A 112,121-nucleotide genomic window follows, 5' to 3' on the forward strand; every position below is an offset into this window, starting at 1 on the left:
ATGCGAGACAGTGAGACCCTGCGCTTCCGAAGCCCTCGCAGACTCCCGGGTGCCAGAGCAGGAGAGATACCCTCTGTCCAGGCCTCCATCCTCAGCCCCCAGTTTCTTTCCTACTTTTGCTTTTCAGGAGTCGCCCAGCAAGATTTGAAAGGAGGAGAAAGGCCTGCTGGACAGGATGCTAGAGCCTGGCAGTGACCACTTGAGGACCCCTGGGCATTAAATAAACTTCTTGGGGCCCGTTTCGTTATTACACTTGGCTCTAGATTTGTTGTGCGTTTCAGTGAGAAGCACCTGTATGTGGTTCACCTGAGCCTCCTCCTCGCCACTTGTGAAAAATCCTCCCAGCCTGAACCGAGGGAACTAAATTACTTTCCCAGCAAACTGCCGTTTTCCACACTACTCACGTCCACAAACTGTGTGTTACAAGTTCGCAACTTTTTCTCCGTCAGTAATCCCGCGTATTACTCTCCCAACCCTTTCCCACCGAGTCATGTGCTGAGAAATGGTGGGCTTAACCACGCAAACGTTTGCTGAGCACCTACTATTTGCTAGGAGCTGTTAGGCACCATGCCAGCAGTGGAGATAAAGATGAGTAAGACATGGCCTTGCACGTGAGGAGCTCCTGGTCCAAAGAAAACCAGAGGTGTACTACAAGGTAACTCTGTATTTATAAATGTGTGAAAGCACTTCATCAATGTAGCCAACATTTTCTGAGCGGCTGCATGTGATAAAGTGGTGAGGACAGAAGAATCTAGTAGAGGAAGCAGCTTCAATACAGTGCCATAATAGAAACACTGTACATGGGGCATAATAGAAGCACTGTACATGTAAAGGGCAGTTAATTCTGCTGGAGTGTGGGAGAGCAGGGAGAGTGATTTCAGGTGGGTTGAATACAGGGGTGGAGAGCCAGTGAGCTACATAGGGAGTAAAATTTGAATTAGTAGGCACTGTTTAATATCTACTATGTGTTGGGGTGTTTGTAAAAGGAAAGTAAATACTCAAGAAAAGAGTGCCAGCTGGGCGCGGTGGCTCACGCCTGTAATCCCAACACTTTGAGAGGCCCAGGCGGGCGATTCACGAGGTCAGGCGTTCGAGACCAGCCTGACCAACATGGCGAAACTCTGTCTCTACTAAAAATACAAAAATTAGCCAGGCGTGGTGGCCAGCACCTGTAATCCCAGCTATTTGGGAGGCTGAGGCAGGAGAATCGCTTGAACCTGGGAGAAGGAGGTTGCAGTGATCGCACCACTGCACTCCAGCTTGGGCAACAGAGTGAGACGCCATCTCAAAAAAAAAAAAAAAAAAAAAGAGAGAAGTACCAGATCTCTACTGATTTATCATTTCTTCAGCCTTTCTTCACCCTTTGGAGCACAGGATTTAACAGCTGGGTGGATCATATGGCCTTTATAAACAATACCTCCTTTTTTTTCTGTTTTTTTTTTTTTTTTTTCTTTCAAGACTCCTAAAGAACTAGATTCGTTTCTTCAAAGCCAACTAAAGTCTTTGCCCTCCCTTCTTCTCTCTCTCGTACAGGGTTAGAAGCCTTGTTAACAGGAAGTGAATTTGTCCCATCAAATACAATCTTCTGTTGATTGTCTCCTCGAAAAAGGGTCAGTGCAGGGCCTCCCTGGTAACTGAATACTCCCAAGAGCATTGCTGCTATCCCAGGTTCCCATACATGGTATGTTCAGGTCAGATCAGGTTTCTCCTTTTGTGGTTTCGGGGCCTTTGAATTTGGATCTGAAATCCTTCCAGAGTTTTTTTCTCTGCAATTTTAAATGGCACTGCTTGCACACCATATTGATACTTAAAAGCAGGTTGGAAAAATTCCAGTATTTAATGACCACATCTTCATTTCTGAGGTCCGTTAAAGAAGCCCTTTGGGCATGTGCGGTGGCTCACGCCTGTAATCCCAGCACTTTGGGAGGCCGAGGCGGGTGGATCACCTGAGGTCGGGGGTTTGAGACCAGCCTGGCCAACATGGTGAAACACCCCATCTCTACTAAAATAAATAAATAAATAAATAAATTAGCTGGGCGTGGTAGCAAGCGCCTGTAATCCCAGCTGCCTGGGAGGCTGAGGCAGGAGAATGGCTTGAACCCAGGAGGTGGAGGTTGCAGTGAGCCACGACCGCCCATTTCACTCCAGCCTGGGCAGCAAGAGTGAAACTCTCTCTCAAAAAAAAAAGAAAGAAAGAAAAAGAATAGAAAGCCTTCAGTGTGTGTACTGTGGCACCCTAATTATAGATAGATATGTGATACCAGATTTGCTACCAATTAAGACATTTTCATTTTCAATGTGGATTACTTGTGGGGAACAATGAATTTCATTGTGACCTTTGCTGGCCTCCCCTTAGTAACATGGTGAAATCCAAGGTGTTTATAGACTGTTGAATCCTGCCTCCATCACTGTGGGTCCTTGGGCAAGTTATTTTATCGTTCTGAGTATGTTTTGCTGATCTGTGAAACATCAGGTATTGGAGTGAAGATACATGTTTATTGTTTAGCTTAGTGCCTGGCATATATAGTTTGCCTCCAAACATCAGTAGTTACTATTCACTACTCCTTTATTTGGCCTGCCAGGCCGTCAAGATCTGGCACCTGTTCACCCCTTGATCAGTATTTCCTTGTCCCTGGGTTCCAGCTACTCTTTGTTCATGTCTCTCTTCCAAGAATTACCAAGCTTTATTGCTATTTTCCTTTCGCCTGTGTTTCCCCCAATTGATTGGGAGAAACAACCATGTCTTGGTATCCCCCAGTGCCCTGCAAACACGGAGCACATAGCAGGTCCTTGAGCACGGCTAACTTGTCTTCAATATGGACATACACGTGTTCGCCTACAACCCTTCCTCTGAGAAACCACTACTGCTTTCTATAGTGGTCCTGCTCAGTTTCCAGAGACTGACCCTGTCCTAGGGGAGGGTACAAGACCCAAAACAGACCTCTCATAGTCCAGGTCTTAGGCTGGGAAGATGTTCACGGTTGCTTTGATATGGTGAGCTGTGAGGTCAGTTTGGGCTTGGGGCTGCCGTTCTGGAAACAGGGGAGCCCACATGGGAAGAAAGTGCTGAGAGGCAAGCTAAGAGGTCTTGGTAGCATTGCACCACCTCCCAGATCTAGCTAAGCCTTAGTTAACCCTGTTAAGGAACTGAGCTCTGGAGCTAGCTGCCTGCCTGGCTGTCATTGCCGGTCCTGTCATTACTGACTCTTTCAACCTTGAGCAAGCATCTTATCCACTCTTTGCCTTAGTTTCCTCACTTGCAAAATGGGATTAAGAATAATATCCACCTCGATCGAGGCGGCTGAGCTGGTTGGTGGCGGCGGTCGTGCGGCAGACGCAAACATGCAGATCTTTGTGAAGACCCTCACGGGCAAAACCATCACCCTTGAGGTCGAGCCCAGTGACACCATTGAGAATGTCAAAGCCAAAATTCAAGACAAGGAGGGTATCCCACCTGACCAGCAGCGTCTGATATTTGCCGGCAAACAGCTGGAAGATGGCCGCACTCTCTCAGACTACAACATCCAGAAAGAGTCCACCCTGCACCTGGTGTTGCGCCTGCGAGGTGGCATTATTGAGCCTTCCCTCCGCCAGCTTGCCCAGAAATACAACTGTGACAAGATGATCTGCCGCAAGTGCTATGCTCGCCTTCACCCTCATGCTGTCAACTGCCGCAAGAAGAAGTGTGGCCACACCAACAACCTGCGCCTCAAGAAGAAGGTCAAATAAGGCTCTTCTTTCCTTGAAGGGCAACCTCCTGCCCAGGCCCTGTGGCCTGGAGCCTCAATAAAGTGTCCCTTTTGTTGACTGGAGCAGCAAAAAAAAAAAAAAAAAAAAAAAAAAAAAAAAAAAAAAAGAATAATATCCACCTCACAGGATTGGGTAAAGGTTAAAAGTATTAATACATGCAGAGTCCTTAGAGCAGCCCATAGAAAACTCTCAATAAATCTTAACTGTTATTATCCGTTGCTGAGACTTTACAGATGGTTAAATTTTCCCTTTTTTTTTTTTCAAATTAACTTTAATTTCAGTTGTTTTCTGTTACTTGCAACTCTGAGGCTAGACCAGTACCACCCTGTTCTCTCATTGTGCCATGTAGCTGCCCCCTTGGTCCCCAGGTATTCTACGAGCACCTCCAGGAATGAGAATACAGGTAAAGCTCTTAGAAAGCACCTGGCATGTGGAAAGTGCTCAGTAAATGTTAATATCTATCATTTGGGATACTGGTCTTCATTCCAAGAAGAAAGCTAGTTTTAGAAAGGTCTTCCATTTGTTGTATAAAAACACAATAAAAATGTGTGTCTCTTTCTACACAGCTGTGATTATTCCCCTGGTAAAAGCTATAGCATTGGAATCACTAGATCAAAAGATACAAACATTTTAAAGACTTTTTTTTTTTTTTTTTTTTTTTGACAGAGTCTTCGTCTGTTGCCAGGCTGGAGTGCAGTGGCACGATCTCGGCTCACTGCAACCTCTGCCCCTCAGGTTCAAGCAATTCTCCTGCCTCAGCCTCCGGAGTAGCTGAGACTACAGGTGCATGTCACCATGCCCAGCTAATTTTTGTTTTGTTTTTTTTTGTTTGTTTTGTTTTTTTTGAGACAGAGTCTCGCTCTGTCGCCCAGGCTGGAGTGCAGTGGCGCCATCTGTGTTCACTGCAAGCTCTGCCTCCCGGGTTCACGCCATTCTCCCGGCTCAGCCTCCCGAGTACTCCGGACTACAGGCGCCAGCCACCATGCCCGGGTAATTTTTTGTATTTTTAGTAGAGACGGGGTTTCACCGTGTTAGCCAGGATGGTCTCGATCTCCTGACCTGTGATCCATCCACCTTGGCTTCCCAAAGTGCTGGGATTACAGGCCTGAGCCACCGCGCCCCGCCATTTTAAAGACTTTTGATTGATATTTTCAAACAAACTCCAGAAAGGACTTACCATACTACTGTAGTTTAAATTCCCACCAGCAGAGGGCAGGAGAGGCCATCTTCAATGTTTGCACCAGCAGTGGGCTTTATCATTTTGATACATTTTTCCCAAGTAATAGTTGTTGGCCCTAGGGACCTGCCATTTTAATTTGCGTTTCTTTGCTAACAGATTTTTGTATGTTAATCGAGTATGCATATATCTTTTTCCTTTTGGAATTTTCATTTTTGCATATTTTGATAGATCAAGGCTGTCTTTGAACCTCAGATATGTGGCAAGTCTACTTTTTTTCCAATGTGTTTGCCTTTTAAGTTTGATGGTGTTCAACATATGTTCATACCTATGTTTTGTTTCTTACTTCTCATACCCTGTGATGAAGAGAGTTGGAATGGGCTTGCCCTGTAGGATCTAAATGGAAAAGCATATTTCGTGGGAAGTGTTCATGATGTTAGTGTCTTTCACTTAGGGGACATACTGTGTGGTAGAAATCACTTGAACCATCTTCAAGTGAGCCAAGTTTTCCTCACCCATTCATTACTCAAACTAGCTGTACTGGGAGAGGTTCTACCCGCTAAGGTAACCAACTTTAACCAGCCTCTGATGGTGAGTACTATCAACTTGATTGGATTGAAGGATGCAAAGCATTGATCCTGGGTGTGTCTTTGAGGGTGTGGCCAAAGTAAATTAAGATTTCAGTCAGTGGGCTGGGAAAGGCAGACCCACCCTTAATCTGGGTGAGCCCCATCTAATCAGCTGCCAGCTCGGCTAGAATATAAAGCAGGCAGAAAAACGTGAAAAGGCTAGACTGGACTAGTCTCCCATCCAACATCTTTCCCCTGTGCTGGATGCTTCCTGCCCTCAAACATCAGACTCCCAAGTTTTTTAGTTTTGGGACTTGAACTGGCTCCCCTTGCTCCTCAGCCTGCAGACGGCCTATTGTGTGACCTTGTGATCGTGTGAGTTAATACTTAATAAACTCTCTTTTATTTGTATGTGTGTGTGTGTGTACATATACATATATATGTGTGTGTGTATATATATGTGTATATATGTGTGTGTGTGTGTGTATATATATATACTGTTAGTTCTGTCCCTCTAGAGAACTCTGACTAATACACAGTCTAAGCAAAATAATAACAGTAATGACAACAGTAATATTGGGCCATTCACAGTGGCTCACAGTTGTAATACCAACACTTCAGGAGGCTGAGGCGGGGGGATCGCTTGAGCCCCAACAGTTGGACACCAGCCTGAGCAATATGATAAGACCCTGTCTCTATCAATCATAATAATAATGACAGTAATAATCATTATCATCATAAAATGCATGTACAGTTTTTTAGAAAGAGACCTATTAGAATTCCTCTGAACTATTTCATAAGATTGAAAGAAAAATAGGATTTCCATCAAGCCTGAGTGAGTGTGAAGCCCAGGACAGCTCGTGATGCAGCTTTGAGGACACTGCATCTGTCACATATGGTGTGCCTGCCGTCATCCCTGTGGAACTTACCACTTCAGTGCCTGCCTGCCATACTTCTGACTCTCAGCACCTGTGCCACTTTGCCTGGGATTTTCTCCCAGGCATTTCTCCGGATGCATTCTATTTATGCAGCGAGATGGAGGGGATTCTCACAGAAGCGAAGTCAATGTGAGTGCAATAGCTGTCTGCTGCACTGGCAGAAAAGGGCTGCAAGTGAGCCTCTAAGGACAGGCAGCGTGTTGTTTTCTGAAACAGGATGTTGGGGAGAAGAACAGAGAAGAGAGGTGCTGGTCTCAAGCAAAACATCAGGAGCCGGGAAAAGGACAGTTCCTAAAACCAGAAAGAAGAGGGGAGGCATAGGAGGGAACTGGCCTCGATTGAAAGGCCAGGTGGGCAGGACCTTTGACTATGTAAGTGTTCCAAGCACTCCTGAAATTTCTGGCTGTGTGGCAACATTTGGGTTCCAGTTCTGTGGGAGGACAATTTATTTTATTAAATTGCTGCCATTCAGGTTGAGGGCCACTACTAGGCTGGCAAACCTAGAGGAAAATGGAGGTGGGTCCTGGCTGACTGCCCTTCCCAGGTGAACCCTGCAGCCTTGTCAGTCTTGTCACTTGCTGATTGTTCAGTGCCTGGAACTTGGTCTGTTACTGGTTTGCAGATGATCAAATAAAGCAGACTCATTTTTTTTCTCTTTCAAAACAACCCCTGTATATTTGAATGATGGCTGTGCCTGATGTTATCATCCATAAAACTATGATAAAGGCTTTCTGATCACATGGCCCATCATGGAACCCACTTAGAAAACCCTGTTGTTTTTAATTAAAACCCTACCTGCAAGATCTTTATAATAGTGACCTAGTCAGTGCTGAGACAGGGAAAGGGAAACGAGAGGGAGGTCCTCACCAAGGGAAAATGGTGGCTAGGAGAATACAAAGAAATCAAGGAGACACCTGTTGTGCCAAACCCCTATTTATTCCAGTGGGGATGCCACCAGGTTCAAGAGGCCGAAGAAGAGACCCAGAGACACAGCAAATGAGACATGGGGTGTTACATACAAGACAGAGTCCAGTGATGGAGGCCTGGCCTGGATAACTGCAACTGCTTTCGAAAGGCATAGAGCTTATATAGCATCTTTTAACACCCTCCCCCTAACAACCTCCACTCTACGACTAGCAACCTTCATGCAACCCAAAACTGAAGACTTCGATCCTCTCTACAGCTCGTGTTCCATAGGACAGGACAGGGGCTCAGATGACAAGGAAAGAATCTCCAGTTGGCCACTCCCGGATTCCCTAGCCTGGAACACATATTCAGGTGCATCTGCCATAAAGGTCATTCCCAGGGTCTGCTTAAGTTATTGCTGTCAGGTACATTTACGGAGATGGATGGATGGACGGAGGGATGGATGATGGATGGATGGATGGAAAGACGAACAGGTGAATGGATGGATGATGGAAGGATGGATGGATGGATGGATGGATGGATGGATGGATGGATGATGGATGGATGGATGGAAGGACCCACAGGTGGATGGGTAGATGATGGAAGAATGGGTGGATGGATGGATGATGGATGGATGGATGGAAGGATGAATAGGTAAACAGATGATGGAAGGATGAATGGATGGGTGGATGGACAGGCGCATGGATAGATGGGTGAATAGATGGAAGATAAAAGGATGGATGAATGATGGATGAATGAAGAGATGGATGGATGATGGATGGATGGATGACGGGTGGATGGATGGATGGATGGATGGATGATGGATGGATGGATGATGGATGGATGGATGGATGGAAGGATGAACAGGTAAATAGATGATGGAAGGATGAATGGATGGAAGGATGAATGGATGGATGGATGGTCAGAGAGTGAACAGCACAGGGGCCCTCCTCCATCCCTTGCCACTCACCTGGATGTACAGGTCCACCAGCTCGCTCTGCCGCAGGATGTAATAGATCTTCCCTGCTTGCAGCCAGGCATGCGCCTCCTTCTCTTTCTTCTGGAGGTCAATGAAAATCCCCAGACTTCGTTTGGTGTAGTCCAGAGCGGATTTGTAGGCCCTGGAATCAGACACAGGTGTCAGAACAAGGGCTCTCATCCTCCTGGAACCAGTCTGCTTCCTCCTGTGGGTCTGGTGACAGATGAATCTGGAATGTGGGGACTGGGAACAGCCCTCTTGTGTGTGCAGTGTTCTGCCCTTCCCAGGCTGCTGGGAGGGCCAGGGTGAACACGCACAGCATGGAAAAGATGAAGGACATCCTTCTGAGGGAATCGAGCATCATGCTGTCCTGTGGCAGGAGGAGTGTGCTAGTCCATCTCCCCTGCCTCCCAGACATGGCCTGTGTCTTCTCCAGATGCACCAGGAGCCGTTAGTGTTCAGAGGCTATCTAGGCCGATGGTTCTCAAGGTGTGCAGGCATCACAGTCACCCGGAGGCCTGTCCGTCTAGCTTGCTGGCCCTGCCCCCAGAGCTTCCGGCTCCACAGGCCTGGGGCAGGCCCTAGAACTCCCACTTGGCACAAGCTCCTAGGTGACATGGATGCTGCTCTGCTGGTCCAGGCACCACACTGTGAGAAGCATGGCTGTAACATACTGGCCCATTTTCCTTCTGTGAATCTGAGGCCAAGACTGGAGCCAGTCTCCCGGGTCTCCGTGGAATCTGGCTCCTTCCCTGCTCTCTCAGTAAGTCCAACACTCGAGGGGGTGTGACTGCAGCAATGTCACCGGGCCCTATGGGTGGGGTGGCCAGGGCCATGGTTACCCCACCAGGTCAGGATGCTCGGGGGAAGCCGAGTGGGCCACATATGGGACGTAAGACTTTGAAACCCTGCCCCGGGGAAGCAGGTGACACAACTGGCTCTGTCTTCTGTGGGAGAGAAGCCACAGGTGTCTGCTGTGGTCACATTTAAGGGGACAGATGAAGGCCAGGAGTGAAGACTCGGGGCACGCAGAGGTCAGATGACAAAAGCCACCATAGTAGGAAGAACAGCCAAGAATGCATGTACTGCCTCTGCTGGGGTTGAGATGACCTTTGGGGAGGTGTGCAGGCAGGGATGGGAAGACGTGTCACCCAAAAAGAGAGGCTCAAGCTGGGACTCACGGGCCATCAGCAGCCCTGGGACGACCCCAGACCCACCAGCTCAAAGCATCTGATGCCAAGGAACCAAATGATCCCAAGGAGAGGGGCTGCTGGGGCCCTGGGCCAGCTTCCCTGTGCCCCCCTCCCTGCCTTGCTCCCCTGTCCCCTTTGCCCCCCTCCCCGCCCCCACCACTGCAAAGCCAGCCCTCACCGCTCGGTGCCCAGGGACAGGTAGAGCTGACTGATGGTCTCCAGGAGCTGCCCCTCCAGCACCTTTTTGGCCACCTTGCAGGCCAGGGAGAGCTGGAGCTCGTGGTAGATGACACACTGGGCCTCGCTGGGCATGACGGCGCTGTAGAAGTAGCACAGCCGCTGGACGGCCCACAGCTGGCCTGGGCAGAAGACAAAAAAGAAGACGTCAGCCTCCCAGCATCGAAGCGAGGCTGGCTGGGCTCAGAGGCCCCTGCGCTGTGCTTGCCTCTTTCACACCTCTGTGAGCCTGGGCCCCATAGGCGGGGAGCCTGAGCGCAGACAGGCCATGCACCCGTGCAAGGGCAGCCGCCGAGCACACCGTGACATGGGCACAGCTTGGTGCAGATGCTCATGGTAGAGGCTGGCCTTCTTTACAACCCCCAGGGCCGAGGTCCTGGCCAGGCTCGGCCCCTGCACCAGGTCATCTATTTCTGTTTCACAAAGCCCCTCTGGCCAGGACCAGGGCCGCCTTCAGCCTGAGCTGACGAGGCCAGGTGCACAAGTAGCCCCTGTCGCAGATGGAACCCTGAGAGAGCAAAGCCAAGCGTCATGTCTGCCACACACGGCATCATGTTGGGGGAATGGGGTTCAAAGCTGGCCCCTGGCGTTCCCACACATGCTTCTCTCACTTAACCATGCTCCAAACCCACAGGCTCACTGGCCTCTCCCAAAACCAGGGTGCTGGGAACGGTGGAAAACTTCTGATTTTCTAGTGTCAAAAACATTCCAGAGATTAACACCGGAAACCAGGTACGCCAAATGGACATCTGTCACACACATCACCCAACAACAGCTGAATACACAGTCCTCTCGAGCGCCCACGGGACATTCCCCACGACAGACCACGTGCCAGGCCACAAAATGAGCCTCAGTGAATGGAGAAGGACTGAGACCAAAGCAGAGGTGTTCTTCAGCTGTACTGGCACGAAACTGGAAATTAAGAGTGAAGGAAAGTGGGAAATTCAAAAATATGTGGAAATTACACACTCCTAAACAACCAGTGAGTCAAAGAAAAGACCGTCAGGGAAACTGAAAACTAATTTAAGAAGAATGCAAACAAATGCACAGCCCGGGCCAGCGTGGTGGCCCACGCTTGTCATCCCAGCACTGTGGGAGGCCGAGGCGGGAGGATCACTTGAGTCCAGGAGCTTGAGACCAGCCTGGGAAACATGATGAAACCCCATCGCTACAAAAAATACAAAAATTAGCCGGGTGTGGTGATGCACGTCTGTAATCCCAGCTACTTGAGAGGCTGAGGCATGAGAATGGCTTGAACCTGGGTAGAAGTTGCAGGGAGCCAAAATTGCACTCCAACCTGGGCAATAGAGCAAAACTCTGTCTTTAAAAAAAAGAAAAAAGAAAAAAAAGCATAGCATATCAAAAATTCCAAGATGCAGCTAAGGCAGTGCTGAAAGGAAAATTTATAACTGTAAATGTCTACATTCAAAGAAAGAAGAAAAATCTCAAATCAAAAACCTAACCTTCCACCTTGAGAAACTAGAAAAAGAATGAGCTAAACCCAAAGTGAACAAAAGGAAGAGAATAATAAACAGAGTAGAAATGGGAAGTAAAAATACAGAGAATGGAAAAACAAAAGAGATAACAGAACCAAAAGTGGGTTTTTTGAAAATAATAACAAAATTGACACATCTTTCACCAGACTGACCAAGAAAAGAAAGACGAGACACAAATGACTCAAATCAGAGACTGAGCACCATGGCTCACGCCTGTCATCCCAGCACTTTGTGAGGCCGAGGTGGAAGGATCGCTTGAGGCCAGCATTCAAGACCAGCCTGGGGGAACATGATGAGACCCCATCTCTAATAAAAATAAATAAATAAAAAATTAAAAATCTAAAATCAGAGTTTCTAAAATCAGAAATGAAAGAGGAAACATTATTGCCGACCTGACAGAAATAAAAGGATTCCATGAAAACGCTACGAACAATTGTACACCAACAAATCAGACCATCTAGACCCAGCAGCCAAACTCCTAGAAAGACACAAATTACCGAAAGTGACTCAAAAATGACCCCAAGTAAGCATGTGGGGCATCACCCCTGCCCTCGGTCTCCTCGACTGTTCAGCGCGGGGTGGGGAGACAAGGAAGCATGATCTCTATTCCCTGGCCTGCATTTCCAAGTCTGAATCCCCCAGCACCCTGGGGAGGGCCTCATAGGAGGAGGTGCCACAGGCTATTGTGCCAGGAGCCACCGGAGGCTGCAGTGGGGGCTGGGGCACTGGGCTCCTGGAGGGTCTCCTTTCAGTCAGAGAATGCCCCTGGGGAAGAAGCCTGGGTCTGAACCCCCCACCCCTCCTTGGGCAGATGTGTGGGACCGGGGCCCCTTCACACGGTCCTTTCCAAAATCTCATCCCTCCTAGGGCCAGGAGTGGTGCCAGGCCTGTGCTGGGAAATGGGCAGATTTGGCCACAGCCCCTGGGGCTCTGGGCCAGGCCACAGGAGGCACCTCTGAGTGGTCTCACTATGCCATGACATCCATCCTGGGAGGATGAACAAAGCGCTGCAAGGCAGAGGGGACCCACAACAGTATCGCTTGTCTCGGCAATTTCCCTGGACTCAAATTCCTCATCTATCCTCTGTGGCCTAGATTTCGGACAGCCCTGCCCACCTACTGTCCGTTCACTGCTCAGTCTGCAGTGACTGTTCTATAGCACTCCATGGCTCCCCAGTGCTCTTGGGGAAAAGGCCAAGCCACAGCCTGAGGCCCCAGGCCTGCTTAGCTCTCCAGAACAGCTTCTCACCATCCAGCACCCAACCCACCCACTCCCAACTGTGCACTTCCCTGCATAAGCCCTGCTCACTCACCCCTGCTCACACCCCACTCATCCCCGCTCACACTCCCACTCACTCACCCCCATCACACCCCCGCTCACTCACCCCTACTCACTCACCACCACTCACACCCCACTCCTCCTCCCCACTCACTCACCCCTACTCGCTCACCCCTGGGCCTTCACGCAGGCTACATCACCAGCCCCTCCCCCACCACCAGCCCCTCACCCACCACCTATTACTTGACTAAATCCTCTCAACCCTCTGGTCCCAGACTAAAGAGGCTTCCCTAACCCGGGGCCAAGTGCTGCCCCACCATCACGCCACTCACCCTTTTGTGGCTTCTCTGGCCTGAAGTTCACATTCCCATGCTCAGCCCCTGCCACCCAAGGACCCCACAAGCCCCAAATGTGGGTGGGGCCTGGCACACTCTGCACAACGAGCTGCTTTTGCATGAACTGCTCTGCGACTCTGGGCAATCACCCGCCCCTGTGTCCTCTGTGAAGTGGGATGACAGGTGCACAGGGCTGCCAAGATACCAAGCAGATAACACGGGCACGAGAACTGGCGTTCAGGGCCTGGCTCATGCAGGAGCCCCAAGTCCCAGCTCAGCAGAGCCTGCCTTGATCCCAGGGTTATGTCTGGGGATTCCCAGCATGCAGGACTTTCAGTGCTCAAGGCAGGATGGTCCCTGGGCAAACCAGGAAGAGCTGGCTGCCCCAGTAGGGCACAGAAAGCCTGGCCCTGTGTGGGAACCGCCTGTCTCCAGGGCGCTTGCCAACATCTGCTATTGGCCACGACTCAGCACTTTCAATGGTGGAAAAACCACCACTTGTTTCTAAATCACAAACCCCAGGTGTGCCCTGACCTGAGTGGCCCCGGAAGGCGCACAGGAGGAACCAGGGCACTCACTCTCCATGTGGTCCATCTCCACGGCGACCAGAAGGGCCCACTCCTAGTAGCCCTTGACCTGCTGGGCTGGGCCCTGGCGGGTGCAGAGGTGACCCAGCTGCAGGAGCACATGGGTGAAGTCCCAGCCACACTCCCCGCAGAGCAGCCTTGAGAACAGCCGCACGACCTCCAGGAGGTAGTGCTGGGCCAGCCTGCTGGCACCCGCGTGCAGACACAGGGCCCCGAAGTTGGCCAGCACCACTGCCTGGTTCCTCCACTGGCCCAGGTCCCGAGCCGCCCATAGGGCACGGTAGTAGCCCTGTGCTGCCTGCCTCGTCCGGCCTGTCCTCTTCAGAGCTACGGCCACCATGTTGGCATTCACACCCTCCTGGTCCTCGCTGGCCACCACTGCATCCTGGACAGACTGCAGGATGTCCAGGGCCACCGGGCTCTGCCCATGAAGCACGTGCAGCCAGGCCAGGGCCACCAGGCAGTCCACAATGGCACGGACTCCAGCAACAGCACTGGCTTCCACCACCTGCGTCATGAAGGTGATGGCCGGGCCGTGGTAGCCATGGTGGCTGTACAGCTGGGCCAGGCTGGCGTGGAGAAGGCCGCACAGTGCCTGGCCTGTGCCCGGGGTTAGGGAGGCCAGTACTCGCCTGAGGTAGTGGGAAGTCTGGGTGGGGAGGGCGTTCTGGAGCACCAGGTTCATGCTTCTCAGCGAGCCGGCCAGCAAGTCCTATGCCCTCAATGAGGCCACCTTGACACAGCTCAGCACCAGGTGGGGCAGGCACTTGCGGCTATAGGTGTGAGCCAGGAGTAGGTAGCAGTCTGAGAGCCACGCAGCCTCTAGGGCTCCCGAGTCCCTGTGCAAAAGCAGCAGCCGCTCCAGGAAGGGCAGGGCCTCCTCGGGCTGCTTGAGTGCACGTGGTGCCTGGCCAGCAGGAAGCAGACCCGGGCCTCGGCCTGCAGGCTCTGGCCATCCACCGCTCACCGCAGTGCCAGCTGCAGGAGCTCCCCCTCCGCCTCGGTGCTGCAGATGTGGCTGGGCCTCCCCAGGAGCAGGGCCATGGCTTTGGGAACCACCTGTGTATACTTCTCCCGGTTCTTCTGCTTCTGGTAAATGCTGGCCAGGTTGGCGTACACAGCCACCACCAGAAACAGGTCCCCGAAGCTGCCCTCCAGGGCCCCCAGTGCTTCCTCAAAGTACACCCGGGCCTGGTGGCGCAGGCCATGCAGGAGAGGGACGACCCGGACCCTGATCGCATAAGGCTGCTCTCGAGCAAGGCTCTGAGCCCTCTGGATGTTGGCAAGGCCATTTCCAAGGCCTGTGCAGCAGGTGGCGCTGGTGGGCTCTTCTGTATCGCTGGAATAATCTATGCTATTTTGCTTTGCATTTGGTTGATCATATATATGCAGACAACTATTGGAGGGGATTCACGGTGAGGTCTGGGGAGTGTTACTCATTCGGTAATAGTACTGTCCACCCCCACTCCAGATCTTGGAAAATGGGGCAATACCCATGAACTGGAAAGATAGAAGAAAAATCTTACCACATTACCCTCGGAAAATTTGGCCCTGGGCCTGTCCCTACAATATGGGTTAATGGCCAGTGGGGGTATGTGATGGGAATACATAAGGGAAAAAAGGAAATATGGTATTCCCCTAAAGGCAAAAATTCTATGCAAAATTTGTCATGGTTAAGCTCCCAACTTATTTTATATTCTGAGAATTATATAAATAGTGAAAAAATGGCGTGGATAGATGGGAGGTTAATTCTATGAAAAGATTTGAGTTTGTGGGACACAGTAAGATGACAAGGATATTAAATTTGGTGCCCTAAACAAAAATGAAAAGTTAAATACTAAAATTAGAAAAAAGAAAAATTGTTATACATAGTTATATAATCAATGTTAAAGTATAACCTTGCACTTAATAGAGACTGCTGTGCCAGTTCTAAGCCTATAACCAATTGTGCTGCTATAATTGTCTCTATAACCTTTTCCTCAAGACCACACAATGGTCCCGTCTAGCACCTGTAACCGCAAGAGCCACCAAGTCTGATATAAGACTTTGTTATGTTAACCATTAAGCTTGCTTATTCCCCAAAAGGGTAACCAAGGAAAGAAGAACAAACTGACCATCCATGAAGAGAACTGTTCTTGATGAACTTCTGAAAATATCCTGATAATCTATATATAATTATGTAATCGCCTGATGCTCTGCTGATTGACAATTGTTCTATAAGATACTATATAAGCCTGTAGTAAAAATCATTCAGGGCTGTCAGCCTTTTGCTGGTCTGCAGTCTTGTCTGTGTCCTCTTGCATGTTGTGTCTGGTGTCTTTATTGTCTCTCGCCACCTTGCCTCTCCCCTTTGGGGTACCTTGGTCACGCTAGGGCTGGACCCCGGCAGCCTGGGACAGCTTGAACCTCCTGCAGCACAGCCACCCCAGGAGGAAGCAGAGCCTGGCCAGGGCCATGAGGAGGCCAGCTTTCTTGGTCGCCCCTTGGGCCTGTGCCAGGTGCCCAGTCAGCTCCTCCTCGTCGCTAAAGCTGCAGAACATCCTGCTCAGCCATGGCAGCATCACATTGTACAGGCCATGGAAGCTGGCCTTGTACCCGGGGGCATTCAGGAACAGCAGCAGAGAGCTCAGGGCCTCTGGGTCCTCCTAGTTGTCTTCAGCTTCCAAGCAGAAGGAGGGCTCCTCGGGGTCCTGCAAGCTGTGACTGTGCACCCCTCCTGTGATATTGGTCTTAATATCCTAGGGAAGAGAGGATGATACTACACCCAATATTGCAGGGGGTGTACACCCACCCAGTGAAATTGTTCTTAATGTACTCCACCTCCCACCACCAGGGATATCGTTCCTAATATCCAGGGGAAGAGAGGATAACATTATGCCCAATATTGCAGGGGAGTGTACACACCCTCTGTGATGTTGTTCCTAGTATCCAAAGGTAGAGACAATGATACTACTGGCCATATCGCAGGGGGTGTACACCCTTCTGTGATACTGTTTTTGACATTCAGTGGGGGAGAGGATAACATTAATCCCAATATCACAAAAGGTGTACAGACCCCTGTGAGGTAGTTCCTACTGTACAGGGGAAAGAGAAGAATATTGCTCTCAATATTGCAGGGGGTGTAACCACCCTGCCCCCCATATATTGTTCCTAATATGCAGCAGGGTGGAGGCTGATAGTACTCCCACTATCCCAGAAGGTGCACCCATACCTGTGATATAGTTCCTAATATCCGGCGGGAAAGAGGCTGATTTTACTTTCGATATCACAGTGGGTGTACACCGCCCCCAACCCCGGGGTATCGTTCCTAATATCCAGGCAGGAAGAAGATGACATGGCTGACAATATCGAAGGGGGTGGACAACTCTTCAGTGATATGGTTCCTGCTATCCAGGGGGTGAATGGATGATATTACTCCCAATAAAGTAGGAACCGTACAGCCACCCTGGGATTTTGTCCTTAATAACCACAGAGGAGAGGTGATATTACTATCAATATTGCAAGGTGTGTACACCCCTCCTGTGATCTTGTTTCTGATATCCAGGAAAGGAGAAGATGGCATTACCACCAATATTGAAGAGATGTACAGCCCCTACGGGATATTGTTCTAAAGATACAAGTTGAAAGAGGATGAGATACAAGTTGAAAGAGGATTGAGATTCCATCCAATATAACAAGGGTTGTACACCCTGCCTGCGATGTGAATTGTAAAACGTAGAAGAAGAGAGAATGACATTCCTTCCAAAAACACACGGGGTGTACACCCACCCTGTGATATTGTTCCTGTCATCTAAAGGAAGAGATGATGATATTACTCCCACTACTGGAGAATGTACACACCCCCCTGTGATATTGTTCCTCATAACTTGTGGGGGAGAGCATGATATTACTTCCAATATGACAGTAGCTTGACACCTAGTCTGTGTTATTGCTCCTAATTTCCAGTAGGTAAAGTATGAAGTTCCTGCCAAGAGAGTAGTGGGTGTACAGCCGCCCTGCGATATGTCTCTGATTGTTCAGGGAAACACAGGATGGCATTACCCGAAATCTCCCATAAAGTATACACCCATGTGTGATATGGTTCCTAATATCCGGAGGTGCAGAGGATGGTGTTCGTTCTCCTATCACAGACTGTGTACACACAACCTGTGAAATTGTTCCTAATATCCTGAACAAAAGAGACTGCTAATAATGGACACACATTGCAGGGGGGAGTAATTATTACGATCCACATCATAATAATAGCAACCCCTCTCTCCCCCTCGCTGTTAAGATCCACATTGCAGCGGGGTGAGGCACCCCCCGCGATGGCTGAGGTGCCCCCCCCAATGCCATCGCAGGCTTTAATGTATTCACTTAAAGTTTTTTCCTCATTTAGATCTGCCTTTCCCTTAATAGGTCTAATTGCTGCCTGACATTCTGTATTAGCATCTTCATGAGCAAGCAGCTGAACGATCACTGTCTTGTCATGAGAATCTGAAATAGCCTTTAGAGCCGCATCCTGCAAACGGGCGATAGAATCTGGATAAGGCTCCCTTGGACCCTGTTGAACTGTGTGAAAAGAAGGATAAGCAGTAGCAAGGTCGTGAATTTTTTCTCAGGCTCTTAGGCATGTAGTTCTGAGCTGATCAACAGCCTCATCACCCATTACCATCTGTTGATTTAGAGTAACCCATGCCTGTCTGCTTCCAAGCAGTTGATCAGATGTGACATTAAGGGGATGTTGGGCTTGAGCATTTCTGCGTGCCTGATTTGTTGCTGCATCCGTCCACCAGGTTTTAAACTGGAGAAATTCAGAGGAGGACAGGGTGGATCGGGCTATTGCCTCCCAATCTGTAGGTATTCAGCGTCTGTTATAAGCCACACATTGTAACAAGGAATGAACATAAGGAGAATTTGGCCCATCTTGTCCAATTGCTTGCTTTAAGTCTTTTAATATTTTAAAAGGAAATGGCCCCCAGCATGCTTTGAGCAAGTTCTCTGGGCTCCTCAGCTGGCGAAAGAATTACCAGAAACTGCCAAGCATTCAAATCCCCCATTTCTTGTGCCTGGGCGAATGGATGCCTGGATTGTCCCTGTGCCATCATTTGTATTTGGACCAGCTCCCAGCATTCCTCTACCATAATTAACAGGTGGGCAAGCCTGGATCATTCCCTCATCCTAATTGGTTGTTGGACAAGCCTGAAGCTTCCCTTCACCATAGTTACTGGCGGGGCCTGCAACAATGGGAGCGGCAAGGCCTGTCTCAGGCTCCCCTTCCAAAAATTCCTAAGGCTGGCCTGGGGGTGGCCATTCCAGACCTTCCCCTAAAGGCGCGGTAGGTGGCGCTGTTTCTTTTATAAGTTAGCATACATACCTTCCCGTTTCTCGCCCTTTTTAAAACTAGACTGTCATGGTTCACTTAGCTGATAATTAGACTCCTGATTATTCAACTTTCCTATGTCATCCTGAAACTCTCCCTTCTCCCCCTCAGTGGGCAAGGGCTCCAGGGCTGTTTTAATTGCCGACCACACAGACCAAGCAGAGACGGGAATATCGTGTCCCTCTTGTGCTCGTTTTAAGTCTGATCCGACCTTGTCCCAATCTTTTACATTCAAGGTTCCATATTCCGGGAACCAAGGAGAATACTTGTCTACCAGATGGAACAAAGATGTGAGATTTTGGGTCCTCACAATTACCCCTCCGCGGCGCAGTAACTGCCGCACAAGGCTTAAGTAATTAGCGAACTTACTCTCAGCCTGACCCACATTTTCCCGAGGTTTCCCTGGAATTCCCCGAGCGCCCGACTTACCCTAGAGCTTGAAGTGAAAACCTACTCGGGAGTTCTTTGTCGGTCGTCCTCAGCTTTCCACGCTCTGGTGTTCCTTCACTGGATTATTTGTAGAAATTACGGGGAGCCCCGCCTTGGGCACCAGAGACCAGCCTGGGCAACCGAGGGAGACCCCCCTTTCTACCAAAAAAAAAAAAAAAATAGCCAGGTGTGGTGTGGCGCGCCTGTAATCCCAGCTACTCCATGAGAAATCAGACAGAACCTGGCACCAGAGACTGATTTTCTTCTAAAATGCTTTCTCCAAAACATTTTTAAAACAAAAGGGGGAAATTGGAAAGGAAAATATTTTGGGCCCCCCAAAGCACTAAGATAAAGAGAAAAGTCAATCTGGGAACTTCTTAGGGTAAACCTGCCTCCCATTCTATTCAAAGTCATCCCCTGCTCACTGAGAAGAATGCATATCTTATTGCCTCCTTTGGAAAGGCTCATCAGAAACTCAGAAGAATGCAACAGTTCATCTCTCACCTACCTGTGACCTGGAAGTCCCTCCTGGCTTCGAGTTGACCCACTTTTGCTTCAGGTTGTACCGGATCAAACCAGTGTTCATCTTATATATGTTGATTGATGTCTCCTGTCTCCCTAAAATGTATAAAACTGTCAGATACAGTCAGTTTCTCTTCCGAGGTTTAGCATGCTAATGTTCTTGTTTTTTTGTTCTGGAACTCAACTTTCTTGTTCTCCATGCTTCCTTGCCCTTAGTTACTGTAAACAACCTTCCCGTCAGTTCTAATCAATAACTCACGTCTGTTCCCTTGGTTACCTGCTCTGCACCCATTTCTCCCTTCAAAACCACACGTCCCACTGTTGCAACTCACATCCCCCTTCCCCCTTCCTTATTTGGGAAAATATTCACAAATAGCCAAACGGGTCGGTTTAGATCTTGAAGTCCGGCCCCAGCCCATGCCAGAGGTAGGGACTGTGTTAGGAATAAAAACCCCTGCTTTCCTTTGTTCCGTGTGCTCTTGCGATTGTGATTGATGCGAGCAGCACGCTTCCGCAGAAGTAAATGGGGTTGCTGAGAAAACTTTTGCTTGAGTGCTGGTTTCACTTTGTGGCACAGAGCATTTATCTCCAACAAAACCAAGCTGTGCTCTGACCACCCTGGGCAACTGTCATCAGGACATCCTGAGGCTGTGTCATGCACAAGCATCCCCAACCTTGGCAAAATAAACTTTCTAAATACTCTTATCCCCAAATGCTCAGGGAGACTGATTTGAATAATGATAAAACTCCGAGACTGCACTCCAGCCTGGGCGACAGAGCAAGACTCTGTTTCAGAAAAATAAAATAAAATAAAAAACTCCAGTTTCCCGCACAGCCGACTCTGCATGAATTACTCCTTCTCTCTTGCTATTCCCCCGTCTTGAGAAATCGGCTCTGCCTAGGTAGCGGGCAAGGTGAACTCACTGGGCAGTTACAGAATTGTCATTATATTGCTTGCAATTTTATATATATTTTATGCACAAATAGCTATAACCTTGTATACAAGGTTAAATGCGAATGTCCTCCTTGCATGGTCAGATCGCAGCGCAGGAAGGACGCACCCCCTACAAACCGCTAGGCCAAAACGGTCATTCTGGCCTCATCCAGCCTCGCGTGAGATCGCAATCTCCTGTCACTCAGGGCCTGAGGGGGCGGGGCCGGAAGCCCCCTGCAATCAGGGGCGCTGGGGTGGGGAGCGTTAAATCAGGCGCGCCGCCGGAAAGGAGAGGGCGGCTTCCGGGATCTGGCTGGCTGGCGCTTTGTCTGGCCTTGGCCGCAGTAGGCTCTTTCTGGTAGTCTCGCTGCTACTTCTTGGCTCTGGGAGGCCCAGGTGGCTCTGCAGCAGCCTCTGCCACCCTGTGACCTGCGGTTAATGGGACATCCCTAGCTGACGCCGGGACACCCGGGAAGCCGAGGAGTGGTGAGTGGACTGCGCCTGGCTTTCCGAAGTGGGGAAGAGGGCTGGTTGAAACCTGCTGGAACCAGCCATCGGCTGCGGAACCTGCCGACCCAGTCCCCGCGGCGCAGCCGGGCCTCAGTCCCCTTCTGTGCAGGGCCGGGCGGGGCGGGCAGCGGGACCCCTGCGTCCTGTCTGTACCTGTGGGCGCCACTTCCGCCGGCCGGCGCCCTCTCGGGAACCCCGCGCCTCCCCCACCCAGGTAGTGCCGTGACCACGGGAGGGTGATCCGGGAGAGCCCCGACTCGGTGAGCGGGGTTCCAGCGTGGGAGAAGCTGTGGTTCATGGGCTTCCAGTCCCACCTTTCTCCCCCTAAAATTAACCTGAGGCTTTGTTAAAACGTTAAACGGTGTGTTTGAGCAGGGGGCGATTCATAAACCGGGTACCGCAGTCATGGTTTGGGGTCCACAGGAGGGGCGTAAATGACAGGCTTTGATAAGGTTAATGAGGAAGCAAACTATATATACACACACACATATATATATTTTGTTTTGAGACGGAGTCTCGCCCTGTCGCCAGGCTGGAGTGCAATGGTGCAGTCTCAGGTCACTGCAACCTCTGACTCCCGGGTTCAAGCGATTTTCCTGCCTCAGCCTCCCAAGTAGCTGGGCTTACAGGCGGCCACCACCACGTCCAGCTAATTTTTGTATTTTTAGTAGAGACAGGGTTTCGGCATGGTTTCGAACTCCTAACCTTAATTGATCGCCGGCCTCGGCCTCCTAAAGCGCTGGAATTACAGGCGTGAGCCACCTTGGCCAAACTATTTTTCTGTTTCCAAACATTTTACATGAGAGGAAAGTGGAGAATAAATCATCTGACACTCTACTGTAAAAAAAAAAAAAAAATCTTTGTGCCTCTCTTCTTTTCACCTTTCCTAAGTGTACATATTACCAAAATGTCTTTAGGTTGAGGTCCCCCCGTGAAAACTTTACAGGGTGTTGTGTCCTCAGCCACCCTCCTGTCTTTTCCTAGTCCTGGCATTTTAGAACTGTCTGGGGATGACCCAGGATACCCACAGTGGCCATGTCTATTGGAGGGTCTAGTGAGTATCAGCCCCGGCATCATCTCATCCCCAAGGACAGCCTGAGGTAGGGGGTAGAGTCGCTCAGGGAGCAGCTGGATGCTCTTGGCCTTAGAGGAATCTCCTGGTATAATTTCATCTAAAATGGTGACCCCTTAGGGGTATTAAAATTTTAAGACATTAAAATCAATGGACAATACAACATAATGTCTTTAAAGCTAGGTCATTAAAACTGTTCCTCCAGCCGGAGTTTTCATTCCTCGGAGACACATTGATGGTCTGCCAATGGGATGCTGATATTGAGAGGAAAAGGCAGAAATGGATTCTGTTCTCTAGATTGTCTCAGACTTGTGAAGAGAGAAAAACTGTCCCAAGGGACAAGGAAAACCCACCCCAGAGAGGACGTGGAAGAACCCGAATATTAAAATGCACTTAAGGCACACAGGAGGACAAAGAGCAGTGCCAGTGCCTTCTAGGTGGTCACTGAGTGCTTTACTGAACAGGATGGGTGTCCTGAGGGATAGAATGGCCTGCCGTGACACTTAGAAAGGTCTGTGTTGGAGTCAGCACTGCCTCTCCCTGAGTCTGTTACCTTGAAAAGGCTTGTCTGCTTATTTGAGTTTCAGGTTTTCATTGACTGTAAGATACATTTTGTCAGTACAGCTTGAAAGATAAAAATACTATTTCAAAGAGGCAAGGTAAAATGATGTAAAATGATGTATTTTATTTGCTAAAAATTCGTACTTGTTTCTCCCCCAGAGTGAGTGTAGTAAGTTTTAAAAGTTTGTTCTTTTTAAGGGTAATTTCAAATGGAATTGTAGGACTTAGTTTTGTAAATGCTACTGGTGAAATAAAAGTGTGATAGATAAATTGATGATTTACAAAGATTCACCAGAATGTCAGTTCCCCTCTTGCAGCATGGTGAAGAATTTATGACAGTGGACACATCTATATCCTCGTATCTGGATATCTGAGGTTTTCTTTTGTTGTTGTTTTTTGTTGTTTTGGAGACACTGTCTTCCTCTGTAGCCCGGCTGGAGTGCAGTGGCACCATCTCTGCTTACTGCAACCTCCGCCTCCTGGGTTCAAGTGATTCTCCTATGTCAGCTTCCCGAGTAACTGGGATTATAGGCACCCACCACCACACCCAGCTAATTTTTGTATTTTTAGTAAACATGGGGTTTTAGGCCTGGCACGGTGGCACATGCCTGTAATCCCAGCACTTTGGGAGGCCAAGGTGGGCAGATCACGAGGTCAGGAGTTCCAGACCAGCCTGTCCAACATGGTGAAACCCTGTCTCTACTAAAAATACCAAACAATTAGCTGAGCATGGTGGCAGGCACCTGTAATCCCAGCTGCTCGGGAGACTGAGGCAAGAGAATTGCTTGAACCTGGGAGGTGGAGGTTGCAGTGAGCCAAGATCTTGCCACTGCACCGCAGCCCAAGCGACAATGTGAGACTCCATCTCAAAAAACAAACAAACAACAAAAAGACGGGGTGTTGCCATGTTGGCCAGGCTTGTCTCAACCTCCTGACCTCAGTTGATCGCCCGCCTCAGCCTCCCAAGGTGCTGGGATTACAGGCGTGAGCCACCACACCCGGCCCACTCTATTTTCTCTTTATTCCCTAAATTTTAATATGTTTGAGTTTGTCTGTTTCTTTATCACTTTTTTCTTAAAAAAAAAAATTCTGCCTAATCCTTCGTAAAAAAAAATCTTCCTGTGACTTCTGAAAGTGTTCTGGTTTTATCTTTCATATTTGATATATAATAAGTTGATTATTGTTCATGGAATAGAGAAGAATGCAATGCATTTTCCCAAGTAGGTGCCAGCCTGGTTTGCCTCGTATTTTAAAGTGCATGTGATTTCTTTTTCTATTCTGCAGTGCCTGCTCTATCATTCCTCAACTTTCCATATAAATGCTGGGTCATTAAGACTTTTTTTTCCCTTGGTCTGCTTGCTCATCTCTCTGCTAATACTGTCCTGTCCTGAATATTTTCGTTTGAAAATCTTAGAAGTATGTTAGACAAGCTATCACTCTTTTTTTAGATGACTAAAAATCATTAGACATTTGTCATTTTTACTACGTATGAAAAAGTAGTTTTTCTTGCCTAAAACAACCTGATTTGGGAATTTATGTGATTTCATAGGATTAGCATCTGGAAGTGGTGACATTAATGTCATTTAAAAAATATGTGTCATATTTCCTCTTATTCCTTTCTGCCTTGACATTGTGCAATAGAAATTTTAAAAATTTTTGTATTGGTATTGTTAAATATCAATTATTGGTTTTATTTACTTCTCAATTAAATTTAATCAGCCTATTCTGTCTTGGTGTAATCACATGGAATGGGCTCAACTCCCCAGTTAACAAGTGACAGCACATGTAAAATATTGTCTACCAGGGAAACTCATTGAACACTTAGTGTTCAGACTGTGTTTTGGTGTCTGGTTCCCTAAGCACCACTGCAGTGGCACAAAATAATAGACCTTCAGCATAAAAAGTTTTGGCAAATATATTGAATAAGCCATTTAGATGCAGTGAGTCATTCTTATTACTTGGGTTGGTGGAATCCCTTTCAAAATGTAAGTTACTAATACAAAGAAAGATGGAATTTTGTGAGCAGGCGTTTTTAAGAATGAGTAGTCTCAGGACTGATAATATTAACTCACTTTGCACATCAGGTAGGACTTTATTATGGCAGATACTAGAAATGTACAAAGTGAAGTTAAAAGGTAACTCCTAGCAGCACATCTTACTCCCCGGATTCTCTAATGAGATGGGTGTTTCTACTTTGCTGTTGCCTTTTTGAATAGTTCAATTCTAGCATTAGTACTGCTGTGTGGGAGGGAGTATGTGTGAACAGAGTAAGAGTTGTGACAATCAAGTCATAGAACAAATGCTTGGAAATTTTAGAATCATGTAAACAGCTTATGAATTGAGTATAGATTCCCAGTGCTGTCAGTCTCACTCATCCTTCTATCCACATGTGTGGAATGTTCTAGGACTCTGTGGCTTTTGAGGATGTGGCTGTGAACTTTACCCAGGAGGAATGGGCTTTGCTAGATTCTTCTCAGAAGAATCCCTGCATAGAAGTGATGCAGGAAACCTGCAGGAACCTGGCTTCTGTAGGTAAGAATGACAACACATTTCACTTAATTACAGAAGTATTTCCCTATCATCAGTGCTATTTGTGATTTGGAATGTGGCAAGGGAATGATTTGTTGAAGAAATCAGGCATGGGCACTGTGTACAATGAACATTAAATGTAGTAATGTTTCTATAGTTTGTAATAATTCATGATAATTTTGTGGGTCTGCATTTTAGGAAACAAATGGAAAGACCAGAATATTGAAGATCACTTCGAAAAACCTGGGAAAGATATAAGATAATTTGTACTGAGAAGAGGAAATAAAGTCCTCTGAAGGAATCTTAGCATGTCATGAACTTAAAAACAAGCAATCAAAACAAATGAGTCACTCGAAATTTATTTCTTTTTAGAAAAATTTCACCCAAAATGTAACGTACTTCAGTGTAGCAGTCAATGTTTGGAAAACAGTTTACTTGAAAATAGTACTACAAAATTGTGTATATGAATCTTACTATTTTGGTCACAGTCATGCAGGTGGTAGCTGTGTTTTCAGTAGTAACCCATTTACTTTCAAATAATTCAGTCATGGCAAAAAAAAAAAAATGCATTTTCCCTGGTATTGGTTGCAGTGTAAGTCCAAGACCTATTAATAAGTAGAAAGTTATTAAACCAAGCAATAATAATGTGCTTGTCATTTTTTTTTACAGAAATCATATGGTACAGAGACTGTGTGAAAGCAAAGAAGGTAGTCAGTATGATGGACAAGTTGTTAGCCAAATTCCAAATCTTGATCTGAATGAGAACATTTCTACTGGATGAAAACAATGTGAATGTAGTGTTTGTGGAAAAGTCTTTGTACATCATTCCCTCCTTGGAACAGGCACATCCTAGCTCACTCAGGATACAAACCATATGGAAAGAAGCAATATAAATGTGAACAGTGTGGGAAATTCTTCGTTTCTGTTCCAGGTGTTAGAAGACACAGGATAACGCACAGTGGAAATCCAGTTATAAAAGTACGATATGTGGGAAAGCATTTTATTTTCTCAATTCATTTGAAAGACATCAGAGAACTCACACAGGAGAGAAACCCTATAAATGTAAACAATGTGGTAAAGCGTTCACTGTTTCCCGTTCTTGTCTAATACATGAACGAACTCACACTGGAGGGAAACCCTAGGAATGTAAGGAATGTGGGAAAACATTCAGATTTTCTTGTTATTTTAAGACGTGTGAAAGGACTCACACTGGAGAAAGACCCTATAAATGTACCAAATGTGATAAAGCCTTCAGCTGTTCCACTTCCCTTCATGACCATGGAAGCATTCATACTGGAGAGAGACCCTAAGAATGTAAACAATGTGGCAAAGCCTTTAGTCATTTGAGTTCCTTTTGTAACCATAGAAATACTCAAACTGGAGAGAAAGCCTACGAACGTAAACAATGTGACCAAGCCTTCAGTCGCCTCAGTTCCCTTCACCTCCACGAAAGAATTCATACTGGAGAAAAACCCTATGAATGTAAGAGATGCAGTAAAGCCTACACTCGTTCCAGTCACCTTACTCACCATGAAAGAAGTCATGATATAGATACTGGGTGTAGTGACTCAGCCTATAATCCCAGCACTTTGGGAGGCCAAATTGTGTGTATTGCTTGAGCCCAGGAGTTCATAACCAGCCTGGATTAAAACAGTGTGAAACAACCTGGGCAACATGGTGAAACCCTGTCTCTACAAAAAATAAAATAATGCCAGGGGCGGTGGCTCATGCCAGCTACTCGGGAGGCTGAGGCAGGAGAATGGCGTGAACCCAGGAGGCGGAGCTTGCAGTGAGCCGAGATTGCAGCACTGCACTCCAGCCTGGGTGACAGAGCGAGACTCCCTCTCAAAAAAAAAAAAAAAAAGAAAAGAAAAAGGAAAAGCTGGGCATGGTGGCACATTTCAGTTGTCTTAGTTCTTTTTCAAGGACATAAAAAGCCATGGGGGGTTGGGGGGAAGCCCTGTGCATGCAGATCACGAAGTCAGGAGATCGAGACCATCCTGGCCAACATGGTGAAACCTCATCTCTACTAAAAATATAAAAATTAGCTGGGTGTGGTAGCATATGCTTGTAATCCCAGCTACTCAGGAGGCTGAGGCAGGAGAATCACTTGAACCCAGGAGGTGGAGGTTGCAGTGAGCCGAGATTGTGCCACTGCACTCCAGCCTGGTGACAGAGTGAGACTGCGTCTCAAAAAAAATAAAGCCCCTTGAATGTAAGAAATGTGGTAAAACATTTACTCTTTCCCATTCTCTCATAAACATGAAAGAGCTCACACTGCAGGGAAATCTTAAGAATGTAGGAAATGTGGTCAAGCCTTCAGATTTTCCTGTTTTTGAAGATTTGGGAGGACTCAGAGTAGAGAAAAGCCTTTTGAATATAAATTTGTGGTAAGACCTTCAGTTGTGTTCCTTCCATTTGAAGACATCAGCTCATTCCTGAGAAAAACCCTATGAATGTCCAGAATGTGAGAATGTTTCATTTCTCTCATACCCACTCAAGTACATATGAAAATGCACACTGTAGCTGGCTGGACCTTGTAAATACAAGAATGTACACAGGATTAAAACTCTAATAGTTTAGAAACTGCAAGAATATTTTCAGTTTTCACATTTACTTGAAAAGTCATGTGAAAATTCCCACTGGAAAGAAGTTGTATAAGTGAAGCTTTTCTCATTTGGAAAGTCTGATGCAAATTAACTATCGTGCAGTGCTTGAAAAAAGTGTATGAAATGTTTCACAAGTTACAAGTATGTTGTTTTTATCAGTGGCTCATTCTTAAAGAGTCTTGAGTATGCATTTCACCTTGTTTTGCAGGGAAACCTTGAGGTGAGAGTTCTGTCAATGCTCTTTAAGCAGTAGCACTTGAGTTTCATAGACAATGATATTTTCTTAAGTTTGTTGGTAGAATTTTTGTCTTCATTTGATAATGTGCTGGATTCATGGTTGACTTTTGATGTTTTTCTAATATGTAGGTAAGTTTAATTTTTTTATTTCATTATTTATGTTTTTTGAGATGGAATCTCACTCTGTTGCCCAGGCTGGAGTGCAGTGTTGCGATCTCGGCTCACTGCAACCTCCACCTCCTGAGTTTAAGCAGTTCTCCTGCCTCAGCCTCCCGAGTAGCTGGGACTGCAGGCGCCCGCCACTACGTCCAGCTAATCTTTGTATTTTTAGTACAGACAGGGTTTCGCCATGTTGGCTAGGCTGGTCTTGAACTCCTGACTTCATGATTTGCCCGCCTCGGCCTCCGAAAGTGCTGAGATTACAGGCATGAGCCACCACTCCTGGCCAGGTAAGTTTCATTTGTATGTATTGTCCTGTGATTAATGGACCAGTGAATAATGATTGTGAATTGTTGGGATTGTCTTACTAGCCTCATTGGGCAAATTTTGATTATCCCTTGTCCATTATACATATTCCATCTCTTTTTTTTGAAGGAAAAACTACTCTTGATGTAAAGATGTTTATTTTTTGCTAATAATGAGTTGGTATTAATTCCTAAGTACATAAACTTTACCATAGAGTATCATCTCATGAGTTCTTTGCATCTGTTGCCCTTTATTCTTTATTATTTTTGTCTGTTATTTGGATCGTTCACTTTGAATGAAGGAGAGAACTGTGGTAGGACAATATGTTGTAACCAATCTGAGGGAGGAAGCATTCAGTCTCTCAGTCACATATGATAGCGTTGGGCTTTTCATCGATGCCTTTGGTACTGTGGTAGATAGTATTACACCATTATGATATTATAATTTATATATTATATTTTACAGTATTACAGTCTTACCAGTCAGTGTCACATGATTCAGTTCCCTACCAGCCAACAGACAAATCAATCATATACTCCTGTAGGAACAAAGGAGATTCCTTGGCTGGGCGCGGTGGCTCATACCTGTAATCCCAGCACTTAGGGAGGCCGAGGCGGGCGGATCACGAGGTCAGGAGATCGAGACCATCCTGGCTAACAAGGTGAAACCCCATCTCTACTAAAAATACAAAAAATTAGCCGGGTTTGGTGGTGGGCGCCTGTAGTCCCAGCTTCTGGGGAGGCTGAGGCAGGAGAATGGCGTGAACCCAGGAGACGGAGCTTGCAGTGAGCTGAGATCACACCCCTGTACCCCAGCAAGGGTGACAGAGCGAGATTCTGTCTCAAAAAAAAAAGGAACATCCTAACTTTTTTAATGCGGTACCCCTCTCTGCTCCCAAGTTAATCCCTGTTTGGGCCTGTGGGAGCTTACACCATCCTCCTATATGTAATTAATAACTGATGTCTGGCTTATCTGTTTAGTAATAGATGTTATGTGTTTAACAGTGCCAGTAAACGTAGGGTGCTAATTCCTTCCTCACCAGTGGGGTGCATGAGACGCTATTGAAACAATTGGCAACGCAACACAAAAGGAATGGACCAGCCCTCATGCAGGACACCTGCTGAACTTGACCTACCTGCTGTTGGCTGACGGTTCCATAACACATCAGCACCTGGGTCAGAACCGTGAGCTGACAATGGGCCTTCCCTTTGGTCTGCACAGTGTTTTGTGGTCTTCAGGTGTTGTCATCTTCTCCCACACTAAAATGCTCTCACCTCCTAGACATGAATGTTTAACTGCACCCCAGCATGACATTTAGCCTGTGCTTAGCAGGCAGTTTTGAGGCCCTGGCTTATTAATGCACAAAAGCACAGCACATAAGCCAACACTTAAGTCTTAATTAGCAAGAATCAGGCTGTATCTCTGTAGTCCCTGCACCTACTCTGGTCACCATCTCTGTATGCTGAGGGCAGCCATGTGAACATTATTAATTATTGTACACTCCAAGACAATAGTTATTATGTAGGCAGAAGTAGTGGCCTTGTTTGTTTCTTGTGCTGCTGCTCCCCTTGCCGCTGTCCCATACACCCTCCTGATGAGGTGTACATCTATGGTGTCTCACGGTTCAGGCACTGATGAGTAAAGACAATGGGAAGAAAGAGTTTGATATTAGCCCCTACCGAAGCATATGAAGAAACGTCTCAGCTGCTTGCATTGAAAAATTCCTGGCCAGTGTGTGGACTTTTCTTATCACTGCTGCTTATCAGCATGCCAAAAGTCGAATCTTTGGACTGCAAGTCTTGCCGGCCTTAGACATAATGGCCTTACTGCATGTGGAGCTAACCCCAGGAAGCTGGAGTGGCACTCTCTGGAGGATTAGGTGGTCTCCACCAATGTGGCTTGATGGGCTCCTGAACTCTTTCCTTTAACCATGCAGAGTCTACACTGCCAGTGATCATGTGCCGCAACTCTATAGATGTAGAAACTCAAAATATTCAAAACATTCTGAAACAGTTTCCATTGAAAGGGAAGAGAAAAGCAGTCAGGTGCCACGCTCCGGTCAAGAGAACTAGTACATGGCTCACAAGAACACTCTGTCACTACTGTCTGTGCCTCTGTCACAACAAATATCCTGATCCTTCAGTTTTAAGGGTGCAGGGCCATTTTCCTCCCTTTCTTACTGGTAGTTCTCAAGATACCTGTATGATATGCTGGGAATGCAATATCCTGATAATCAGGTGACATTGGTCAGAACAGCCCAGGCTCTGTTAGAGTCCCTGCTCGAAACAGAATGGCCTTTAACGCTTGTGTCCAGCAAACCACATCGTGGGAGAAAACCCAAGGTGGGCTGCTTTCTGGGGTCCCTCAGTTGTAGTGCAAGTGAATCGTTTACAGTCAAAACTCCATCCATCTGCTCTGGGTAGCCTTTCTGATCTTGTGGTAGCGGTTCATATTGAATCCTAGACTTCTGTTGTCTTTTGTTTGCTATTTGTAAGTAATAAATTCACTTCATGGAATTTGTGTTTGAATGTGTTTGGTCTCATTGTACTCAGAAAAGTTGGTAGCCACTGCACAGTGAACCCGCTTCGTAATTGGTGAAAACACCTATGGCCCCCTTGTGCCACAGCAAGGAGGTTAATTCAGTCAAACATAAACTTCATGTTTGTAAAACCCTGTAGCACAATTATTACCATGTGTGAGACCTTTAACAATGGTGATGCTGATTTGAAGAACTCTGAAGGAAGAAATTTACACAAATGGGTTGGGTACATGGGAGTCCCTCCTAACTTAAAGCAACCCTTACTCCCACTATCCCAGAAGGCGCACACACACCTGTGATATAGTTCCTAATATCCAGCGGGAAAGATGCTGGACGATACCCCTGGGGTATCATTCCTAATATCCAGGCGGGAAGAAGATGACATGGCTGACAATATCGAAGGGGGTGGACACCTCTTCAGTGACATGGTTCCTCTTATCCAGGGGGTGAGTGGATGATATTACTCCCAATAAAGTAGGAACCGTACAGCCACCCTGGGATTTTGTCCTTAATAACCACAGGGGAAAGGAGATATTACTACCAATGTTGCAAGGGGTGTACACCCCTCCTGTGATATTGTTTCTTATATCCAAGAAAGGAGAAGATGGTATTACCACCAATATTGAAGAGATGTATAACCCCCATGGAATATTGTTCTAAAGATACAGGTTGAAAGAGGTTGAGATTCCATCCAATATAAGAAGGGGTGTACACCCCGCCTGTGATATGAATCGTAAAACCTAGAAGAAGAGAGAATGACATTGCTTCCAAAAACACACGTGGTGTACACCCACCCTGTGATATTGTTCCTGTCATCTAAAGGAAGAGATAATGATACTACTCCCACTACCGGAGAAGGTACACCCCCCCCCTGTGATATTGTTCCTCGTAACTTGTGCGGGAGAGCATATTACTTCCAGTATGACAGTGGCTTGCCACCCAGTCTGTGATATTGGTTCTGCACACCAACTCTGTGCCCCTCGTTTCCCATGCGTTCTCTCCTCACTGTTGGAACCTTGGGGGAGGCTTTGTCTTTGGTTACAGATGAAGAGACGAAGGGTCTGAGAGGTTAAGCAAGTTTGTTACTGGAAAGGGGTCCCGATCCAGACCCCAAGAGAGGTTTCTTGGATCTCACAGAAGAAGGAATTCGGGGCGAGTCCATAAAGTGAAAGCAAGTTTATTAGGAAAGAAAAGGAATATAAGAATGGCTACTCTGGCCGGGCGCAGTGGCTCACTCCTGTAATCCCGTAACTTTGGGATGCCGAGGCAGGTAGATCACCTGAGGTGAGAAGTTCGAGACCAGCCTGGTCCAACATGGGAAAACCCTGTCTCCACTAAAATACAAAAAATTAGCTGGGTGTGGTGGCAGGTGCCTGTAATCCCAGCTACGCCAAAGGCTGAGGTAGGAGAATCGCTTGAACCCAGGAGGCGGTAGAGTGCCCCAAAGGCTGCTGGTTGCCCATTTTCATGGTTATTTCTTGATCATACGCTAAACAAGGGTTGGACTGTTCATGAGTGTTTCAGGAAAGGGGTGGGCAATTCCCAGAACTGAGAGTTTCTGCCCTCCCTTCTGAGATCATGTAGGGAACCTCCAGATGCTGCCACAGCATCTGTAAACTGTCGTGGCGCTGGTGGGAGTGTCATTTAGCAGCTAACGCATTGTAATTAGCACATCATGAGCCGCGAGGACAACCAGAGGTCACTCTCGTGGCCATCTTGGGTTTGGCGGGCTTTGGCCGGCTTCTTTACTGCAACCTGCTTTAGCGGCAAGGTCTTTATGACCTGTATCTTGTGCCGACCTATCTCATCCTGTGACTAAGAATGCCTAGCACCCTGGGAATGCGGCCCAGCGGGTCTCAGCCTCCCTTTACCCAAGCCCCATTCAAGATGGAGTCACTCTGGCTCACGTGCCTCTGACAAGTTGGCCTGGGTTGAGCCTTCCCTAGTGTGTGGTTGTTGGAGCTGTTCCTAGGAGTAAGAAATATTGTCAGTAGGAAACAGGCTTCTGTTAGCCCTGGGGCTGGCCCTCTGCCCCAGTATGTCGGCCTCATTTTAGTGGTGACCAAACTGGGGCTCAGAGAAATCGACTCCCTCACCCCGAACCCCCAGACTGTGAGTGGTGGGCTGGGGTTTGAATGTGGTGTTTGAAGACCCATCATGTCCTCTGGTCCCCCAGTCTCTGCTGCCCAAGAGGAACAGGATCCCAGGATCCAGTCCCCTCATGGCACCAGCCAGGGTGGGTGGAGATGGGGAGGCACAGTTCCGAAGCCCCCCGGCCTCTGAGGCAGGTCGGGGGCCGAGAGCAACCTGGACCTGCGGACCCCACCCCGAGAAGAATGGCTGCAGGTCCGGCCCAGCGGGCAGGAGGTGTGTGTCCTCAGTAAACGTGACGGCGCTTCCCGCTGCTCCAGCCAGGCCGAGCCGTCTTCTTGTTTCCAATCATGCGGCCTCCTCTCCAATTCCCAAGCCCGACCCACAGACACAGCGATCTGGGGTCAACGTGAGGTTTGTCAGCAACTCTGACCCACTGCTTCCCTGCCGCCAGCCGCGCGGCCGGTTCTGGAAAGCTCTCTGCTGCCCCCTGGTGGGAAGGCTCGGGGCAGGGCTCTGGCTGCAAGCATGGGGCTCCCCTGTGGCGCTCCCAGAACCTCCCGGCTCTGTCACCTCTGCTGGGTGGAAAACCAACCCAGGACTGAAGCAGCAGATGGGTGCCTGATTCCTTATCAGAGCTCCGCCCACTGGCAAGTCTCTCTCCGGGCCTCAGTTTCCCCTTCCATTAAACGAGGGGCTTGGGGGATACCAAGGAGGGGTAACTGCTTAGTGAGGATGGGAGGTTTCTTCCGGGGAGATGAATACATTTTGAAAGTAGATGGTGTGAGTGGTTGCACAGGACTGTGAACGCACAAATGCCACCACATGATTCGCGTTGAAATAGGTGATTGCATGCGATGTGAATGTCACCTCATTTAAAGTGTTTAAAAGAGGGGCCTGGGAGAGTGCAGTGTATGTGAGAATCACGTGGGACACCCACAGTCTCTGAACCTCGGTTTCCTTGCCGTAAACTGGCAAAGAGACCGTGTGAGCCGTGTTCCCTGGGCCAAGAGATTCCAAGAAGGAAAACCTGGGATTCCTGGGACTGGGATGAGGGCCGGGGGCCGGAAGGGGAGGGGTATGTGGGGACGGCTGGTGGGCAGCCCAGATAAGACTTTCAACACTGGGCAGCAGCGTCGACACAGGCGGTCTGTGTACATCCCTGCATCTCACTTCCCGCAGGGCTGACCAGTGGCCAGAGGTGGGACTGGCCAGGCTCGGCCCAGCCAAGTCTGGGAGCAGAGGACACTGAGTGAGGGATCCTCGGGGCCACCCTCACTGGCCTGTGGCTCTCCTGACACCACAAGAGAGGTCCAGGAGCTGACCTTGGATCCTAATGGGGGACACCTTCCTGGCAGCAGGCTGGCAGGGTGGTGTGGTAGTCAGTGTACTGGGCTCTGCGTCTCCACCCCTGCCTGCTGTGTGACGGTGGGCCAGACACCTAACCTCTCTGTGCCTCTATTTCTTCAATGGCGAACAGGGGCACTAGCAGCCCCCACATCCGGGCACAGTGGCCTGAAGATTAAAAGCAAGGGTGGCACGAGACCTACAGCAAAAGCTCTGAGCAGGGAGCTGCCCAGGGAGTTCCACCACCATCTCCCCTCTGGCCGCCAAGGAAACCAAGGCTCATGGTGACCTGGCCCAGGTCTGTTGGACTCAGGGTCCTTCTCATCCCCAAGATCAGAGGGCTGCCACCAGGGAAGGAGCTGGCCCCTAGACACACCCCGGAAGCACACCAGGGAAGGATGCCCTGGGGACTTCGGTATGTTATTGCAAAAAAAAAAACAAAAAACATTTATTGCTATTTGAACCCTGCTTTCATGCCTCCATTTCCCAGAAAATGAGCCATGGGAGACACCAGGAGAGGCAGGAGACCATCCTCCTTGCACAAAACCCACTCCCTCGGATGCTGTCCTCAGCGAGGGTGGCTGGGGGCCAACCAGGGGGCCCACCCACAGGTTGACCCTGCGGACATTGAGGTCTGTGGCGAAGGTCCTGGCCTTCTGGTAGAAGAAGAGCGACTTCTCGTGGTCTAGGAGGAAGCTGTGGTAGATGGTGGCCAGCCGCGTGTAGATCTTCAGCTGTGCTTTCTTGTTGCCCAGGTCCACGGCTGCTGCCAGTGCCAGCTGGTAGTACCCAGCTGCATCAAACGGGTCCCAAAGGGGACAGGCCATGCTCAGCAAAAGGGGGACTCGGAGCCTGTCTTCCCAGAGGCCTTTCCTGTCTCCAGGTCATTCCACATGTCCAGCCAATGCTGGCTCACCCCATGAGCCCTGAAGCCTGTGACACTGCTGTGGTCTCAGCTGCAGGAGATGGGGACGACCCTGACACCCCTGGAAGCCTTCCTGTCCCTATACCCCACTCACCCCAAGCCTCCTGCCCCAGTCCCACCCTCTCTGCAGGCAGTGGCTGCTTTCCCCATGGGCTGAGGTCAGGGCAGATCCTGCCTGCTCTGAGAGTTCCATGCAGGACCCGTGGCTCCAAGCCACAGCAGGGGCACAGCATTGAGTGACTCAGGCTCTCCTCTGGCCCCTGTCCATGCTGACCATTTCCAGGCCCTCCACGGGCCAGGCCAGGTACAAAACCATCTCACGGGTGTCCTCTCTGGCAATGTTCCCTGAAATATTGACAGAGTGTAACTCAAGACATCCACTCCCGTTTTCAATGCATCTTTGGCTCAAACTCACCATCCCTGGGTTAGGGTGCCGCCTCCCAGACCTCCTCCTTGACCCTCCCATCCCCCACCCGGCTTCTCCCCAGGCGCCTCCTCCACATGGGGGTCACCCAAGGGACCTCTCTAAGGCCCATGCCTGGCCTGTCCCCCTTTACCATCTCAAGATGGCTCCCAGGGCCAAGGACAAAGTCCAAGATGCAGCAGTCCATTCCCTCACTGCCCCACCCCACACACGCAGCAGGGGTGTGAGAAGTCCCCGAGTCACTGCCACTGCTCATCCGATGCCCCCCGGCGCAGCCGAACACTGGACTCTGTGCTGGGTGCATGGCTGAGCCTAACGTCCTTGCTCCCAGCTCCCAGTCTGAGGGACCTGGGAGTGAACACTGACCACACAGGGTGGCCTGGGCTGTGGCAGAGGGAAGCCCAGGAGCCTGTGGGGAGCCCAGGAGGCCCCAGACTCAGCCGGGGGTGGGAGGCAAGGGCTTCCTGAAGGGGTAGGGGCATCCCAACGAAACAGGAAGGAGCCAGCCAAAGCATATGTCTCTGCGTGTGCCTGTGTGTGTGTGCCTGTGTGCGCGTGTGTGTCTGTGTGTGGTGCCTGTGTGTGTGTGTCCCTGTGTGTGCCTGTGTGTGCGTGGGTCTGTGTGTGTGCCTGTGGGTGTGTGCCTGTGTGCGCGTGTGTCTGTGTGTGGTGCCTGTGTGTATGTGTCCCTGTGTGTGCCTGCGTGTGCGTGGGTCTGTGTGCGCGCCTGTGTGTGTGCCTGTGGGTGTGTGCCTGTGTGTGTGTGTCCCTGTGTGCGCACCTGTGTGTATGCCTGTGGGTGTGTGCCTGTGTGTGTGCCTGTGTGTGCGTGTCCCTGTGTGTGCCTGTGTGTATGCCTGTGTGTGTGTGCCTGTGTGTGTGTGCCTGTGTGTGCCTGTGTGTGCTTGTCCCTGTGTGTGTGCCTGTGTGCACGTGGGTCTGTATGTGCGCCTGTGTGTGTGCCTGTGCCTGTGTGTGTGCCTGTGTGTGCGTGTCTCTGTGTGTGCCTGTGTGTGCGTGTTCGTGTGTGTGTGCCTGTGTGCGCGCCTGTGTGTGCTTGTGCCTGTGTGTGTGTGCCTGTGTGTGTGTGCCTGTGTGTGCGTGTCCCTGTGTGTGTGCCTGTGTGCGTGTGGGTCTGTGCACTCCTGTGTGTGTGCCTGTGCCTGTGTGCCTGTGCCTGTGTATGTGTGCCTGTGCCTGTGTGTGTGGCTGTGTGTGCGTGTGACTGTGCCTGTGTGGGTGTGCCTGTGTGGGTGTGCCTGTGCCTCTGTGTTTGTGTGCCTGAGTGTGCGTGTGTGCCTGAGTGTGCGTGTGCCTGTGCGCGTGTGCATCTGTGTGTGCCTGTGTGTGCATGCCTGTGTGTGCGTGTACCTGTGTGTGTGTGCCTGAGTGTGTGTGCCTGAGTGTGCGTGTGCCTGTGCACATTTGTGTGTGCCTGTAGTGTGTGCAGCAGCTAGTGAGCAGCTAGTGAGTGGCAGGCTGAGCCAGGACACACCTAATCCACCCTATTCCAGGGCTCACTCTCACATGGAGACTAAAGGGGACCCCATTTTAGAGGCAATCAGCAAGGATGCCCATTTACCCCTGCCTCTCTGCCAGCCTTCCAGGCCCCATCCAGCCCGGCTTTCTCTCCCACTCCTCTGGGCCCTGGGTCCAGAGCCTCCTATACAAGGAGGAGGGTGTGGCCTTGGAAAGACAACCGCCCTTGGGGAATTCCGAGGGGACCTCCCTGTGGGAAGCTGGCCTGCGCTGACAGCATAGTCACCATGAGGCCCAGAGGGTTGTGCAGGGGAAGCCGGTGAAGGAGGCCTCTGCCCCTCGACCCCAACCATGGACTTTGGCCTCTCAGGTACTACTTGGCCCTTTCCTTGCTCCTGGGCAGGCGGAGTGGGCGTCAGGCTTGACCAAGAGAGATAAAGGCCGCTTCTGGGAGGCCCGTCCCCTGGGTCCCAGGCGAGCCCCTGGGTCGTGAGCAGCGTCCCTCTGGGCCTGACACCTGGCACCTCCCTGTCTGGCTGGGACTTGGGAGGCCACAGGGACCGCTTCTGACCACCAGGTGTCGCCAGCACTGGGCGGGGACCTCCCGGGCAGCCCCAGGCCTGAGGTGGGGGATACGGGGTGGGGTCTTAGGGCTGCCCCAGCTCCTCATGTTGTTCTAAGGCCCCCAAGATCTCCGTCCCTGGACTGGAGCGCCCTGGCCCCTCAGCCCATAAGGAGCACTGACGCGGTGCCGGTGCGATGCTAGGAGGGGCAGGCGCCTGCTGGGCAGAGGGGTGGAGACACCCCAGGTCCAGGTCCGAGTCTGCCAGTCCCAGCTGTCCACCCCTGCAGGGCTGGGGGCAGAGGGAGCACAGGTCCCAGCACCTCCCCTCGAGACAGACCCGACCCAGCAAGGCCTCAGCCTGGCTGGCTGGGGCCCGGCCCCACACTGCACCTGCCCTGCACTGGGGTTTCCCTGTCTGTGAAGCAGATGGTAAGACACCGGCCCCACCCCACCCTTCCTGGGTGATGTGAAGATTCCAGGTGTCTCGGGACTCCAGGAAGGAGTTGCTCGGTGTAGGCTGGCACCCTGGGCAGGCTTCCTAGAGGAGGCGCCGGGATTTGGGTTGGATCTTACAATGTGGATTCAATGTGAGGATGATGCCATCCTCCGAAATGTCCTTCTCCCGACCCTGTTTTCTTTGTTAAATGCAACTTGACACTTGACTGTCAAGACTCAGCTTTGGTGTCACCTCCTCCAGGAGGGCCCCCCGACTACAATCCCCCTTCTTTACTCAGAGGCCACCATTGCCCGCTCATGTGTCAGCCTCCCTGGCTGAGACTGAGTTCTTGAGGGTGGGGCCTGGCCAGCTTGGGAGCTGGGTTGTATCTGCTAACCTTGCCGGCCCCTCCAGCTGGGTGCAGAGCTCCAGGGAAGCCACTGGGCCATTCCTAAGGAAGGCTGGAACCCAGACCCCTGGGGTCTGTGGAGATCCCACTCCAAGGGGGCCGGGAACACCCCGAGTCCTGCCACTCCCTACCCACCTTCAGGTCGTAGAAGATGATGTCACCAAGCACCAGGTACACCTTCACGTAGTAGAGGGTCTTCTCGTCGAACTCCAGCGGCGAGTTGCAGAGCGACAGGGCCTTGAGGTAGAAGTGCTCCGCCAGCTTGCCATGGCCCAGCCGGTGGTGCAGGGCGGCCAGCCGGTGGTAGGCCACGCGTTCGTTCAGCCAGTCCCCTGGGGTGCAAGCCAAAGGGGCAGGTGTGAGGACGTGGCTCCCTGGGGCAGTCAGGCACAGGCCCCTCAGGAGCAGGTATGCAGACCCCGGGCAGCACCCGACTTGCCTCCAGGCACCTGTGGTCACCTGGGCAGCTCTGGCCAGTCCCTTCCAGGTTCCCAGACTCACTTTCCCATCTGCAAAGCAGAACTAATAAGTCCTGCCCCTGTCTACTGTGAGGCTTTGGCAAAGTCGGACTTGGATGGCCCAGCTCTGTGCCTACACACAGCCACCTGCCTTTGCTCACTGGTTTTAACCAGGGGAGCCCAAAAACCATGCAGTCCAGGTGCTCCCGGGCACCCTGGCTCCAGGCAACCCACAGACGTGACATCTGACTCCTCCTGGGTGTGTCATGATCACAGCCCCCTACCTTGGGGAGTCACTGCATGCCTGAGCTCCAGGTCCCCCCACAGATGCGCAAACCCACCTAGGCTGTCTCTGATGTCCTCCCCTTTTCAGGGTGAGTGCCGTGGAGCCGGCATTCGATGTATTCCCGCACAGCTGCACACCTACTGCATACTGGACCCCAGGGCACAAGGCGCTGGGGCATGCAGTCTGCCCAGGGCTCCCTATCTCTGGAGGAGGACAGATGATCCTGGCACAGCACCAGGGGATGCCCGGCCTTAAGGGGCAGGCTACTGGAAGGGGAACTGGGATTTCATCAGCCAGAGAGCCGTGTGGTTGATGAGGGTGGGAAGGGCACAAGAGAAAGGGAATGTGCCCCTCAACCTGGCACATACAGGGACCAACGAGATGCCTGGCCTGTCTAGAAGGCAGATGGCACACTGCACGGCCCTTGTGGTCAGCAGCGGGAAGAGGCAGAGGAAGCAGAGCTCAGCCAGGAAGGGAGCTCTGCACTGCGTGAGAGACCTCGGGCTGAGCCCCATGGCCGGACGGGAAAGCCAGCTGGGCAGATCTGCCTGCCTGGACAGGAGACCAGGAAAATCCCGCAGCTGTTTCAGCTCCTGCCCTGCAGACCTGGAGGTTGGGCTCTGGCAAAGTGTGGGTCCTGGCAGGGCGGGGGCTCAGGGGACCTACCCAGAGTGATACTGAGTGCTAGGGCCATGTGGGCAAACTCCAAGCCCTCCTGGGGCTCCTCCAGCGTAGCCAGCAGTGCCACCAGCTTGTTGCACAGCCACAACTCTGCCTTGCGGTTGCCCGTAGTCACTGCCAGGGGCAGGGCCCGGTCCTACCGCACAGGCAGGTGGGGTTAGGCTTCCCGCAGCACCCACCTTGCCCAGTGCCCTCCTCAGAGCTCAAACATGTGCTTGGAGCTTCCCATGCGCCAGCTACCCCTGGACCTTGACACACCTCTGTGCTCTGGGATAACGCACGGTTCAGACACCCAAGTTGGGGACTGAAGAGTCACCTGAGGCCCATCCAGCTACACCCGGCAGCCTCAGACCAGCCTCTCCCACCTGGGCACCGGGGGTCTGACTGGGGGGAGCCAGCACTCCTCTCTGCTCTAAAAACACCACATTTATCTGTGCCCAGGGCTGAGCCACACCATGAGCTCAGAGGAAGGGAGAAGCCGTCCCCGCTTCGGGGTGCAGGCAGACCCGGGCCCTGGCCCTGGGCCTCGCACTGACATGCTGTGTGTCCTTTGACATGTCCCTGTGCCTCTCTGAGCCTCAGTGTCCTCATCTGTAAGATGGGGACAGGACTTCCCGCTCATGGTTGCTTAAGATCATCAGGTACAAGGGTAGGGCCATTGTCATGTCCAGGCCCCAAGCGTTTGTCAAGGCAGGGGCATGGTCAATATCATTCCCGGTGAGACCACTAGGCAAGGGTAGGGCCATTGCCATGTCCAGGCCCCAAGCGTTTGTCCCGGGCAGGGGGCATGGTCAATATCATTCCTGGTGAGACCACTGGGAAACAAAGCATGGGCATGGGTGGCCCTGCCTCCAGGTGGGAGGCCTCTGCCCTGCCACACCTGTGCCTCAGCCCTCCAGGTGCCCCCCGTGAGGCCCACCCACATCAGCACACAGGCCAGCTCACCCGGTAGAAGGACACGACTTTCTTCTGCTCCCAGGCCTCATTGAAGAAGATGTCTCCAGCTGCCTCAAATAGCTCCAGCCCCAGGTTGGGGTCGCCTGTGTACAGGGCCACATTCTGTGCCACCTGAAAGGAGGCAGAAGTTTCCTCAAGACCCACACCTGGCAAGGTGGCCACGCCCACCTTCGCCAGCCTCCTTCCTCTCACACACTGCAAGTACACCTGAGCATTTTTCAGACCCTGTGCATTAGGGCTACCCCCACCACTGTCATGAGGACAATGAACTGATGCTCCTGAATGCCAGGAGGTGACTGAGCAGCTGCAGCCCAGGAGCCTGACACCTGTGAATCCTACCACCAGGGCTAGCCCTAGCCCACTGCACCTGTACTCAAACCAGTCTCCATGGCCCCCAGATTGCTGGGAGCCCATCCCCTGGCTCCCTTCTGCATTGCCACATCCCTGCCACAGCTCAGGGCCGCACATCAACAGTGTTTGTGGGTGGGCCTGGTCCCCTCTTGGCCATGAGCTCTTGATCTCTCTCTTCAGCTCAAGGAGGTATACAGCAGGTGCTCAATAATGAAAGCTTCACCAGGCTCGTGGGCTTCAGTTTGTTCCAGATCACACTCTGTTTGGGAAAGCCTCTGAAAACAGCTGCTATGATAGATGCATTTTGTAAGGAGATGTGCCACATGTCACTTGGAGCAAGTTCTTCTGTGTGTTAACTGAGTGGCCACATTATTTGAGCATGTGCTGTATACCAGCAGGTGCTGGGCACTGTGAGGGGCCACGTCTCTGCCCTCAGGGAGAAGATGCTGGCTACTGGGGGAGGATATGAAGGAACCAGTTGGAGGGAGGGAAAAGGCATACAACAGGTGCTCAGCAGTGGCTTAGGAATGAGTGGATGGATGGATGGATGAATGGATGAGCAGATGTATAGATACATGGATGGATGGATGGGTGTGTGGATAGATGGATGCTTGGATGGATGGATGAATGGATGGATGGATGGATGGATGGATGGATAGATGGACAGACGGATGGATGGACAGATGAATGGATGGATGGGTGGGTGGATGGATGGGTGGATGGATGGTTGGAATGATGTGTGTGTGTATGTATGTATGTGTGGGTGGGTAGATTATGGATGGGTGGAGGGTAGATGATGTATGTACATATGGATAGATGGGTGGATAGACGAATGTATGGATAAACAAATGGACAGATAGATGAATGGAGGGATGGATTAATAGGTAGATTGGTGGTGGTGGATGGATGAATGATGGATGGATGGACGAACAGGTGAATGGATGGATGGGTGAAAGGATGGATGATGGAAGGATGGATGATGGAAGGATGGATGGATGATGGATGGATGGAAGGATGAACAGGTGAATGGATGGATGATGGAAGGATGAATGGACGGATGGATGGACGAACAGGTGAATGGATGGATAGACGGGTGAATGGATGGATGATAAAAGGATGGGTGAATGATGGATGGATGAATGGACAGATGGATGGATGATGGATGATGGATGATGGACGGATGGATGATGGATGGATGAACCTGGGAGGTGGAGGTTACAGTGAGCCAAGATCGCGCCATTGCACTCCAGCCTAGGCAACAAGAGTGAAGCTCCATCTCAAAAAAAAAAAAAAAAAAAAAAAAGAAAAGAAAAAAGAGAAAAATCAGTGTTATAAGGTTTTCCCTGGAGGATGAGTCCCCACACACAAGGGTGAGTCAGTTGGATGCTTGGATGCTGTAATATCCCTTTGGACATCACCCTAACACCACCATGTCAACTCCTGAGAATACTTGCTGACCCTCAAGTTAAAAAAGACAAAGGCAGCCGGGCGCGGTGGCTCACGCCTGTAATCTCAACACTTTGAGAGGCTGAGGCAAGTGGATCACCTGAGGTCAGGAGTTTGAGACCAGCCTGACCAACATGGAGAAACCCCATCCTTACTAAAAATACAAAATTAACTGGGCGTGGTGGTGCGTGCCTGTAACCTCAGCTACTTGGGAGCCACTTGAGAACCACTTGAACCCGGGAGTCAGAGGTTGCAGCAAGCTGAGACCACGCCATTGCACTCCAGCGTAGGCAAAAGAGTGAAACTCTTTCTCAAAAATATAAATAATAATAATAATAAAAAATAAAGAAAGAAAAGACAAAGGAGAGAAACTATCAGCCTTTCAAGATTGGCAACAGTGAGCAGAGCGCCCAGCTGTGAGGGAAAGAACAGCCACATCTGGAATCCTAGCCTGGGTGCGGTGATGCGGCAGGAAGCAAACCTGACATTCAGGAACCGACACAGCACCTGGCACAAAGAGCCCCCAAGATACAGTAGCTAGGCCGGGCACGGTGGCTCATGCCTGTAATCCCAGCAATTTGGGAGGCCGAGGCCGGAAGATCACCTGAGGCCACGAGTTCAAGATCAGCCTGACCAGCATGGCAAAATCCCGTCTCTACCAAAAATACAAACATTAGCTGGGTGTGGTGGTATGCCCTTGCCTCCAGCTACTCAGGAGTCTGAGTCACAAGAATCGCTTGAACCTGGGAGGCAGAGGTTGCAGTGAACTGATATCATGCCACTGTACTCCAACCTGGGCAACAGTGAGATTCTGTCTCAAAAGAAAAAAAAAAAAAGATACAGTCGCTGCTACCATCATTACAATTGTCTTGCAATTACTGCCACCCCCTATAGACCCACAACTCTCAAACTCATTCACACAGTAGAGTGCCAGGCACACTTTTGTGGAACATCATGAAATCCGGATAAATTAAGCAAAAAATAGCCAAGTGCTATAAATGTTTATGCCGGCTCTCCCAGCATCTAAATTAGAATCTCATAGCCACAAATGCCGAAAGGCTTAGGAGATGTTAAGCAGGGACACTAAAACTGAGAAATTCTATGACCTTAACTTTTTTCTGAAACCTGCAAGAGAGACTGCCGTTTCAAGTTCAGCTGTCTAATAACTCCCTGTTCAGTATAAAATCAGGCTGAGCGGGGCTATCCTATGACATTACTACTATAGTATCCTGATTCCAACTTGATGGCAAATCCCCAAAGCCATGCTGTTAGCAACTCTCAGTGGAACTGAATCTTTACCTGCCTTTGATCTACAGTGGACAGAAATCGGCCCGAGGTCACCGGGAAGGGAGGCGGGCAGCAAAGGTGGTATTTCAGCAGCTCACAATACCCGCTCTGTGGCCAAAGGCCTGACCTCCTGAGTGATGTCTGACCTTCAAACTCTGACAAACATATGTATTTACTCAGCAATTACAATTTAAACTACCCAAGGGGCAATTTAATCACTTGTATCAAAGGAAATAAATTAAAGCTTCCCTAGATCCCATAACAGCAACAAGAAACGAAAGTAGCATTTGCACTCAAAAGAAAACAAAGAAACTTCTCTTTTCACCAGTACGTACCATTTCTGTTTTTCTCAGAAACCGTCTGTGTTGTAACGCAGACAGACAGTGAGAAGCAGGGACCAACCACAAATTACAAAAGCTGTTAAATCTAATGATAAGTGAGCCAAGAGCAAGATCTCAAGTTTCTTAAATGTGAAAAGGACAGGGCAAGGCGGATGCTATTCTTTAACCTGGAAGAAATTGCTATTCCGTTTTATTGTTAACATCATCCAAGACTGAAATTTGCTGGGAAAATGGAGTCACCATGTTTCACAGTTTTATAATCTAGGGGTAGCCACTGACTTTGCTTGACAGCATTCAATAACAGGGCTATTTTGAAAAGACAAACACAGAGATGGAAATTGGAGTCATACTAAATTTTGGTGCATTTTTGGGCAAAATAAATGCATATACCCCCAAATAATGAGGGTGGCAGTCTAAACTGCTAAAAAAAAACCCTCACAAAAGGGGCCACATTTATTAAAGCTGAAATATACTCTATGACTTAGTCATACCACTATGGGCATACCCTCAGCAGCAAAGAGAAAGTGTATGTACACACCAGGAGACGTGGAGAAGACGTCATCAATTTCATTAGAAACCTAGCCATCCTGAAACAGCTGAACATTTGATTGATTGATTGATTGATTGAGGCGGAGTCTTGCTCTGTCGCCCAGGCTGAAGTACAGTGGCGCAATCTCTGCTCACTGCAACCTCCGCTTCCTGGATTCAAGCGATTCTCCGGCCTCAGCCTCCCAAGTAGCTGGGATTACAGGCGCCTGCCACCACACCCAGCTAATTTTTGTAATTTTAGTAGAGATGGGGTTTCACTATGTTGGTTGGGCTGGTCTTGAATTCCTGACCTCAAGTGATCCTGTCGCCTCGGCCTCCCAAAGTGCTGGGATTACAGGCATGAGCCACCGAGCCCTGCCTTTATTTTTATTTTTTGAGACAGGGTCTTGCTCTCTCATTTAGGCTGCAATGCACAGGCATGATTAATGCTCACTGCAACCTCCAACTCCTGGGCTGAAACACTCCTACCTCAGCCTCTGGAGTAGCTGGGGCTACAGGTACAGGCATGTGCCACCACACCTGGCTAATTTTTTTATTTTTTATTTTTTGTAGAGATGGGGTCTCGCTATGTTGCCCAGGATGCTTTTGAACTCCTGGGCTCAAGTGATTCTCTCACCTCTGCCTTCCATAGCACTGGGATTACAAGCATGGGCCACCACACCAGGCTGTACAATCGAACATTTCATCAAGAGATGAATCTCATGGAATGTTGGGTGAAAGAAGCAAGACACAAACAGATACACGCTGTACGGTTTCATTTACATCAAGTTCAAAATCAGGCAAAACCAACCATGCAGACAGAAGTAAGGTGGGCCGAATAGTCTTGTTTCTTTTTTTTTTTTTTTTTTTCTCGAGATGGAGTCCCGCTCTGTCACCCAGGCTGGAGTGCACTGGCGCGATCTCAGCTCACTGCAAACTCCACCTCCCGGGTTCACGCCATTCTCCTGCCTCAGCCTCCCAAGTAGCTGGGACTACAGGCGCCCGCCACCGCGCCCGGCTAATTTTTTTGTAGTTTTAGTAGAGACGGGGTTTCACCGTGTTAGCCAGGATGGTCTCGATCTCCTGACCTCGTGATCCGCCCACCTCGGCCTCCCAAAGTGCTGGGATTACAGGCATGAGCCACCGCGCCCGGCCTGAATAGTCTGTTTCTTGACTGACGTGAGGGCACTCCGTGAAACTCACGGAGTAGTACATTTACATTTTACACGTTTCAATATGTATGTCATACTTCAATAGAAACCCACATTAAAATATTAACTCATATAGGTTTGACAGTTTTAGGATTGCGTCTTTGTTCAGAAAAACGGTTACACATTAACTATAAACTAGAGTGTTACTTCAAAAATTGAAGTGGATTTCTTCATTTAAATGCTGTATGGTTTGGCCACACTGGTTCTTCTTTGCGGCCGTCCAGTCACTTGGAGAGCTTTGTGCAGGAGAAAGCAAGGCGTCAGAGCCTTTCTGTTGGGTCAGTGCCTCGGACAACCAATGGTAGACACTGCTCAGTCTGTGTACTTACTGTACTTTAAGAGGAGATATTTTCAGACACCTACTCTGTGCTACTTTGTGTACAGCGTATCGATTTCACTCTATCTACCATAGAAAGTTAGTCTAAGAGAAAAACCCCTGAGGTTTAGAGATGCTAAGTAACATGCCCACGCGGGGACCTTTGGTGAGTAGGATGCAAAGCTCAGATTCAACCTCAAGTCTCGTTCTGGCACATGGACCCTGTTTAGAACATGTCACCTCATACAGCCTGGGTGAAAATAGAGTGGCAGGAATACGGAAAAAATGTCTTAAAACATCAAGCAGCTAATAGATAACCATTCACCTTCCAAGAATCAGTCCAGGGGCCTTTAATAAACTGGTACCCACCATCCCCACCCAGGCAGAATTAGCCAGTCCTTCTCAGACCCACATTCTGACCAGCACACCTCATAACATTCCTTGTGTTGGCCTCACTATTGTCTCTTCCTTCCTGAAGACCTCAGTGCCCGAGTACCCAGCCTAGATCTCAGCCCGGGGTGGGCAATCTGGAATGATTTTATTAGTCCTTGTGAACCCATTTGAAAATGGGTTCAATGACACAAGGGCTTGATGCAGAACTGCAGGCACCAAGGGTACTAGAGGACTGAGGTCTAAACATGTTTGTGGGGGAAGCAAAACTCAAGACACGTAAGACAACTTCACAACAGAATTCTTTATTTATTTATTTATTTATTTAGACAGAGTCTCACTCTGTTGCCCAGGCTGGAGTGCAGTGGCACGATCCTGGGTCACTGCAGCCTCTGCCTCCCAGGCTCAAGTGATTCTCCCAAGTAGCTGGGAGGACTACAGGCGTGTGCCACCACACCAGACAGATTTTTGTATTTTTCTGTAGAGTCGGGGTCTTGCTACATTGCTCAGGCTGGTCTTGAACTCCTGGGCTCAAGTGATCCACCCGCCTCAGCCTTCCAAAGTGTTGAGATTATAGTAACAGGTGTGAGCCACTGCCAGCCTACCATGTGAAATCCCACCAGTGCTTATGACTGGTACTTCCTCTTATGAAATTGAAAAGGCCGGGCACTGTGGCTCAGGCCTGTAATCCCAGCAATTTGGAAGGCCGAGGTGGGCGGATCACGAGGTCAGGAGATCGAGACCACGCTGGCTAACACGGTGAAACCTCGTCTCTACTAAAATTACAAAAAAATTAGCCGGGCGTGGTGGCGGGTGCCTGTAGTCCCAGGCGCCTGTAGTCCCAGCTACTTGGGAGGCTGAGGCAGGAGAATGGTGTGAACCTGGGAGGCAGAGCTTGCAGTGAACTGAGATCACGCCACTGCACTCCAGCCTGGGCGACAGAGCGAGACTCCGTCTCAAAAACAAACAAAAAGAAAGAAATTGAAAAGGATGGGCTGTCTCCTACCTTCCAACTCATTGGCTAAACTCCAGTTTACTGGAATGAGAGCAAGGATTAACTACACAAACAACCTCCTGCCCACATGTAATTCAGGAATCACTATATATACCCAACTTAGACAAAATGAAGCTGAAAGACCTTAGAGCAATATCATTAGATCACTTTCTAAAGTCCATAGGAACTTCAATATCAGGTGTGTTTTGAGTCCAAGTCAGGCAGGCAGCTGCCCAAACTGAAAAGGGTGGTCTCTGCAAGGACATTGGGAATGACCCCTGGACCATGCTTTGCAGCCAGACCCCTGGGGCGACTGTACTTACAGTTAGTCCTTCCTGCCACTGACTGCAGACTCTTTCATGACATGAACCATCAGAGTCACCATCATTAGCTTTGCTTCTTTGTCCTTGTAGAGTTGAGAGAGCTAAGGCCACTTCCAACCCCTGTGGGATGGATGCTCTGCTGAATTCCTGAGCAGCACAGCCAGCCCCAGAAGTTCTAAATCTCGAGGACCTGGGGTAATTGATGGTAAATAGTAAATAGGTCTCAATGAGACCTGATGGTTTTATAAAGGGGAGTTTCCCTGCCCAAATTCTCTCCTGTCCCTTGTCTGCCCCCATGGAAGACATGCCTTTTGCCTTCTGCCGTGATTTTGAGGCCTCCCCAGCCACGTGGAACTGTGAGTCCATTCAACTTCTTTTTCTTTACAAATTACCCCATCTCAGGTATCTTTATCAGCAGAGTGAAAACAAACTAATACAATCACAAACCCAAATACCACGGTGCTTGTAGAGCATCATGCGACTCTCATGGGGTGGCCCTGCCTCTCCCGTGCCCGGGTGGTAACTGCAGAGCACACCTCCCTCTGCTCCCCGGAGTGCTGGCATAGGAAGATTTCTGGACTGGACTGGGCGGGGGGGGGGTCACAGCTCTATTCTGCTTTTGTCCCTAATTAGGTATGTGGTCTGGGTTGTTTCACTATCTCAGTTTCCTTTTGCTTTCTAGAATGTCTAAAGCTTCTCATGGCCCCAAAATTGTTACTGGTAACAGTAAGAGTAGTGACAGCACCCACTGAGAGGATCTCTTGTGTTTAAGGAAACATGCTGTGTCCTTTACATGAAGTAGTTCATTCACTCACAACCTTTACTATCCCCATTGTCCAGCTGAGAAAAGTGAGGTTCAGAGGTGAGCCAGTAAGGGACAGAGTCAGGACCTGACTCTGGGCCTGATTCTGAAGCCTGCGTCCTACTCATTCTGACAGTGCCACTCAATTCCACCGCTACACTTATACGTGGCACATATCCTAATAAGCACTGAACTCAAGATGCTGCTTGGCTTGGCTGGCAAGTCCCAGAGAGAAGCTGCTCCATGGGCTTCTGGACACTCAGAGGCTCAGACAGGGCCTCTGTCCTTCTTCTCACTCCTGACCCTTTAAACCACTTGTTCCATGTCCCAGACTTGCTTTTGTGGGGAATTGATGAGATATTAACGAAACTGGCTAAGGGGTGATCCGTACCAGAGCACCAGCTTTTAAGGGTCTTGTGGGCAAAACCTACTGAACCATCCAAGAGGTGGCAAAAAGGTCGTGTCCTACAGCACGACCAACCAGGACTTCAAACACTGTTTTCTGAAAACATTCAGTCCAATTAAAGTGCTGGAGCAGCCACACAGCTGCACAACAGACTCAGTATCCGATGAGCTATTTCCCTGTGCCTGTCGCTTCCAGTCACAGGCCATGCTCCTGAATCCAGTCACTGACACACTCGTCTCTTTGGTTGACGGTAGATGGGGCCAGTGTGGATGGGTGAACCTGTTACAGAGAAGCCTCCTCTACAGCACCGCACTTCTGGCTACAGAAGGATTAACACATACAAAAGACTCGTGTCATGATCATTCCCGCAGGTCACATATACATTCTAACAACACAAAAAACAAACGCACAAAACATCTCTAATCAAAAATGTGTAGAAATAGCTGGGCACAGTGGCTCATGCCTGTACTCCCAGAACTTTGGGTGGCTGAGGCGGGCGGATCACTTGAGGTCAGTTTGGGACTAGCCTGGCCAACATGGTGAAACACTGGCTCTATTAAAAATATAAAAATGAGCCAGGTGTGGTGGGGGGTGCCTGTAATCCCAGCTACTCAGGAGGCTGAGACAGGAGAACTGCTTGAACCTGGGAGGCAGAGGTTGCAGTGAGCTGAGACTGTGCCACTGTATTCTAGGCTGGGCAACAGAGACCCTTTCTCAAACAACAACAACAAAGTGTAGAAATGATGTGGTTAAAATGAATACTTTTTAGTCTGATCAAAAGAGGAATTACTTTTTTACTTGTTGCTGTACTACACTGAAAAAATTTTTCACACAAAATTATTTTGTAAACTTCAATAATTTTTGCCACAACAAATTTAGAAGTTTGGACAAGAATATATTTTACTTTTCTCATAAAAGGTATACCAAAAATACATTTTTTCTTAACTTAAAAATATAGCTTCAAAAAGCAAAATTTGAGTTGTTAGAATTCATTACACATTTTATAAACAGCAGTGAAAGGAAGAAGACAGCAGAATGGATTCAATTTTTAAATACAGAAATGTTCATTTCACAAGCTTGACTTTGTCCTTTAATAACTTAAAGGTAGGGTTCTTGCTGATTTTCTTGTTAAAGATGACCAGGAGTTCCTCTTCGGATCTGTGATGCTCACCTGTCACTGTGTAGTACTGAGCTAAAACCTTCACAAAGAAAAACATCAAATGAGTGTATTTGACCCGGAAATTTATCTTAAAATGTTCTGTCTTTAACCCAGAAATAGAACAACAGTAAAAAGTAAAAGAAACCCAGGAGCAAGTTAACACAGGTGTGCTCCACTTGTGAAAACCCAGGTAGCAGCCACGTGTGGGGGCCTGGCTACGTGTGAGTCACCCTGAGATACGAAGGAAAATAAAGGAGAAGAAACCACTGCTCTGGAACAGGCAAAAGAGAGCAAATACCTAGAACAATAATTTCCAAACAATAAAAATTAAATAAGTGGAGCCTCTCTTCAAAGTCTTATCAACAAGCCCAAAATCTAGGCACCACCCTGGCTGAGGCTGTGTGAGGGGCTTTGGAGCAGCTTGAAAATCACTGAGACACACACACAGATTTTCAGTGTTTCAGGTGAAAAAAGAAAAAGCAAACAACTGCACATTTAGAAATCACTTCTCCCCAGCTGTTAGACACGTGGGTTCGTTCATATGCCATACCTTTTTCCTCAGCTTTTTTATTGTTATTTCATTGTCTGGGGCCTGTTTCAGAATTGCTTTAATCGTTCCCTTCCAGTTGAATTTACCTACAATATAAATAATAACATTTAAGACAAATGTTTTGTTTTACTATGAGAAGGGTAAAGAAACAACTTCTGCAACACCTATTTGCTTCCTAGGAAATGAGTTAACCCCCTAATGAACTGGACTCCATAGCACCATGCATCTGTTCAATTCCAGTGTCCTAGAAGCACTCACTACCTTTCAAAGGACTGGCTCTTAGAGTGAGCAGGTGCCCACGTGCCATCGGTATGACAAACTCCTAGAGTTGATTTAATGAACTCAACACAGATTTCCTAAGAATCCACTAAGATCATGGGGCTGTCCATGCACAGTAGGGAGGACAAAGATGAGCAAAAGCAGCCTGACCTGGAATGAGAGAGAGGACAATCACAAACCATTAAAGAGGGACTAAAAATACTCATCTAGGGGACTTCTGCTTCTGGGAAGATGGAGTGGACATACTTTCCCCATTCCTCCTGCCCACTGCAACTGAGAACCCTAAAACTATACACACAAGAAACATAAGAAGACTCTGAAAGACAGAGACCAGCCGGGACCTTGGGGCCTGCAGAGCAACACGAGGTGAGCTTCTTGCCGCCTGTACCCCAGATCTGGAGCTGAAGAAGCCAGCAACCTGAATACCAACAGCCACAGACAAAACAGTCCCAACAGAAGCCCACTCTCTTGGCAAAGAACCAGGAAAGGGCAGCCTAGCAAGACAGAAAACTTTTGTACAATAACTACCCTATCACAGCCACACATCACAGAAAAAACGGTGGCACCACCCCCACCCCCACCAGCAAAAGCCGAGTGGGGAGCCTGAGCTCTCTACCTTTGCAAGGCTGTAATGGGGGATGGTGTCACAGAAGGCCAAGCAGGAATTCGGGGTTCTCAACCATACAGGCCAGTGATGAGGCTGCCCCTGCTGTGATGTCAGTGGAGCCTGCACCAGGAGCCCTGCCCGGCAGGAGCAAGAAGTGGCCATCCTCAGGTGCTGATGGAGGCTGAGTGGGGAGCCTGGACTTCCACCCCCACCTGACAGCAACAAGGCCGTGCCCCTCTACAACCACCGAAGTCGTGCGAGAGAAAGCCAGGTAAAATTGAAAGCATAAACAGGATCTCACACCTTACAAAAACAACTAACTCAAAATGAATCATGGACTTCCATATAAAATGTAAGACTAGGAGGCATTTCACATAGACCTGAAATTTGCTGAGAGGATATATCTTAAGTGTTCTCAACACACACACACACACAGGTAAACTATGTGAGGTGATAAATGTGCTAATTAGCTTGATTGTAGTGACTATTCACAATGTACATGTATAATAAAACATTGAGTTGAGCTGGACATGGTGGCTCATGCTTGTAAACCAGGCACTTTGGGAGGCTGAGGCAGAAGGATTGCTTGACCCCAGGAGTTCAAGACCAGCCTGGGCAACATTGCAAGACCTCCATCCTCACAAAAATTTAAAAATTCACTGGGTGTGGTGGTGTGTACCTGTAGTCCTAACTACTCAGGAAGATTGCTTGAGCTTCTCAGGAAGTTGAGGCTGCAGTGAGCCATGATCACACCAATGCTCGCCACCCTGGGCAACAGTGAGACCTTGTCTCAAAAAATAAAATAAAACACAGTAACACATTAAGTTGTACACCTGAAATACATAAAATGTTGATTTGTAAAAAAAAAAAAAAAAAAAAAGTTACCCAATAAGATAATTTAGAAAACAAAAAAAAATTTTAGGCTCTAGGGCTAAAGAGTTGTTAGCACAATCCATAAGATAAATTGATAAATTAAACTTTATCAAAATAAAAACCATTTGCCCTAAAAAAGACTCTGTTATGGTGAAAAAACAAGCAACAGACTGAAAAAAATTCACAAACCATATGTCCCACACAGGAGTAATATTTAGAATAAAAAACTCAAATCTCAACAGTAAAAAAACAAAAAAAACAAAAAAAAACTCACAAAAACAACAGCCACCAAAAAACCCCCAAACAACTCAAATTTACTTCAGAAAAACTGACTCAGTTCACACAGAAACTTGCACATCAATATTTACTGCAACTTTATTCATTAATAACCAGAAATTAGAAACCTCCCAGGTGTCCCTCAACAGGTGAATGATGAAAGAGTGACGCATGCGTAGCATGGGATACTTCTCACCAATAACATGAATATTATCGGTTCAGCAACCCGGGTGAATCTTCAGAGAAAAATGCTGAGTGAAGTCACTCTCAAAAGGTTACATACTGTATGATTCCATTCATAGAACATTCTGATATTACAGAAATGAAGAACAGATGAGTGACTGCCAGAGGCTAAGGAGAGGGTGGGGGTGAGAGGGAAGCGGCTATGGCTGCAGGAGGGCAGCAGGAGGCAGCCTTGTGCGATGGCGATGGAAATGGAAGCGGATCAATGTCAACATCCCGGCTGAGATGCTGTACTACAGTTGTGTAAAGTGTTATCCTGGGTGGCAACAAGGTAAAGGGCACGCGGATACATAAGGACACCTGAGTCTCCATTATTTCTTACAACTGCATGTGAGTCTACAAGGATCTCAAAACAAAAAATGTAACAACCACCACCACCAAAAAAACCGCTCCAGTTGTCCCCCTTGATCTGTAGGGATCAGACAGTTCCCAGACCCCCAGTGGATACCTGAAATCACGACGGTACTGAACCCTATATATAGTCTTCTCCTCAATATTCATGCATATCTATGACAATTCTCCACTTATAAATTAGGCTCAGTAAAAGATTACTGATAATAAAATACAACAATTTTACAATGCACTGTAATAAAAGTTGTATGAATGTGGTCTCTCTCTCTTTCTAAACACCTTATGGTACTATCCTCACTCTTCTTGTGGTGAAGAAGGCACAGAGCAGGACAGCAAGAGATCTCGCCATGCTGCTCAGAGCAGCAAGCAATGGAAAATTTATCAATTGTTTATTTCTGGACTTTTCCATACCACAGATATGGGGGCACTACTGTTTACAAAGTTGAGAAGGGGGTTTTAAGCTAAGGGATCTAACCCAACGCTGGCAGTCACTGAACTCTGCTAATAAAGCTGCAGGCCCATTTGAGTCCTTGGACGTGTTCTGAACTGCAGGATCCTGGGAGTTGGGGGAAGTGGCAGAGAGATGACAACTTGCCACCTCCCGACAGGTGTGAGTGCTTCAGACCTGAAGAAGCAGGAGAGAAGCTTTGTGTAAGAGGCAGCATTTCAGAGGGCCCGTGAAGGCCAGGGACTGGATTCTGAGGTTGAAGATATAAGCAAGGAGACCCCAGAAACAGGCCCAGAGATGAGCAGGGGCACAGCTGAGGGGACTTCTAAAAGGACAATGAAAGGCAGGGACGAGAGAGTTGGGGAGGAGCAAAAGGAGAACGGTCTCAGAAAGCTATATTAGGTTTATTTAAATTCCTAAGATAACATACATTTCCAAACTAGTGGGTGAGAGGCACTGTAAGACTGACTCACACACCCTAGAGAACTGATTTAACTTTCAAATTCTTATACATGCTTCTGGAGGGTAAGACTCTACCAGAAGTTCCCGGGTTACACCTTCCTCCCTGAGAAGGGGGCATCTATCAGCCCCTCTCCCAACCTACAAGGGACCGTGCATTTCTTTTCTCTCTCTCTCTCTCTCTTTCTTTTTGAAAGTGGTATGCCCATGGCTCACTACAGCCTCAAACTCCTGGGCTTAAGTGACCCTCCTGCCCCTGCCTTTCAAGTAGCTGGAACTATCAACGAGAGCCGCTGTGCCCAGCTGTGCTCTTCGAACGACAGCAGTGATATACCTTTTGCAGGAGCCTCATGGTCTTCTGGTTCTCCGCCCTCAGGATGCTCTGGGACCTTCATCTTTTTCTTCTTAGAATCTGTTTCAACTAAGTATTTGGAAAGATGTTTTTAAAGAAGATTTTGCATTTATGCTAGCAGCTACCACTTAATGCGACCTTATGCGAGCTAGGCACACTCCACATATCATCTCATTTCTTCTCCAGGCTGCCTAGCCAGCCCCGCTTTATAAAACGCCAGGAGGGTTTTATCCTCCTCCATGCTGGAGATGGGACGAAGGGAGTGAGGTCATTTGCCTGGGCAGGGCCCAGCTCTGCCTGGCCACAAAGCTGATGCTCGTTCCCTTACTTGGTTCAAAACACAAAGTCTAGCTGGGAGCAGTAGCTCATGCCTGTAATCCCAGCACTTTGGGAGGCCGAGGTGGGTGGATCACCAGTGGTCAGGAGTTCAAAACCAGCTAGACTAACATGGTGAAACCCCATCTCTACTAAAAATACAAAAATTAGCTGGGCCTGGTGACACACGCCTGTAATCTCAGCTACTCAGGAGGATGAGACAGAAGAATCGCTTGAACCTGGGAGGTGGAGGTTGCAGTGAGCCAAGATCGTGCCACTGCACTCCAGCCTGGGCAACAGAGCGAGACTCTGTCTCAAAAAAAAAAAAAAAACAAAAACATTAAAACCACACGTGCGTGCGCGCACACACACACACACAACACTAGGTTTAACAGGCTTAAATACCCCAAATTCACAGCTTTCCCGGTTTTTAGACGAATCCTAGAGCGTTAGGTAGCCACTTACCTTCTGAGTGCCTCCGCTTCCTCTTTCCTGCACCCACATTTGCCTCTTCCTCACCAGCACTGTCCTTGCGCTGCTTCTTCTTCTTGCTCCTCTTTCCTGCAGAGCCGTTGGCCTCAGGAACTTCCTCCCCACCAGCCTCAAGGTCAGCCTCCTGTCCCTTTTTACGCTTCTTAGGCTTCTGATTGCTTGAGTTTTCCTGGTGGTTTTCTAATTTTAGTTCTTTCTTTTCTCTTTTCCTTTTCTTCTGCCGTTCTTCCTTTCTTTCTCTTTTATTCTTCTTCACCTCCCCTTGCTGTTCCACGGCATCTTTCACTTTGGAGGGTGGAACCTTGGTGGAGATTTCTGCACGTGGATTTGCCACTGGGTGGAGTGGCTGTTGATCCTGTTCCTTACTGACTGGTTCCTTATGATTAAGCAAAACCAAGAAACACATATTCATTTTAAATGTGTAAATAGAGTTGTCACATTATTGCCTGGGCTACTACATAAACTGTTCAAGAAAAATGGTTGATTTTATCCCTTACCGTTTTAAAACTGTGACCCCCCCACCAGCAGCTAAAATATAGCAGTAAATATACAAAATGGGAAACCACCTCCCGCAGTCTGCATGGAACAGACATTTTCATTCCATTGGAAAAGCGAAGAATCCTTACGTCGCTGAAGATAAGACCTTTCATTCCAGTTCACTATTTGCCTTTCAGATAGGAGTACTTAGGGGTGGTAGGAACCACTGGACGTATGTGTCTGCAGACCTGGGTTCAAGTTCCAGTTCTGTTAACTCCTAGTCAGGGCAAGTTATTTATCTGTTCCAAACCTATTTCCTCATCTGTAAAATGAAAGGTAGGAATTCCTGCCTTACACACGGGCGGATGAAACGAGGGAAGATCCGTCATGTGCTTATTAGCATAGTGATGCCCAATAAACCAGCCCATTGTGTGTGAAGAGTTTTGTAAATTATCAGCATTAGAAAATCGTACCGTTATTATCATCATTATTCAGACTGGAAAGTTACCATTAGAAGAATGGTCACCATTCTCACCATTCTTGTTTTTTTTTTTTCAATGGAGACAGGGTCTTGCTCTGTTCTGTTGCCCAGGCTGAAATATAGTGGCACAATTTCAGCTTACTGCAACCTCTGCCTCCCAGGCTCAAGCAACACTCCTGCCTCAGCCTCCCAAGTAGCTGGGACCACAGGCACAAGCTACTATAACTGGAAAATTTTTGCATTTTCTGTAGAGACGGGGTCACCTATTCTTTATGTATGGAGGTGGCTCTCTAATGGTTACCACTGTTAAATGCATTACACTATTATTATTATTACTATTATTATTATTATTATTATTTTGAGACAGAGTCTCACTCTGGCACCCAGGCTGGAGTACAGTGGTGCAATATCAGCTGACTGCAACCTCCACCTCCCAGATTCAAGCGATTGTCCTGTCTCAGCCTCCTGAGTAGCTGGAATTACAGGCATGCGCCACCACACCTGGCTCATTTTTGTATTTTCAGTACAGACGGGGTTTCACCATGTTGGCCAGGCTGGTCTTGAACTCCCAACCTTAGGTGATACACATGCCTTGGCCTCCCAAAGTGGTGGGATTACAAGTATGAGCCACAGCACCCAGCCTTGCATTACCTTATTAAAATCAGCACATAGATCCTACTTTAAACAATGACATCAGCACAGTTCAGTCCCATTCCTTCCTGAACTCCCTGAGCCCCTTTCTCAAGAGATGACCTGGAGCAATTTATTGAACTGCTCCATGTTCCCTGATGCCTCTGGAGAGAAAGGGAGTGGCCAGTGGCAGCACTCCAGGGTTGCTTCCGGGTGTGAGAAACCACTGAGCTGACGCACCTGCAGGCGGGGGTTCAAATTCTGTCTGTTAGTCCCGCCAAATGACAGGGTAAGTTACCTACAGTCTTCCTCCTTTGGGAGACTGTGGGTAGCAAGGAAGAACGATGTTGTCAAAACTGGACCCAATAAAAAAAAGACTAGATTTCACTAGAGTGCAAGCACTCAGGACTTAGACTCAGACCTTAAGGCTCGATCCTTGGCTACAGGAGCAGCATTAGAAAATGGATACTGGGAAGGCTGAGGCAGGAGGATCGCTTGAACCTGGAAGGCAGAGGTTGCAGTGAGCCGAGATCATGCCATTGCATTCCAGCCTGGGCAACAAGAGTGAAACTCCGTCTCAAAAAAAAAAAAAAAGAAAGAAAAAAAGAAAAGAAAATGAATACTGTAGGCCTGTAGGCTGGGCGCGGTGGCTCATGCCTGTAATCGCAGCACTTTGGGAAGCCAAGGCAGGCAGATCGCCTGAGGTCAGGAGTTCAAGACCAGCCTAGCCAACATGGTGAAACCCCCGTCTCTACTAAAAATACAAAAATCAGCTGGGCATGGTGGCGAGCACCTGTAATCCCAGCTACTCGGGAGGCTGGGACAGGAGAATCGCTTGAATCTGGGAGGCGGAGGTTGCTGTGAGCAGAGATCACGCCACTGCACTCCAGCCTGGGTGACAGAGTGAGATTTCATCTCAAAAGAAAAGAAAAAAAGAAAATGGATACTGAACTAAGGAGTTCAAGTTTTCTCAGTAGCAGTGGTTTAACAACATCAAGTTGTCAAGGCTCATGGGGGAAAGGGCAGAAGATGATTTCAGAAATAGACTTACGAAGAAGGGGACAAAGAAACCTCACATCTATCCTTCAATTTTGTTGGTATCTTCTAGTAAAATATTATTATTATTATCATTATTATTATTAGAGACTGAGTCTCACTCTATCACCCAGGCTGGAGGGCAGTGGCACAATCTCGGCTCATTGCAAGCTGCGCCTCCCAGGTTCAAATGATTGTCAGTGCCTCAGCCTCCCGAGTAGCTGGGATTACAGGCGCACACCACCACATCCAGCTAATTTTTGTATTTTTAGTAGAGAAGGGGTTTCACCATGTTGGTCAGGCTGGTCTCGAACTCCTGACCTCAAGTGATCTGCCTGCCTCGGCCTCCCAAAGTACTGGAATTACAGGCATGAGCCACTGCACCTGGCCATAAAAAAGAGAGGGAGGGAGGGAGGCACACATTTTCCCATCTGGCAGCTGCTCAATAAATAGGTGAAACAATTCTTCCCCATCTTCTTTCTACTTCGTTACACACTCTTCTCAAATGTGGTCTCCTCTGTGATGCCCTCCCTGACTCTTTCGTAACCGAGCACCTCCTTCAGTCCTGGCCTCCCAGTGGCTCTGGCTTCTTCCCAGTGCTGATCAGGACCTGACATTACACCAAGGACTCGTAGGTGGCTGTCTATCTCCCCCACTAGAACATAGCTCCAAGCAGCCAGGACCTTGGCCTAATTACGGTTGCATCCACAGTGATCAGGTGAACTGTGGTATAGGACAGATGGGGTCCTATCTGTGATGGGGTATAGGACAGAAAAACATCCGACCTGACATCTGGCAGAGTTACAGGAGGATAAACATCCAAGGTATGGAGGACAAGGCCTCAGGACCCTCTGCTCTGCACTACAAACACGGGGTATGCTGGGAGGGCCACAGTGCAAAGGCAGAGGTGAAGGATGACAAGCTGCATTTTGCAGAGCTCAGGGTCTACCAGGGGCTATTTACTCCTTATTTTATTTAATGTTTAGTATGTTCATACTTCAAAAGGGAAACTGGAAGAAACTTTTTAAAACCCTGCAGTTGAAGCAATTTCAAATCTTTGATTCTTAGTTAAAACAGAAATAACCCTAAAACATAGGTGCCACCAAGATAATGATGCCCTCTCTCACCACTCCTATTCAACATAGTGTTGGAAGTTCTGGCCAGGGCATTCAGGCAAGATAAAGAATTAAAGGGTATTGAATTAGGAAATGAGGAAGTCAACTTGTCCCTGTTTGCCAATGACATGACTTGTATATTTAGAAAACCCTATCGTCTCAGCCCAAAATCTCCTTAAGCTGATAAGCAACTTCAGCAAAGTCTCAGGATACAAAATCAATGTGCAAAAATCACAAGCATTCCTATACACCAATAACAGACAAACAGAGAGCCAAATCATGAGTGAACTCCCATTCACAATTGCTACAAAGAGAATAATATATCTAGGAATCCAACTTATAAGGGATGTGAAGGACCTCTTCAAGGAGAACTACAAACCACTGCTCAACAAAATCAAAGAGGACACAAACAAATAGAACATTCCACACTCATGGATAGGAAGAATCAATATTGTGAAAATGGCCATAATGCCCAAGGTAATTTATAGATTCAATGCCATCCCCATCAAGCTCCCAATGACTTTCTTCACAGAATTCGAAAAAACTACTTCAAAGTTCATATGGAACCAAAAAAGAACCACACTGCCAAGACAATCCTAAGTCAAAAGAACAAAGCGGGAGGCATCACGCTACCTGACTTCAAACTATCCTACAAGTCTACAGTAACCAAAACAGCATGTTACTGGTACCAAAACAGATATATAGACCAATGGAACAGAACAGAGGCCTCAGAAGTAACACCACACATTTACAACCATCTGATCTTTGACAAATTTGACAAAAACAAGAAATGGGGAAAGGATTTCCTATTTAATAAATGGTGCTGGGAAAACTGGATAGCCATATGTAGAAAGCTGAAACTGGATCCTTTCCTTATACCTTATATAAAACTTAATTCAAGATGGATTAAATGTTAGACCTAAAATCATACAAACCCTAGAAGAAAACCTAGGCAATACCATTCAGATATAGGCATGGGCAAAGACTTCATGTCTATAACATCAAAAGCAATGGCAACAAAAGCCAAAATAGACAAATGGGATCTAATTAAACTAAAGAGCTTCTACATGGCAAAAGAAACTACCATCAGAATGAATAGGCAACCTACAGAATGGGAGAAAATTTCTGCAATCTACCCATCTGACAAAGGGCTAATATCCAGAATCTACAAAGAACTCAGATTTACAAGAAAAAACAACCCCATCAAAAAGTGTGCAAAGGATATGAACAGACACTTCTCAAAAGAAGACATTTATGTAGCCAAAAGACACATGAAAAAATGCTCATCATCACTGGTCATCAGAAAAATGCAAATCAAAACTACAATGAGATACCATCTCATGCCAGTTAGAACGTTGATCATTAAAATGTCAGGAAACAGCAGATGCTGGAGAGGATGTAGAGAAACAGGAACTACTTTTACACCGTTGGTGGGAGTGTAAATTAGTTCAATCATTGTGGAAGACAGTGTGACATTTCCTCAAGGATCTAGAACTAGAATTACCATTTGACCCCGTGATCCTATTACTGGGTATATACCCCAAAGGATTATAAATCATGCACTATAAAGACACAAGCACACATATGTTTATTGTGGCACTACTCACAATAGCAAAGACTTGGAACTAACCCAAATGTCCATCAATGATAGACTGGATTAAGAAAATGTGATACATATACACCATGGAATACTATGCAGCCATAAAAAGGGATGAGTTCATGTCCTTTGCAGGGACAGGGATGAAGCTGGAAACCATCATTCTCAGCAAAATATCACAAGGACAGAAAATCAAACATTGCATCTTCTTATTCATTGGTGGGAAGTGAACAATGAGATCACTTGGACACAGGGCAGAGAATATCACACACTGGGGCCTGTCAGGGGGTGGGAGACTGGGGGAGGGATAGTATTAGAAGAAATACCTAATGTAAATGATGAGTTGATGGGTGCAGCAAGCCAACATGGCACATATATACCTATGTATCAAACCTGCACATTATGCACATGTACCCTAGAACTTAAAAGTATAATAATAATAATAATAATAATAAAAAGGTGCCACATGAAGGGCAATGTAATGATCAGTTATACAGGTCCAAAGAGCCAATCAGTATATTCTGAAACAGACAAATGGCAGGTATACTACTAAGATAAATTTTGGTTTTGATGCCCACTTGCTGCCAAAAGTATTCTCTCTACATAAAGTGAATCAACTCCTGATAATTTGACAAGAATGAAGACCAGCGGGGTTCTGACCCCACTGTTTTTTGAAACTGATATTTACACAAAAATAAACAACGTAATCAACAATGTGGCTAAAGGATACCAAACCAAGATTTTCTACATATATAGTCCACATTTAGGGTCTCTATTAAACCATTTTGACTAACAGGTGGCTGATTTAATTACTCGAAGGGAACTCTCCTTCTAACAGAAGGAAGGCGCTGCACGCAGACTGCTCTTCTACCTTAACTGTAACCTTCAGAGGCTGCTGTGACCCCTCACCCCTTATCCAGAGGAACACCGAGTCACTACGTCCTCACCCTGTTTTATTTTCCTTCATGTACTACCACCTGGGATACTTCAGATTTTTTTGTTCAGGGCCTGGCACAGATCAGGCACTCAGTTAAGTATTAATGAATGAATATTACTATTCACTTTTTTTTAGATACGGAAACTGAGGCTCAGAGGCTAAATAATCTGCCTAAAATCAAACATCAGGCAAACTGCACAGCAGGGATTTGAACCAGGTCTGTCACAAATCCAAAGCTCCTGTTCTTTCTCACGTATCTATCTCCCTGCCTGATTACTAAGCAAATCATTACATGCTGGCTGGAACCAGTATCAAACATTGGGATGAAACACCTTGCTCTTCACAACAAGAAGTCTCTGCAGTGCATTCAGTTTCTTCCTTTCCATAAGTGAAGGCACCAAGACGCTCTCTAAAAAAGAAGGCTGGGCCAGACACAGTGGCTCATGCCTGTAAGTCCAGCACTTTGGAAGGCCGAGGGAGGTAGGTCACCTGAGGTCAGGAGTTTGAGACAGCCTGGTCAACACGGTGAAACTCTGTCTCCGCTAAAAAAAATACAAAAAATTAGCGAGGCATGATGGCTTGTGCCTATAATCCCAGCTACTTGGGAGGCTGAGACCCAAGAATTGCTTGAACCTGGGAGGTGGAGGTTGCAGTGAGCCACAATCGCGCCATTGCACTGCAGCCTTGGCAACAGAGTGAGACTCTGTCTCAAAAAAATAAAAATAAAAAAGAAGGCTGCCTTGACTTCCAAAAATAAGAAACTCCCATTTCATTATTACTAATCATTTTTGTCACACAACAAATCTAAAATCAGATCTGACTTACACTGTTGGAAGCTTCAGAAAAGATATTCCACACCTGGTCCAGAATGAATTCATTATGAACTTTTAAACTGTTCTTCATCCAATTCTGTAAGAAACAAAAAGAAAAAGAACTGCTGATCCCACTGGGACACGTACACACAAGCTCAGTCACTGATGGGCCACACAGCCCCCTCCATCCAAGAAAGTCAATTCATACCTGAAATTTCGCCTTTTTCCTGGGAACGTTGTCAAAAGCACTAATTTGCTCTAAAAGTTCTCTCACTTTGGGGCTGACGTTGGGTCTCTTTATTAATTCACTAATTTTCTACAAAAAAGGAAGGAAAAAGAAAAACAATAAACAACCAACATGAGTTTCATGAAAGCCAACTGAAAAAGCCCTTGCCATGGCTAAAGCGTTCACGTTGTAAGCCCAGATTCTGTATTCATGTCTATGCTTAAAAATATATAGATTAACTTCTATTAACATAGCACTGGAGTCCTAGCCAGAGCAGTTAGGTAAGAAAACAAAATAAAAGGCATCCTAATTGCAAAGGATGAAGTAAAATTATCTCTGTTCACAGATGATGTGGTCTTATATGTCAAAAGTCCTAAAGAGTCAGCACAAAAATTGTTAGAACTAATAAACAAATCCAGCAAAGTTGCAGGATACAAAATCCACACATTCAAAAATCGAGCTGCATTTTATCTAACAACAAGAAACAACCACAAAGAGAAATTAAGAAAATTCCATTTGCAAGAGCATCAAAAAGAATAATCAGGAATAAACTTAACCGAAGAGGCAAAAGACTTGTTTACTGAAAACCAAAAAACACTACTGAAAGAAATGAAAGCAGACACAAATAAATGAAAAACATTCTAACTCATGGACTGGGATACTTAAAGCTGTTAAGATGTTAATACTACCCAAGCAATCTATAGATTCAATACAATTCCTATCAAAATCCAATGTGCGTATATATACGTTTGCAGAAACAGAAAAATCCATCCTAAAACTCACATGGAATCTCAAGGGACACCAAATAGCCAAAACAATCTCGAAAAGATGAATAAAAATGCAGATCTCATATTTTCTGATTTCAAAACTTATTACAAAACTGTAAAAAGTTTCTGTAGTTTGCTGACCCCTGCTTCAGAGGATTTCATTGAGTGTGACAACAGCAGAGGTGGAACTCACAGACCCATGCACCTCAACCTTAGGGCCTAGGAATGTCATCTGGTTTTTAGAGGATTACAGAGAGTGCCCAAAAGTGTGGCTGCTGGTCACCAGCGCAAACAGGATTTCATTAGCTTCTCAACCTGCTCTTGTAAGTCCTTTGTGAACAGAAATGTCTCCCTAGTAGTATGCTAATTCAGGAAGCTAGCTAATGTCTGAAAAACTCATGTTTCAACTCTATTATCAAATGGAGTGATTATTTTTTATTGGTTTTTAGAAAAACACAGAATTTTCACATAGATGACATCTGTCTTTTCATTCTCCCCCCTTCCTTTCTGAATCCTTCCTCTTGCTACCTATTCTGTAAATGATCAGTAGCATTCTGAGTTATACTTCCAGAGTGAATTAGGGAGTCAATGCTTCTGCCATTTCTATTGCGCATGTTTTCATACTATTTTAAAGTAGAAAATTCTCTACATTGATGAAAGTATCTTTATTTTGCCAAATTCTAATGACTGGCCGACACGACAGAGTGACATAACATGGCTTCAGTTATAAAAGCTGCATTATCACTAGAAGCAGGAAGAGATTAGAAGGGCTCCATTCAGTTTTACAGCCAAGGGAAAGCTAATGAAAATTCTAAAACATTTTTTCAAGAAATTAACAAAACATGTACTTTAAAGGTATAATGCACCACAACTGTTTTAACAGCTAGAAGAATAAAGAATTTTTTCTTCCTTTTTTTTTTGAGACAGAGTCTCACTCTGTCCCTCAGGCTGGAGTGCAGCAGTGCAATCTCAGCTCACCGCAACCTCTACCTCCCAGGTTCAAGTGATTCTCCTGCCTCAGCCTACCGAGTAGCTGGGATTATAGGTGTCTGCCACCACGCCTGACTAATTTTTTGTATTTTTAGTAGAGATGGGGTTTCATCATGTTGGCTAGGCTGGCCTTGAACTCCTGACCCTGTGACTCGCCTGCCTCAGCCTCCCAAAGTGCTGGGATTACAGGCATGAGCCACCACGCCCGGCCAAAGAACTCTTTTTCAAGAGGTTTTAGTTCAACCTGTCTATCCTAGGACATGAGGTTTCCAGGGCTTGTCTGCAGGGATGACACATTTAGTCTCTTGGGCTTCCAAAGAAAGTGGAAGCTGTCAAAGGAAGCTACTCAATGAGTTAGAAAGACATTACCTGAATCCACGCCTGCTGTTTAATGTCGCCTTTGTGGGCTTTACCTTCATAGCCTTTGCCACCATACTTCTGATCTTCACTTATGCATTTCACATGGTTTTTATAGTCATCACCCCTTTAAAGTGATCAAAGGTTCTGCCATTAGACTGATAACCAAGTTGGAGGTGTTAAAACCAGCATGCTGCCACTACCTTCTGTAGCCTACACTGTATATTTTCACACGTGTCTACCACACAAGCACCCCATCGATTTCACTTATTATGTTTACAACCTCCTGGTCAGAACCACATCCCCCTTCCTCCAAAGTCTTCAATATAAAACCCATCACCAAACTTTTCCCTCGTTTTTATAAACACCTTAAGTTAAATTGATAGGCAGTATTTTTTTTTTTTTTAAGTTGTAAGTGTATATATACTGAATAAACAAGAAAATAGTTCTATGCAATAGGGTCGTTTTCTTACATTACAAAAATCTCAATGACTTCCTGGTAATAGAATGGACAAGCAATAATTAGTTGTAGAATAAATCAAAAACAGCCGGGCGCGGTGGCTCAAGCCTGTAATCCCAGCACTTTGGGAGGCCGAGACGGGCGGATCACGAGGTCAGGAGATCAAGACCATCCTGGCTAATAGGGTGAAACCCCGTCTCTACCAAAAAAATACAAAAAACTAGCCGGGCGTGGTGGCGGGCGCCTGTAGTCCCAGCTACTCCGGAGGCTGAGGCAGGAGAATGGCGGGAACCCGGGAGGCGGAGCTTGCAGTGAGCTGAGATCTGGCCACTGCACTCCAGCCCGGGCGACAGAGCAAGACTCCGTCTCAAAAAAAAAAAAAAAAAAAAAAAAAGAATAAATCAAAAACAGATATAAAATGGCAGCATGAGGTTACCAACAGTTCTGGATACCTTACGGTCCTGGGAAAAAAGAAAACTCAATTTGCTCTCATATAATCTTTGTAAAGCTCCACGGGGTTCTTTAGGGAAGTGCTGGGGACAAGGTCCAGGGTAAAGTCCCCTAACGAAAACTCAAATTTAACCTACTTTATGTATCAAGCTTCCTCCTAGGATTAGGTCTGAACAGAGGTTAGCAGTTTCCAAAAAATCACTGTTCTAGAATGAATTAAAACTGAGTTTTAGCCAGTACCATCTAAATGCCTCAGAGGACACTAGGGCAGATGCGGGCGAAGCTAGCTTCTCGCCTGGACCTTCTGAGGCTGAAGGGGAATCGACATGAAATTCAAGAGGGCAGCCCTCTGAAAATGACCCACCTGAAGAAATAGTGTCTAAGGCAGGATCTGTCCTGTCCCTCCTGGCTAACTCCTCACATTCACAGAGCTTTCCTCAATGGAAGTGTCTCCTGACACTTGGGGGCCAGGAAGAGCCTCACTTCCACCAGCACCTCTGATTTTCCAGGGAGGACACAGTTTCCTCTGCTACCAGTCGTCTCCCCGACCATGAGCTCGTAAATTCACTTTCTGGTTCATAAGTCCCTCTCTTCACTGTGATGGGCACACGATACCCGAGGTCTAACGGAACTGGCTCTAAAACCCTGGAGCCATCTTCCATGCAGTGGGTTCCCTGGGTCTGGTAACAGTGGCAATGCAATAGCAACCAGTGTCACCAACTGAGTGAATGCTCTCATCATCATAATTCCCCTTCCCCTAGTCTTCTCTTTAACATTTTCTCAAAAAGCAAATTGTTTAGTAAAGCACATTTCCCCCCCTGGAGATGGAGTCTTGCTCTGTCACCCAGGCTAGAGTGCAGTGGCAAAATCTTGGCTCACCGCAACCTCTGCCTCCCAGGTTCAAGCGATTCTCCTGCCTCAGCCTCCCAAGTAGCTGGGATTATAGGTGCACACTACCACGCCTGGCTAATTTTTGTATTTTTAGTAGAGATGGGGTTTCACCATGTTGGCCATGCTGGTCTTGAACTCCTGACCTCATGATCCGCCTACCTTGGCCTCCCAAAGTGCTGGCATTACAGGCGTGAGCCACTGCACCCAGCCTAGTAAAGCACATTTTAAAGCATCACACCTGTTATAATCAATGGACCATACCAGTTTTTAGTCTTAATTTCATTCCTCACATTTGCCACTATTTTTCCAAGCTTTGTGGGGCCAACGCTTCCAAAAGTGATCTGGATTTACTATGGATTTACACGAATTCTGTGAAGCTTACCAGAAATCTTTACCGCAGTCAATGCAAGAAAGGCATTCACAGTTTCTGCAAACAGACACATGCTTTTCCACCTGTATTTTCTTCACTGATTCACCACATGCATTGCATGTAAAAAATACCATTTTGAGGTAAATGGCTAAATATTCTCTATCCAAGACAGGTTTTAAGTCTTGTCCTAAGGAATAAAAGATAATATCATTATAAACTGAAACTTCTCATTTCATAAATGGCTCATGCAGCTAACTTTTCAACCATAATTTCACATGAAAATAACAGAGTCAAAGTTGATTAGCAAACTACATAAAATTCCACCATTCATATAAGTAAAACTGACATTAACAATGAGAATGGCTGATATTTATCGTGTCCTTACCATGTGCCAGGCACTATTCTGGAGGCTTTACATGCATTCACTTATTCAATCCCCACAGTAACCCTTTGAGGAAGGACTATTATTGTTCAGAATTTATATGAGGTAACTGAGACACAGAAATTACATAACTTGCCCAAGGATGCAGAGTTAACAGAACCAGGATTTACACCTGGCAGATTGGCTCTCGAGATGAAGAGCTTTGAGGGTGTTAAATCTTACTTTCCGTAATACCTTAAACTCTCTGTATATGAAACTTACAGAAGGCATTGCAATTTAGGTGTACACTACAAACTATTTCAGGTCCTCAAATATACTAAGAACACAGCAAGAGGAAAACAGAGTGAAGTTTAGAAAGTGAAGAAGAGGCAATTCTACGGGCACAATTTCTATGGCACTAAAAGCATTCATATCAATATTACTGTATATCCACAAAGGTTAAAATGAGGACATGTGCCTCAGCTGTAATAGACAGGGGCCTCCTTCATGTGGCAGCTTGTTGGACAAGTCAGAAAGAAATGGAACCATGTCCAGGTGTCCCAACTGCTGGGTGCTGAATTACTGGAATTCACGAACCCAGGTGTCCTGACCACTGCCCCAATAAGAAGGACGTCTGCACACATACATAAACATCATTTTAAAATTTCACAGAAATGCTACTGTGCTGAAGAAAACACAAATTCATCTAAAAGTGTTAGAGAAGTCACAGTAATTTTCCACACTTACATAATTTTTTAATCACTAGATTTTAAAACAGCATTGTTGTTTTACATTATAAGTTTTACAGCAAAAATACTGAGAACTGTTTAACTCAGAGCTTTCTTTCTTATTATGAAAATAAAGGTGAGGGTCAAGTAAACCGATGCAATTTACTTCAGGGTAGGACTTCATCCAACAAGCTTACAGTACAAATGATCTACCCTTGGTTTGCAGAGAATTCCCATGCATGAAATCACCGTTGCTCCTCCACCAGCACGTTCTGAATCACCGCTGCTGAGGCCACACCCAAGCAGCGACCAGGGTTATTCATGTCCATTCAGTCTTGAATGGAAATGTACATCCTGGCTGCATCTCCAGGGTTTACAAAGGCCCAGCTGGTCTCTTATGGAGGCCTCTTGCCCCGTGGGACACTATTAGACACCAGCTCAGCTTCTATTCTACATACAAACCACAGACCCCTGACTCTGGGGTCCCAGGCCCCATTCCTCAGCTCACTATCAGTGTATGTTAGTAAGCGGACGGCATGTGGTCAGCTACAACCTAGCACCAAATCCTCAGGAAAGAAAACATGACTCCTCTGGATGTGCTGCAGCAACTGTCAGCTTCTCATCTGGTTACTGTAAAGATGTGTGATACTGTCAAGCTCCTGGGAGCTGGAATCACGTTTCCCACCACCCAGCTTACCATTCTAAAAAAGGCAGAGGGATGATCAACATGTCAGGCAACAAGAGCAGCTATCCTGCCTGACAAGGGAGAACAAAGGCTGGAACAAGAGCCAACATCACATTCTCAAAGAGCGTGGGGTGCACTTTGGTGGAAGAGCAGGAATAACTTATTACTCACCAAGAAATAGATTGTCATCACAGGCACAAGGTGAAAGCAGCTGTGATATGCCAAATTATCTGCCGAAAAACTTTCAAGCACTTTCCTAATAAGATACAACAATGAAAAACAGTCCCTGAAACTTAGGTATGGCTTAGAGCTTGCCAGCCTCTATTGCTGAGGACAATTCTATTTTTTGATGGAGTGGGAGATGGGAGGAAGAAAGGTTTTGACAAGGCTTAAGATTCAATTGAGAGATTCCTGTCGCGGCAGGTCAGGAACTAAAGGCCTAGGAAGGAAGCTGGAAACAAAATATATGGACTGAAAGAAGCAGTGAAAGCAGTGATGTTGACAAAAAGATACTCAAGAGTAACTGTGCAAAACATTCTATCTCTCTGGAGATTGGCTACACACCACAGTGTAATTAAGTATCAATTCAGAAGATGATTAGAATCTGATTACACGTCCAGCTAAAAAATAACGGTCACATCATTTTCATTTGGTCTTTACTTGTTTAAGGCAGAATGGGTGGATTGCACAGGAAGTCAGAACTCCGTCTCTTCCTACCTTCCTCTGGATTTTTACACTAGCCATGAAATGGGAATAGCTGTGTCCACTTGCTTGACTAATGAGCTAATATCTGTAAGGAGCTCACCTCTCCCTTATTCAGAGCCTGAGGACAGCCCAGCACCTTGATTACACCTCAAACCCAACCTAGCCCCAGGTGGTAATACCTGTAAATCATGCCATAAACACTTGCTTGGGCTTCAAGGAAAAGCTCAAAACCATCAAAAGCTTCCGTCAGCCTAACTGTACAGCAGACAGGGTGTCCCAGGTCTTAGTGCAGGCTTAATATTCATAAGTGTAAATGCTACAAACTTACAAAAAGCCATCATGTGGAAATTCAGTCCCTCTAATAGAAGACAGCAAACATTGCCTAAACCAAAAAAGTAAATGCTACAAACTTACAAAAAGCCTTCATGTGGAAATTCAGTCCCTCTAATGGAAGACGGCGAACATTGCCTAAAACAAAAAAGTAAATGCTACAAACTTACAAAAAGCCTTCATGTGGAAATTCAGTCCCTCTAATGGAAGACAGCGAACATTGCCTAAAACAAAAAAGTAAAACGGTATTACTCAAATTCCACAAGACTAGATAAGCATGAAGGAAATTTAATTAAACTTTTAAGTAATGTTTTGGCAAGTTTGGAACATTTATGCTTCTGAAATTATGAAAGCTTAAAACTGCATTAAGACTTTGAGGACACCCAGTTGGCCGGGCTCTCATGTGACAGATTTCAACATTTAGCCCTAAGTGTAAAAAGACGGCAGTTTTTTTTTTTTTCCTTTATGAGGCTGGATCTAAATAGAGTCTTCTTTTCCTTCCCTGGCTCCCCACCTCCCTCTGCCCAATGTCCAGTCCCAGTGCAGCCAGAGAGATTCTGCATGCTTTCCTTCTGGCCATATGGGCATGTTAAAAAAGAAAGGCAAGCAGAAGGCAGTATTCTTGGACTGGTTGAGAGCATACTTCCGTTCTTGCCCAGTCACTTTAACTCAATTCGGCAGACATTTCCTGAACGCTGACGCCAGCCATACTATCCACCCAGATACGCCTGGGCCCTCACGCATGTCCTCTGCGTGTGCTTCTGGCTGCGTCTTCGTCTGTCTGTATGGTCAGTTTACTGAGCTCTCATCACATGCCATCCACATGAAAAAGATGATGGGGTCTGCACCATAGAACACATGATCATTAGCTCTCTACAAAGCCGTGTCCCATTTATGAACACGACTGCACCCAACACAACTAAGACTGCTTTGATCATACTACCTCCATCTGGAGAGAAAACCCAAGGCTCACCAGGGTAAGTGAACTGCCCGAAGTCACAGTAAGTGGCAGAGGTAGCCTGAAAGACCAGGCAACAAGCCCAGGCTCCCACCCTGCCTCCATCTTGACCTGCCATGTCCTAGCCATTTGCTTGGTGGTTACTCATCACCTAGGACCTTGAGGTCCTCATCCAAAGAGAAAAAAAATTAAAGGCTCTACAAGATGGCTTTCCATGTAAAAATATTAGAACCCTAAGTCTCAATTATAAAGCCTGTGTGCACTGGGCAAGGAGACCACCCATGTCACAGGAGAGGCTGTCAGGTGCTGGACAGCTAAGCTAGTTGACTGGCAGCAGCCAGTGGTCAGTAAGGGGCTGGGAACTTGTTAGTCATCTCTTAACAAAATGGTTGCCAGGTTTTGTTGGACAGGGCCCTGGCTCAGGGGTAGAGGATCTGAGCTGGAGCCTACATCTGCTAATGCCAAAAAAGTCATTAAAAACTAAATGACTTTAAGGTTCCTTAACTTCCCAGAATCTGTTTATCTGTAAAATGGATCTAATACCTAACTCAAAGCATTGGGTGGAAAGTTAAATAAGACATCAGATATGAAAGCTTCATCCCTGCCTAACTGTAGAAAGGTTTTTCTGTGACCTACTAATTTGCACATCAATGCTATTACACCCAGCCCCCTCCTAAACTCATGCTCCTTTAAATATGACCATCAACCCACCCATTTATCTTCATAAATTCACTCTAACCTTCTCTGGCTCCTTACCCCATGGGTGCCTACTCTACCAAGTTCCCTGATAACATGCCCTTAGGTTTGGTTCTGAGATTGGAATGATGTTTTTTTTTTTTTAACCTTCCTCCCTCTATATTGTTTTGTTACTTGTTATTTTTTTTTTTTTTTTGAGATGGAGTCTCGCTCTGTTGCCCAGGCTGGAGAACATTGGCGCGATCTTGGCTCACTGCAAGCTCCGCCTCCAGGTTCAAGCAATTCTTCGGCCTCAGCCTCCCCAGTAGCTGGGATTACAGGCACACGCCACCACGCCCAGCTAATTTTTGTATTTTTAGTAGAGACGGGGTTTCACCATGTTGACCAGGCTGGTCGTGAACTCCTGACCTCAGGTGATCCACCCTCCTCGGCCTCCCAAAGTGCTGGGATTACAGGCATGGGCCACCGCACTTGGCCCTGACTATTCTTAAAATATTCTTGCATGCACATACAGACACTGACCTACACATCATTACCACCACTACCACTGAAACAGCCCACCTGAGGGGCCTGGCTGGCAACCCCAGGACATCCCTCACTGAACACTGTGACCCTGAGCATGCCACTGCCTCTTTAAACTTCAGTTTCTCTCATCTGTGAAACAAGAAGTCAGGCCAACTTGACAAGACTCAAGCCCCTTCCACGGGTAACATTCTGAGAAACCATGGGTATGGTGCAAGAGAAGGACAGACAAACATACTCTGTCCACCATCCTGCCTGTGCCTTTGTGTGTGGGGCTGACAAGGTTTACAATGGGTAACATTCACAAGGAGAGAATCTCTCCCTTGTTCCTTGCAAAAGCCCTGGGAAGTAGGTGCACCTATTTCCACTAAACAGATGAGCAAACTGAGGCACAGAAGCCATGTCTCTCCGCCTCCCACCCCACCCACTACATCACCAGCACTGTTTTAAACACCATCCCTTCACTCGGGAAACTGCCATGTGTCAGGCACTATGGTAGACCCTGGGAGCCTGGGGCACAGTGTGAAGAAGTCCCAAGTGGCCCCCCTCTGCTAGAAATCAGGGTTGCAAATACACACCCCACCTCATTCCCCTCCTTCTCTCCTCAGAGGCAGGTGCTGCAGATAATCCTAACATTTATGGAGCACCCAAGCCCTCTCATAGGAGGTCAACACATTTCTAGGCATATAATCCTCATCACAGTCTTCCGAGTTAGGTTCTATATGTTATGATAGATGAGGAAACCGAGGCGCAAAGAGGTTAAAAAACTTACACCAGGTCATCCCACATCCAGGTAGTGGCAACCCAGATTCACACGCAGTAGTTATTCTGGTCCTAAGTACGTGCTTTGGACCCCTACATCCTAAGACCTCCTCCTTAGGGAGTGGACGCCCAAGGCTAGAGAAGAGCCCTGTCCCCAACATGCAGCAAGCCTGAAGCCCAGTCGGGCGGTGACCAACCATCCTGGTTTGGCCAGGCCTGAGGGGGTTCCCAGGACGCGGGACTTTAAGTTTTAAAACTAAAACGAGTTGGTCACCCTAAGTCCAGGACTCCTGCCACTTCCCCAGAGCAGGAGTGAGATCTGAATGGAACTCCTTCCTCCATGCGTAACCCAGAGGGGCTGACGGTGTCCCTCCCGTACTCACTCTCTGAGCCCCAGCCTTCTAGGTCGGACCTCTGGGCCACCGCCCCTCACCTCTCAGCCAGCGCCCGCCAACGGTTTCAACCGGCCGCGGAGAGCACGTGGACTCTCCGCCGCCTGCCCAGCGCAGCAGCTACCTGCCTCTTGGATTCGCGGTGCAGAACTCACTGCTCAGCCACCCAGCGCGCCTGCGCACCGCGCCCACACACCCCGCCCCCAGCGGAAGTGACACCATCGGAAGCAGGAGGGCGGTTCCGGCAAGCCAAGGGGGCGTTGTCGGGATGGTTCCGCGGCCGGCGGGTCTCTGCGAGCGCCTCTGAGGGCAGCTGCTGCAGGTGAAGAGTAGGCGGCGGGGCAGAGAGCGGCCTCCGAGGGTAAGGTGGCCGGCCTTGCGAAGGCATGCGGGGCTGGCGCTGGTGGGAATGGCCCGGAAGGGAAGGGAGGCCGCGCGCCCGAAGGTGGCCCAGAAGGGCATGGACCCGCTGCCGTTCCTTCCGCATCTCAGGGGCACTCGAGGATACCCGGGGAGTTGGCGGCTCCTGCGAGAGTCAGCGAGCATCTGATGTGTGCCCGGCATCACAGGGGACGCGAACTGAGACCCAGAAGGCCAGGTGCCGGGCCTGGGAGCCGGGCCTTGGAGCCGGGCCTTCTCCCTGGTGCAGCTCCCTCGGCCTGGAAACCCCACCCGCGTCCTCTCATCTCCAGGCTTTGCCCGCTGGAAGCCAGCCCGGCCCGCCTCCGCTCCGCGCTGCCCATCTCTCGGCTCCTGTTTCCTTCCATCTACGCTGTAGTTGAGAGTAGCGCTTAAGACGGCAGAGCCCACAGCTTAGCTCAGTCTGATTACGGTGTGCCCTCTCTGTGCCTCAGCCCCGCATCTGTAAAGCGGGTATCATAGCGGCACTTGCGTCGCTGGACCCTTGTAGTATTTCATGAGTTGGTGCATGTAAATCGCTTAGACTAGTGGCTGCCAGTTAGTAAGTGCTCAATAAACGTTAGCTATTGCTCCGCCCTTAAAATAATTCTGGTACAGTGCGATGATACTTGTTTTTCCCGCTAGACTGATGCATCATGAAGACATGGATGACCATATCTGATGTGTTTGCCGTCGTACCTTCAGTGCCTAGCGCATAATGGGCACTGTAAAGTTAAGTGAATGATGGAAAACTGAGACACAGAGTCTGTGGAGGGCAGGGAACACATCTGTTCCATTTGTCAGAATTCCGTCCTCGCGACAGTCTGTTCCACATATTGGGCACACAGTGTCTGTTTAACTGAATTGGCCTTCCCGGTGTGATAAGAGTCAGCATAAAGCTAAGACAAGACTCCAGGTTTGTTTGCTTTAAGCCAGTGCTTTTATGAGTGGGGTAGAGGTGAGGAGCTACGAGTAAGCCATTTGGAAAGTATGATGATGGTCTGACATCCTTAGGAGCCCTCTAAAGTAAGCTCGATTAGGGTGCGCGAACTGTGGGCCCTTGGAGAAGTAATCTATGAATGGCTCTGCTGAAAAGACATCCACAGATTCTCTCCAGTAGTGTTTGACCTGTTGGTAGAATTGAGAGGCCTTTGCTCTAGGAGTCCTCTCTGCAGGTCGAAATTCCATTCTGGCTGTTTTCTTTAAAAGCATTTCTTCATTCACATTGATCTAAACTTTTTCTTATTTCTTTTCCCCCCATATTTTCATTTTTTGACGCCGTTCATACCATCTTTCCACCATCTCATTCCTCGTATAGATTTGTAGCTTTTAGAACAAGAAAAAACCTCTAAAAGAGATCAGTGGGGACCTCTCCATTTTTATAGATGAAAAACTGAGGCCCAGAGTCTCTTCCATCCAGAAATATGTATTGAGCCCCTACTCTGTCGAAGACACTCTGCTAGGTACCAGAGATACATTGTTCAATAAGACAGATGGAGTCCATGTCTTCACCACAGAAAATTTTTACTGCTTGTCACCAGGTGAGTTAGTCGCAAAGATGGAAGAGAACCTTGTGCTCCTTCTGTCACACTATAACACCTTGTGTAGCACACGTTAGTCCTGAATTGTGCAGTTCCTTAATGCAATGCTTGTCTGTGGGATTACCTGAACAATCAGGCATAGGCAGTAGACTGAAGAGGCAGCTGATTCTGATCAAAGGAAACAGTGGTTATGAATGTGGCTTTGGTGTCAGTTTCCCTGGCTCTGAATCCCACCTCTGTCCCTTACTGCTTACCTATTACTTTTTAGCTGTGTAACCATCTTCTCTGTACATGGTCAGGTTTTCTGTTGCTGTGTAACACACTACCCCCAAATTTAGTGACTTAGAAACTATTTTATCTCATAATTCTGTGGGTTAGGTATTCAGGCAGATGTCAGCTGAGAAATTCTTTAGTTCTATGTGGTGTCAACTGGGATCACTCAGTGGCATTCAGCTGAAGGAGGGGCCAGCCTAGAGAGGTCAGGATGGCTTTCCTGGGAGCCAGCTGAACCCTGCTCTGTCTCCATGTGTTCTCTCTAGTTGGGCATCTTACAGGTGGCTCAGGTCTTCCATAGCCCACTGTTCCGAAAGATGGGAAGTGGAAGCTGTTAGCTCTGAAGGCGTGGGCCTGGGAAATGATCACAGCTTTGTAAGCACAGAATCAGATTAAGGCAGAGCCTTCGTAGGAGAGAAGGAGACCTAGACTCCACTACCCCGTGGGAGAATCGTCAGAGAATTTGTGGCCATCTTAAATCTGCCAAATTCCTCATTGTCCTCACCTGTAAAATGTGGATAATAGTAGCACCTATCTTACAGTAAATGAGTTAATAAGTGTAAAGGGCTTAGAACAGTGCCTGGCATCTAGGAAACATAAGTATTTGTCATAATCATTACTGTCATTAGGTATGAGATACATTTTTGTTTATAGTTATAATTTACAGAACACATAAGAAATGCAAGATACATTTTTTTCCAGACCTTTTTATAACTTTATTGGGATTTCCAGATCTTTTTATAACCTTATTGGGGTTTCCAGACCTTTTTATAACCTTATTTGGGAGGTACAGGATTGACATCATGAAGTAATTTAGGGAACTATACAAAATGATATGGAATAGTTATTATTATTATTATTTTGAGATGGCGTCTTGCTCTGTTGCCCAGGCTGGAGTACAGTGGTGCGATCTTGGCTCACTGGAACTTCGACCTCCTGGGTTCAAGTGATTCTCCTACCTCAGCCTCCAGAGTAGCTGGGATTACAGGCATGCGTCACCACGCCTGGCTAATTTTTTAATTTTTGGTGGAGACAGTTTCGTCATGTTGGCCAGACTGGTCTCGAACTCCTGGCCTTAAGTGATCCACCCATCTTGGCCTCCCAAAGTGGTGAGATTACAAGCATGAGCCACCGCACCCAGCCTATAATTCTTATAGTAAAAGTAAATTGTGTAACAGTTAATTCATCATAACTCTGGGAGTCGTTCCAAATAACTTTTTCCTTTATCCCTTCTGTAGAGCTAGAAAATGTCTAATTTTCTAATTAGATATCTACCTAATATACCTAGACATTTACATTTGTATAATTAGACAGTTTTACCTAATTTTAACAGGTCTGTGGAGGAGGGTTTCGTGTGTGTGTGTGTGTGTGTGTGTGTGTAAAATGTCTTTTTTCCCATGTGAAATAGCATAGCATAAAAGCATAGACTCCAGTGTTTAGGGACCAGGATTCAAATCCTGCCTTTGGCACATAATAGTTATATGATCTTGGATAACTGACTTAAAGTTTCCATATCTCAATTGTTTCTCTTGTAAATGGTGGTAATTGGGTTCTTATAGAATTGTTCCAGTTAATGGATGTTGTATTAATCCATTCTCACACTGCTATAAAGATACTACCTGAGACTGAGTAATTTATAAAGGAAAGAGGTTTAATTGACTCACAGTTCCACATTGCTGAGGAGACCTCAGGAAACTTAAAATCATGGCAGAAGGTGAAGGGGAAGCAAGGCACATCTTACAAGGCAGCAGGGGAGAGAGAACCGGGTAGGGAGGAGCAGGGACTGCCAAACATTTTTAAACCATCAGATCTGCTGAGAACTCACCCACTATCCCAAGAATAAGAAACTGCTCCCATGATCCAGTCACCTACCACCAGGTCCCTCCCCTGACATGTGGGGATTATGATTTGGTGAGAACACAGAGCCAAACCGTAACAGATATGATATGCTTCGCACAGGTCTGTGGTAAGTAGTCAGTAAATGATAGCTAAAAATAATGACAAACTTAGAAACCTTTTCAGGCAACCAGCTTGGCAGGGGTGGGTAACTGATAACTCACTTGGCTGTTACTAGCTTTGAGGATTCAGCACTGGGAACAGTGTTCGCCACCTACCATCATGCCTTTCTTTCTATACTCTTGTTTGGGGCAGTACCTCAGTGTTGCTCTTTGTCCCAGTTTTCTCTGAGTCTCACTTTGATCTCAAACCAGATCATGCCAATACCCCAAACTCTACATATTAGAAACAAAGCTTTCCATAAAGAGATGAGGGGAATCAGAATAAGGTCTAGATTTGATAGGTGAGGTGATGGGGGATGAAATTTAGAGACTCTACATTGAAGGGGCATGCCATTGAAGAAGTTTAGCAGAGAGTTGGAGATTGGAACTGGTGTAGCTGAAGCTAAAGTTTCAAATTTAGGAGTTGTTTTAGAACATGTGAAAGCCAAGAATGAAAGTGATTGTCAAGGGAAAGAGGAGAGGGCTATGGTGCTGCACCTTAAGGAACATCAACGTTTGCAAGGCTTGAGGGAGACAGGTATAGCATAGGGATGGGACAGATCAGGGACATAGGAAGAGAACCAAAAGAGTTCTGGGAAAGGAAGGATTTCAGGATGGGAGTTGGCAGACCACATTGCCATGTATGGCAGGAAAGCTGGAGAGGATGGTTGAGGACTGAGGAAAGGTCAATGTTGGGAAAGTCTGTTTCAGTGGAGTGAGTGGCAGCAAGGTTGCAAGGTGATATGGTTTGGCTGTGTCCCCACCCAAATCTCATCTTGAATTGTAACTCCCACAATCCCTACCTGTTGTGGGAGGAACCTAGTGGGAGGTGATTGAATTATGGGGGTGGGTCTTTCCCACGCTGTTCTCATGGTAGTGAATGAAATCTGATGGTTTTAAAAATGGAAGTTTCCCTGTACAAGCACTCTCTTTGCCTGCTGCCATCCATGTAAGACATGACTTGCTCCTCCTTGCCTTTCACCTTCTGCCAAGATTGTGAGGCCTTTCCAGCCATATGGAACTGTAAATCTAATAAACCTCTTTCTTTTGTAAATTGCCCAGTCTCGGGTATGTCCTTATCAGCAGCATGAAAACGGACTAATACACAAGGTGAAAAAGGAGTCATGAGAAAATGAAGTGGTGGGTGTAGATAGCTATTTTGAAAAGCATGAAAGAGAGGCCTGTGATGACTAGAGGAACCTAGGTGGAGGGCTTTGTCGTTATCCTGTTTTGCTTTGTTTTCAACGTGGGGCAATGTCAGTGTGTTTGTTTGGAGGAGCAAGCAAAGGACAGGGTGAAGCAATGAAAGCTTCACTGATGGAACCAGGTTCTAAGGGAGGTAGGAAGGCTCAAGGGGAGAGGGAAGGTTCATCTGGGGAAGGAGGAGGCACGTTTCATCCCGTGAAGCCTAAGGTAATGAGGGAGGGGTGAGTGGGAAATTTGGAACTGAGAAAAATTTAAGGCACTATGCTTATCAAGTTATACATGTGTTCAACTTTCTTTTCTTTTCTTTATTTTTATTTTTTGAGACAGAGTCTCGCTTTGTCATCTCAGCTCACTGTAACCTCCCCCCGCCCCCGGGTTCAGGCGAGTCACCCACCTCGGCCTCCCCAGTAGCTGGGATTGTAGGCACTCGCCATCATGCCTGGCTAGTTTTTGTAGAAACAGGGTTTCACCATGTTGGCCAGGCTGGTCTCGAACTCCTGACCTCAGGTGATCCGCCCACCTCAGCCTCCTAAAATGCTGGGATTACAGGAGTGAGCCAGGGCACCCGATTGGGTTCAACCTTCTTAGTGAAGTTAAAGTCACAGTCATTTTTATGAGTGAGGGAAAAAGACGTAGTGGGAATTAAGACACTGGAAAGATCACAGAGGAGCAACCCCAAACCCAGAGCAGGTTAAGAATCGTGGGGCTGGGTGCGGTGGCTCACGCCTTTAATCCCAGCACTTTTGAGAGGCTGAGGTAGGCAGATTGCTTAAGCCCAGAAGTTCAAGGCCAGTCTGGGCAACATAGCAAAACCCCATCTCTGCAAAAAATGTTTTAAATTAGCCAGGTATGTTGGCACACACCTGTAGTCCCAGCTGTGGTGAAAGGATCGCCTGAACCCCAGGAAGTTAAGACTGCAGTGGGCTGTAATCGCACTACTGCACTGTAGCCTGGGTGGCAGAGCTAGATCCTGTCTCAAAAAAAAAAAAAAAAAAAAAAAAAAAAAGAATGGTGGGAAAGTAGGTGACAGCTCAGCTGAGCCCTGATCTGGAAGGTGGGAGGGTCAGGTATGAGTAAAGTATTCCCAGGACAGAACCAAAGGCTTTTAGAGGAGAGCACAGGCAGAGATCTGCAGTCCGCCTGCTCAGAATCACGGAATGCCTGTGATGCAGTTACCAGGCTCCACTATAGACTGACAGAACAAAATCCTGGGATGTACCCAGGAACCTGCATTTTTAACAAGGTCCCCAGGTGATCCTTATGGATGAATACAGAATCCTTCCATATGCCAGATACTAGTCTAAATGTTTACACAGGTTACTGCAATAACCGGTGAGATAGGGTAAGGACAGTGGGTCACAGAGAAATCATTTGCCCAAAGTCATATAGCCAGTGAGTGGTGGAACTAGGTCTCCAACCCACTGGCCAAGAACGTAGCTGGTTTGGGGAGCTACTAGTGGTTCATTTTGGCTGCCACATACTTGGAGTAATGGGAGATAAGTCTAAGTGAGACGTAAGGGGTGTGTTGAAAAGCTTAGATTTGGGCTTAGTGATGTAGTGACTTTTTCAGCAATGCTTAAGTACTGAGAGTCAAGGCAAAGAAAGCAGATGGTGACTTTTTAGATTTTTAGTACCATACTGCTTTTTTTTTTTTGTTTTTTTGAGATAGGGTCTCTCTCTGTCACCCAGGCTGGAGGGCAATAGTGCGATCATGGCTCACTACAACCTCAACCTGCTGGGCTCAAGCAGTCCTCCTACCTCAGCCTCTTAAGTAGGTGGGACTACAGGCATGCACCACCATGCCCACCTAATTTTTGTTTTTATTTTTCATAGAGACAGGGTCTCACTATGTTGCCAGACTGATCTCAAACTCCTGGACTCAAGTGATCCTCCTGCCTCAACCTCCCAAAGTGTTGGGATTACAGGTGTGAACCACCACGCCTAGTGCAAACTGCCTAACCTTCATAGTCTTATCCCAGTCTGGTTCCATTTCTTCCAACTATTTCTCTTCCATAAATCATCCCCTACTAGATTGTGCCCCTAGACGTCCAAGACCATGGCTTTCTGGCCTGTGTATTCCAGTGTCTAGCCTTAGCTATTTGTTTAGTTGTGTGTCATGCAACTAGAATTTCAGCTGCTTGAGAGTGGCGACCTGGCGTGTTTTGTTCATTGTTGTGGCCCTGCAGCCTGAATACAGTAGTCAGTTGGTGAATAGAGGCTGAAGGATGAAACTTGCGGTGTCTACACAATGGCTTCCCATCTCATTTGGAGCGAGAGTCAGGGTTCATAACAGGGCCCGCAGGCCTGGGCATGACCTGACCCTCTGTCCCCTCTTGGATGTCATCTCCTACCACTTGCTCAGCCACACCTGAGCCCAGCAAGCTCCTGCCTCAGAGGCTTGGTGCTTGCTGTTCTTTCTGGCCCAGGTACCTGCACAGCTCCTACCCTTCCTTCAGGCGTCTGCTCAAGTAGCCTTTTAGAGAGGCACAAAGGCAAGAGTGAGGGGACCTGCTGCTTTACGATGCCTCTTATATCATTGTCTGGTGATAGGTATTTTGACCAGTACCTTATCTTGCAAATTAGGCTCCTAATTTCCGCAACTTCTATTCAGTGACCTGTGTACAGGTGTTTGATAAATATGGATTTGATCTTATCCAGCTGGCTTTTCTTTCACCTTATACATCTTTATATATGTATATTTTATGTTTCATTTGACGTATTCCTAAGTAGACACAGAGAAGTACATATAGTATTAACAAGGTCATATTCTAGATTTGTACTGTTTAGATTCTGTGGCTTTTAAAATATAAGTTACAATTTCAGTCCCTTAGCCACATTTCAAGTGCTCAGTGACCATGTGTGGCCAGTGGCTACTGTATTGAGCAGTGCAGATACAGAGCATTTTCATCATGACAGATAATTCTGTTGAACAGCTGTGGTCTGGATGCCTCAGAACCAGAGGGAGGTGTGTGGGTGGGTGGGTGTGCGCACACGCATGTGTATGTGTGATACTGTGATGGGAGAGTGAAGCACAGTCAGTCAGTTTTAATCCCATTTAGTTTCCAGTGAGGTCTTTAAGAATATCTGTCGTATCTGTGATTTTTTGCTGTAGGTCACTTGAATGGTTGAGCATGGACCCTGTTGCTACCCACAGCTGCCATCTCCTCCAGCAACTGCATGAGCAGCGAATCCAAGGCCTGCTTTGTGACTGTATGTTGGTGGTAAAAGGAGTCTGCTTTAAAGCACATAAGAATGTCCTGGCAGCATTCAGCCAGTATTTTAGGTAGGTATTTTAGACTTCATTCTCCTAGCTGTGAATTAAGGGGAAAGCTCTTTTAGTATGGACGTATTCATATTTTGTTCTCCTTGGATTTCACTATATTTATCTTTTATAGCACGTTGGATTTTGTAGGAGTTGTTTTAATTTTTAAGTTTGTTAATCATATTTATTATTTTTGCTTTTGTGTTTAGAGTAACCTGAAAAGAGGCCCTTAAGTAAAATGAGTTCGGTATGATTGAAAGTATTTTGGTTCTTTGTCTTTCATTTTAATAATTCTGGGTAATGTCAGTCTTCTACGTATATTTCTTATCCTTTCAAGATAAAACGATGGACGAATTAAGTTCCTGGTCACAATTTTTCTGTGATAAGAAATCAGAAGGGAAAACATACTCTGTGTGTTGGATTTTTCTTTTCTTTTCTTTTTTTCTATATTGAAGCATTTTAGTTTTTGTTCCTCATTTGAATATTCTAAGAAAACCTTATAATCATTTTGGCTTATATGAAATATTTGTTTATAAATAATGAATACTACCAAGAAGTTGTGTTTCAGCTTATTTAAACATTATTCTGTATTACCAGCAACTCAGGAGGCTAAGGTGCAAGGATCCCTTGAGCACAGGAGGTGGAGGCTGCAGTGAGCCGTGGTGATGCCACTGTACTCCAGCCTGAGCAACAGAGCAAGACTCTGTCTCTTAAAAAAAAATCGTTAGAGTTAAGTGATTCTGCATTAGTTCATTTTGTCGTTAGCAGGTTTATCTCTCTTTAAATCCAAAGTCTCTCTTTTTAAAGTACTTTTTGTTTCCAAAATGCATACCATTTTACTGCTATAGTAGACAACATGGGACATGATTTACTCTTTCCTTGATAATCCTGAATCATCAAATTGAGTCTCAGTTATTGTATAGGCCACATTACACATTGTAATGAATCAGCTTCTTAAGGTAGGTAGCAGGTTTTGTTCCTATGAAAAATGGTCGCAAACTCTTCGGTTTGCTATCACGTATTTTTTTTCTGTCTTCCCAGGACAATTAAATTTTGATATGGTGATACACAGGCTGTTTTGCACGTAAAAACAGAACTGAATGCTGTTTGGGGGAAATAGGTGACTGTATGTGACAAAATGTCTTCAACTTACTTACCTGAGTTTATTATTTCATACATAATACAAATCTGTTCACCTGTGACTTTGGCTTGTACCCAGAATAAAGTGCCTGGGCTTTAGGGTGCCTTTTGGTATTCATTAACTCTTAGGATTTTTCTCACTGTTGGTTTTTGAACCACTGGGTGGCTAAAAATCCTAACAGCCAAATAAATTACTGGTTACAAAGGAGTGTATGTGGGGGGTTGGTTTATTCTAGCTATTTTTAAGTTTTCTAGGCACTTAGATGTGGAAATATTTAGACTAAATATAAAATATTGAAAAGTGTATATTCTTTAATTTTGTATACTCTATTAGTATGTATTCAATATATATGGATAATTACCTTTTGAAAAAATGTTTAGAACAATCTTTTATTTCTTAGATCATATTGTGAATTATCTTAGAATCTTCTTGATTTGTGGTTTATCAGTCATATTACTGTATGTAATTTTTTAATGTGTAAATTTGAGTATATTTCAGAAATTTACTTTGAGATCTATTTTGAAGTCTGCATATCCAATCCACTAATTTAATTCATCTGAATTATTTAGTTGGATGGTTTGCCAGATTGTTTTAAAGGATTAAAACATACTTATGTTAAAAGTCTTGACATTCACAGAAGGATAGTATTTTTTGATATTAATATATGAATGTTATTTATAAGAAAAAGACAGTATGAATTTTTGACACTGTAAACAGATATTCTTTCTTTTACCAGGAGCCTCTTTCAGAATTCTTCAAGCCAGAAGAGTGATGTTTTTCACTTGGATGTTAAAAACGTCAGTGGCATAGGGCAGATCCTGGACTTCATGTACACTTCTCATCTAGATCTTAACCAGGACAATATACAAGTGATGCTGGACACAGCACAATGTTTGCAAGTTCAAAATGTTCTGAGTCTGTGTCACACATTTTTAAAATCAGCCACTGTAGTACAGCCACCTGGCATGCCTTGTACCTTGTCTCTGCAAAGCACCCTGACCCCAGATGCCACTTGTGTTATCAGTGAAAACAACTACCCCCCTCATTTACTGCAGGAATGTTCGGCAGATGCACAGCGTAATAAAGTGTTGGATGAATCGCATCCGCATGCTTCACCATCAGTTAATCGTCATCACTCCGCAGGTGAAGTCTCAAAACAAGCCCCTGATACTTCAGACGGCAGCTGCACACAACTGCCTTTCAAACAGCCAAATTACTATTACAAACTCAGAAACTTTTACAGTAAGCAGTACCATAAACACGCAGCTGGTCCCAGTCAGGAGCGAGTTGTTGAGCAGCCTTTTGCTTTCAGCACCTCCACAGACCTTACCACGGCAGACAGCCAGCCTTGTGCTGTCAGTCATTCCGAATGCATCCTGGAGTCTCCTGAGCACTTACCTTCCAACTTCCTGGCCCAGCCTGTGAATGACTCTGCCCCACACCCTGAGTCAGACGCCACGTGCCAACAACCTGCCAAGCAGATGAGGCTCAAAAAAGCCATTCATCTGAAGAAACTCAATTTCCTAAAGTCACAGAAATCCGCAGAGCAAGTATCTGAACGCAAGTCAGATGATGGTTTGACAAAGAGGATGGAATCTGCTAGTGAAAATATCCTAGAGAAAGCTAGCAGCCAAAGTGCTGAAGAAAAAGAAAGTGAAGAAGTCGTCAGTTGTGAGAATTTTAATTGCCTTAGTGAGACGGAGAGGCACGAAGACCCAGCTGCACTGGAAGACCAGTCCCAGACACTTCAGTCCCAGAGACAATATGCGTGTGAATTATGCAGGAAACCTTTTAAACACCCAAGCAACTTGGAGCTTCACAAACGGTCTCATACAGGTAACTGATTCAGTACCCACAGGCAGAGGGAAGGACGTGATGCGGATGTGCAGACACCACTGGCTCTTCTTGTTTTTGTAAGAAGTTTTGCTATAGCTTGATGTCATTGATGATTTTAAGCAAAATAAGGGAGATTAGCTACTTTTTGTTTTATATTTTTGGTGATGCATCTGACTTAAAGTTTTGTAAATGGTTTTATAAAGCCACTTTAAAAAGGTGCATACTTTTAATTTTTATTTCAACTCTATTTTTATATGACAAACCATCCATCTCTAAAGAAGTGTAATTTTGGTGCACTCAGAATTTCAAATTAATTCTAAAATGGATTAGCTATATTTAGTTGTCTTTTTAGAGTTAGATTAAGCTTATTTTTTGAAAGCATCATGTAGGTTAATTTAGACTAACATAATTTACTTTGAATAATTCTAAAAGTTCTCTTGGAAGGAATTTGAGTATCTAATTTTTAAAATTCTGATTTGGGAGTCAGGAAGTAAACTTTTTAATAAGAATCAGCTTTAACCATTTGATATTCTCAAAAGAAAATTCTTCCAATTTAAACATTAACTTTTCAGAGTTTTGTTATCTTAATTCATGCCTCTGTCTCTTTCCCAAAAGATTTTTTTAAGGTATACTTTCTCTCTCTATATATATATATGTTTATATCTATACACACACAAATTATGTTATACAATACGTATATATTACTTTTCTTCCTGTAATTAAACATGAGTTTAATAGCACATTACAGATGAACAACAATTACCTTATAGGCCTGAGAAATAACATGCAACAGGACGCTTCGACAACACTGCTTTTAAGGTGTTTGTGTAATTGTGTTTGTTGATGTGACCTTCGTTATCACTATGGATTCCCAGTTTGCATTTTACTACCTTGTATTGGAGATTTCTTTGATAATTGTGAAAGCCCTTTATACATTTTAGTGCATTTGAATATAAAGTACTGTTATTATCACTAGTAGTTCAAAATTATTACACGTGAAGGCAATATCACAGACTTAGTTTTGCCCTGAAATTCTGTTTGCCTAAATCTCCTACAGCCTAATGATTACTGCAATTTTTTTTTTTTTTTTGAGATGGAGTTTTGCTCTGTTGCCCAGGCTGGAGTGCAGTGGCATGATCTCGGCTCACTGCAACCTCTGCCTTCTGGGTTCAAGTGATTCTCCTGCCTCAGCCTCCCAAGTAGCTGGGACTATGGGCATATGCCACCAATTGTTTTGTATTTTTAGTAGAGACAGGGTTTCACCATGTTGGTCAGGCTTGTCTCAATGTCCTAACCTCAAGTGATCTGCCCACCTTGGCCTCCCAAGGTGCTGGGATTACAGGCATGAGCCACCACGCTTGGCCTGATGGCTGTAATTTTTTATTTGTGAAACTTACCTGCTTAGCTTTTAAACGAATCAAAAATTGTTTATTCTGGGAGAACCTCTTTGAATGACAGATACATTCATGGCAGAGATGCTTACTGGGACATAAATATTCTACCAAGAAGGGCAGCAATTCTCCAAGTATGGTCTGGGGAACCCTTTTTGGGGGTCTGTGAGGCCGACACTATTTTCAAAATTGTCTCAGATGTTACTTGCTTTTTCCTCCTCTCATGAGTGTACAGTTAGTCTGCCCAAAGCTACATGATGTGTGATGAAGTCCTCACCCTGGTGGCCTGTGAAGTGTGTGTTTACCTGTTCTAAAGATCACTCTGCTTTCATTTCTAATATGGTAGATATCAATAGCTATAGCCCATATTAACAAAAGCTCTTTAGGATCTCAATTTTAAGAGTGTGAAGGGGTCCTGAGGCCAAGAAGTCTGAGGCCTACGGGAGTAGGATTGTTAACCTTGGTCATTTATTAGTCTTAGTAACTGGTGACCTCTCTCTGTTTTCAAAGTCTTATATTTCTTATGGGGGCTTTAACTTATTATCTGTCACCTGCAATAATTTCAGACATAAAAGAAGTTTAGTTTATTGCAATAGAGAATTAATGTAATTATTATTTATTATTAATTAATAATGTAAATATAATTATTCAGGGTCAAGGAAGCCATTAGACATTTTCAGGATAAAATAAAATAAAATAAAAATATCCTAGAATGAGCCCAGAAAGCTAGCAAGCTGCTTTCTTCAAGGTAGCAAGCCCCAACAATATAGTAGGAAGGGAAAACATTATTGTTACTTTTTAAAGATCTTAATGAAACCATTTGATTTCAGGGAAATGGAGAAAATGAGAGGTTCTTGGTGTTCAAAGTCTATTCATTAGTGTTATATAGATTAAAGGCAGTACCATGGAGGGTGGTTTTAACTCCAGATCATGTTCTATGGGCCACATTTCAGAACAGCTGTGGTTTTTTGTAGTAGAGTACCATTCTTACAATCTGTTCTATCCCCAAGTGCAGTTACTTAGTCAACTGAAATTAGAGGTGATAAAGAAGTCCGCAGAGGAGCACATCTCCCGAAATGAAATCCTACTTTCTCCCCTGAGCAACCAAGGCAGGAAGACTGTGGTGAGGGGCTCTTTCCCTTTCACACTCATGCTTCAGGAGGTCCCACTGTGTTTGGGGCTCTCTGTGCTCATACCTTGTGTGGTGTGAACAAGTGACCCTGTGTCTGTTAGGGTTGGTGGTTGGGTGGCGTCAGGCTGAAGAATAGGTGAGCAGGATCGTGCTGTTCAGCAGGAAAACTCAACCACAGGAAAAGACCGCTTCCAGAATGTGGGTCTGCTCTGGATGCAAATAGATACATTGATTTTGACATATGTTTTGTTTGGAGAACAGTTTTATTTTTTAGAGTAAAATACTACTTTTATCATCTCTGTGTAGAAATAAAGGCAAGAGAGAGGTATAAGGAGGTAGACAGTCCCCATTTTCATACGGTTAGGATGCAGAATGTAATGCCATTTTGAAACTACATAGGAGGTCATTTAAACAAAAAATTATTGAACAAATACTAGTAATGATTTTACAAGTTGTTGTTTTGTTTTGTTTTAGGTGAGAAACCTTTTGAATGTAACATTTGTGGGAAACATTTCTCTCAGGTGGGAATACTCTTATTTATTGTTAATAATTGGAAACCTGCAACATAGTGTTTTTTTTTAATTGGAAATAAGACATACTTTTGTACTTGTGAGAGAAGCCTCTGATGATATTTGTCACTTAAAGACTTCTGAATAAATCAGGAGAAATCCTTTTCAAGAAAACAAATTTCTAGTTCTTTGAGAGAAAAGTAGCATTTTCTTGTGTGAATTCTTACAATACTTTTTTCCCCTTCTAAGGATGAGTCCAGACTTAGTATATGTCTTCCGTTTCGTGAATGAAGTTCATAGTAAACCACCTTGAGCTTGGTGTACCTGGAGGCTGCACATTGTGCTGGGATAGGCTGAAGACAAGTAGTCTCCTTATTCTTGTTGGGACTGTAGATTGTAGGATGTTGGAAAAAAGATGAAACAAGTTTTGTTCCGTTTTGACTGCTACCTTTAGCTGACCTCCATTAAGGTCATTTGGACACGTAGTCATTCACTCCTTGAGGAAACATTTGTTTTACCCTCCCATGGGCCAGGTACTGTGCTGGGCATGGGACACAAAGAAATCTAGAGACCCAGTGTTTTCTAGAAAATAGCTTGTGGGAACCTACTCTCTCTCAAACGGAAGGTAACTATTCACTGCCATGTGCAGTGCGCTGGGCTTCCAGAGGTAGAGCAGACGGAAGCTGTTCCAGGGCGTGAGGGCGCAGCTCTTCAGGGCACAGTCACTGGCATGACTGTCTCACGCACAGCATGGTAGATCGTGTGGCCGCAGTGCATGCCTCTGGAGCTGGGAGGCAGGCCCCACAGAAGTTGGAAATGGCAAGCGCCGTGTTTGCTCGCATTCCCCCTAGAGCAGACTCTTCCAGTTTCTCTTCGTCTGTTGAGGGTGTCAGTTCCATTTTCTCACACACCGAAACCTACCATCTTAATGACTCTTCACCCTCCCACTCTCTGACTCCCTACCTGCTGGGATTCACCAAGTCCTCATGGTCTCTCATCGCCTACTCGGTTGGGTTGTGTCCCCCTGGGCGGTTAGTTTCTCTGGGCCTGGGGCCATGTCTTCTCTCCCATCCAGGAGAATGCCCAGCAGCCAGCAGGTGTTCAGGAAGGATTTGATGAGCTGCGCTGAGTGCTCGTCCCTCCGGCCGCCATTCTTGAGGAGCCCCCACTTCTTCCTGCCAGCCTCGTCTGAGGTTCACAGCTTGGCCTCTGGGGCTGGATAGTCTAGAATTGAACTCTGCCTCTGTCAAGGCTTAACTACCCTGTGACTCTGGGCAAGTTCACATTTTGCCCCTTCGGTTTCCTTATCTGTGAAACATGAGTAACAAGATTAGTTAACCCTATAGAGTGTGAAGAGTAAATGAGGTAATAATGGAAAGTCCTTAGAGCAGTGCCTGGCACATTGTAATCGCTCGGGAAATGCCAGCATTCCCTGCCTTGTTGCCATCCGCTTTCTTCTGTCCTGTCTGTCCTCATGACCCCCAGATGCTGGTCTTTTTGAGGCACCTCCCCACCCCCCCCCACCCCCGTTTTCATCTCAGCAGCTTTGGTTTGATGGGAAAAGCGTGAGACTCGGACTTATGACCATGAATAATTAGCAATCGCGACTTCTCTGGGCCTCATTTTTCTAATTGTTAAAATAGGGATAATACTACTTCATGGAACTAGTGGGAAAATGAAATGAAAAACTAGAGCTGAAAGTCCTTTATACATTCAAATTATGATGAGAGTCAAAGTTCCATCCTTCTCATGCCTTCTCTGACTCTTCATAGCTGACTGTATAAATTAAAACCAGACATTCAGTCAGACTGCCGTCCACATCCACTCCTCTCTCCTGGCACAGATCCCTGGTGCCCACATCAGAGGTTCTGATTCTGTGATTTGGAGTGGGGCTCAGGTATTGGTGTTTTTTGTTTTTTGGTTTTGTGTATGTATGTGTGTGTGTGTGTGTGTGTGTGTGGGTGTGTAGACGGAGTCTCGCTCTGTCGCCCAGGCTGGAGTGTAGTGGCACAATCTGGGCTCACTGCAACCTCCCCCTCCTGGGTTCAAGTGATTCTCTTGCCTCAGCCTCCCAAGTAGCTGGGACTACAGGTGCGTGCCACCACGTCCAGCTCATTTTTTGTATTTTTAGTAGAGACAAGGTTTCACCACTTTGGCCAGGATGGTCTCAAACTCCAGACCTTGTGATCCACCCACCTCAGCCTCCTGAAGTGCTGGGATTACAGGCGTGAGCCACCATGTCCAGCCAGGTATCAGTATTTTTAAAAAATTCAGCAATTTTGGCGTGCAGCCAAGGTTGAGAACCACCACTATAACCCTTGACCTGCACTTGCTCTCTTAAATCCTACCAAGGGTAGCCCTGCCCAATCCAGAAACCCTTCCCTTCTGTATTCGTCTGTGTACTTTTATTAGGTTTCTATGATTGTAGAGTCGTACGTAGTGGCAGTTTTCAGTTGTATATTGCTGCTTTATTTTCAGAGTGAAGTATGAGTTTTGGTGAACAAGGAACTGTTCTAATGTTTGTTGCAAACCTACAGTGTCCATATGCTGTCCGTGAGCTCTGCTGTGTACTGGGAGCAAGGACAAAAATGGCCATGGCCTCCAGGAGCTTAGCGTTTAGAGGAAGAAACAGACATGTAAATGATCGAGTACAGTGAAATGTTGGAACTGCTGACAGATATCTACAGGAACAATGTGGGCAAAGAAAAGGCAGTAGTCCTTTCTACCTGAAAGGTGTGTTTGGGACAGCCTGAGACCATGAAATGCTTGAGAGATTGCTTAGGTGAGCCCTGCAGACAAGCAGGCACTGGGCAAGCCTGGCGTCCCTGGCATGCTGGGGCAAGAAAGCAGTCAGATTGTCTGCATAGGGATGCATGGTAAAGAATACCCGCTGGCCCACCCTCCACCGTATACCTAACATTATTTTCTTGTAATGAACTAGAATAAATGTTTGTGGCTACAGGGGATTGGAATGCTCTTGTATAGAAACATTTACAAATAAGAATGTCTCATCCTGCTTACTGAGAATTTAGTATTTAGTGGGTTAGTCTTTTTAAAAAAGTTAACTGCAACCTGCATTATGAGTATGGCATGCCAGCATAAGGAAGTTAGCATCATCTTAGAGTGACCACAGAAGCTGCATCTGTCCATGTGATTGGACACTGTCTTATGTCCACATCTCTGCAAGGAAGAGTCATGTCATACTTTAGAGTATGACTGAGTCACACTCAGAGGGAAATGTTTCCTCTGTGGCATAGAACATGGACTGTTGGGAGGGCATTGGAGAGAACCAAAAGAGGGACAAGTTTTGAGTGCTTGTCCTATGAGAAACAGGCAAGAAAATGTGGCGTTAATTAGCTCTCTTTGGGTGGAGGAGTAGGATTGCTTTTGTTCCTCCAAGCAGGCAGAAACAGGAACACTGGGCAGCTGGTACAGAGAGATGGGTTTTGAGAGGCAGTACTCTCCCAGCAGCACTGTCTACCAGCTGTCTGCCCAAGTCCGGGGGTGCTAGTGCCTTCTGCAGGATTACCCTGTAGGAGGCGTTTCCAGGATGCTGATGTGGACTCATGCCAGAGGTGACAGTGTCATCCATCCATGGTGGAAACACAAAAAATAAGGACACTTAATGAGCCTTGCCCAAGCTACTACATTTTCATCTCTGAGGTTGTATTTCCCACACCTTTACTGTTAAATGACATTTTATCAAAATAGTAGTTATTGTTTAAGTGATATCTCTATGTTAATCCTTACTTTTTTTTTCTTTTTAATTTTATTGCTTTATGAAGTCCTAAAGTCTTGAAACTCCTGAGTTAACTGACTTTTAAGATCTGGGATCTCTTTTATCTCTAAATGATTACGATTCCTGACTTTTTTTTTATATAAACACTCAACTGCCGTTAAGAGTGCTCATGGGCCGGGTGCGGTGGCTCAAGCCTGTAATCCCAGCACTTTGGGAGGCCGAGACGGGCAGATCACGAGGTCAGGAGATCAAGACCATCCTGGCTAACATGGTGAAACCCCGTCTCTACTAAAAAATACAAAACACTAGCCGGGCGAGGTGGCGGGTGCCTGTAGTCCCAGCTACTCAGGAGGCTGAGGCAGGAGAATGGCATAAGCCAGGGAGGCGGAGCTTGCAGTGAGCTGAGATCCGGCCACTGCACTCCAGCCTGGGCAACAGAGCAAGACTCCATCTCAAAAAAAAAAAAGAAAGAGTGCTCATGATAGGGAATAGATGCTGGGTCTGTTCATGTTGAAGTACTGAGGTTCAAGTACCTGTCAGAAGGAGTTTATTATAAAAATTGCTCAAGGCAGATGTTAATTCTTCTCTACAGCAGAGTTTTTCTGTTAAAAATTCTAACTCCATCTGAATTAAAATGGTATTAGAAAGGATCAAAGTTCCTTTACTGCTAATATCTTTAACATAGGTTTAACAGTCCAAACTTTGGAGTCACTAGGCAAACCTGAATTAGTAAATCCAGTCCCCATTTTATGACCCAAGGCTGGTTACTTACCTCTCAGAGCCTCTGTTGACTTATGTGTAAAACATGGATAGTACTGCTTTACAAGACATTGTGTTGACTAAGTTAAATACTCTTTGCAACAATTTAGCAAAGAGCCTCATACATAGTAAGTTCTTAATAAATGATAGCTTTTATACCACTTGCTAGAATTTTTTTTTTCTTTTTTTTTTGAGACAGAGTCTCGCTCTGTCGCCCAGGCTGGAGTGCAGTGACATGATCTCAGCTCACTGCAAGCTCTGCCTCCTGGGTTCACACCATTCTCCTGCCTCAGCCTCCTGAATAGCTAGGACTTCAGGTGCCTGCCACCACGCCCGGCTAATTTTTTTTTTTTTTTTTTTTGTATTTTTGGTAGAGACAGGGTTTCACCATGTTAGCCAGGATGGTCTCGATATCCTGACCTCGTGATCCGCCTGCCTCAGCCTACCAAAGTGCTGGGATTATAGGCGTGAGCCACTGCTCCCGGCCTACTTGCTAGAATTTTTATGGACACAACTATAGATGATTTCTAAGACATGGTCTGTGCATGCAGTACTAGAATATATCAAAAGTTTACCAGAAATAAAAATATTGACTAAAGCTCTAATAATCTGGGCCTGAGTTTGCTGTGTAACCTGGAATAAATTATTTGAATGTACTATTGGATTTTTTGCATGGCTCATTCCATTAGTTTTATTTAATCTGCTTTTATATTATTTATCAGAAATATGCATTCCTTAATCAGGGAGAAAGATTATTTTCATTGTCTGTTTCTAGTACAAAATAGGTAAAGAACACTTTAAAGTTTTTTCTATCACTTAAAATATTAAATGGAAGATCATTTGATTATATTTCTTTTGAAAACAAGTAATTGTTCCACTATTTTTAAAAAGGAAAAATGCAGCTTTGCTAAGAATTAACCCAGAATGCATTTCATTCCAAATACATAGTTTACAAAATAACCAAAAACAAGAGGGCTCTAATTTAACAGTTCAGCAGATGGTGCTATTTCTGATTATTATGTAACTGATCAGCTTTTCTGAAATTTGCAAGTGACTAATTTAAAACCCTGGTGTATTATTTTAACTCTCCAGTATGTGTTTCCCGAGTGGCAAAGTAACTGTCATATTAAATATTCAAAACACACTATTTCATTCATAGAAACTTGTGCGTCCTCAAGGTTTCCCCACAAGTAGAGGAGTTTAGATTCACACCAACCAATATTAATTTCTGGCTCTTACCATGTAACTGGGCCAACTACTTTATTTATCTGAATACAATGGTAATTGTGCAGTTTATCTGAATACAGTGTTAGTTGTATTATGTATCTCAAGAAAATAGATGTTAATTTGATGATGCCTGTAAAGGCCTCATTTGAGGTTCAGCAAATGTATATTGCTGTTGGTACTTGTTTTATTGGTAGCCATTCTATTAAAAGCTGGACATTTTCCAAAGTCTTGTCAAACTCTTTCTCTTTGGTTATTGAAAAGAAACCTGGCCGGGCTCGGTGGCTCAAGCCTGTAATCCCAGCACTTTGGGAGGCTGAGACGGGCGGATCACGAGGTCAGGAGATCGAGACCATCCTGGCTAATACGGTGAAACCCCATCTCCACTAAAAAATACAAAAAACTAGCCGGGTGAGGTGGCGGGCGCCTGTGGTCCCAGCTACTCGGGAGGCTGAGGCAGGAGAATGGCGTAAACCTGGGGAGCGGAGCTTGCAGTGAGCCGAGATCGGCCACTGCACTCCAGCCTGGACGACAGAGCGAGACTCCGTCTCAAAAAAAAAAAAAAAAAAAAAAAAAGAAAAGAAAAGAAACCTGAGTTTTTTCGAAGCCACATTTATCATATTCTTAAATGTAATGTCCAACTCTGTTCCCCAGCGTTTGATAGACGTGGTGAATCTTTCACGTTATATAGTCAGATGGCATTTTTTAATACTTGTGATTCCTAGTTTTCACTCACCAGTCGATATCAAACTCATCTTCAGATCTTAATCAATCTTTGCATTTTATTTAAAATACAGTTTGCAAATGTAAAAAGCCCCATGTGTTAGTTGGCTGATATTCATTCTTGTTTTTGGCTTATCTTGTGCATGACACCTGCTTATTTTTACCGCTGGGTGTATTACCTAATTTCAGTGGGTTTTCCTTTTTTTTCTTTTTCTTTGTTTTGCAACAGAACACTGTACAAGATTAAAATGGGGAAAATAACAGGTTGAGACTATTAATTACAGCAGTGGAAGATTTTCCAAATCCTAATTTGAAACATTAGCAAGTAGCTTTTTAAATATCTGAGTCATCTGCAGTTTTAATTTCCCTGTACTTTAGGTAATTTGATATTGATTAGTGCATAGAAATCCATCTGATGATCCCCGTTTCAGTGTTATTCTTCGCAAAGCCTTGCTAGTTTCAGAAATTAGGAACACAGTGGCCCTGCACCTGAGAGGCTGCCGTGATTCTCCTGATTTACACTTTTGCACAAAGGTAAAATTGAGAAACCTGTCAGAAAGAACCAAGTGTACTTGCCAGAGGAAGTACTTTTTGGAAATATCTTCCCTTGTTTATGAACAAAAGTATGTTTTTTAGAAAGAAATAATACTGAAATAAGGACGTGTGGTGCTTTTGTTTGTTTTAAATGGTATTTTAAATACATGGCCCAAGTAAAATACATCAAGGCCTGTTTAAAGTCCAGGCTTGGCGACCACCACAGCAGCCTCCACAGGGTGCTGTTTAAGAGGGAAGTGCTGCATAGTGTGTGCCTGAGCTGGGACACAGCCAAGGGCTCACATGGAGGACGGGGTGGAGACACATCCCATGTGCAGCAGGTGGCCAGGCACTCTGGCTGCTCCTCATCCTCTTGCCTATGGCTTCTTTTGAGTTGTGTGTGGCTCATCTTCTGGCAGTTGAATTAGAACCTGGCTAAATGTGTCAGTTTTCCTTTTGAATTTATATAATTTAAAAAACCAAAAACTTTCATTATTGGCGTGTTCTTCTTTTCCTCTTTTTGCAGGCAGGTAACTTGCAGACTCACTTACGACGGCATTCTGGTGAAAAACCATACATCTGCGAGATCTGTGGAAAGAGGTCAGTGCTGGGCGTGTTCTTCCGTGTGGAAGGGAGCATGTCTAGTCTCAGTGTCTTTGGCAGTCAGTGTCCTCTGAAGCGGTGGCTTGCAGATGAGCCACATGTGGGCTCACCCTGCCACTGCAGAACACAGGTAAATTCAAACCTTCTGGCTTTGCACGCGACACACAAGAGAATAATAGAAAATTCAAAGAAAGAAAATCTGGGACAGGAGTCGCAAAAAGGAAATGGGGTTTTTAATTATTTTATACTAAAATTTTCATCATTCTAAAAATATCTCTGAAAATATAATAGATTAATGACCCCAAGGAGGTGACTGTCTAGTAGGGGAGATGGGACTTGCCAGCCGAGTGACTAGATTTCAGGAGAGAAAGAGACGGTGGAAGGTGCCACAAGCCGTGGGTCTGTAACAGCCTGTGGGAGCTCCGCCCCAGGGAGGAGGAAACTGTTTTGATGGGTGGGTAGGATTTTGACCTGGCGAAAGAGAATCTGACTCTTGAGGTCAGTGTGTGTGGCAGTTTGATTCCTCTGCAGCGTGGTATAAATGAGGAGCTCTTCCCCTGCTGTGTGTGCACGCTGGCACCCTCAACCCTCCTTCCCATCCTTGGGCTGTACGTCAGTCAGACCACATACTCCATCATCTGCTGGCACAACAACAGGCATCAGCCAGGACTATACCAGTTACGAAGCTCCGTACGCACCTTGGTTACATCGCTTTTATATTCATTTATGTAATCATTCATTGACTCAACATTTTTTCGACACCTGCTGTATGCTAAGTGCTATATGGGTCCACAAAAATAAACAGTACAGAGTCTCTGCCTCTCACAGGTTCATACCGAAGCATCTTGGGGCAAGAGATAGTCATTGGGGTCATTTAGAAGTCAGAGTCCTCATATTCAGTCTCAGCACATGCTGAGGAAAGCCGAGGAAGAAGCAACTCGAGATTCAGTTTCAGGAAAACCATTGTCTCTGCCAATGGTAGAAAACAAACGAAAGCTGCGGCAGGCAGCACGTCTCCCTTTCTGCTGTAGCTGCCTGAACGCTGAAAGCCAAGTTCAGGGCCCAGTAGCATCTGCCGCTCCTTCCAGATGTCTAGGAGCATAGACCTCCTGCTGCCTCTGATGGCGTCACATCACTGTTGGCACCTGCGTGTCTCATTTTGCATGGTGTTTGAAATCTGAACCTGCTGAATTCCATTTCAAAGTGAGGCATGTGTTTATTTATTTATTTATTTATTTTTTGAGACAGAGTTTTCACTCTTTTGCCCAGGCTGTAGTGAAGTGGCTCGATCTCGGTTCACTGCAACCTCCACCCCGCTGGGTTCAAGCAATTTTCCTGCCTCAGCCTCTCAAGTAGCTGGGATTATAGGCACGTGCCACCACACCCGCCTAAGTTTTGTAATTTTAGTAGAGACGGGGTTTTGCCATGCTGGCCAAGCTCATCTCGAACTCCTGACCTCAGGTGATCCACCCGCCTCTGCCTCCCAAAGTACTAAGACTACAGGCGTGAGCCACTGCGCCTGGCCAAGGCATGTATTTAAAACCAGGTCTATATGCAGCGTCTTCCTCAGAATATAACATAACTCTGCTATCAGGCGTAGTGGAAAGGAAAGAACATAGATTTCCACATCTGAGGGCCTGGGTTGGAATTACTGTCTAAGGCAAGTTAGTAACCGCCTCAGAACTTGGTTTTCCCATCTGGAAAGTGGGGGTGAAGGTGCCTGTCTGGCAGTGTTGTGGAACGACTAAGTGGGATAATGGTTGTTAAACATGTAACTGATCACCTGCACACAACATCCACTCAGTGAATGCTGGTTCCCTTCTTCATTTAGTTCCCTTGTTCTCAATGTTAGGACTGACAGGTATACGTCTCTGTTGTGGCTCAGAAAGAGGAGAGCTTATTCTCTGGGGATATTCACAGTGGAGGGTGACGGCCATACCTCTTGGTCCCTGAGACTCTGAGCTCCTGTTTGCATTTTACTTTATAGTGAAAAGAGCAAGGGTCAAGGGTCACACCTGGCTAGACCAGGGCAGAACTCACTCTGGGCTCTCTCAAGGTCACCCTCCTTGGGTTGGCACCACCCAGCTAGGGTCTCTCCCATGAGACCCCAGGAACCTTGGCAAGACTGCAAGGGTGGAAGGGGCATTCGGCTCTGAACTGGTGAGACTCCTTTTTCTCTCTCTTTATAGCCCCTAAGGTAGAGATGCTAAACCATACAGTATCTGATCTTGTGCTCTGTAAAACTGAGGAAGAAAGTGTAATGAAATCAGGTAGAAACAAATGCTTTAAAAACAAAACACTTGCATCATGTTCTTCTGTCCTTAAAAAAATAGAAAAGGATTTTTTCCATGCACGTTTCAGATGAAACCAGTCCAGTTCAGATTCCTTTCTGCAGCAATGTCAGGAGCAGGTATCTCCTCCCTCAGAGAGTTGCAGTTATAAAGACCCACAGTAATGTGGAAAGGCTCTTAATTGACTTTTCAAATTACATTCTAGGTTTGCAGCCTCTGGCGACGTCCAACGTCACATTATTATTCACTCAGGAGAAAAACCACACTTGTGTGACATCTGTGGTCGAGGTACAGCTGAGTGTTTTCGTCTTCTTCTTGAAGATTTCTGATTCAAATGTTCTCTGTCCTTCAGCTTAACACCTGTTATGGTTTCTCTAGGGTTTAGTAACTTCAGTAATTTGAAGGAGCACAAAAAGACACACACGGCTGATAAAGTCTTCACCTGTGATGAGTGTGGAAAGTCTTTTAATATGCAAAGGAAGTTAGTAAAGCACAGAATTCGGCACACGGGGGAGCGGCCTTACAGCTGCTCTGCCTGCGGTGAGTTTGGGTTTCTGGCTGTCCCCTAGTCATCCGTGTGTGGGAAGCACTTTGTCCCCCAGCCCTCATTAGCTGACTGTGTGTCTGGGATGAGCCCTTTGTTTTCTCCGAGGTAAAATGGGAACAATGCTGTTTTTTTACCGCCTCACATGATCTCTCGTTCATTCCTACGTTTGTGTGTCAGGCATTTGCTGCTTGTCTTTGAGGTATTAAGAACTGTCCTAAATGCTCCCAATACAAAGATGACTAAGACAAAGTCCCAGGTGCTGAGGGCTCCTGGTCCAGATGGGAAGAGGGAGGGTGGCTGGGAAAGTGGGGGACGGCAGGACGTGTGGCCACACATGAAGGAGAGTGGCGGTCCCGCCAGAACATAGGAGCACATGCTGAGTGCAGAGGGTGAGCTTCCATAGATCACAGACTTACAGAGCAGAGGTTATTCTTGTGGGCACTTGATACTTTGTTGTGAGCCTCCGGGAGGAGAGTGGAAAGCTGGCGGCCTCCGGTTTCAGGGCACCTGACTGCTCCGATGAGGACACGGAGATTCAGGGTCAGGTCGCTCATGACCTGTGATTACAGCGTTGGAGCCAGGATTCCTATACACATGGCCTCTAAAGACGGAGTGTGTGTACCCATGACAGGTAATTGAGGTGCTTACTGAATCATGGGCAAAACTGTGAGTGACAACAAGTTCGATGATGATCTGTTTAGACCAAATAAGAAATGCTCAGAGTCCAGCTGTAGGGAGCCTGGATTCAGGGCACCATTCAGAGGGGTTCATTCTAATTGTAATTGGAATCTGAAACCAGCAGGACTTCTGCATATAACCAGAGGAAACTTGGTGTTTGTCCCTCCATTTAAATTGTACACAGATCTTCTGGATACAGATTTAGGCAACTCCATGACCACTCTGATCACTCTTAGAAAGTGAAGTTTCATCACTTTAAATCACTAATGTAGGTGCCTACCGTGGTGGCGTGTGCTTGTAATCGTAGCTACTTGGGAGGTGGAAGCTGGAAGATCTCTTGAGCCCAGGAGGCCAAGGCTGCAGTGAGCCGAGATCGCACCACTGCCTGGGTGACAGCGAGAGCTTCATCTCAAAGCATCAGTAATGTAGTCTCAAATCACTAATTTAAAATGTCAGTTCCAAATAATTGTCACAACTGTGAACTTGATTTAAAGGTAAATTTTGTCCTCCCTCCCCGGCTAGGACTTGCTGCTGCTCAGACCCTGCTGTGGAGGAAGTGAGGCCTTCTGTCCCCTTCACTGCACTTAGGGTTCTGCCCTTTCCCTGCCCCACTAATCCTGATTTCCCACCCTGACGAGGTCAGCTTCTGGGGGATGGGGAAGAGCTGAAGAGAGCAGGAATGTTATGTGACAGGGTCAGTTTTTAACAGCTTTGAGACAATATTCCCATACCATAAAATTTACCAATTTAAAGTGAACAATTCAGTGGTTTTTGGTAGATTCACAAAGTTGTGTAACTCTCAACACAATCTAATTTTAAAACATTTTCATCACCCTAAAAGGAAGCCTTATACCTATTAACAACCCCATTACCAGCCCGGGCCCCTGGCTGCCACTCTTCTAGGTTCTGTCTCTGTGGATTTGCCCTTTCTAGACATTTCCTATGCATGGACTCCTACAACACGGGGTATTTTGTAGTCGACTTCTTGCACTAAGCAGCTATGAACATCTGTGTACACAGGCTTGTGTGGGGGTGTGTTTCCATTTTCTTGGGTATATAGACAGTTCTATTTTGAGAGGGTTTCACATGCTGAGCTTCTCAGTGTGTCAGACTGCTCGCAGGCTCACGCGCTCTCGCTGTGTCATGCGTGCTGGGCTTCGTAGTTCTCAAGTCTGCCTTCCCTGTCTTCCCCCAGCATTTCACTGTGCTTTCCAAGACACAGGCCTGCACTACGCAGCCATGCATTTCTGTCCAGCTGGCCTCTTTCCTGGCTCCCCGAGTTAGTAGCAGCTTACTATAGGGAGGCTTTGTTGGGGTTTCACTGCCTTCTGGGCAGCCTCCCCTGCTGATTCAGAGCAGCTCCAGCGTGCCTTTTGTCCAGTGGGTGGCAGCCTTCAGGCCTGTGTTCAGGGGCCTGCAGGCCCACAGCAGTGTGGCGCCCACCCACCTGTCCCCTACTAGACCTACTGTGCAGGAGGTGGGCGCCATTCCCCTGTGCCCTCCTTGTGACAGGACACAGGTGGAGCCAAGCTCCTCTCGACTTGAAAGACGAAGGAGAGACTCCCATACTCTTCTTTCTTGGTGGGAACTCTGTCATGACTAAAAATTTTACATATTAGGGTTACTAAAAGTGGTTGTCCCATCTTGTTCAGTCATTCAACTATTGAGAATTTATCTTGAAGAAACAATGTAAAGAAAGATAAAAACTTGGCCAGGCGCGGTAGCTCACGCCTGTAATCCCAGCATTTTGGGAGGCTGAGGCAGGTGGGTCACTTGAGGTCAGGAGTTTGAGACCAGCCTGGCCAACATGGCGAAACCCCGTCTCTACTAAAAATACAAAAATTAGCTGGGCATGGTGGTGTGTGCCTGTTGTTCCAGCTACTCAGAAGGCTGAGGCACAAGAATTAACTTGAACCCGGGAGACGGAGGTTGCAGTGAGCCAAGATCGCGCCACTGCATTCCAACCTGAGCGACAGAGTGAGACTCTGTCTCAAAAAAGAAAAAAGATAAAAACTTTATGTTAGAGCAGCAAACAGTTGGAAGCAGCCAGCAAGTGCAGCAGTGAAGCTTCTAATTCACAAAATTCCGCATGTCTGAGTGAAGTGTGTGTTATAGGGACAACGCAGAAACTAAAGATGCTTTCACTCTAGTGCTCTGTGAAGGAGGCCGAGCCGGAGCCTGACATTGTGGGCAAAACACAGATGTGAAAGCACAAAGGCAAAGGCCACTGCGATGTGTTGATGTCGTGTTTTGGTTTTTGGTTTTTTAAATTTTTTTTTTTTTTTTGAGACGGGGTTCTTTGTTGCTCATGCTGGAGTACAGCGGTGCGATCACAGCTCATTGCAGCCTCGACCTCCTGGGCACAGGCGCTCCTCCTGCCTCAGTCTTCTGAGTACTGGGACCACAGGCATGCACCACCACACTCAGCTAATTTTTATTTTGTTTTTTGTAGAGACAGGGTCTCACTATGTTGCCTAGGCTGGTCTTGGACTCCTGAGCTCAAGCAGTCCTCCCTCCTCAGACTCCCAAAGTGCTGGAACTACAGGTGTGAGTCACCTCACCTGGCCTACAGTATTTTTTATATGGAAAATGTGCCCAAAGTTTAGGCATGTAAGCTCACGTCCAGTTTGATTATTCAAAGGCTTAAAAAAAAAAAAAAAAAAGGCCGGGCACAGTGGCTCACGCCTGTAATCCCAGCACTTTGGGAGGCCGAGGCAGGAGGATCACGAGGTCAGGAGATCAAGACCATCCTGGCTAACACGGTGAAACCCTGTCCCTACTAAAAAAAAATACAAAAAATTAGCTGGGAATGGTGGTGGGCGCCTGTAGTCCCAGCTACTTGGGAGACTGAGGCAGGAGAATGGCGTGAATCCAGGAAGCGGAGCTTGCAGTGAGCCAAGATCGCACCACTGCACTCCAGCCTGGGCGACAGAGCAAGACTCCGTCTCAAAAAAAAAAAAAAAAAAAAAAAATAGCCTACCCATTGCTTGACTGGAGCTAGATAGCTGAGAATTCAGATGTAAAGTGAAAAGTTCTAAATATTTATCCATGTGAGTTGTGCAGCTCATTCTTGGCTAGTCTGTGGCCTTTGTAACGTTATGTGCTGAGTTCCTTCTCATCTTACCTACTCCAATGATGGAGCTAGATCCCTTACCTTTACCATATTCACAGAGAAGGGAAATAGAACTTGGACAGGAATGCATAAAATTTTGTTAAAAGCTGAGTACAGGGTCAGGCGCCATGGCTCACGCCTGTAGGTCCTCAGCACTTTGGGAGGCTGAGATGAGCTGATCACTTAAGGCCAGGAGTTCAAGACCAGCCAGGCCAACATGGCAAAACCCCATCTCTACAATAAATATAAAAATTAGCCTGGTGTGTTGGCACACGCTTGTAATCCCAGCTACTCAGGAGACTGTGACACAAGAATCGCTTGAACCAAGGAGGTGGAGGTTGCTGTGAGCTGAGACTGCGCCTCACTCAAGCCTGGGCGCCGCACTCCCAGCACTTTGGGGGGCTAAGGTGGGCAGATCACTTGAGGTCAGGAGTTTAAGACCAGCCTGGCCAACATGGTGAAATGCCATTTCTACTAAAAATATTAATACAAAAATTAGCCGGGCGTGGTGTCAGGCATCTGTAGTCCCAGCTACTCAGGAGGCTGAGGCAGGAGAATCACTTGAACCTGGGAGGCAGAGGTTGCAGTGAGCCAAGACCACGCCACTTCACTCCAGCCTGGGCAGTTTTTTTTTGTTTTTGTTTTTTTCAAGACAAACACCCGAATACACAAACACCTTTAGAAAAGATGTTTCTAAATTATAGATTGGCTGTGTTAGATTTATGAACATGTAGTGAAACTTGACGAGGAGAGCTGTGGTTTCTCAGCATGGGCTTGGCAGGTGCCCATGGTACCCATGTGCAGGGAGACTCAGTGAGAATCAAAGGACTGACGCTGAGATACTCAAAACCCAAAGGTCGTAAGCTGGAGGAGTCCACAGCTGGAGAAGCACCTCCCACAGGAATGGAAAGCCTTCCAGAGTGAGCAGGAGCTGTGAGGTGACCCCCCTCCTCAGATCAGGGTTGTTCAGTGTCTTAGGAGGGGAGGAGAGAATCCTTCCAGAATGGCCAAGTAAAAACTTTTTCCAGCCTGGGCATCATAGCAAGACCCTGTCTCTACAAAATGTATATGTATATTAGCCAGGCGTGGTATCACGCACCTGTAGTCCAGCTACTTGAGAGACTGAGGAAGCCGGATTGTTTGAGGCTGGGAGTTCAACACCAGCCTGGGCGAGACCCTGTTTAAATAAATAAATGTTTTTCTTTTTCCAGGAAAATGTTTTGGGGGGTCAGGTGACCTCCGCAGGCATGTCCGCACTCACACTGGGGAGAAGCCGTACACGTGTGAGATCTGTAACAAGTGCTTTACCCGCTCCGCAGTGCTCCGGCGGCACAAGAAGATGCATTGCAAAGCTGGTGATGAGAGCCCAGACGTGCTGGAGGAGCTCAGCCAAGCTATCGAGACCTCCGACCTCGAGAAATCTCAGAGCTCAGACTCTTTCTCCCAAGACACGTCCGTGACGTTGATGCCAGTGGCAGTTAAACTCCCCATCCACCCAGTGGAAAATTCTGTGGCGGAATTTGATAGCCACTCTGGTGGCTCCTATTGTAAGTTACGGTCCATGATCCAACCTCATGGAGTTAGTGACCAGGAGAAGCTGAGTTTGGATCCTGGTAAACTTGCCAAGCCCCAGATGCAGCAGACACAGCCTCAGACCTATGCTTACTCGGATGTGGACACCCCAGCCGGTGGCGAGCCGCTGCAGGCCGATGGCATGGCCATGATCCGCTCCTCTCTGGCTGCTTTGGACAACCACTGCGGTGACCCCCTGGGCAGTCGAGCATCTTCCACCGCTTATAGGAACTCAGAGGGCCAGTTTTTCTCCAGCATGACTCTCTGGGGGCTAGCGATGAAGACGCTGCAGAATGAAAACGAGTTAGACCAGTGATGTACCACGCTTCTCCACAGTAGAGGTCTGTTCGCAGTTTGGCAGGCTGGTGTCAGGGCTGTGGGAGGACCCGGTTTCCCCATGATGGTTCCTTCTAACTAGCCAGAGAATAGATAGCTTCCCTCCTGATGATGGCTCATAATCTGAAGCATCTTGAACTGAGGGTTGGGGGGGGTGGGGCGCCTGCTGGCTCACCGTGAGGCAGCTGTGGGAGGAAGCGCTGACGTCACAGAAGCCAAAGGCTGGATGCTGTCTCAGCAGCTTCAGCTAGCGGGAGAGCGCATGTGCAGTGTCAACTACTGTACGTGTTGGTCATGTTAAAGGAATTACATATGTATAGTATTACAAGTATTTTTGCATTTTTACAAGATTGAAATTTGTAGCATTTTGTATTTACACAGAATTTATTTGTATATGAAACTCATATCATAATTTAATTTGAATAAATGAAACTTTTCTATATAATAGTAGTATGTTTCCTCTAGCATTTTTATTAATCTAAAGACTAGGGGTATAAAAATAAATAGCAGCGAGAACTCACTCTGCAAGGATGAGAACCTCATTCGTCAGTCTCCCTCCTGGTACAGCGGGTTTCTGGGTGGTCAGAACAGCCTGACTCCTGGCTGCCACTTACTGGCAAGGTCATGGGTGAGCTATTCACCCTTTCAGGATCTTCTTTGGGGTTTCTTTTTTGTAGTATGAGAGAAACATCTTCTAGCATTTTTACAAGGCTTGACTGATCCGAGCACCCACTTGAAAATACCTACCCAGGGCCTGGCCCTTGACAGGGCTTTCTAAATATTTACTTCCCCTTCCCAGCAGGCTCAACGGCCTCCACGGGAAGGAGATGTGCCCGTGGTGCTGTCGCTAGAATATCAAGGTGAGACTGTGGATGTGGCACGTCACAGTGATCTGCTTATAGCACCGCCTCCACGGAGGACTGTGTGGAGAGCATCCTCGAATACTCATGAGCAGCGCTAACTCAGAAGTACAAGATAAACGAGAGACCAGTGACGAGGAGAGGATTTTCATAGAAAAACAGCACAGTTGCAGAGTAGGGCATCAGCTCTGAAGTCCATTACAGGTGCATTTCCTGGTTTCCCAACCATCAGCTGCACTGCGCTCCTGCCAGGCTGGCTCAGTGAGCATCTGTTGTCCCCGTTGCACACATGGAGTGAACTTGGAACACAGTGGCCGCACGTGAATGTGGATCTTCCTCCTTCCTCCCCGTGTCCTCTCCTCTCGTGGCCTCCTCTGGCTCCTCCCTCATCCCAACTCCTGTAGCTCTTCAGCCTCGCAGCACCTACAGCCCATCCATCCCCTTGGCTGTCCCTGTGGACCCTCCTCCGCCATGGTTCACCCGCCAATCCCTTTATCCATTTCACCTGGTGAACCTCTAGTGCTACACAGAGGTAGCCCAGCCAGGCTGGTGAGCAACAGCCATTCTCCAGTTTCTACAGCTCTCCTGAGCCCCCACCCTATCCTACAATCCCCTCTCCTTGATCCAGGCCACATGCTACCCTAGACGCTTGTGTCACATCTTCTCAGACCTCTGCAGCTTGCCTGTCGTGCTTATGGCCTTGCTTCCTGTTTCTCTCAGAACCTAGAAACAAATAGGGGCCAGGCATGGTGGCTCACGCCTGTAATCCCAACAGGTTGGGAGACTGAGGCAGGTGGGTCACTTGAGCTCAGGAGTTTGAGACCAGCCTGACCAACATGGTAAAACCTCATCTCCACTAAAAATACAAAAATTAGGTATAGTGGCACACACCTGTAGTCCCAGCTACTCAGGAGGCTGAGGCATGAGAATCGCTTGAACCTGGGAAGCAGAGGTTACAGTGAGATCGCACCCCTGCACTCCAGCCTGGGCAACCTAGCAAGTCTGTCTCAAAAAAAAGAGAAAGAAAGAAAGAAATAGGAAAGAACGTTCCTCAAGCTCCCACAACACCTCCCTACCTTCCCACATCTGTGCCCGTGGACTCTGCACTTTCCCATCTAAAACCAACCTGCCCCAAACCCCTGATTTCCCACCTCTGCTTTTTCTCATGAAGTCTTATCACCATCTGACCATCTGACCTACTATATATTCTTCCCCCGTTAGGATGTAAGCTCTCTCTCTCTCTTTTTTTTTTTAGTAGAGACAGAGTCTTACTATGTTGCCCAGGCTAGTCTCAAACTCCTGAGCTCAAGTAATCCTCCCACCTAGGCCTCCCAAAGTGCTAGGATTACGGGCATGAGCCACCAAGCCTGGCCAGGATATAAACTCTTTGTGTCTCTTTTGTTCACTGCTTTATCCTCAGTGCCCAAAACAGTGCCTGACACTAAATGCTCAGTAACAAGTTGTCAAATGAATGTCTTTGGAATACTTTTTAGTCAAAATATTGAACCTCCTAGATTGATTTTTTTTTTCTCCTGAACCTTGTTCATCAGACGCTTGTCCCGTTACTCCACTGAAACACTTTTTGCCCAGGTATCCCACGACCTCCCCATTGCTAAACCCACTGAGAATTCTCAGTCCCCATCCTAATGCCTCTTAGACAGTATATGACACTTCAGCAGCAAGTGAATTCTATTTTTCTCCTTGAAACAAGAACCAAGAGGACCACTCCTGCTAGGTTTCCCCTTCATGCATGGGTGGCTCTGACTTGGACTCCTTCCCCTACCCCAACACACATTGTAAAGTTGGGGTGCCCCAACTTTAAGAGCACAGGCCCTGGACCTCCTCTCTGGCCTTGCTCTGTCCCTAGGCCATCTCCTCAATGATAGAGCAGGAGCACCAGTCATCTTGGACAAACAACTCCACTTTTTAAGTTCCAGCCCCCTTTCTAACCTCATGCATTTCAAGGAAATCACTTCTCTTCTAACAACAAGCAGCCAGGAAGAGCAGACAATGAAACACAGATAAGACAGCTTGGGCACACAGGGAGGAGGGAAAGTCTCTTGGGTAATCACCAAACTTCACCCTCATACAATGGGCCCCAGTAAAACAGTGGGCCCTAATAAGCACATTCCTTTCCCTTTAGGCACACTGAGACAGGGAAGCTAAAAGCAGACAGGTGGTATGCCTGCAGCTGCAGGAAGATGTGTGGGAACAGATGCAAAAACTCTCCCTCCCAGACAAGACAGAGACACAGAAACATTCTGAGCCTGTGATAAACTCTCCCACCCTGAACCCTTAAATACTCTTAGTCTGTAAGAGAGAGGGCCTCTGACCTAACTCGGCCAGAAGCCCCTCTCAGGTTTACTCTGCAAAATAAACCTATCTTTGTTGAGTGGTTTTTCGTGTTTCTTTCCTCTTTATTTAACTCTTACACTCACATCTCATGGCCTTAATTAAGTACTGTCTGCCTGTGACTCTTCCCAGAACTCTGGATTCCTGTCCTGAGCTGCCTACTAGCATCTTCACAGACACCCCAGACCAAGAGCTTTCAAGACCAAGCTCCTTGTCTTTTCCTCAATTCATGGTCACCTTATTAAATGGCAATCCTGTTCCTCCAGGATTTTTAATCCTGAGCATTTTAATCAGACTAAAAACCTTAAGAGTTATCTTACTTCATCAGGAAGCACTTATGGAGTTGTCTCCTGTATGCCAGGCACTGGATTTGCCAAAGGCTCAGAAAACAAGACACCTAGGCCAAGTCACATTTTTGAATAAATCTGCTTGATGAGGACAATGATTTGCTCTTGTAGAATAAAACTTTAGGGAATAGCATTAAAACCAAAGCTCTAGGCTGGGCTCAGTGGCTCATGCCTGTAATTCCAGCACTTTGGGAGGCTGAGGTGGGTAGATCACTTGAGGTCAGGAGTTCAAGACCAGCCTGGCCAACACGGTGAAACCTCTTCTCTACTAAAAATACAAAAATTAGCCAGGTGTGGTGGTGGGCACCTGTGATCCTAGCTACTCGGGAGGCTGGGCAGGAGAATCACTTGAACCAGGAAGCAGAGGCTGCAGTGAGCTGAGATTGTGCCACTGCACCTAAGCCTAGGCAATAGAACGAGACTATCTCCAAAAACAAACAAACCAAAACCCCAAGGTTCTCTTCATTCACATTTCGTGTCTCTTCCTTTTCTGTCCTTGTTACCCTGGCCCCAAAGCCTTATCCTAAAGAAAGAAAATCTCAGAAGAGGTGAAAAGGCTTGGGATGCGTGAATGCAAACTTGGACAGCAAATTATCTGACAGTGGACCAGACCTTGACCTTGTGCTGTGCACACAGCATGGGGCATCCACAGCAAGAATAACAGCATGTGTGTGTGTTCTCACATGTGTGCACACACCTTTTATCCCAGTTAGGACACCAGAACTGTGTTCTTGGCTCCATCGCTAGCTGACTATGTGACAAATGCCCTCTTCTCACTGATCCTCAGTGTCCTGACTGTGCAATGGCTACAGAATTTCCATTTTAGAGCTCTATGATTTTCTAAGAACGGCCCATGGCTAGGTTTTGGTAGAACCTTCCAGGGTCAAGACCTGGTTTCCATTACCAAGTTGGGAGCAGAGGCCAAGAGGCTGGGCAGGTCATCAGAAAACCCCCAGCATCTTAAAATGTCTGAGCGGAAAGGGACCTTAGCAATTATATCCTATTTTCATGGGCTTCAACCTTTTGTGACTCAGCTGGAAGACTTGTTGACAATGCAGATGTTTGGAAATGATTCTATAGGTTGGGGCAAGGCCTAGGAATCTGCATTTAGCTGGTTTTCCAGATGATTCTGAGGCAGGGAGTGCAAGGGCAGTACTTGCAGGCACGTTGATCTAGTGTGAATTCCATATTGTACAGACCCCCCGAAATGTGAAGTGACTTGCTGGATAATAACAGTAGCAAGGATGTATCACGTCTATCATGTGCCAGCACAATGGTAAACACTCTGCAAGTCAACTCAAGCTTCATAAGAACCCCATAAGGTATATCTCATAATTGCCCCATGGACAGTTGGGGAAAGTGACTCCCTGAGAGGTCAAGGAACTTGCCCAATACCACCTAGCCAGGAGAATTGGGTCCCAAAGTTCCAGGAAGACCTGGTGGCAAAGCCCCAAGCCAGGATCAGATGCAGCCTGGAACAGAGTGTAGGGCTCACCTGCCGGGTTGTGATGGATCTGGAGAGACACCTGCTGCTATTGTAGTCACGATACTCATCACCCATCCTGCTCCAGGAGCGTCTTGCATTCTTCCCCATTATTTTAACTACTTTTTGAGACAGAGTCTCACTTTGTTGCCCAGGCTGGAGTGCAGTGGTGATCACCGCACATGGCAGCCTCAACCTCCCATACTCATGTGATCTTCCCACCTCAGCCTCCCAAATAGTCTGGGACCACAGGCGAGTACCACCACGCCTGACTAATTTTTTTATATATATATACTTTTTGTAGAGCTGGAGTCTCACTATGTTGCCCAGGCTGGTCTGGAACTCCAGGCCTCAAACGATCCTCCCACTTCAATCTCCTGAGTAGCTGGGACCACAGGCATGCACCACCACATTCGGCTAATTTTTAATTTTTTTTTTTTTTGTAGAGATGGGGTCTCACTATGTTGCCCAGGCTGATCTCAAACTCCTCAACTCAAGAAATCTTCACACCTTGGCCTCCCAAAGTGCTGGGACTACAGGCGTGAGCCACCGCGCCCAGCCACTTCTTTTTTTCTTAAATTACTTAAGTAATAATACATGGACAGCAGGAAAATATATCAGAAAATACAAAGAAGTAAAAAGGAAAAAAGGCCTTCATGCATCCCATGCGTTCTCTCGTGAAATCCCTTGACAGTTGGATAATGGCACACTGTTCACATCTCGGTTTATTTCCTATCAGACATTTCCCTCTGCAATCAGACACAAAGAAATATAGACACTTGAAGGCTTTTTGTTGTTGTTGTTTGTCTTTTTGAGACGGAGTCTCGCTCTGTCGCCCAGGCTGGAGTGCAGTGGCCCGATCTTGGCTCACTGCAAGCTCCGCCTCCCGGGTTCACGCCATTCTTCTGCCTCAGCCTCCTGAGTAGCTGGGACTACAGGCGTCCGCCACCTCAACCGGCTATTATTTCCTTCCTTTCTTTCTTTCTTCCTTCCTTCCTTTCTTTCTTTCTTTCTTTCTTTCTTTCTTTTTTTTTTTTTTTTTTTTTAGTAGAGAAAGGGTTTTACCGTGTTAGCCAGGATGGTCTCGATCTCCTGACCTCGTGATCCTCCTGCCTCGGCCTCCCAAAGTGCTGAGATTACAGGCGTGAGCCATCGCGCCCAGGGAACGCTTTTTAAAGTACCTTATAGCATACATCCTACTTTGTAATCTGCCTTTCATGTAGCAAATTGCCATAAACATCTTCCCTTGTCAGAAAACGTGTGTTTCGACACCGACTCTGAATCCCTGTGAAACTCCTGTCACTTCCCTTCAGCTCAGGACGTTTGTGAAGGCCCCGCGGTGTTCTGAGCAGGGGGAGGAGCTCAGTCCAAGCACCCTCGTCCCTGAATTCCCAGGGCTACAGCATTTCCTTCCAGCCGCCAGATGGCAACATAGCCACTGGCGACAGGCAGAGATGTGGCCCGGCTGTTCCCTGTGTTAAGGCCACCAGCAGAGGCAGCATTTCCGCAACCCTGGGCAGGTGACCAAGGACATTAGGGACCTTCCCCTTCGACCCCCAGGGGCCCGTTGGAGCGTGGCGCTCTCTTTTGCCCCGGTTTGGAGGCGCGTGTCCTGAAAAGGGAAGTCAGTTGCTCAAGTATTTTTCACCCTTTGAGCTGACTGTGGCCTGGACTTCGGCGTTCACGCTGGAGCTGCCCTAGGAGCAACCCAGCCCAGGGCCCCACCTCCCAGCTCCCAACAGGCGCTGCATCTGACAGCGGTGTGAACTCAGCCAAGCTCCCAGCGGGGCCTCGGTGACTCCGCCTGTAAAAATGGGCTTAAAAACTAGCTCTAGGGGCCAGGCGCGGTGGCTCATGCCTGAAATCCCAGCACTTTGGGAGGCTGAGGGGGGCGGGTCATTTGAGGCCGGGAGTTCCCAGCCTGGCCAACATGGTGAAACCCCGTCTTTACTAAAAATGCAAAAATTAGCCGGGTGTGGTGGTGCCCATCTGTAATCCCAGCTACTTGGGAGGCTGAGGTGGGAGAACTGCTTGAACCCAGGAGGCAGAGGTTACAGTGAGCCGAGATCGCACCACTGCACTCCAGCCTGGGCGACAGAGTGAAACTCCCTCTCAACAACAACAAAAATAGCTCTAAGAGGTTGGTTAATGGGTACACATGTACAGTTAGATAGAAGGAATAAGTTCTCGTGCTTGAGAGTACAATAGAGAATATAGCTAACAACATTGTATTGTATATTTCAAAATGACTAAAAGAATTGATTTGAAATGTTCCCAACACAAAGAAATAATACACATTCAAGGTGATTAATATTCTAAACTGGGAGGTGGGTCCCCGGGCTGGGTTGCTCCTGCGCTGATCTTTACATATGGTATGCATGGATCAGACTATCACATGGAACCCATCAATATGCACAAACAGTACGTATCAAGATAATAAATAGCTTTTGGCATAGTAAACGTTATCCC

The 112,121-nt window shown here is 46.8% G+C and overlaps 3 protein-coding genes, 1 long non-coding RNA gene and 1 pseudogene across 11 annotated transcripts; 3 read left to right on the forward strand and 2 right to left on the reverse strand.

Moving 5' to 3' along the window:
* Positions 1 to 584: 584 nt before the first annotated feature.
* LOC115894892 (ubiquitin-60S ribosomal protein L40-like) lies at positions 585 to 3,856 on the forward strand. The gene is made up of 2 exons (XM_030923898.1): positions 585 to 655; positions 3,249 to 3,856. The coding sequence occupies exons 1-2, from the start codon at positions 600 to 602 to the stop codon at positions 3,727 to 3,729; spliced, it is 537 nt and encodes a 178-aa protein (XP_030779758.1). The 5' UTR covers positions 585 to 599; the 3' UTR covers positions 3,730 to 3,856.
* Positions 3,857 to 7,390: 3,534 nt separating this feature from the next.
* Positions 7,391 to 17,780, reverse strand: LOC104657732 (annotated as a pseudogene).
* A 3,213-nt stretch (positions 17,781 to 20,993) lies between these two features.
* On the forward strand, positions 20,994 to 26,208 carry LOC115894897. Its single transcript, XR_004055131.1, has 3 exons — positions 20,994 to 21,178; positions 25,241 to 25,367; positions 26,034 to 26,208. It is a non-coding gene; the product is annotated as an uncharacterized LOC115894897 (long non-coding RNA).
* Positions 26,209 to 50,541: 24,333 nt separating this feature from the next.
* Positions 50,542 to 73,993, reverse strand: LYAR (Ly1 antibody reactive). Of its 5 annotated transcripts, none has more exons than XM_010357581.2 (10): positions 73,847 to 73,993; positions 70,646 to 70,699; positions 67,679 to 67,853; positions 65,508 to 65,622; positions 63,364 to 63,471; positions 63,169 to 63,252; positions 56,045 to 56,447; positions 55,247 to 55,333; positions 51,377 to 51,462; positions 50,542 to 50,866 (listed from the first exon to the last, which is right to left on the reverse strand). In XM_010357581.2, the coding sequence occupies exons 3-10, from the start codon at positions 67,798 to 67,800 to the stop codon at positions 50,732 to 50,734; spliced, it is 1,140 nt and encodes a 379-aa protein (XP_010355883.1). In that variant the 5' UTR covers positions 67,801 to 67,853; positions 70,646 to 70,699; positions 73,847 to 73,993; the 3' UTR covers positions 50,542 to 50,731. The 5 variants fall into 5 exon arrangements, with proteins under 5 accessions (XP_010355883.1, XP_010355884.1, XP_010355885.1 ...); XM_010357582.2 differs by having other exon boundaries at positions 73,797 to 73,986; XM_010357583.2 differs by lacking the exon at positions 70,646 to 70,699 and having other exon boundaries at positions 73,847 to 73,987.
* Positions 73,994 to 74,010: 17 nt separating this feature from the next.
* On the forward strand, positions 74,011 to 106,273 carry ZBTB49 (zinc finger and BTB domain containing 49). 4 transcript variants are annotated; one of them, XM_030923975.1, is made up of 9 exons: positions 74,011 to 74,166; positions 82,334 to 82,504; positions 84,361 to 85,460; positions 88,458 to 88,504; positions 95,998 to 96,071; positions 98,571 to 98,653; positions 98,744 to 98,905; positions 103,914 to 104,615; positions 105,410 to 106,273. In XM_030923975.1, the coding sequence occupies exons 2-8, from the start codon at positions 82,353 to 82,355 to the stop codon at positions 104,588 to 104,590; spliced, it is 2,295 nt and encodes a 764-aa protein (XP_030779835.1). In that variant the 5' UTR covers positions 74,011 to 74,166; positions 82,334 to 82,352; the 3' UTR covers positions 104,591 to 104,615; positions 105,410 to 106,273. The 4 variants fall into 4 exon arrangements, with proteins under 4 accessions (XP_030779835.1, XP_030779840.1, XP_010355882.2 ...); XM_030923980.1 differs by having other exon boundaries at positions 105,413 to 106,273; XM_010357580.2 differs by lacking the exon at positions 105,410 to 106,273 and having other exon boundaries at positions 103,914 to 105,055.
* The last annotated feature ends 5,848 nt before the right edge of the window (positions 106,274 to 112,121 follow it).

This window comes from Rhinopithecus roxellana, chromosome 2 (genome assembly GCF_007565055.1).
Source record: "Rhinopithecus roxellana isolate Shanxi Qingling chromosome 2, ASM756505v1, whole genome shotgun sequence".
NCBI lineage: Eukaryota > Metazoa > Chordata > Mammalia > Primates > Cercopithecidae > Rhinopithecus > Rhinopithecus roxellana.

What these genes read in the sequence shown, in the direction of transcription:
- ZBTB49 (XM_030923975.1), top strand. Translation starts at nt 82,353, where the DNA reads ATGGACCCTGTTGCTACCCACAGCTGCCATCTCCTCCAGCAACTGCAT. An exon ending in GCATTCAGCCAGTATTTTAG is followed by an intron (nt 82,505 to 84,360) that starts GTAGGTATTTTA and finishes TTCTTTTACCAG; the next exon opens with GAGCCTCTTTCAGAATTCTT. An exon ending in GTGTGACATCTGTGGTCGAG is followed by an intron (nt 98,654 to 98,743) that starts GTACAGCTGAGT and finishes TGGTTTCTCTAG; the next exon opens with GGTTTAGTAACTTCAGTAAT.
- LOC115894892 (XM_030923898.1), top strand. Translation starts at nt 600, where the DNA reads ATGGCCTTGCACGTGAGGAGCTCCTGGTCCAAAGAAAACCAGAGGTGT. An exon ending in AACCAGAGGTGTACTACAAG is followed by an intron (nt 656 to 3,248) that starts GTAACTCTGTAT and finishes TCTTTGCCTTAG; the next exon opens with TTTCCTCACTTGCAAAATGG.
- LYAR (XM_010357581.2), bottom strand. Translation starts at nt 67,800, where the DNA reads ATGGTATTTTTTACATGCAATGCATGTGGTGAATCAGTGAAGAAAATA. An exon ending in GACTGCGGTAAAGATTTCTG is followed by an intron (nt 65,623 to 67,678) that starts GTAAGCTTCACA and finishes ATCACTTTAAAG; the next exon opens with GGGTGATGACTATAAAAACC. An exon ending in AACAGCAGGCGTGGATTCAG is followed by an intron (nt 63,472 to 65,507) that starts GTAATGTCTTTC and finishes CCTTTTTTGTAG; the next exon opens with AAAATTAGTGAATTAATAAA.